This window comes from Ornithorhynchus anatinus, chromosome X1 (assembly GCF_004115215.2).
Source record: "Ornithorhynchus anatinus isolate Pmale09 chromosome X1, mOrnAna1.pri.v4, whole genome shotgun sequence".
NCBI classification, from domain to species: Eukaryota; Metazoa; Chordata; class Mammalia; order Monotremata; family Ornithorhynchidae; genus Ornithorhynchus; species Ornithorhynchus anatinus.
This window is the reverse complement of record NC_041749.1, coordinates 24365489-24509667: the sequence shown is the minus strand read 5'-3', so window position 1 is coordinate 24509667 and position 144179 is coordinate 24365489. Positions and strand designations below refer to the sequence as shown.

At 37.8% G+C, this 144179-nt stretch overlaps 1 long non-coding RNA gene across 1 annotated transcript; it reads left to right on the top strand.

The window, feature by feature from the left end:
• Nucleotides 1-62658: 62658 nt before the first annotated feature.
• LOC114806588 lies at nt 62659-124887 on the top strand. The gene is made up of 3 exons (XR_003754627.2): nt 62659-62729; nt 120040-120084; nt 124782-124887. It is a non-coding gene; the product is annotated as an uncharacterized LOC114806588 (long non-coding RNA).
• Nucleotides 124888-144179: the final 19292 nt, after the last annotated feature.

Sequence of the window (144179 nt, the reverse complement as noted above, 5' to 3'; positions counted from 1 at the left end):
TCTATAAATGAATCACTTGCTGTTTATTTAAAAAGACACTGATGGGTTTGTCTGTCAGTGAACTTTTTAATAATTATTTCTTTGAAATCCTTATCCTCTGGCCATAGGCCAAAGGGGTCTTGTGTGGTAGAACAGTAATTATCTGCTAAATTCATATATGCACAGAGAGATGGTGGAAGAAGACTGTTTTCCCCTGCCAAAGTGAATGTATTTAAGCCCAGAGAATTGAGCTCACTATCTTTATGCAAATACTAATAAGATGATGGGAAAAAAAAGCAAGAGAAACAAAAAGTAGACCCAAGACTCAATAGTGAAGGAAATGAAGAAAGAAAACTTGAAATTTAATTCTTGAATATAAATACAAGCAAAATAAATGGTAATTGGAAAGCAACATTCCTTATGTCTCTCTGTATGATCTAAAATATTTTTCCAATATAGTTTTAGGAAAATTTCAATTTGTATAATATAGCAGTTAAGAGCAGCAGCAGAGCCTTGCAAATGAATGCAGCAATTCCAGAGATTACAAATCATACATCAGGAGCCTATATGGCATTTGGGAAGCAAATATAAAAGGACAGAATAATTGCTGGGTAAAGTTAAAGTTATAGTCATAAGCAAAAAAAGAATGCTTTGGCATTGCTTTTGTAAGTTTTGCAGTATAGTACACAGCATAGTCTAGCAGCTCATCAAGAAATGACCAAACTAAATACAACTGTAGAATTAATATTGCAGAATACATTTGGAGCTCAGGGTATTGGAGCAGAATGCCTTTAACAATATCTTCCCTGACTTTTCTCCTTTCTGATTATGTTCATCAAAACTCTCCCCAAATTCACTGTAAATAGTAGAAGAAAGTTTAAGTATTTAAAAAAATAGACTCAGTAGATTACATGTTTCCTTTACATTTTCCCACTCCTCCCCTTCCATTTCCTATATCATCATTTCCACCTTTGTTTCCACTTCCTAAAATATTCATCATGATTAAATTGTGCTGTGTAAAATATATGTCCTAAACAGACAGCATTATTGATGTTCAAACACATTATGGGGACAAAACCCCTGAAAAATGAGTTGACGAATAGTGTTTACACAATTATGTATAAAACCAAAAGTTAAATATATTAAGCAATGGTATCAGAATGCTTACTGTGTGCAGAGTACTGTACCAAGTTCCTGGTAGAGTACAATACTAAAGAGTTAGTAGATATGATCCCTGTCCATAAGAAGCTAACAGTCTAGTTTGTGGAAACAGGCATTAAAATACATTGCAGTTAGGGGACTAGCAGAGTATAAAGATATACTCCCTGTACACTTACAAGTGCTGTGGGTCTGAGGGTCAGTGAATAGTGATTAGGGGATACAGATCTCTGCATAGATGACACAGAAAGTATGTAGGGAAAGTAGGGGCTTAGTCAAGGACGGCCTCTTGGAGGGGATGTGATTTTAGGATGGCTTTGAAGAAGGGGTAGAGTGATACTTATTTACATGAAGAGAGAAGGAGTTCCAGGCCAGATGGAGGAAGAAGCCAAGGGAATGGCATTAAGAGAGATGATATATAAGTGCAGTGACAGCAGGTGTTAGAGGAGCAAAGTGTGAGTAGGAGTTCAGCCCGGTGAGGTAGGAGGGAGAGAGATGGTTGAGTGTTTTTAAGCTGATAGTAAGGAATTTCTGTTTGATGTGGAGGTGGATGAGCAGCCATTAGAGATTTTGAGGAATGGGGAGACATGGCATAAATGACAGCAGAATGAAGTATATATTACAGGTTAGTGAGAGAAAGGGAATTCCTGAATTTCCTGTAAAAGTACCATAGGACCGAGCAAAATCAACTCTTCTCCATTTGTTCAGGGAAGAGTGTATAAAACCAAAAGGATTTCAGAAGTTGTAGTGATATGATAAATATGCCTATGGAGACTACATTCTAATTTTTTTAGTATATATTTTTTAGGGATTTAACTATGCTCTAGGCTTCTGTGCATTAAGTGCTTGATTAGATACAAGCAAATCAGGTTGGATACAGTCTGTGTCCCAAATAGGGCTCACAGTCCTTCTTAATCCCCATTTTACAGATGAGATAACTGAGGCACAGAAAAGTTGAGTGACTTACCCAAGGTCACACAGCAGACAAGTGGTAGAGAGGGATTAGGACCAAGGTCCTTCTGACTCCCAGGCCTATGCTCTATCCACTAGACCATGCTGCTCATTCTCTCTGCTTAACACCTTTAGTCTTTATCTTCTATCATTTTACATTGAGATGCCATTCATTTAATGAAGAGGTCACCCTGGTACCCATTGTGGGTTAGGAACAAAATCAGTCTTATTATAAAAATGAATAAGGCTCATTAGTTTTATCTGGAAACATGTTAAACTTCAGTGAAAGAGCTGAAGGAATTCCAATTTCCATTTTAGCAATGAAAACCGAACCATTCTTTTCTGCTTTCTGAAAACTTTCTGAACACCATCTGAAAATGAAGTGTTCTGAAAAACCAAAATATTTTCCATGTTACAATAACAGAATTGATCAAAATGGTATGGTAAACATTTTGTTGTACTTTGTTGTATTTTGTTGTATAAATAGATTATTGAAAATGGGTATATAAATAGTGCCACTATTCTAATGAGGCTATATTAATTGATAGTACCTAGCTCCTGGACTTTATCAGGACAATAAATCAACTCTTGGTCTTTAAAGGTTTATTAGGTAATAAGATAATTTTGTGGACATTTTACAACTTTTACCCTGTCTTCTTCCAGTTCTATGTGTTTTAGGCATTTGATGATCTTTAACATTTTCACCAAAGAACAGATGGAAAATACAAAAGGAAACTCACTCATGTCAATCTATTTTGTTTTTTGAGAATCAATTTTATTAATTGAGTGCTTACTGTATATAAGAGAGTACACTGTATATGGGAGAGTACACTGTAACAGACTTGGTAGATATGTTCTGTGCCCACAAGAAGTTCACAGTCCAGAGCGGGACACAGATATAAAATAAAGTATGCTTATATGAGCATAAGTTCTGGGAGGCTGAAGGTAGCATGAAAGCAAATACAAATCCAAATATAAGGATGGCACAGATAGGAAAGAGAGTAGGGGAAGTGAGGACTTAGGAAAGATCTCTTGGAGCAGATGTGATTTTAATCAGTCTTTGAAGGTGGGGAGAGTGATGGTTTGTCGACATGAAGGGGGAGGGCATTCCAGGACAGAGGCAGGATATGGGTGAAGGATTGGTGGTGAGATAGGTAAGTCTGAAGTAGAGTAAGTAGGTTAGCATTAAAGGAGTGAAGTGACCATGCTGGGTTCTAGAGGGAAATCAGGAGGTAAGATAGGTGGCAGTAAGGTGATTGAGTACTTTAAAGGCAATAGTGAGGAGTTTCTGTTTGATGTGAATAGGTAATCACTGGAGCTTTTTAAAGAACGGGGAAACATGGACTGAACCTTTTTTAGAAAAATGATATCAGAAAGTGATGTGTGGACTATAGTGGGGACAGACAGGAATCAGGGGTGTAAGCAAGAAAACTAATACAGTAATTATTGCAGGATAGAATAAGTCCTTATATCAGGGTAGTAGCAGTTGGAAAGAGTGGATCTAAGCAATGTCGTGAATGTAGAAATGACGGGATTTGGTGACAGACTGAATGGGTTGAATAAAGAGAGGTGAATAGAGGATAATGCCAAGGTTATGGACTTGGGAGACAAGCAGGATGGTGGTGCTGTCTACAGTGACAGTAAAGTAGGAGAAAGAGAGTGTTTGGTTGGGAAGATGAGTTCTGTTTTGGACATGTTAAGTTTAAGTTGTCAGTGGGAACATCTAAGTAGTGACATCCTCAAGGCAGGAGGAAATACAAGGCTGCAGAGAAGATTAAAGATCAACCCTGGAGATATATATTAGGGAATAAATCCCAGAGGTATAATAGTTGAAATCATGGGAGCAAATGAGTTCCCATGGGACTCAGGGAACTCAGAAAGGGACTCAGAGTGACTCTCACAGTTAAGGGGTGGGAGGAAAAGGAAAAAAAAGAGACTAAGAATGAGCAGCCATAGAGATAGAAGGAGAACTAGGAGAGGGGAGTAGCAGTGAAGCCAAGATTAGATAATGTTTCTTAGAGAGGGAAGTGATAAATAATGTAGAAGGCAGATGAGAGGTTGAGGGGCAGAAGCCATATTGGAGGGGAGCAAGGAGAGAATTGGAGGAGGGGGAAGTGGATACAGTGGGTGTAGACAACACCCTCAAAGATTCTGTAGAGGAGTGGTAGCAGGGAGATGGAGCATTGCCTGGCACTCAAAAAAGTGTTCTGTGAATAATAGGAGTGAAAATCTTGCCTAAAATGAGGTTTCTGATCTTTCTGTGGCTTCCAATTTTCCAAAGTATTTTAAATTTTAATATTCGAGTTGTCTATATATTCTATAAAATGTAACGCATCATAAAATGAATGCATTCATAATCCCTCAAAATTCAAAGCACCCAATGGGAACAATTAAAAAGTATTTGCATAAGAAGCATTCACTAGAAAAGAAAATTGAATTTATTTGGTACTTATTAACTTTCAATTTAGCTCTCCTGATTTCTAGTGGTAAAAGTGTGAAAAGAAAACAAATGAGATAGCTATGATATAAGGTTAAGAAACCGTAGTGATTTAAAAAGCTTGAGTGACATTGACCCAAATAGGATCTTGCAAGTAGTTTATTGGAGAGAAAATGGATTGATTTATTTAAGGCTGTTGCATATGGTTTCTTAATTCTTGTGATTTTGTTTTGCCATATTGATCGCTCATGGTGTTTATCTCTCAAAGCCTTCACAATGGTTATTCCACGCAATTATCTGCTCAACTCTCAAATCAATCATGTTTCCATCATTGACCTCAGTTAACTCCTTTGCTTATGAAGCTTAAATTTTAAAGACTAGAAGACCATACATTCTTTCCCATATTTCTACATGTTTAAGAGGCATGCTTTACATCTTAAAGAGAAAGAAGTCCAAGGACAATCAACAAAGTCTTTTTCCAAAAACAAAAGAGTATAACTAAAGTAAATATAAAATAAGTATCATAGGAAAGAAAAATGAATTTGTATTTATCAATTAAGAAAATAAGTGGGATACAAGAAGTTATAGATACCTAGCTCAAACCTGCACTTGGCACAGGAACAGTAAAACCTCAGGTAGCAATAAAACTAATGCAGTTCAGTGTCAGAGACATATTCTAAATGTGAAGAATGTAATAACAAAATCAGATGTGACCTAGCAGTTAGAACATGGACAGGCATTCTGAATGGCCTTTGACAGATTACTCAACCTCTCTGGACCTCAGTTTCCTCACTGGTAAAAGGAGGCTGATATATATGGAGACACTTAAGGATAGTGACTGTATTACTCTTCTATCCTGACATCTAGCCGTAACACCCAGCAATCTCTCAATAATTTCTATACTAATAACTTGGAGGGGCCACACAACTCCGAGGTAAAAGTTTAGGAAATAGCAAAATGGCCAGTTTCCATTACTGCAATATTTAAACCTAGAAAATTGTTAGCGCAAACAGCTGTCAGACCACTGACGAATATACCATCTAAATCCAAGTATTTTTTATTCATACTGAGAAAGTATACTCAACTGTGCCATATTGAGATGTTTAAATACACATTGGGTTATAATATGACTAGGTAAATAAGAGAATGTTCTTCCAACATCTGTGCTTGTTTGAGCTCTGCCTGACGTGTTCTCAAAGAAGACACTTGACCGCATGTACTCTAAAGCATGCATGCTGTGTTAGAACAGCTGAGTAGAAGAGCACATGTTTTCATTAAATGATGTTTTACCAAAAATGGAACATTAGCTTTTTAGAAGTTTATTTTGAAAGTCATTCTATTTAAAGTAATAATAATAATAATGTTGGTATTTGTTAAGCGCTTACTATGTGCCGAGCACTGTTCTAAGCGCTGGGGTAGACACAGGGGAATCAGGATGTCCCACGTGGGGCTCACAGTCTTAATTCCCATTTTACAGATGAGGGAACTGAGGCACCGAGAAGTTAAGTGACTTGCCCAAAGTCACACAGCTGACAAGTGGCCGAGCTGGGATTCGAACCCATGACCTCTGACTCCAAAGCCCGTGCTCTTTCCACTGAGCCACGATGCTTCTCAAGTATTAAGTAATATCATCATTAATACCCTTGGGAAAGTACAAAAAAAGAAAGAGGTAATGTTCTTGCTCCCAGAACTTACAATGATCTTTTTGGTATTTATCTAGTGCTTATCATACTAATTGAATGCCGGCCTTGACAAAGTCCCTGTGCCTCAGAAAAATCAAAATCTAAGCTGGATAGAGAGCAGGTATTTCATCCTCATTTCACAGATGAGAAAACTGAGGTCCAGAGAGGTTTAGTGACTTCTTCACAGATCACGTGATTTAATGGGGGAGACAAATATGAATTGAATATCTTTGTGAGAAGGAGAGAGGAGGAGGCCAAGCTTGGGGAAGAAACATGGCCTAGTGGGTAGAACATGGGCCTGGTAGTCAGAAGAACCTGGGTTCTAATCCAGGCTCTGCCAATTGTCTGCTATGCGACCTTGGTCAAGTCACTTCACTTCTCTGTGCCTCAGTTACCTCATCTGTTAAATGGGGAATAAGACTTTAAGCCCCATGTGGGTCAGGGACTGTGTCCAATCTAATTAACTTGTATCTACCCCAGCACTTAAAACAGTACTTGACACATAGTAAGTATTTAACAAATACCACAGACACATCTGGTAATTGCAGAAGTATGGAAAAAGCAAGTGAATTAAAAAATGGAATATGAATATCACAATATATACTAGTACTAAGAAAGGCTATTGGGATGTCATGATTGGGGGCAGTAGAAGTCAATTTGGGAATGCTTCCTAGAGGAGGTGTATTTTCAGGAGGACTCTCAAAATTGGGCATATACAGTGTAGTTGATATAAATGCTGCTGAGCCATTAAAACTCCAAAACAAAAGTGGATGAAATAGTAAGAATCATTTTCAATATATTTGTGTAATTGTCTCTACATCATAGCATACATGTAAGCTTTTTTAAAAATCAAATTCAAATTCTGCCAATACTAAAATACTTCTCAGTATACAGTTTTTACTATGTTTGACATAACTGGAACAAAACCTTATAATTTTTGGCAAAAGTCATAGCACCCTGCTTTTACCTCTTGCTTTAAGCAGATCATTTGGGATTCAGTAGCCATCATGGTCCTTTCTTCCGGGCATTTGAGTCTTTTATGAATTATTCCCTCAAAAATATCATGTGGGAGTATCTGTCCTATGCATATAAATTGAGTTGATATGTGGGAAAAGGTATTGTGACTTTACAGGGGTCAATTTTGCTTCTATATATAGCTTTTGGGGTATGTGGTGGTGTTTGTGATTCTCTTTCATTTCATATTTCAAATCAAGTTCAAAAACAGCAAACAAATGCAAGTACCATGAAATCAGAAGCAGCCCTGGAAGCTATTTACTTTTTGCCTGTAACATCTGTGCAAATTACTGCAGAGATAGGGTTGAGTTGAAGATAAGAGAGTTACTTTGAGGGTGAAAAATTTGAGAGTAAAGTTTTAGATTTAGGATGTGTGGTGAAAATATATCCAAAAATAAAATTAATCTGTCATTTTCTCTGCTTGAACTTATCTGTAGTTTATAACTTGATTAGTTAAAAATAAATATTTTGAGCCATCAGAGAAGCAATAGTTAATAATCTACTATTATCGCAATGGCATGGTTACTTTATTATCATACATATGCAGCAGAAAATACTCAGAGGCCCTATAAATTTCCTTTTTTTAATCAATCAATAACACTGAGTGTTTACAGTGCACAGAATACTGTACTCTCAGCAGTAGGGGTGTAATATAGAATTACCAGACATATCCCTGTCATCAAGGAACCTACATCCTACTGAGGGGAGACAGGCATTAGGAGGGAAGCAATAGAGGCTAATGATATCCACATAAGTCCTACATGGGGATGGGACTTATCAAATGTTTAGGCATCATGAAAGTGCTGGCAAGGCAGGGGCAATAAACATAGAGTGAAAAGTCTGGAAAAAAAATGTCAAAAGGGCTTTCAAGATAGGGAGAGCAGTCAACTGCCAGATGTGGAAAGCGAGGGAGTTCCAGGCAGAAGAGAGAGTGCGAGCAAGAGTTTAGAGGTTCTAAAGGCAAAGTACAGTCTGGCTTTTGAGGAACAAAGTGCATGATTGTATTTTAATGGGAGAAGAGTGAGGATAAGGAGGCAGTGGGGCACAGAGAGGGAGAAAACTGATTGAGTACCTTTAAAGATAATCACTTTAAATTTTTCCAACATTTTAATGGTTGGGGAAGCAGTATGTCTCTCTGAGACATTACAAAGGCTTTCAGTCTTAAATCCCAACCTAAAGAGCCCCCAGGATCACTGTAGGAATGACTGAATCCTCAGCCTCCTGGTCTTAAAGCCAAAACCTTCCAATTTTCTTGTTCTCATTACACAGGTATCAGGGGTATCCTCACTACTCCCCAAAGTCCCTCTATAGCTGAAGCCCAGGAGTTGCCCTGAAGGTGTAAAGGAAATCAGGGACTAGCCTACTACATCCATTTAGGCCAAGGCTGCAGGAAGCTTGTAAACAAAGCACTCCTTCCTCGGCCCATACCTTCCCAGATCCACGTCTCCCTGGAACCTAGAGCTTGTCCTCCAACCCCTATCACAGGTATACGCCAAGAGCTAAGAACTTAAAAATATTTATTAATTTCTTAACAAGCCAACAAGTGAAAGCAACCATTTATACATACCACTTTTCACTGTTTCTCGCAATGCCCCACCTTAGGACTTCTGTACTTCCTTGTAGGTGTCTCAGTGCTCACATTCTTCTCTCTGTCAAGGGCAAGAGCCTTGCTCCTCCAGAATCCTGGTCGTTGGACGTCCAGGTACTAACTCCAATTTCTCTATGTCCTGTATCTGTCCAAGGTCCACAGATACAAGCTTTCCCTGGGTTCTGTTCTCTCAGGCTCACAGCTTGCTTCCCTTCACCTCCAAGGTGATTCAGGATATCCTTTTTCCCCCCACTTTGGTCCCTCCACTTACTCCTCAATCCCTTCTCTGATTTGCTTGGTTTACACGTCTCAGAGGGGGAACTAGGAAGTTAAACTTATGGTTTCCTTCTCCCTCAAAATGTCGGGGGCTAGCGGTGTGGCCTAAAGGATGGAACACAGGACTGGGAGTCAGAAAGATCTGTGTTCTAATTCCAACTCCACCATTTATCTCTTGTGTGACCTTGGCAAGTCACTTAACTTGCCCGAATCTCAGTTACCTCATCTGTAAAATGGGGATTAAGACTGTGAGCCCTATGTGGGGTAAGGACTCTGTCCAACCTGATTTGCCTGTAACCACCCCAGAGCTTAGTACAGTGCCCAAGCACATACTAATTGCTTAACAAATACCACAATTATTATTATTATTATTATTATTATTATTATTATCCCACTCTTGCTTGTTTGGGATGAGTGACTTACCTGAGCTTCAGTGACCTCTTTGGCCCCAAAACTCAAAACTTTTTCAGGTACTAAATAGAAGCTATGAAGTTTGAGATGGGGGAGACTGTCTGCCTAGTGAAATCGAGTGAGACTTCTTATCTCTAGGAATGATTTGCCTAGATAAGGGACTCATGACCAGAGCCTATATCTAGGAACTTAGATGGCCATTGAAGAAAGTATCAGCCAATGTGAATATTTATGTTGTGGATTGTTTGTGGCAAATTTTAAAACGAGCTGCTAGAACTTCTTTACCTCCAATCTTCTCTCATTTTGTAGCTCCTGCAACATTTTACTGGATGCCCCCAGCTTCCATTAACTTGTGGACAACTCCCTCGATTTCTAAGAGCAGAGCACAGGAACTAACACTTCTGGGTCAGAACAATGCTCTCTCCAGCCCAATATTGAGTCTCCATCAGTGGCTAACCGATGTGTAAATGATCTACATTTGCCCTGTAGATAAGGGAAATATAGCAAGTTTTCCTTTAAAATAATTTAAAACATAGGTATAAGCATTATCTAATTTGAAAATGCCATATCCATGTACTAGTATGAGTGGGGAGGAGATGTGGGAATATGCAACAGGTTCAAGTAGAATTTAAATTCTGAAAGAAGCATTGTACAAACAGAATACAAATACTTAGAATAAATAGGTTTTTGTCAGGTTATATATGCATAACATTTAGAAATGCTTTCTAAGGATCCAAAGAAATGCAGGTAATTCATAGCCATTTGGTGGTTACACTGAATTAATGTCAAAGGAATAAAGTGTATTTTGTCTAGTGGATACTTAGTTACTAAAAAGACTAATGGTTTTTATTAATTTTAGTATTCATTAAAAGATTAATCCTGGTTCTTTCAAACATTCCATATCTTTTGTCCAAGAAAATTCCATTGTATTTAGCCTGATTTAACAGTCACTTAAAATGGATGTTGTTAATTACTGCTACATCTTAGCAGCTATTGAAATGAAATGTTTAAAACTTCTGCAGTAGCATCTAATTTTTGAAATTGCAATTTGAAACAAAAAATGTTCATGGTACTTTTGGCATGTGAAAAAATTAAGACTAAGAAGTGTAAGAAATGTAGAAATGGCTTCAAGAAATAAGGTCACCAAAGAAAATTTATACTCCACAAATGTACTCTATTTTGTTCTTTTTTCCTTAAATATTTTCTATACAGCAAAGTGCTAAATTAATGAAGACATTGATTTTTAAATCCCTTACTTCAGAAGAGTGGAAAAAACCTCATTCTATCCTACATAGTATATTCCCGCTACTCAACTGAGAAAACATATTTGTATGGTATTTTAAAGTGCATAATTGGAAGTAAATTATCATCCTGAAGCTCATTTATTTTACTTTAGGGTTATGTTGAGATGAAAGCCTTAGCAATCTTCTTCCCTAAACAACCAGACAAAAGAATTTGCCAATTTTAGTATGCAAAATAATTGCCCTCCATAAAGGTGGAAAATTCTGTATTAGAGTTCCCTGCCTAAATTATTTTTAAGTTCAAAAATCAACCATTCTACTTAACACAAAATTCATGTAATCGTTCAAAGTAAATGGTTGGCTTCTTAATAACTGACATCTGATTTTCCAAAAATAAACACAATAATCAAGCATAAGTCTTATAAGAAAATAGAACTTGAATTAGAATCAAGGCCTTAACCTTGCCAAATGCTCATAAGAGTCCCCGGGGTACTTTTTAGATAAACTAAATACTTTGACTTTTAATCAGATTCAAGATCAGTCAATTTGCATGTTTCTTAGAGAAGAATGTGACCTTATATTTGTGCCTTTCAAGTCAAATTCCCTTCATGTTTAGAACTCTCTGAAGTCAGCTGAATTATTTGTCTGATGTGTAAATAGAATTCTTCCTGCCTGGTCACACTGTATGTAAACTATATCAATATTTACCTGATTGACTGGGCACTGGGGATTTAGTTTATCTGACAGTGGAAGCAATGCATGAGACAAATGGAAAAAACTCCTAAACCTCTCTGTTCTTTAATGGCATAAGGAAAAACTTCCTTGTTGTCAGTCAAATGCATAAGGGATTTGCAACTGGTTGCTCTTGTCATAATACTTATTAATCAACTGTGGGTTTTTAAGTACTAAAAATGTGAACTTGTCTGCATTCATGCTGGCTGCCCGCAGAAGTGAAGAGAAGCCCCAAGCCCAGGGTTAGGCAGCAGAAAGGCAACAAACAGGGTACAAGTTATTTTCCTATTCCACCTCTCTATTACTGAATACTCTGTGACTGCCAATATTTTGTATATTGACAGTGAGTTATGCAATAACAGAATACAATCTGGATCCAAGCATTGAGTGTCCTTCCACTAGTCTCATCCAGAAAGCAGGGTGTCTAGGAAATTTTGGTCCTTCCAGCCCTGGCTTCCTGGTTGTTTTGGGGTAGTGTGGTGTTTTAAGTGAGATTTTAATTGCTCTCCCATGTTCTTTCATATTGGTCCCCTTCAGGGACACTGTGTGTATTATGGCATCACTGGTAGTTTATGGACTGACTATGAAATTGGTATCATCATACTGGGGGAATGGCTAGGGAGATGGGATCTGACTAGTGTTTCTGGAGAGGTCTTTGGGTAACTGATGAGGAATAATTTGTTATACAATTGCTTGGTTCTGGTCTTCAGTCTTCCCAGAGGTAGAAGTCAGGTGACACATCTTGCCTTCTTTTCCTGGCAACAGTTTTAAATGACAGTAGCTTGCATGGAAAATCGAACAAGATGGCAGGTACCAGACAGAGGCTGATGTCCTGATTATATTGGGCAGCTCCTGTGGTGGGAGGGGTTGGAGTACTTCTGATATGCCATGAAAGGCGGAAGCTGAGAGGATGGAATTTTATCCAAAAGCCTGAACCAAAATCTGTTAGATAGGGACAGTGGGATAGATTGTGAAGTGAGAGTAGAAGTAAACAAAAATAGCAAATTTGTGAAAGTGACAACTCCACAGACCTTTGTTTGTCCAGAGCTTTATTTTGTCCTGTGGAAATTCCAATCAAAAAGGAATATTTATACTGGGGAAAACCCCACAGAGCAAGAAAACAAACTAACAAACCCAAACTATAGCCTCTGCTTGGGAATTAGGAACTAGAAGAAATAGAGTGTTGCCTCAGTCTAATCTCTTTTTCTTTGGAAACACACATGGCTTGACCTCAACATTGGTTTGTATTTGATTGGTGTAGTTAAATTGCATTTAGGGAGTTGTATCTGTCTATAGAGGTTTTAGAAGATAGCTGAGGACATAGGATTTTGGAGAAAGAATAGGACAGTAAATTGGAGTATTTGAAGAATTTAGAGTACAAAGGCAGAGAATTGGTCATTGAAACCTATTCAGCAAATAATATAGTAGTTTTTCAGTCTTCACAGTGAGCATTATTTCAATAATAATGTTAGAGAGCTTAAATGAATCACTGCTAGAAATAAGATAAATCTTTATTTCATAGTCCTCCGTAATTACAGGAAAACAGAAAAAGCCCAAGTCTTTAAATTCTTATATGTACATGCATTTGATTGCAGAAACTAAAGAGGAGAGAATTACAGAATTCCTCCTTAGAATTAGTATTTTTGAAGACATCAAGGGGCAGACAAACATATATACAGTGTACATTATATTCTGTTAAACTCCATGAAAACTTATTGCAAGCCAATGAAATTGTGTAACTTGCTCCATGTTAATCAACATGGCCATCCCTTTTTGGACAGTCATATATAAACTGAATCAAAGGACTTTGAAGAACTTCTAACACAGCTGGTATTATATTTCTGACTATGATTGCCAACAGCAATGAGTGAACTGATGACTATTTGATTTGTCATTTGATTTGATTTGATTTGTAGAATTTTGGAGCAGCAGTTGGCAGTCTCTGGAATGCAAATCTACTAAAGGTGGTGCATTTTTCCCCCAAACCATAGACCCACATGGAACCAAATGTGTTTACCCAGCTCATGCAAAGCTCATACCAATCTGGAAAATCTCAAATAAGTCTCATTCATCATGTGACATTTTGGAATATCATTTTGGTTTCAATAAACAGTGTACCATTACATCTGGCTGTTGTTGACCCATAGACATCATTTTATTAATAGAAGAGAAAATTCATTCAGTTGTATTTATTGAGCACTGACTGTGTGCAGAGCATTGTACTAAGCACTTGGTAGGTACAGTTCAGCAATACGACGGGCTCACAGCCTAAACAGGGGAGACAGCAGCGCAAAACAGAGCAAAACAAAAACAAGACAACATCATCAAGATAAATAGAGTCAAGGATATATATGCACCTCATTAACAAAATAAATAGGGTAATAAATAATATATACAAATGAGCACAGTGCTGAGAAGAGGGGAAGGGGGGAAATAGCAGAGGGTAGGGGGGAAGGGAGGGGAGGGGGAGCAGAAGGAAAGAAGGGGCTCAGTCTGGGAAGGCCTCCTGGGTTAGGTGAGCTCTCAGTAGGGCTTTGAAGAGGGGAAGAGAGTTAGTTTGGCAGATGTGAGGAGGGTGGGCATTCCAGGACAGTGGTAGGATGTCGGCCAGGGATCGACGGCAGGATAGGCGTGAACAGGGGACAGTGAGGAGGTGAGCGGCAGAGGAGCGGAGCGTGCAGGGTGGGCAGTAGAAAGAGAGAAGGGAGGTGAAGTAGGAGGGGGCAAGGTGATGGAGAGCTTTGAAGCCAGGAGTGAGGAGTTTTTGTTTCGTGCAAAGGTTAATAGGCATGTTTTTGAGGAGGGGAGTGACATGACCAGAGTGTTTCTGTGGGAAGATGATCCAGGTAGCAGAATGAAGAATAGACTGGAGTGGGGAGAGACAGGAGGAAGGGAGATCAGAGAGGAGGCTGACACAGTAATCCAGTTTCCCATCCCCTCTACTTCCACTCCAACACTTTCAGTCACTAAGGTACTGCCCTCCAAAGCACTTGAGTGCTTCCCACCCCTGGTAGCACTTATGTACCTACCTTTAAACTATTGATTCCCACTACCTGTAATTCATTTTAGTGCTTGCCTTCCCTGCTGGCCTGTAAGCTCCTTGAGAGCAAGGATGATGCCTACTAATTCTGTTGAATTCTCCCAAGAGCTTAGTCTAGTGAAGTGTTTAATAAATGCTATTGATTGAGAATTTCCCAAAGGGTTTGGTGAATAGTATATAACCTATAATTTAAAGGCTTGTAAGACCAAACTCTTATATACAGCATACATTTAAATGCTTGGCTTTCTTTTGTCATGGCTATTGGTTGATTCTTTGAATGGAAAACTATATGCTTTAAGGACATTTAGATACCAATGTCAAAGGGCTGCAGTTTAGTGCAAAGCAGCTAAGATCTGAACTAAAAGTATCAAGGTTCAAGCTATTCGAAGGGCAAAGAGAATGAGACAGGAAATGTGACCTAAACATAATTGATTGCCTAGGGAATGTGTTTCCATTGTTAAAGTACTTAGTCAAAGCCTTAAAAGGCCTTACAATATTTGGCATTATGAATGTTAAAAGTAACTGGCAGAACAGTGTGGCAATGCCGATTAATTATGGGGCACCTGGGGTGGATAGGCCTAGAAAGGATGATTAGAAAAAATTGTGTCCCTGAATTGATCTTCTCATCTTCAGGATTCAGGTTTGAGAAGAGATCAGACTGGAAGTATTTGGAAAAGCAAGACTGAGGCAGACCCGGCAGAATCGAGTAAACAGTTATTGTTTTAAAGATAAAGAAACCTCATTAGACGTTCCTCTTATTTCAAAATCATAGCGACTCATTTATCTAAATTGTTTTGGGAAGCCTCGCTGTTAGTTGAATCCCTGCTCAGTTTTTAGTAACTACATATTTGTGGGAATAGCTCAGTAAAAGGAAAGGTATATGCAAATCCTGTTTCCTAATTTCATGAATTCTTTAAAATGTCAGAATTGGAGAAATAATCAAGTTAATGCATTTGGGAGCAAGCTTATAAATTACTTCTAGACTATCACATTCACTTATTGGATTATCAACTCTGAGGTCAAGTACCATGTCTTGTCTTTTTTTTTTATTATGCTTCCAAATCTTCTTAATTTATTAAAGTCTTATTAATGAGGTAAAATAAATGAAAACTTACAGTTGTTTGTGATTATTCATACTCATCGGAGTTCACATTATGAAAAGAGGACCTTTTATAATACATTTGTCTTTAGTTACTTCAGTATCTGACTAGCTCTATCCCAATTTAAAAAATGCTATTTAGCTCAAATTGAAATTGCTCAGAAAATGAAAAAGAGTGATCTAAAATTTGGAGAACCAAGAAAAAAGCTATAAAACTCAAGTATAGCTATAATAATAGCTATTTGTATAATAGCAAAAAAATAGTTCAAAGGAATTGTGAGTCATTCATTTCAAACCTCTGAGGAAATAAATTTTGCATTTTTGGAAAATCAAACATTCATATTGTTGCAAACAGCACAATGGCTTTTTTCTAGTAGGTTAAGCTGTAAGATTTTTTTGTAAGATCCTTGTACTACGATGGTGTTTGAAGACCCAATGCCACTCCCTTTCCCATCCCTTCATACATTTATAAATTGGCTCTTTATGGACAGGGAATATATCCACAAGCTTTGTTATATTGTACTCTTCCAAGCACTTAGTAAATGCTCAATAAATACCTTTTACTGATTGATGGGTGTGCTCATAGGAGCAGGATAAAGAGCACATCAATTTATGTTGCTTATATCTGATATCCTTGATTGAGATTATCATATCTTCATGAGACTTTCCCTAATTAGTCTCTCATCTCCCCACTCTCCCCAGTTGTTATTTAAGCACTTCCCTCTCACTTAAGTATTTTGGCACTCACACTCTCTACCTCTCCTCCCCGTAGCACATTTGTGCACATATTTTATACTCCATTTCTTCCTGCTAATGTGACCAGGGTCACTTCATTGCTCTGTGACTCATTTGAAAAATAGGGATTAAATGCATCTTCTCCCTCCCTTTTAGACTATGAGCCAATGTGGGACAGGGACAGTGTCCAGCCAGTTTAGCACATAGTAAACACTTATCAAATACCATAATTATAGCAGTTCCAGGATTATTTAGTCCTTTTCACGTTCATAAAGAATCAGAAAGATAATTTGTCCTCAAAATACCTGAGGATCAATTTAGTTTGTCATAGGAAGAATCTCCTAACTGAAAGGGAACAACATATAGAGTTGTATGATCTCTACCTTTGTAATTTTTTTAAAAAAAAGATAATACTCTGACTCAGATGGTTTAGGCACTTGACTGGAAGCCTGGAGCAAAACTAATTCATCTTTTCAGAGCACTTCTGGTTCATTATTCCATAACTGTATTTCCTTAGACCTAGATGGAGTAGAGGAATAAGGTGACTAAGTGTTTGTTTATTCTTCTCACAGTCTCAGTAAGATAAAAATGTCAAAAAGGCATATGTCCCTTAAATTTTCATCTTTTATTTGTCTTTTTTAATGACATTTGTGAAATGCTTACTGTGCTACCAGGAACTACACTGAGGCCTCTACTAATCAGGTAGGACACTGTCCATGTCTCACATGGAGCTCACAGTATAAATTCTTATTTTATAAATGAAATAACAAACACTTAGAAGTGAAGTGATTTACCCAAGGTCACACAGGAGAGAAGTGGTGGAGGTGGGATTAGAAACAAGGTCCTTCTGTACTCTATCCCAGGCCTATACACTATCCTCTAGGCCACAATGGTTTTCTTTCATTTGTTTTCATGTTGAGCAGGGACCAGAAACTGCAAATGATTACTCATTGTAATAATAATTGTCAGTTCATCTCCTAACACTGATTTCAACCTTTTTAAGTAAAGACTCAATCTATTCTAGTGAGGGCTTGAAGATTGTTTGAGGTTATTTCTAGAATTTCAGAACTTTTGATAAGTAATTATTTTTCCTCTCTCTAACTTCATTCTATAATTTCTCTCATTTTCAATCCCTCTTCCATGATGCATATATAAATTGCTGTTTTAAAGCACTTGAGAATGAACATATAATTTACATCCAATTCCCTGCTCTTATTAGCATAAGGTATGAAATTTCTAGGAATTCATATGCTGGTGTGTAAATGTCAAAATATCATTCAATTAAAATATTTCTTATTTTTAATTTGTTCCAAAGAAGAAGAAATTAATATTAATTTAGGCATAATTAAAATAACTAACCAAGTTGATAGGCAAAGGGTGCTTATCCAACTTTCTTAAAAACCATATAGAAAGTTGGAAAGGTTGAAAATAATATCCACTTTAATCGACAGCATAGTAATTACTTCTCCAAGAAAATTTGTAAAATTCCATTTATATAAAGCAAGCTTTAGCTATAAACTCTCCTCATTAAATTAACCACACTTTTCCATCATTTCCTGCTGAGGTTTCCGCTTATTACTGCCCTTGGAAACAGTACGTCATTGGTATTGCTTTCTTCTATTCTCTGGTGTGTCTTAGAATCACTTCACTTGAAATGCAATTCTGCAGACTTAGCTAAATGCAGTCAAAATCCCTCTCCCCAATACATCTAGCTGCTTTTCTATAACAGTAATGGGGTGATAAGGTATCCAGGGATATCAGCAAGGAGTAAAGAAGAAGTGTACTAGATTTTTCTTTCAACTTTTTCCATTGACTCTCTTCTCTGCCAAGTCATTTTCTTTTGTTTAAGCTTCTCCAAAGAAAGTGTATTGATCTCCTAGATCTTTTTAGTCCTTTTAGGTGTTGTAATAAAAGGTGAAAGGGGATATATTTGACCTTGCTACATATTCAAAAGGTTAGTTTAATGGCACAAGACATTTTCAGTTGAATATGAAGACACCCTAGTGAGCAAGAAAAAACAAAACAATTCTAGTCATCATACCGTCTTCCCTGCCTTTGGGTATTTGTCACTATCTCACCATATATTTTCCTTACTCTTATACCCTTGAACAGCATGATCTCTTTGTTGTTATGCCTTGTCTTTTAACACTAATATGTACAATCCTTCTTCCTGATTTCTCAATTCAAAATTTTGACATGCTAACCTTGGAAATTAATGCTGGAATGACCTGTTATTGTAGCTCAAAGGCGTCTTTCTCTAGAGACTTTTCTCTCTTGGCATTTTCTCCAGCATTGTTTTAGGCTCTGTAAAATACCTCCAGGACTGAAAAGTCCCCTTTCATGTTATGCACCGATTTTCTCTATGGTATTTGCTCCATTCTTGATATTTTAACCAGTTGCTAACAAGCAAACCACTTCTTGACAGATGTAAAATTGCACAGAGTTGTAATACCTCAAGCCCATTGTGCTCTTTAACACTGTTATTAATATGTTAACAGGTGGAAACTTATTATCGTCTGACAGCTTCATGTTTGAAATGTCTTATATTCATTTCATTTTCAATTCTGTGTAGTTTATAGTTACATTTGATTAAAGTTGGTGCTGTGAACAATTTATATTGTTGTAATTCAAGACAAAATGCATGGGAACCACTTTTAGAAATGTAGTTTTTGGCAATGTGATTATTGATTCTGTTGCTACTTCAGAACTACTTTAATCAGTTTCAGAACTATTTTAATCTGCATATAAATATGAAAGTCATGACACCTACAGAAAAAAGATAAACAAAAACGTGTAAAATGAATGTGAACAAATCAGTTCTAAATAAAAAAGAACAAAAAATGAAAATTGGGAATATATGACAAAGACAAGAACCAGTTATGTATTAATATAAAATACTGCTAAATCTAGGGTTTGAATAGTTTTGCAACTGACAACTCTGTACAGGCTATGCCACTTCTCTCTTCCGCAATCCTCACCAGATGTTTATAAAGTTGAATGACAATGCTATAAAAATTTAAGTGAAAGCGAGGTAATCCAATGCAACCCAAAGGTGGTCCAAATTAATTAGAAATGCACTTGTCTTTGTGACCCCTATTTTGGTTCCTCTATCATTAACCTCCTTTTTAAAACCTTGAAGTAGTAAAATATGTATTTTCAAGCTATTAATCATACTTATTGATGCTTACTGTGTGCAGTCCTTACCCTCAAGGAACTTACACTATAGTGGAAAAATAAGCAACTGAAGTAAATTTCATATAAGGGAAGCAATGGAATATATATGATAAGGATATATAAGCTAAGCAAAACATTTTTGGAAGGAATGCTATGCAATGTCAGAAAAAATGGTTGTGTGCAAAAATTTGCTACTGGATATAGCACATGTAGGTTTTCCATAAAGTGATGTTTGTCAAAATGGCAACACCGTTAATAAAAAAGTTGTACATGTTGATAAAGTGCATGGAAATGTATTTGTAAGCATTTAGTATCTCTCAAACACTTAACTAAGCATTGTATCACCTGGGGCCCATAATCTTATTGAGAGAAAGAATAATTATATAATCTCCATTTTACATTTGAGGAGCCAGGGACACAGAGAAGTTGAAATTTCCCTAAAGTCAATTGGTGGAGTGAAAATTGCAGCTCATGTCTCCTGACTTCCCAGGCATACGCTCTTTCCAGTAGGGCACATGCTCCTAACAATCGTCATTTTCAGATGAATTTGTTGAGCGGGTGAAGGCACAGAGAGAATTAGGGCAGTTTGGTTTATTTATAAATGGCAATGAAGACACCCAGGTGCACACACCTTTTCCAATACATGTAGGACTCTGTTATGGAATAAAGCTAGAGCAGGATCCTACACTTTGTAATAATGATTATGGTATTTGTTAAGCACTTACTATGTTCAAGACACTGTTCTAAGTGCTGAGCACTGTTCTAAGCACTGTGAACTGCTTTATGATAGACAGCTTTACTGCTATTCATTTTTTAAAGATTCATGGTAAGATTTGGGGTGCTCTAAATACTCCCTGTTGCATTTCTACAGTTTTTATAAACCACACCTCTAACAAGGCTTTACCAGAATAAGCCCCCCTTTTCCTCAGCTCCCTCCCATCCGCTTCACCTTGCCCCTTTGCTCTTCTTTCCCTCTCCCCGCCCCAAAGCACCTATGTATATATCTATAATTCTATTTGTTTATATTGATGCCTGTTCATTTGTTTTGATGTCTCTTCCCTTCTAGACCATAAGCCCTTGTGTGGGCAGGGATTGTCTTTCTTTATTGCTCAATAGTACTTTCCAATAGCTTAGTACAGTGCTCTGCACACAGTAACTGCTTAATATATACAATTGAAAAAACAGTGTAACAAACCAAGTGGGTGCTCAAAAAATGCTGAAATCATTACTAAGGAGAGTTTAGTTCATAAGTAAAAGAACATGTGAATCATGCTAATAGATCTGTTCTAGAAGAGTGAAAACTATTTGGTATTACAGAGAAAAACATACCCACATGCAAAGTTTCCTTTGAAAAGGAAAACAGGAACATGCATTTCCAATTTCATTTGGAATTATGTGGCTAACCCCCATCCTCTATATAACCTATGCAAAGCTGTAGCTGTACACATAGATGGGTTTTCACCATCAGTGACATATTCCAATAGAGAAGCAGCTTTGCTTAGTGGTTAGAACATGGGGCTGGGACTCAGAAGGACCTTTGTCCTAATCCCTACTGGACCACTTATCTGGTGAACATGTCAATTAACATCTCTGGGCCTCAGTTACCTCATCTGTAAAATGTGAGCCCCATGTGAGACAGGGACTGTGTCCAACCTGATTAACTTGTACTTAGAACTTGCTTGGCACATAGTAAGTGCTTAACAAGTACTACTATTATTTTCATTATTATTATGACATGTATGCCCCATCTCTATCTTTCTGTTTACATCATTTCCTTTCATTTACAGCACTGTTTTACCTTCAACAAAAGAGAAATAAGAAAAGAAGTTCTTAAGGTGGTAGATAAATGTGTAGCCCCCCTCTACTTATATTCTGTGCAACTGCAGGTAACTATTTCAGACTAATGGGTTCTCAGCTTGACAGGTTTTTTTTGCATTTTTTTACAAATGAGAATTCCACTTATTTTTATTGTGGTAATCAATGCATTTAATGGCATAAAAATGAAACCATTTAGGTAAATGATAATGAAGAAAATGAAAATGACAACATCTGAAGATTGTGACATTTAGACTGGTGAATAATGGCATTTGAAACCCAAGCTTCATACTTTGTAGTAAATACTTCAGTAATGATTGAAGAGACCAAGCAATAGAGCTGCTCAAAATCATTTATAATGGTGTTATTAAAAAAAACGGGTGGCCATCCCCAAAGGATGAAAGGAATTGGCATGCCCTATGAAAGTCTAAATAGGCAATACCATTTAATTAAAGATAATGACCATTAGTAAGTAGAAATAAGTTGTCCTCATGAACATTTTTAAATCAAATCAGACCTGAAGGGGAGGGAAATGTAAAATTCAAATCCACTATGACCTTGACAGCCTTTCTCATTTGTCTACTAACCTAATTTTCACTATTTAACATGGTTATGAAAGTAAGCCATAGCTTATATACAAAGGGTGGAAAAGACATTAGGACAGAGATAATGAGAAATTTGAATGTACTGCTTTTCTTTGATATCTCTCCCTTACCATTTTTTTTCTTTCTTGTCAATCTGTATTTGTACTACCTGGGAGTAGAAAATATAAGGATGTATCCTATTCATATGAGAAACAGTATAAAGAGGTGTCAGTGGCTAAAAAGGGTTTGGAATGTCATTTGTCTAAAAACGTAGATTGACAATAAATGATGGGTACAAATATACAGTTTAAGATATTTTTTGGAAAACTATTTTCAAGGCAAACTAGGTTTGGCTAGTTTCAAAACCTGTTTATAGTAAAGGATTGTATGTGTACAAACTGTTATACAAAGAAAAAATTAGAGTAGTTTGAAGTGGATTTCATTAAGGTGGTAATATTGGCAATTCTCTGTGAACTAGACATATGTTTCTATATTTCATAAAGATGCCTTTAAAATAAAATATCTATACCATTTAATAAAACATGTCATATTTGGCATGAACCAGTTAATGAATCAGAACTGCCCACAACCATAACAAACTGAAAAGGCCAAAATTTCACATTAGCCCTATGTTTTCATAAACTGCACTTTGTACTTGACACATGTGCCCATCCAAGCTCCATCCATCTGTACCTCACCTTCGCACTCAGGTATATAATTGGCCCAGTCATGATGACAGAACTAATCAGTCAGTCACTTGTGTTTACTGAGCGCTTACTTTGTGCAAAGCACTGTACTAAGCTCTTAGGAGAGTACAATACAATAGACACATTCCCTCTTTGTGGGCAGATATTGCCCACAGTGAGTGTACAGTCTAGAAGAGGACACAGTTATTAATGTGAATAATAAATTATAGATATGCACATAAGTGCTGTAAGACTGGGAGGAGGGAACAGATAAAGGAAGCAAATTAGGGCAACACAGAAGGGAGTGGGAGAAGATGAAAGGAGGGGAAAGTCTTTTGGAGGAGATGTGACTTAAATAAGGATTTGAAGGGAGGAAGAATAATCCTCTGTTGGAGATTAGGGGGAGGGAGGCCAGAGGCAGGACATCGGCAAAAGATTGGCGGCAAGAAAGATGAGATCAACGTGCAGTGGAAAGGTTAGCATGCAGCCTGGGATTTAGTAGAAGTGTAATAAGGTGAAGTAGGCAGGGGCAAGATGACTGAGTGCTTTAAAGTCAATGGAGAGAAGTTTCCTTTTGATGCAGAGGTAAATGGGCAACCACTATGCTTTTGTCATCCTACCTTCATGGTTAAAAGAAGGTTGGTGGATAAATGACTCTCCCATTATACTCAGTCCCTTGTTTTGAAATATTTGCATCAAAACTACATGGGCTAAAAAGACATGAAGAATAATATGTAATCTTAACATGGTGGAAGTAACTTGGATATATTGCTCATTTTCCTAAACGTTCTTTTTATCTCTGTAAAAAAAGCTTCAAAAAATAAACCTCAGGTTTGATACAGCAGCAAGAGAAGGAATTATTTGGGAATTAATAATCCAGCACTTATGCATGCTAAACTAGGAGGACAATAATATTATCCAGAGAACAGTATATTTTAACAGTAGGTGATATAGTTATTCAAAAAAGAGAACAGGAAAAGCAGTTTATTATGCTTTTATAGAATTAAAAGCATTTTAAGCATATAGCATATAAAAGCATATAAAAGCATATAGCATATAGCATATAAAAGCATATAGAATTAAATTAACCTCAAGGTTAACATATCCCAAACTTAGCTCCTCTTCCCTTCCAAGACCACCTCCTCTTCCTAAGCTTTTCCAACACTGTTGATAAATTCCCCATCCTTCTAAGCAATCAACCCCACAATATTAGCTTGATCAAAGATTCCCCTTTTTCATTGAAATCCCATCTTAAGTCAAAACCCTGGAATAGATAATACTAATTACAACCTTATTAATAATGACATTTGTAAAGTGCTTACTATGTGTCACGCACTGATCTAAGAGAGGTAACACATTGTCTCCATACCCCAAGGGGCTCACAGTGTAACAGTGAACCTTTGGCTTTCTCTATGCACTATTCTCTAGAACGTGCCACTTAACAGATCTTCATTTTCTCCTTAACTTAAATTGATTTAGACTCCCTCAGCCCCCTGAAGTGGCCCTGGTGTCCAGTTCACAGTGACAGCAGGTGGCAACTGTATTTGACCCCTAATGTAGTGAGAAGAAAAACGATGGCCTTAGAAAATCAGACACTTAGCTAAGATAATTAGGAAGTATTGGATCAGCTAGGACAACACCTTGGCCTACCAGGAGCAGATTAGATCAACGTAGTTGTCTTAACAGTATTTTAAATCACACATCATTTTTATTCCATATAATTCTCAAGAAGAAACATCTCACCTCATCTCAAAATCTACGCCCTCCACATGTGCTTCTGACTCCATTTCTTCATAACTTATAAAAACATTTGCCCCCTCCCTTCTTCCTTCCTTGACTGCCATTATCAACCATTCACTTTCCTATGTCTTCTTTCCCACTGCTTTCTAACATGCTCTCGTATCCCCAATCTCCCAAAAACCCCCAAAACTCCTTGATCCCATGACTTCCTCTAGTTACTGCCTTGATTCATCCTACCATTCCTCTTGAAACAACTTGAGAGAGTTGTTTACAGTGGCTGTTTTCACTTCCTTTCCTCCAGTTCTCTCCAAGCTCCCCTCCAATCTTGTTTCCCTCCCCTTCACTTGTCAGCCCTTGCCACATCCAGTGACCTCTACTTCCTCCTAATTAATATTTCTTAATCCTTCATCTGTCTTCTACACTGTGGACCATGCCCTTTCCTTGGAAAAATTATCTAGTCTTGACTTCAGTAGTACTATGCTCTCTTGGTTCACCTTCTTTCTCTGACTGCTCCTTCACAGTTTCTTTGCCAGATGCTCCTCCTCTGTCTCCCCCCTAACTTTGGGAGTCCCTTCAGGCTCAGTTATAGTTCACCTCTATTCTCCATAACTCAATCCCTCCCATGATTTCAACTATCATCTCTATGTAGATGATTCCTAAATCTATATCTCCAGCCCTGACTTCTCTCCTTCTCCTTCTCAAAATAGAACTCCTCATCTTCCCAACCAAAACACTTTCCTTCCTCTTTTACTAGCTGGTAGCCTTGGTGTATTCCTTGGCTCATCTCTCATTCAACCCATATATTCAGTCTTTTGCTGAATACAGTCCAATCTAACTTCACAAAATTGCTAAAAGCCACCCTTCTTCTCCATCTAAACTGTTACTTCACTTATCCAATCACTTGTTGTATCCCACCTTAACTATGCAACTGCCCCCTCAGTGACCTTCAAGCCTCCTCTATTCCCCTACTCCAGCCCAAACTCCACTCTATTGCCTAGATTATTTTTCTAAAAAAAGTTCAGTCCATGTCTCCTTATCTCTATCTCCAACTACAGTCCAGCCCACACACTTCACTCCTCTAGTGTCACTTTGCTCACTGTGCTCCGATCTTGTCTATCTCAGTGCTGACCCATTTCCTATATCCCTACTCTGATATGGAACTCTCTTCACCTCTGTATATGCCAAAACATCACTGACTTCCCCTTCAAAGCTCTATTAAGGTCATATCTCCAAACAACTTTCCCTGATTAAGCCCTCTTTTCCCCAGCTCCCTTTTCCTTTTGGTTCATTTATGCCCTTGGATCTATGATCTGTGGGCTTTTGGTATTCTCTCTACTCTCATTCCCATAGCACTTACATACATCTATATAAATGATATAAATTATTTATATTAATGTCTGTCTCCCCCTTAAGCTCATTGTGGGCAGAGAATAAGCCTAATAGCTCTCCTGATTTGTACTCTCCCAAGTGTTTAGTACAGTGCTTTACACTCCGTAATCCCTCAATAAATACCATCAAATCTATCGATTAATTCATTCAAGATGCTAACGTGATCATTTGACTGTTGATTCCAGTGTGAGCAGCTGTCTTAACCTCTAACTGGTATTCTGATTGAGGGAGGCTCAGACCTTGTCTGGCAGACAATTCTCTGGTCATCCTATGTAAAATGTATTGCTAGGGATGTGTTGCTAGGGTGTGCTAGGCCTAAACCCTGTAGCATCTTAGTGTACAGGGTAATATGGTCCTAATAGGATTAAGGTGAATTTGTGGTCTTGATATTTGTCCTGAAGAAGCATCAAGTGGAGCTGAGGTGACATAAGAACTATATTGATTTCCGTGTGTGTGTGTGCGCACGAGTATGTTGCGGGGGCAGGGGGGCAGGGGCAGGGGCAGGAAGAGTCACTGAGTGGAACCTCGTGGTTGCTGCCCAGGCAACTGATATTGAGATCAGTAAGAGTGTGTGGCAACTATACCTGGTCTCTAGCGGCAGGGACAACCTTCTTCTGTGCTGCCATAGTGGTGGACTTCTAGTAACTGCACAGTTCCATTTTGTATTGGCAGCCGCTTTGTACCATCCGAATAATAATAATAATAATAATGGCATTTGTTAAGCACTCACTATGTGCAAAGCACTGTTCTAAGTGCTGAGGTGATACAAGGTGATCAGGTTGTCCCACATGGAGCTCACAGTTTTAATCCCCATTTGACATATGAGGTAAATGAGGCACTGAGAAATGAAGTGACTTGCCCAAAGTCACACAGCTGGCAAGCGGCGAAGCTGGGATTAGAACCCATGACCTCTAACTCCCAAATGCGTGCTCTTTCAACTGAGCCACGCTGCTTCTCCAATAGTACTCATTGTAACTAACGAATGAGAGCAAGATGCTTGGGACAAATAGAATAGAAAAAACGTATGTAATCCTTGCCCTCAAGTAACATAACATCTAAAAGCCTCTTAAACATGGAGAGCTGTTAGTAGACATTAAGATATTAATAGATATTAAATGGTGTCAATGTTCATGCCTGTGTTTTTGAACATCAAGCCACCTTGACCAGAATGTTAAATATTAAAATGTGGAAAATTGGAAATCTTTTATTTATTGTGCCATTTAAATGTCTTGAAACTGGAATATTAAAAGGTCTTAACATGACCTTGAAAAATATCATTATTTAACTTTATCTAAAATGATCATCCTGTATTCAAGTTAAAACTGTTTAAATCTTGGGGGGGCTTTTTATTCTATTCCTAAGTCTTCCATTGCCTCTGTTTATTCACAAAACTCTTCTTGCTTACAATTCTGAAAAGATTATAACCACTCCTCTCACTTGCAAACAACATTTTGCAAAGGACTTGATCGAGGACTATTTCAGTGAGAACTCTTCCTATATTATGAGTGATTATTATGCACAGCAGGTGTAAATGAATTATTTATCAAATATGTTTTCATTATTTCTCAGTGAAAACATTGCTGATCTTCCTTTCCAAGTGCTAAGTTTTAACAGTCATTTGCACACAGAGCAGGTCTTTGCTTAGACAAATATTTATGGATATGCTTTCATATGAAAAATGAAAGAGCAATTATAAACACAAACACTGTACCATATTTTGAAAGCAAAAAGTGAATAATTAGTGAATAATTATGCCATTTGATAAACAATTTTCTTTATTGCTCACTTAACTTCATTTTAGTTTTTAACGTTTGGCACTTTAAAAAATGATTATTATTTAACTGTATCCCCCAAAATCTTATCTAAAATATCCCAAGCCATTTAAATGACTTATTGTCATAAATACCCAAATGATTTGTTCAAAAGCTTCCAAGCAGGGGAAAATGAAGAAACAAGTTCAAAAAAAAATTGAAATGTAAATCCCTTATTAAACTTTACTTGATGTGAAGCAAAGTTTTATTATTACTCCAACTGGGAATTACTACTTTCAGAGTTAAGGCAAGTCTTTCGTTAATAATGAATGCATCAGATAACCAGAGACTCAGACAGGTCTCTCAGCAAACATGTAGAAGTTATGTTTTTTTTCCAAATAAAAAAACTAAATTAAATGTTTGAAATTAAATTATTTTTGTTGAAACCAATCAATGATGACCATCTAGTTAGGAAAGGTATGATTTTAGCAATACTATGTAGGTAGAACTGACAGGTTTTGGTGACAGATCAAGTATATGCATTGAATGAGGAAAATTAATTAAGACTAATGTCCAGGTTCTAGGCCTGTGAGACAGGAAGGATAGCAGTGTTGTCTAGAGGTAGAAAAGGACAGTTTGGGTGAGAAGATGACAAGCTCTGTTTTGCACATGTTAAGTTTGAGGTCTCAGCAGAGCAAGCAAGTAGAGATGTGAGGTTGAAAGATCTAATCTCTAGAACTCCATCTCTCTCATCTGAAAAGTTATGCTCCATATTCACTGATGACTTCTCAGACTTCCATGCCAAGGATCATTTTTAAGTTACCAATGATGAGATTGATCTTTACAAAAAACATCAAATCCAGTGTCCACTTTGTGCTCTCTTTTTACACTTCTAGGTGATTCTTGTTAATCTACTATAGAAATCACCATATTGTTTTGTTGGGGATTACCTCCTTCCCTTTTTCCCAAAAATTAATGTTTACAACTTTAGTTACATTTAGGTGTAATTATCACCCAAAATTTATGTTTAGATTTATCTGGAAGTATAATTTCTTTTAGAATCTCCCAGGACATATCTTACTCTGTTAACGCTTTGATTTGTTACTGTATGAGTGGATTGTGTTACAGTTAGTCTTTGAGCTGCATTTTTTCAAAACATCCAGTCAGGGACCTATAGGAAGGGGGCCCGAAAAGGAAAGAAGGAAAAGAGAAACTATAATTTCCAGGAATCAAAGTGTCAGATCCCTTTCTGTTTCAACATGATGGGGTGATCCTGGATGGACTTAAAACTCTAGAGTATTGGGGTATGTTTGAGGGATAAAAAAAACTCTCTTCTCAGGCTAAGATCAGGTTGCTCATGCTGTGAGGATCAGGCTCCTTAAATGAAAAGGTAGGCAAGGGAAGTGGGAATTGGTAATTTGAAAGTTGTCTGATTTAAATCTTAAATTTGTGATCTTAAATTGGATTTTTGTGTTCTATAAATTATAACTGATAAAATATTATTTGTGTATAATCAGAGTTTTCAGTTCTTCAAGCAACTCAGGTAGAGTTCAAATTCCTTTTGGATAGCCAGGTTGTGTGAGAACTCCTTTATCTCATTCTAGTTGGATCTCATTCTACCTCATTCTAGAACAAGGTGTCCTGTTTCTCACAAAATGAGTGAATCTGAGAGTTGCAATCTATTATCATCTATAGGATGTGCTTACATCACCACCTCAAAAGTCATTGCTGCATTCATTTTGGGTTTCTCATTCTAGATAGATAAATGATATGCTGGGTTCATTCATTCATTCAATTGTATTTATTGAGCATTTACTGTGTGCAGAGCACTGAACTAAGAATACAGTAAACAGAAACAGTTCCTGCCCACAATGAGTTTAAAGTCTAGAAGGGGAGACAGATATTAATATAAATTAAGTGCTGTGGGGCTGGGAGTGGGGATGAATGAAGGAAGAGGGAGAAGATGTAAAGAAGGCTTAGTCAGGGAAGTTCTCTTGGAGGAAATGTGCCTTCAATAAGGCTTTGAAGGGGAGAAAATAATTGCTGGATTCAAGGAGAGAGGGAGTCTGTTCTCCATCTATACTCACTTCCTCAGTGAACTCAATCACTCACATGACTTCAACTCTCATCTCTATGCAGATGACACCCAAATCTACGTTTTCTCCCTTGTTCTCTCTCCTTCCCTCCAGGCTCATTTATCCTCCTGCCTTCAGGACATCTCCACCTGGATGTGCTCCTGCCACTTAAAACTCAACATGTCTAAGACTGAGCTTTTTATCTTCCCACACAAACTCTGTCCTCTCCCTGACTTTCCCGTCACTATGGACGGCACTACCATCCTTCCCATCTCACAAGCCCACAACCTTGGTGTCATCCTTGACTCTGCTCTCTCATTCACCCCACACATTCAATCTGTCACCAGAACCTGTCAGTTTCAACTTCATAACATCACCAAGATCCGCCCTTTCCTCTCCATCCAAACTGCTACCTTGCTGGTACAAGCTCTCATAATATCCCGACTGGATTATTCTGTCAGCCTCATCTCTGATCTCCCTTCCTCCTGTCTCTTCCCGCTCCAGTCTATTCTTCATTCCGCTGCCTGGATCATCTCCCTACAGAAACGCTCTGGGCACATCACTCCCCTCCTCAAAAACCTCCAGTGGTTGCCTATCAACCTTCGCATGAAAAAAAAACTCCTCACTCTTGGCTTCAAAGCTCTCCATCTCCTTGCCCCTTCCTACCTCACCTCCCTTCTCTCTTTCTACTGCCATCCCCACACCCTCCGCTCCTCTGCCGCTCACCTCCTCACTGGGCCTCGTTCTCGCCTGTACCGCCATTGACCTCTGGCCCACGTCCTACTGCTGTCCTGGAATGCCCTCCCTCCTCATACCCACCCAACTAACTTTCTTCCCCTCTTCAAAGCTCTACTGAGAGCTCACTTCCTCCAGGAAGCCTTCTGAGACTGAGGCTCCCTTTCCCTCTGCTCCTCCTCCCCTCCCCATTGCCCCTCCTCCCTTCTCTCTGCTCTACCTCCTTCCATTCCCCACATCATTGATGTATATTTGTACATATTTATTACTCTATTTTATTATTGAATTATATATACCTATGATTCTACTTAACTATTTTGATGGTATTGATGCCTGTCTACTTGTTTCATTTTGTTTTGTTGTCTGTCACCCCCTTCTAGACTGTGAGCCCATTGTTAGGTAAGGATTGCCTCTATCTGTTGACGAATTGTACTCTCCAAGTGCTTAGTACAGTGGTCTGCACACAGTAAGTGCTCAATGAATGTGATTGAATGAATGGATGAACGAATGAATGAGTGAGTTTCAAGCCAGAGGTAGGACATGGGAAAGAGGTTGGCGATGAGAGAGCCGAGCTCGAGGCACATTGAGTAGATTAGCATTAGAGGAGCTAAGTGTGCAGATTGAGTTGTAGTAGGACCTGGGGTTTTGAACCCCCTTGGTTTATAAATCAAAATTGCAATGCTTCCATAGGTTAACCATCTTTAAAACACTTCTTAAAATGTACATCCTTGGTGGCTTGGTAATTCTTTCTTTGCTAAATATTTACTCAAGCAAAACAACCCCTCTTCCAATTGTTTTTTTCTGTCTGTTGCCATAGTTTCCAAACAGCCTAGTATAATCTGATCAATGGTATAAAGTGACCCCTGTGTGCAGAGCTATTAGCTAAGCACTTGAAAGAATACACTAGAATTAGTAGGCATGTTTCCTCCCTCCTAGGAGTTTACGGTCTAGGTTGGATGACAGACATTAAACTACACGGTATTTTCCATTGTTTGTGTCTATGATTTACTTACTTGGTATTGCTGTTCTTGCCTAACATTTTTAACTCAAATTTGTAGGAAAAAAAATAGGGGCCATCTAAAGGTTGAACTTCGATGGATGGTTCTTGCATCAGTTCTTGTTCTACTTTACTCAGTTGCTCAAAAATAATTCCTGCTTGTCATTGCAAAACCATTCATTTGTCTCAAGATGTGTCTTTGAAAGGAGTGTCATTTGTGGACAAATTACAACTATAGTTCCCCAGATAGTTTTTCCAGAAAATATTACAACTCCTTGTTTCTAGAACATCAAACCGATAACCTAATTTGCCTTCTTGTTGGATTTTACATCTTCAGCTGAAATAATATTTTCCACAAAGATCCATTTACTGAGCCAAACACTGACTTCTGTCCATTTAAATGAAGTTTTTACAACTCAAGTTGTGAGTCCCCTTCACAAAGGGATTGATCATCCCTCCTTGGTAGAAAGAAGGCAAAATTATAATGTTTCTGGAAAGATTATCCTCAAGCCATGTCTTCATTCATTTATTCAGTTGTATTTATTGAGCACTTATTCTGTGCAGAGCACTGAACTAAGCCTCCAGGAGAGTGCAATACAACAATAAACAGACACATTCCCTGCCCATAATGAGCTCATAGTCTAGAGGGAGTATACAGACATAAATTTAAAAAAAAATTACAGAATGTATGTATGGGGGTCGGAGGGGGAGGAATAAAGGGAACAAGTCAGGTTGATACAGAAGGGATTGGGAGAAGAGGAAAGGGAGGCCTAGTCTGGGAAGACATCTTGGTGGAGATGTGCCTTCAATAAGGATTTGAAGTGGGGGGAGAGTAATTGTCTGTCAGATTTGAGGAGAGAGGGTGCTCCAGGCCAGAGACAGGATGTGGGCCAGGGGTTGGTGACTAGACAGGAGAAATGTAGACAGAGTGAGAAGGTTACCACTAGAAGAACTAAGTGTGGATCTGGGTTGTAGAAGGAGAGTAACAAGGTGAGGTAGGAGGTGGTGGAATGCTATAAAGGCAATGATGAAGAGTTTTTGTTTGATGCAGAGGTGGATGGGCAACCACTGGAGTTTTTTGAGCATCAGAGTGATGTGTCCTGAATGTTTTTGTAGAAAAATGATCCAGGCAGTTGACTGAAGTGTGGACTGGAGTGAGAAGAGACAGAGGGTGATGCAGTAACCCAGTTAAGATAGGAGGAGTGAATGTATTAAAATGGTAGCAGTTTGGTTGGAGAGGAAAAGGAAGATTTAGAGATGTTGTGAAGGTGGGACCATTAGGATTTAGTGATGGATTGAATATGTGGGTTGAATGAGAGAGAGGAGTCAAGGATAATAGTGTTGGTATTTGTTAAGCGCTTAGTATGTGCCGGGCACTTTTCTAAGTGCTAGGGTAGATACAGGGTAATCAGGTTGTCCCACGTGAGGCTCACAGTTAATCCCCATTTTACAGATGAGGTAACTGAAACACAGAGAAGTGAAGTGACTTGCCCACAGTCACACAGCTGACAAGTGGCAGAGCTGGGATTAGAACTCATGACCTCTGACTCCCAAGCCTGTGCTCTTTCCACTGAGCCACGCTGCTTCTCTACCAAGGTTATGGGCTTGTGAGACAGGAAAGATGGTGGTGCCATCTAGAGTGATGGGAAAGTCATAGGTTCTTTGCATAAGTTTATGTATCATTAGTCAATGGCATTTATTGAACAGCAGTATAGTAGTGAAAAGCACTATAGAAAGCAGTTGGGAGAATACAAAATAAGCAAGACACATTTTTCCAGTTCTCAAGGTGAAGCTTTCAATGAGGGTTTTGGGAGTTATTAAAGAAAGAATGGAAGAGAATAAAAAGAAAAATGATGTGGACAGAGTGGATTTGAAGTAGCAGAAGTTGTCTTGGTGCCTGTGATCTCCCATTTTGTGTGAACAATGAGATTGTGAGCCTCAAGATGGGCAGTTACTATATCTCATCTGATTATGATGTATCTACCTCAGAGTTTAGTACAGTGCTTAGCACATATTAAGCATTTACAAATGCTGCATTTATTATTAGTTAGCATTATTACTATTATCATTGTTATTAATTGTTATTGTTAATGTGGGCAAGACTGTGAGTTCCAATGTAGCCTTTTTAGCCATGCATTAAGATAAAGTTGAATTTCACCATTAGTGGTGCTTCAAATACAAAGAATAATGACATATGCTACATTCTAAACCCTGGAGAAGGGATAGGTAAAAGAAAAGGCAGAAGATTGATCCATGTTGATAGACTATCATCAGTTATATCCAAGCACTGAATTAGCTTGTCAGTCATATATGGAAATACAAATTAATAAAATATAAAATAAGGAGCTTACAATTAAATGGGAAGGTGACAAACATACTAATAACTATAAATAGTAATGAACTAACAAGCAAAGGTGGCTGATAAAATGGAACAAGATATCTGGGTGCTGAGGTTGTAGCTTGACTTGTTAATCAGTGACCTAGAGATTAGCTGCTATCTTTTTATATTGAGGGAAGAGCAAAAGGAAATGGGCTTACTCTGTTTAAGAAGTCATGCATATATGTCTGCTCAATTTCATTCCTGTTATAAATATTTTTAATGTCTGTCTTCCCTGTGAGAGTTAAGCAACTTGTGGGCAGAGAATGCCACTTTGTTATTCTGTGCTTTCCAGGTGAATTAGTTGTGGAATTTATTAATGCTTACTATGTTCCAGGCACTAAGTCCTGGGGTGAATTCCAAAAAACAGCTCAGTCAATTTTTGCCCTCATAGGGATCACAATCTGAATGGGGGCAGACTGATAAACACTACAGTAATGTGGGGTTACAACATCAATCAATCAATCAGTGGTGTTAACTGAGTGCTTACTATGTGTAGAGCACTCTTTGAAGACTTTGTCATTGTACTAAGCACCAGTAAACGACAGAGTCAACAAACCAGGACAAAGGAATGGATCTTGGAGGAGAGTGCCTCATGTAAACAGAAAGGACACGTTTCCTTTTTGCAGACAAGGATACTGAAGGCGGAGACATTGATTTGTATAAATCAGAAAATCATGTTAACGGCAAAGGTGTAACTTGGATCTCGGACCCACTAGACTCAAGCTACTTCCATTTTACCACACTGCCTACTGAAAATAGGGCAAAGATAAAAACTACAAATGCTAAGTGAATGGGATTCTTTGACACTTGATTTCTCTAGAATGAACTGCAGACTTAGGATGTCAACCTCCTTCTTTGTTGTCTGTCTCCCCCTTCTAGTCTGTGAGCCTGTTGTTGGGTCGGGATTGTCTCTAACTGTTGCCGAATTGTACCTTCCAAGAGCTTAGTACAGTGCTCTGCACACAATAAGAGCTCAATAAATACAACTGAATGAATGAATGAAAGTACCTGTCCTCAGTGATGCTCCTACTAGTACTTACACCAAAAATGCTACTACCAGGATCTCAGGCTGTCTACACAAGGTACACACAGAATTTTAACCATTAATGAAGGCCTAAACTTTTAAGTGCCCTGCTCTAATTTTCATAACTTTCCTCTTTTAATCTCCCCTTGTAGTTCCCTCTTTGTTTAGAGTCTGTGGAGATAAAATGTAGTTTTGAGGGGATAAAAATGCAAATAAACTAACATAGCAGAACACAAAGGAGAGAGATTTACCACATAAATAGGTTTTTCAAAGATATACATCAGTGCTGAAGGTTCCTGAAGTTACTAGTGTGATGGAGTCATGTATCATACTTTTATCATTTTATTCTGCTACTGCAATTTTTCTCCTTTTCATTTACCAATCTACACATCTTCAGAAATGAAAATGAAAGCCCCAGAAATATAAACTACTTTAATAGAAAGAGTGAAGTCTGCTCACTGGCCACCTTGAGTACAAAAGTTTCGGAAAATCTTGACAAATTTGGGAGATTGAGAAAAGGAATTAGACCTAACCTTTTCCTTGTAAGTAAATTAGTAGTTCTAAAGTCAAAATGCAGTAATAGAGAACTGCTTACATTTCAATTCAAGATATTGCTTCAAAGTGTAAAACCTAGCTGACAACCATAAAAACATTTACAGTCACACTAATTGACCCCTGCTGTGATTTGTAGTTCTAATAAACAGTAATGCTGCAAAAAGTCTGGAGAAAGTGACAGTGATTGCATGCATGAAAAGATTATTTACCCGAGGTTTTTATTTATTTATTTATTTTTTATTCCTCCAGCAGTCAGGCAGTAATAAGGAATTTGGAGAAGACAGATAACTCTTCCCCTGAAAAGTTGATTTTGACTGTGAACTTTAATGGAAAGATTTGCCTCCTAGGCATTTCTGTATTGTGTGAAAAATCCTCCTATGGTAATGTTCTTGATGGCCAATTTCAAATTTGTGTGTGTAACTGGGAACAAGAGACATGCTTTCCCTAGTAAAATCACAATTTCAGCAACCTTGAAATTGTACATAATAGTGTGAAAGGAGAGCGTCTTATCTTTAGAATACCGGTGAAGAAATGTATAATTAATGAATGCCTTTAGTAGTAGGAGGGAAAAGTCTGGGTTGAATCAGGCAGGATAAGGGGTAAGCGATCTATTTCTTGATTTTGGCACTCCATTTTTTACTCCAGGAGATAAAAGAAACAATATAAGGAGACAGAAAATATTTTTCACTATTCAATTACCCCAAATATGGAACACCAAAGTAAACTTTTTTTAGCAGGTAGTTAATTAAGTTAAAAAAAAAGTGTTTAGAATATCACAAATGAATGCTACTTAACTGTCAGTTGTTCATTAGCACATATATATGGAATGGCATAGCAGATAGAGCAAGTCATTGCTCTAATAGGGAAGACTTCAGAGACCAACTGTCATTTGACTGCTGACACCTGAGAGGAGACAATTAAACTAAATTGGGGACATTTTCCAGAGCTGTGCGAAGCTGACACTGTGTTCTGCAGAACTATCTAAATGAAATCTGACACTCAATCAGCCATCTTACTGGGGTGGGAAAGAAACAATCAACATCTTTGGAAATAAGGTCTCCTATTGAAAGACTAAGGAGGGGCCTGATCTACCTTGGAAGTAACAGGGATGAAGAATTTAATCACCTGGAACATTCTAAGTCGATTTTTATTTTTCACTTGAACAAGTGGAGTGGGAAAGTTAAGAAGAAAAATGAATTTTCATAATGACCAGGAGGATGGAAATATTGATTAACATTTTAAATAATCTTTACAATAGAAAAAGGAAATGGAGAGCAGATATATAATAAAAATGTAAAGGAGAGTGAAACACATTAATAGCTGTTATAAGATACTCCCTGAAGAATATAATATAAATAATTGTCTCAAATATGGCCAGAAATGCATTTAAAGCAATTCCTAGGAATCTCATCTGTCTCTTTGTGTGTGGGCTCCTCTGACACTGGGCACTGTATACATACAGATCAAAGGGAAACTTTTTTTTCGGGAAGAAATTGTTCTTCATTAAAATCTTGTTGCAAGACATTCAGCCTTTTGAAGGATGCTTTAGTTACATTATTGCAAGATGAAAACTGTCACCCTTAGAAGAAGGAACAGTATTAATGATGTCCTAGGCAGGTGTGACAGTAATAAAATTTCAAAATACTTGTGAGATGAGAACTGAGAGGTTGGGCTGGCTTATCTTGAAAGACAATAAATATTTCTATTAAAATTAATTATTTTTCTTACTAAATTATAAAGACCCAAAAAAGGCATTTGAGGGCATGGTAGGTGGAGACAAGAATGAATCTTCCATTTCTACCTAAGAGAGAACACTTAGTAACTCCAAAGATGCTGCTTTAGCCAAGGGTCAGAAAAGCTAGTGAACTTTCCTTTATTAAACAACAATTCTGTGACCTAACATGGATTTTTAAAAACATGCTGAGTTCCCGGCAAGGTATCTGAAGGTTCAAAGGAAATTATCCCTTGCAGAGAAATGAGGGAAATGAGATATCTACTTTATGACTTCAGCTAAATTTAGAATTGATGAGATAAAGCAGAGAATTAGCCAGTGGCAATCAATAGTATTCGTGGTAAGGTATTCACTGAAGAAGAAAAATAGTTTAAGGCCAAGATATAGCATTTAATGATGCAAAACTTAGAATGTCCTGAAAAATCTAATAATGGTTCAGGAACAAACCTTAAGACCTCTGATATGTTTAATTTGAACCAATGTAAAATACCAATCTATGAGCTGGGCAAAGTTTAAATGTAAGGAAGCAATAGAGGTCATTTCTTGTTACTCCTGTGACATTACATATATGGATGGTTTGGAATCTTAAAGACCTGTGTCTCGGGAATATAAAAAATGAAGGCTTCCAAGGTCAAAATAAAGCAGTTATTTTAATGTATTTGGCAATTACATACGTAAGACAATTTTAAATTTGGTTGGCAGTGATAATGTGTAAGGATGTCCATTATCGAGGGAGAATATTCCTAGTTATTTATAGTTTGTGCCATGAGCAAAGAACCAGAAAATCTTAGAGGAGGCTGATCCTTCTCCTATTCTCTTATCTAGGTTTCCCTGAATGGTAAATAAAAATTTTATCTCTGAACAGATTAATGAAATGGGAAGCCTCACAATCTTCCTACTTCTAGAATGTACTTATGTCTGAATTGAAAATGAATATTATTGTAGAAATGTGATGCTTATGAACTGAAAATGTTAGAGTGTTTAATTATTCCTTGAAGTTTTAGAGGACTCACACAGTGTGATTACTTCTCATTTTATTTAATTTTTAAGAATTATTGCTTCCTCGATGTACAATATTTTTATCTTAGAGAATAGGCCAGCAAGAAAAACAATTCCTGATTGTTAAGTGTTAAGTAACTAACACTTACTTAAGTGTTAAGTAGGGTTTTGCTTGGGTAATGTCCTGTGTTCGAAGAAGAAACATGTTTCTGTGTAGAAAGTTTTAACTGGGGTTTAATTATTAATCCAGAAAATCAGAGCAAATTCTAATGAGAAATGCATGAGTGAGTAATAACAGAAAGAGTGGAGACTTATCTTTTCCACCTTTTCTAAATGGTTGACTTGCTAAAATTTCTGTCTAAATGATAATGCCAAACCAGACTATCTAGTGTATTATGGGAATTTGTATATACTATTAGTTTGAACTAAGTTTTGAAGAAAGCGTAGCTTTCTTGGAAATGTGTATGATAATGCAATCTGGTTTTAATTGCACTTATGGGAGCATTTTTCTGCCTTCATTTAAACATGTTCCTCTATGGTGATTTATTAGTACTCATCTTCAGTCTCTATTCTAGACTAAAAGATAGAGGCATCCGGTATTTCTCCTTGGATTATATTTCCCACTGTGTATTAGCAGAATCAGTAACCTGATAGTACATTGTTACCTGCTATGCTGTTCTTCAGGGAATTAATATTGATTTTAATAATAATAATGGTATTCATTAAGCATTTACAATGTGCTGAACACTGGAGTGTATTCAACTCTACCTCTGAGAAGTAGCACAACCTAGTGGAAAGAGAATGGGCCTGGGAGTCGGTGGACCTAGTTTTTATCCCAGCTCTGCCCTTGTCTACTGTGTGACATTGGGCAAGTCACTTAATTTCTCATTGCCTCAGTTTCTTCAACTGTAAAATGGGTATTAAATCTTATTCCCTTCTACTGTGAGTCCTATGTGAGAGAAGAACTGTGTACAACCTGATTATCTTGTATTGGCCTCGATCAATCAGTCAATGGAATTTGAGTTCTTACTGTATGCAGAGCACTGTATTATGCATCTGGGAGAGTATGTTACAGCAAGTTGGTGGATACGTTCCCCTCCCAGAAGGAGTTTACATTCTGCAGGGAAGGCAGACATTACATAAATTATGGTTATGTACATAAGTGTTGTGGGAAGGAAGGTATGGCGAATATGAATATGAAATGCTTAAATGGTTTGGATTCAGTGCATATGTGATATAGAAGGGAGAGGGAATCAGGGTAAGGAAGACTTAATCAGGGAAGACCTCTTGGAGATGTGACCTTAAGACTTTGAAGGTGGAGACTGTGGTGGTCTATCATATATGAAGGGAGAAGGAGTAAGGGAAATCAGAGCTTAGTCAGGGAAGATATCTCGAAAGAGAAGAAATTTTAATAAAGGTTTGAAGGTGCTGGAGTAGCAGTAGGTTGAAGATGGAGGAAAATGAAGGTGGAGGGAGTTTCAGCCCAGGGAGAAGATGCAGGCAAGAGGTCTGGAAGATAGATGAGATACAACTACTGTTTGGTTGGTATTAGAGGAGTGACGTGAGCGGGCTGGATTATCGTAAATCAATGAAGTGAAATTGGAGTGGGCAAGCTGATTGAATGCTTTAAATCTTATAGTAAGGAGTTTCATTTTGTGGAGACGGATGAGCAACCACAGTCCTTAGCACATAGTGCTTAACAAGTGTTATTATTATCATTAGCAGCATGTTCTAATGGATAGAGCGTAGGCCTGGGAATTAGAAGGACCTGGGTTCTAATCCCAGATCTACCACTTATCTGCTGTGTGACCTTGAGTAAGTCACTTCACTTCTCTGAATCTCAGTTCCCTCATTTGTCAAATCTGTGAGCCTCAAGTGGAACAGGGACTGTGTACAACCCAATTTGATTGTATTTATCCCAGCTTCCTGGCACATAGTGAGCACTTAACAAATGCCATTATTAATATTATTATTATCGTTATTATTCAAAAACAATGCCCACTGGGGACTCACAGCCAATGGAATATATTGTTTGCTTAAAAATATCCTTTGGTTTAATATCGAACTTACCATGTTAAGCAGGAAAACACTTCTACTAAATGCGACATTTAAAATAACCTGGGTTTCGCTCAAAACTCAAAGTATCTATTCCACCACGATTTCAATATCATAGGTCTCACTGTCTTTTAATTTTATGGTAAGTCATCTGAGCCTGCCCATTGCATGCCTAAGCATACACTCAGGTGCCATGATGCATTTAATAGAGTTGTTAACCCGGACCCGTTTCTTTACTCGGATCTTTAATGGGCCATAAGTTATCGGAGGGAAACCAGTTTGATTCCATGTATAAATTCTTAGGGAAATTCTCATGGATAATGTCCGCCCATGGAATAATAATCTGCAATGGATGAAAGTTCGAATACCAGCTGTTTGACATCTACACAGTGCCAGAGCCCTAGAAATGACACACCATCGGTTATGGCTGCCGAGCCTAAGAGTAGCAGAAATGAATCTGGCTGGGGCTAACACTTCAGGCTAGGGCTAACCCTTCAGGCCACATCCTTCCACAGGCAGGAAGCCATTGCTGAGCTGTCAATTTCATAAATGAATAGCCATTTTGTTTTGATCAGCATTGTCAGGGTGTATTTCAAAAATGATCTCTGATTTCCTTTCACAACCTAGTCTAGCCAAAGTCAATTGGTACAATTTCAAGGTGAATCTATTCATTCTTTTTAAAGTCTGTACGTGAATATATCAAGACAGTTGAATGCATTGAAATAAATAGACTTGGAGTTGCATATTCCCCTAGTAATTGAAATTGTTTCCCTCCGATATATTTCTAATAATAATAGTAACATTATGAAGCTTGGACCAGCTCAAAAAGGAAAGCACAGAATTACCATTTTGATAACATATTTGGAAAATGCAATTGGGACTAATCCGTTGCTAAGAGCAGCTGAAAGTTGTCCTTGTCTTTAACTATTTAGATTTTAAAGTTAAAGTATTATAGAGCTCTACTGTCGAATAATGATGCTTGATTAGCTTGGTATTGATATGCAAATCTTCCTTTAGATTTGGTATTTTCCAAATAGGAAATGATACTGCTTGTTTCTACTTTAGCTGTGCAATGGTCAGCAGTGAATCAGTTGAAATTTAGATGTGTGATATTGAATGAAAAAAAATAGGGTAGTGTATTTGCTCATCTTCAATCTCACAGGGAGAAGATGTCCAATCAATTATTTTGTGCTGGCTTGTTATATATAGAACCTAAATCCCCTCCAACATGTGGTGCTTTGAATCCCATCATTTCATTTTCCCTATAATGTATAATGGTTCAAAGTTGCAGCAGCTGCTTTTGCTTTTCTTTTGACAGATAATGGCTGGAAACTGTCCATAAGTCAGTCATAAAGGGTTACTACCATAAAGAGCTCTTCTTGTTCAGCTAGGGCAAGGAGAGTTTGTGTATATGTGTGATGTGGAGAGAATTAATCTAGTAAACTACAGTTTTTTTCAAAGGTAGAGATGCCTTATATGAAAAGGTTGATGTCTTTTAAACCACAAGTTAGCCCTGGGAAAAGCTCAATTCTGAGCTCTGCAGTTACCCTTTGACTTGAAAATGAAGGGAACCTGTGACAGGCTAATGGTTTGAACAAAATATTTGGATAATTGAGGTATAGAGGTAAGAAAGACTTTAGGAAAGAATAGAATGCTAATTCTTTGAAAACCTGAGGCAATGTTTATCTATATCTCTGTTAAATTGGCAAATAAGCTACAGAAATGATTAGGCAAATATGTTATAGAAGATGAAATCGTTACAATATAATGGTGCTAAAATATCTAAGTGAAATATGCAATTTTGGGATTTTGAAGATATTTTGGGGTGGAGGGGGAGGGAGAGTGTGCAAATGAAATTTTAAGAACATGATCCAGGAGTTGGAAAATGAAGAGAGCAGGAGAAAGGAAAATCAGAAAGGAGAGAGATACAGTAGTTAAGCCAGATTTGACAAGGGCTTGGACCCTTGACAACTATTTTGAAGAGGAAAGGGTGAATCCCCCATAAAATGCAAAAACGATTCCAGTCGCCCATTAGTCTTATCACACCCATGGGCACACTTAGGTCATCTTCAATCCCCTTAAACAGGTTTACATTGTAGACTCCTACTCTAGACTGTAAAGGCAGGGGAAGTATGTGCTAATTCTGTTGCATTGTATTCTCTAATTGCTTTGTAAAGTTCCCTGTGTACAGTAATTGCTCAATAAATACCACTGATTTATATAGAACAATGTTGGTATTGTTAAGCCTTACTATGTGCAGAGCACTGTTCTAAGCGCTGGGGTAGATACAGTGTCATCAGGTTGTCCCACGTGAGGCTCACAATCTAAATCCCCATTTTACAGATGAGGTACCTGAGGCACAGAGAGGTTAAGTGACTTGCCCACAGTCACACAGCTGACAAGTGGCAGAACAAGAGGAATTTGATAGGCATGATTAAAATTTGAGAAGTGAACTTGAAATGCTATAAAAGAATATATATATAGGAAATAAATATAAGCATATAGTGGTATTTGTAAAATGCTTATTATGTGCCTAGCACTGTACTAAGCTCTGGGGTAGATGCAAGATAATCAGATAATCAGAGAAGCAGCCTGGCGCAGTGGAAAGAGCACGGGCTTTGGAGTCAGGGCTCATGAGTTCGAATCCCAGCTCTGCCACTTGTCAGCTGTGTGACTGTGGGCAAGTCACTTAACTTCTCTGTGCCTCAGTTCCCTCATCTGTAAAATGGGATTAAGACTGTGAGCCCCACGTGGGACAACCTGATTCCCCTGTGTTTACCCCAGCGCTTAGAACAGTGCTCTGCACATAGTAAGCGCTTAACAAATACTAACACTATTAGATACACATGGGGCTCACAGTGCAAGTAGGGGGGAGAATAGGTTTTGAAACTCCTTTTTGCAAATAAGAGAACAGAGGCACAGGGAAGTTAAGGCATTTTACTTGCACAGAAGGTACGAAGTGGAGCCAGGGTTAGATAGCAGGTTCCCTATTTCCAGGCCCAAGCTCTTTCCACTAGACCATGCTGTTTTTCAGAACAAAATATAATACAAATGACAGTTAAAAAAAAAAGAACACTTGCAGAAAACAATAGACAATTCCAATTCCAATACTATATTTTCTAGATAGCTACCATAGCTACTAATTGAATTAGACTTATTTTTGAAAGATAAAGTGTGACCATCAAAGACTATAATCATAGGTCCAAATATAAGAATTTTTTTCAGGACTATGACCTCCAGTACAGTCTAGTCTGCAATATGGGATAGCAAAAAAAAATAATTTGAATAAGTCTAGTTAATTTGAAAAAAAATACTGAACTACACCTTTTATAGTAGGATGACAGGCCATTTATAAAAAACTAGATGACAATAAAGTCATAAGAAAAGTGTAGTGTAACAGGAATTTTCTTACTTTGCCTACAACTTAAGTAGAACAATGAGTGGAGGTTATTGACTAATAAGATATTGGTGCTTTTATGCAGGTAGTTGTGACTGTGGGCAAGTCACTTAACTTCTCTGTGCCTCACTTCCCTCATCTGTAAAATGGGGATTAACTGTGAGCCTCACGTGGGACAAACTGATTACCCTGTATCTACCCCAGCACTTAGAACAGTGCTCTGCACATTGTAAGCGCTTAACAAATACCAACATTATTTTTATTATTATTACAAGATTACAATAGAATGACAAAAGGACTGATCTTCAGAACAGATTTAACTCATACCAACTGAGAAAAAACAGAACTCAGTTCCTGAAACTGTAAGCTTGTTGTGAGCAGGGAACATGTCTGCCAACTCTGTTGTATTCTGCCAAGCATTTAGTACAGTGCTTTGCACATAGTAAAGATATAATGAATAACTATTGATTGATACCATTGATTATACCATTGATTGATTGATAAATGATTCTTTTTGAAATGCAGGTGCAAAATGAGGGTTAATTACAATAATGCAGAAACAAAGAACAGAGAAGGATTATGACATTTTTAGAATCCTCTCTATTGATAAGGAAAAGTTATCTAGCATCACCAAGTTTTCCTTCTACAATCCTAACTTTCTCTCTGCTTGCCCATTAAGGACTGCTTGACCATCAATTTGTCAGAAGCTTTGTAATGTTTGTAATGTATAAAATTTCCAGTGATAAATGTTGGTTTCCTTTCATATGCTGCTCTAAGTTATCCTTATCCTGTTGTTGAAGATTGATAACAACAATTCTGGGTTTGCCTGGTTCACATTCTTTCTCATTTTAGCTTCCATGGTTTTTGTTTACTTTGCATCCTTCACCATCCCAGACTGGAGTCCTAAATTTTCAGTCTATCTTCATAAGGAATCTTCTCTATCTTCCTTTTCATTTTAAAAACTCTATTTTGTACCTTCTCCTGTTTTCTAAGATGCCCTGAGCAGAATTACATAGTATTACAAGGGTATAATCATTTCTTCATTGTCAGTGCTAAACTCTGCACTAAGGAAAACTTTCATTAAGATACACGCTACTTCACAGATATGAAAGGCTATCACACAATCATCGCTTACAACATTTCTTCATATTATGTTGGTATAGATGTAAATTGTTGGAAGAGTGTTTCCTAATTTCCTAACAGTGTCCTTTCCAAAACGTGTGATTCATTCACTCATATTTACTGAGTGCTTACTGTGTGCAGAGCACTGTACTAAGCACTTGAAAAGTACAATTCTGTATGACAATACTGTGAAACTTGTTAAGCACTTACTATGTGCCAAGCACTGTAATCTCTTCAGATTTGTAATCTACTGAGTTTTAGTCAGGCTGTAAGTGAATGATAATAATAATAATAATGTTGGTATTTGTTAAGCGCTTACTATGTGCCGAGCACTGTTCTAAGCACTGGGGTAGACACAGGGGAATCAGGATGTCCCACGTGGGGCTCACAGTCTTAATCCCCATTTTACAGATGAGGTAACAGGCACAGAGAAGTTAAGTGACTTGCCCACAGTCACACAGCTGACAAGTGGCAGAGCTGGGATTTGAACTCATGACCTCTGACTCCAAAGCCCGTGCTCTTTCCACTGAGCCACACTTCTTCTCTAATCAAGTCAGATGCATCCCTGACCCACAAGGGGCTCTTAGTCTAAGGGGAAGGGTGAGCAAGTCTTTTCATCTTATTGTACAGATGAGGATACCGAGACAGAGAAAATTTGAGGGACTTGCCCAAGGCCACAAAGAATAAAACTGGCTCTTAGCCCTGTGCCCTTTCCACCAGGCAATGCTGCTTTTCTATTGAAATCGTGGCATAACTATGTATTTCATGATTTTACAGAGTGGCAGAACTCTGCCTTAGGATTTCTTTTCTATCTCTCGCCTAATAATACCATGACTATGAGTAGTGGCAATTGTCACAAGGATATTGGCAACAGGCAGACAGCAGCAGCATAACATGGAAGAATAGCAGCAAAGCACAGAGGAAGAGGAAGGGTAGCAGAAACTGTGGCTAAAGAGAAAGATTTTCCCCCAAAATTGCACTGCTAATCTTGCTGCTGCTGCTGTTCCTGCAGTGTCCTGCAATGACTTCAACAATCAGGATTTCTGCTATTCCCGGAGCAGAAATGTTGGTAAAAGCAGTGATGTGGTAGAAGCATCAACAAGCATGATGGGGAAAATGGAGGAGGCTGCACTCTGGACAATGTCTTCAGTTTCCTCTTCACCCTACTGCACCTTGTGAATGTAACTCTTCCAAGTTGCTACTGCTGCCACTGACTGTTATCATTTACTCTGTGACTGTCATCATTTCTTGTCAGAAGCAGAACTTTTAGGACAGTAGACTATTTTACTTCATACTTTGCTTTCCCATCATCCATTCATGTCATAATGATCATGTCCCACTAAATCAGGACTTTGGAATATTTTAGTTCTACTGGATCTTTCATGGGCTCAGAGTGGTATCAGATACCTCCTGGGAGAATTGGGCTAAATCAGAAAAGCTTCTCAACCTTTCTAATCACAAGCCCCTGAGAAAGAAATAAATCCCAATCCTAAGGCTTCAGGAATAGTTATAAACAAGGATATAGAATATAACAAATGCATTTGAACATGCCTCTATGGCAAATTTCACCCCACTCCTCACTTTTATTATTTAGCTATGTCAGAATTAGGATTTTGTAATGGAATCACTGCTACAACTTTCACTACATGGGTGAATGTACTGCAGTGATGAGGAAAATATACATTTGACTTCGAAGATTCATCATTTTCCCAAATCATGATTAGTAGGTGGCAGAACAATATAGTACTGAATTCTATGCAGAGATAGCCCAGATTTGAAATATGAACCTTTTTCCAGTGGAGGAGATGAAGATGCCAGTTGTAATCTCTTCAGATTCATAATTTACGGAGTTTTAGGCAGGTTAGAAGTGATTGATCATCTCTAGGCAAGGGTTTTAGTGATTTAAAAATCATTTTATTGTGTTATACAAATGTGAAGTCTAAAAGTTTTGGACTGTCTTATCTATAACTTATAGTCCTCTTGGGAAGAGATATACTGGTGGCAACAGCGAAAATTGTAAAGCATATCTATGGGAGCTTATCTTTTTCTATATCACTGGTTTATTGAAAACTACCATATTCTTTTGAAGCCATCAAATATTAATTTACCTGAGAACTCTTACTACATGTTCCATTGAAAAAAGTGAAACGAGTATTTTGACTCTGACATTGCCAATAATGATAGTATTAAAATAATTATGGTATTTGTAAAGTGCTTACTATGTGCCAATATTAAGCACTAGGGTGGAGAGAAGCAAACTGTCCCTGTTCCACATGGGGGTCACAGTCTCGATTCCCATTTTACTGATGAGGTAATTGAGGCAGAGAGAAATGAAGAGACTTGCCCAAGGTCACACAGCAGAGAAGTGGTGGAGCCAGGATTAGAACCCATGATTTTCAGACTCTCAGGCCCATGCTCTATCCATTCCACCATGCTATTTCTCTTCACCATGCTGTTTGTCCACTGCAATGTATATTGCTTATTTGAAAATCAGCAATCAAGTTAATCAATTACCATATTTTCAATAATCTTTTTCCCATCATCAATTTGACCAAAATAATGTGATTTCCTATAATCATTTTGGGAAGAATAGTGAATATTTTCTCTAAGTAATTACATCAGTATGTAAGCAATTATATGCACTGATTTTTTTTGGTATTCTATAAATCATAAATGTATTTACTTGTCAATATATCTATTTTCACTTTCTCTTTTCTTTCTCTAAATTAGTTTACATCTTTGTCCCCTCCAAAACATAAATTTCCCACCATCCAAATTTCATCTAAACTGTTACTGCATTAATCCAAGCATTTATTCTATCCTGCTTCCATTCTGCCTTGATTGCTGCATTAACCTCCTTGCTGATCTACATGCCTCCTGTCTCTCCCCACTCCAGTCCATACTTTACTCCACTGCCTGGATCATTTTGCTGCAAAAAATGTTCAGTACAAATTTCCTCACCCTCAAGAACCTCCAATGGTTTCCCATCACTTCTGCATCAATCAGAAACCTCTAAGATTGGCTTTGAAACTGTTGGTCAGTCAATCATATTTATTTAGCACTTACTATGCGCAGAATACTGTACTAAGTGCTTAGAAGAGTACAATTTAGCATTATAATAGACACATTCCTTGCCCACAGCCAACTTACAGCCTAGAGAGGGAGACAGAAATTATTATAATTAAATAAATTACAGCTGTGTATGTAAGTACTGTGGGGCTGGGAGGAGAGATGAATAAAGGGAGCAAGTCAGGGTGATGCATAAGGGAGTTAAAGAAAGGGAAATAAGGGCCTAGTCAGGAAAGGCCCCCTCAATAAGATGTGCCTTCATTAAGGGCTCTGAAGAAAGAGAGAGTAATTTTCTGTCAAATATGAGGAGGGAGGGCATTTCATGTCAGAGGCAGGATGTGGGCGAAAGGTCGGCACTGAGATAGAGAACATTGAGATATAGTGAAAAGGTTAACAGTAGAGAATCAGTGTGCGAGCTGGGTTGTAGTACGAGAATAGTAAAGTGAGGTAGAAGGGAGCAAGGTGATTGAGTTCTTTAAAGCTCATGGTGAGGAGATTCTGAAAGACTCAATAACCTTGCCCCCTCCTACCTCACCTCACTTCTCTCCTACTACAACCCAGCAGGAACACTTGGATCTTCTAATGCCAATCTACTCACTCTACCTCAATCTTGTCTATCTCATCACTGACCTCTCAGCCACATCTTGCCTCTGGCCTGAAGCACCCTCCCTCTTCATATCTGACAGACCGATCACTCTCCCCAAATTCAAAGCCTTTATAAAACACTTCTCTTCCAAGAAGCCTTCCCTGACTAAGCTCTCATTTCCTTTTCTCCCCATGCCTTCTGCATTGCCCTTAATCTTGGATCTGTGCACTTCATTCACCACTCCTTCAACCCCATAGCACTTGAAGCAGCATGGCTCAGTGGAAAAAGCCCGGGCTTGGGAGTCAGAGTAATGGGTTCTAATCCCAGCTCCATCACTTGTCAGCTGTGTGACTTTGGGCAAGTCACTTAACTTTTCTGTGACTCAGTTACCTCATCTGTAAAAGGGGGATTAAGACTGTGAGCCCCATGTGGGACAACCTGATTACCTTGTAGCCCCCCATGCTTAGAACAGTACTTGACACATTGTAAGAGTTTAACAAATGCCATCATTATTATTATTATCATTATTATTATGCACATATCCAAAATTATTTATTTATATCAATAACATCTGTCTCCCCCTCTAAATTGTAAGCTCACTGTGGCAGGGAACGTGACTACCAACTCCATTATATTGTACTCTCCCAAGAGTAGAGTGTTCTGCACACTGTAAGTGCTCAATAAATATGACTGATTGACAGATTTTTAAGTCTTCTAATACTATCAAACTCTCTTTAAGTTCCTATCATACACTCCTGGGTATATTGCTCTGCATACAGTGGGGCCCAATAAATACTATTGATTAATTGATGAAATCTTAGAAGTCTTATTGCCATTTAGTTCTTGATGTTCTCCTAATTTTTTAATTAAAAGATATAAAACCCTCTTGCCATTTTGGTGGATGGATTCACCCATCATGAACAACACATGACCCTCAGTGGAGTCCCAAAGACTTGGAGACTAGAAGCCTGCATGAAGAACTGAATATATCTGGTTGTATAAATTGCTAGTGGTGTATCTGGTTGTATAAATTGCTAGTGGTTAGATTAGTGCTGCTTGTACCCTCAGTTCTAACAGGCATTTTTTTGTTGGGGCAGTCAGAGCAACAATTAGTAGATGGTCAAGTTATAGAACATAGCAAAGTGTGTGCAATATTTTGCATAAAGAATTTATCTCCAATCAAAGTAACTTCAGCATAGTGCTAAAGCTTCCCTATGCGGCACTAAGCCAGCAGAAAGTTGTCAGGATAGCTGCCCACATTAACTAGTTATTTCTACTGAGTATTTTTTTCTAGCATGCAAAATGATGTAGGTAATTTTTTGTCAAAAAGTATTTAATAGTATTTATTATTATGTATTATAATAATTTTATAGTATTATTGAGCACCCACTGTGAAGAGGTATCTGTACTGTTACCTAATGCTTTGATCGATTACAGGAGAGTTATAGACATGATTGATACCTGGCTTTAAGGAATTTTCAATCTAGCAAAGAAACTAAAATACGGATAGTAGGGAAAGGAAAACTGTATGTGTATATTAATGAGTATTTAGAAAATAGGGTATGAAAATATATATGAAAGCACTAAAGATGGCCTGAGCAGTTGAATGTATAATAAGGCAGTAGTTATGGGGAGGCACCCTGAGAAGAGGAGAAATTAATTGAGAAAGGGCTCTTAGAGGAGATGTGATTTCACAATGACTTTGTAATAAGAAGAGCTCTGTTCTGGCAGGCTTGAAATGGGAAGGAGTTCCAGGAAGAATTTCCAAAAAAGTGGAAGTGTTGAAAGTGGGATATATGAGAATGAGGCACAATAAGTTAATTATCTTGAGCGGAATGAAGAGAGACCTGCAGTGTAGTGGGGGAAATGTGTGATGCAAGAGAGCTACTAGAATGCAGTTTCAGGCCCCCACCATAGTGAAGTGTGGGTTAGACTTTAGTGGGTACGCTGATGTCATATAGTCAAACTTTACCAGTAGTTTTATACCCACACACGCACAGAAATATACATGGGCTTTTCTTGGACATTCATTCCTTTTTATTATCATTAGAATATTAATTTCAGACATGTGTTTGATTGTAGATGTTTCCAGTTTCCAGGTAGTGGCCATGTAAGAATTGATAGTTGGATGCAAAATTAAAATCAAAGCTAAATAAAGTAATCCCCATAACAACCTTCTATTGAGCAAGTGAAATTATTTCTTCAGTGCACTATATATTCATGTCCCTTCACACTCTGTCACTGATACATGATAGATATAATTTTAATTTAACTTAAAAATAATTATCAAAAGACATAAGGGAGTCTTAGTCCTAAAGTCATTGAATGAAAAATCGACCTGCAGGAGGAATAGATCTGAATTTTTATGTATTTCCAAGACATTTGACAGTTGAAATGTGCTCGCTATAGTTACCAGACAACTTTTTGATAGCCTTTCTATTCTCCAAATTACCTAGCCAATAGTGTTGGCTGTTCATAGTAGAAATGCTCAGTGAAGCTTTACCAATTAGAAGAAATGAGAAAGCTAATCATAAGAAGAACATTCATATTAAACAATTTCTAACTTTTTTTAGATATGCATACAACTAAATCCCTAGATTGCTTGGATGTAAAATGGAAAAAAAAACAAACCGAGATCTTTGTGGAATAGCAATACATCATGAAAGAATTTTTGATGTGCATGGTATTCTTTTTGTATACTGTTTCTTTGATCCTTGCTTCAAAGATCTTATCGATAAAATGGAGAAGTGCAAAACAAAAATGAGACCTATTAGCAAGAAAGGAGCATCAACAATTTTTATTCAAAGCCCAGTGCTATTACATCAATTAATTACTAGAACTATTCAAGGAAATTAAATAGATGGATGCAGACAACCACCTACTTTACTCTTTAAATGTCCACAAGCATGTTGGGATTAATGCACTATTGAAAAGATCAGATCAAAATTTGAAGAAACGTAGTTCTTAAAAATGAGGCAAATACTTTTATAAGGTAATTACTTATTCCAGGTTCCAGCCTTCTTTCTACCACCTGTCATTCTCTAAACACCTGAATTTTATGAAAGATCAAATTATTAGCATAGCATATCAAAGTAGAACAAGATTTTCTGTGTGTTCCATGCCTTTTAGACACAAACGTTAGCGGAAGGAAAAAATACAAGATATATCTTATTAAGAGAGATACCATTCTTTCAAAATGGTCAAATGTCTTTGTCCTACATAGTCTTTCTGAAATTTTCCTCGTTGATCATATCACTTTTTAAAATTGTAATTAGGGTCAAGCTACCTCCGTTCAGGAGGATGTTCAGAGTCCCTTGGTGATCTCCCTGGGGGAGATTCTAAGCATGGAATTCCAGAGTTTTGTGACCTCCCTAGATGATAAAGTTAGGACCTTTTCTGAGTAGTTCTAAAAGTGTATCATCCCACATTGTATCAGAAAAATATCTAAATATCCTCCATAGTCCAACTCTAACTGCAATATGTCATTGTCACTTTTAGTTTAAATTCACATTTCTCTACTTTGTAAAAGTGAGCATGCCAACGTTTGATAAGGATGAAGAACAGGTAAAGTGAAGCTAGATAAAATACAAATCTGTAAGTGGGTTAAGAGGAAATGATACAGAACTAAAAGGAAATTAATACTTAATTTTAATTAGAAGCTAAATTAATGCTGGTTATATGAAAACAAAACTCTACCCAATTACTGTTTTTCTCAGGCATACTTGTTAAAGCAAAAGAATGATGGAAGCTATGCCAGGAAATTCCCAGAAGGGAAAATATAACCTTCACAGAACCCATTGTTCCTAGCTAAGGAAATATCCTTTAAATAAAATAAAATCCATAATGTTAAAAATCTACATTACAAAGCTTTCCAGTACTTTTTGTGTATTAGAAGAAGATTTTTATTCATGTTGCCTGTACATTCTATTCCATTGGTCAAATACTCCATTTTTATAATAGCAGCTTCAAACTACAAACTGCAGTGTATCAATCCAAAATTTCAGATTGAATTGAAGAGTAGGATTTGCAATTTCATCACTTGGATTTGATTTTAGACAGTGTTATTAAAGAAATATTGGACTATAATTCAGTCTTTTAGGAGAGATTTCAAAATATTATTATTGTATTCCTTCATGTTCAGATAAATTTTGTATTCGATAATCCTAGAGTCACAAAATAGTAACAATTTGTTTAGTTGGTAATTTTAGAAGTTGTATTTTGTTCCTTTCTTGGTTCTGGGTCCTTGAGGAGTTAGAAGAAGACATGACTCTCACTCACAGCTGCCTTCTTCAATTGGTAAAATAACTAGATTGTCCTTGATTTTCAAGTGGAGTCCTACTTCATTTCTCAGCTCATGTGAGGAGTCAGTAGTCCAGAAGTGGGCCTTGGAAGAGGAGATAAAAAGAGGAAAGAGAGAAAATTGGAAAGAGAGATAGAGAGAATGGTCCTGGGAGTCAGAGGAACTGTCTTCTAATCTCTGCCCTCTAGACTGTAAGTCCGTTCTGGGCAGGAATATCTCTATTTGCTGTATTGTACTTTCCAAGCACTTAGTACATTACCCACAGTTAGGACTCAATAAATATGATTGAATAAATGAATTAATGATTGCTCTGCCACCTCTCTGATAAATTGGCTCAGTTACTTAACTTCTCTGTGCTTCAGTTATCTCATCTGTAAAATGGGGATTAGTTAAGACTGTGAATCTGATGTGGTATAGGGACTGTGTCCAACCCCAGCACTATATACCCCAGCACTTATTACAGTTCCTGGTACATAGTAAGTGCCTAACAAATGCCATTTAAAAAAAGAGGCAAAGAGACATTCATTCATTTAATCATATTTATTAAGCACTTATTGGTACAGCACTATACTAAGCAGTTGGGAAAATACAGTACAACGATAAACAATGATAATCCCTTCCCACAATGAACTCACAGTTTAGAGGAGAAGAGACAGACATCAATACAAATAAATAAAATTACAGATATAAGCATAAATGCTGTGGTGTGGGGCTGGAGCAAAGAGGAAGAGAAAAGGGAACAAGTCAGGGTGACAGAATGGAATAATAAGGAGGTGGCATAAGCACAGTTACAAATGAGAGAACATTGACATGGATTCTTCCTTCTCCAAAGTCTTTTCCATGGTGGGAGAGAGGGATAGTAGATTTAGCTCATACACCAATAATAACTGCACTGTGGTTGGTTTGTTCTGAGCTGATCCACTTAGGGCCATCAATCTTTCCCAATCCTCCTGATAAATTTGGTCCAAGTTTAGCTTTGACTCTCACCACCTCCTGAGGTAGAACATAACACTCTGGATAAGATAGTACTAGATCTGGATAGTCAGTTTGATTTGATGCTAGTGTTCTGGCTCTCACTAGGCTGGGTAGTCAACCTTATTTCTTTAGTTTACATGAATGACAATCCATACCAAAATGTCCAAACCCTACTTTTTCCTCAATATCAAACATATACACACTTAAAGATTAAATAGATATTAGCTGGCAAGTTAAAATCTCTGTTCCAATTCTATTGTAAACCTAACAACTACCATAAAATGTGTGTATTCTTCCTGTGCAAAAAGTAATCATCAATTTTATCACAGACTTAAGCATACAATTTGTTCTTTGTTTATACCGCAATTACTGAACATGGATTAATAATTATAATTCCTGAACCTAATAATTTATTCATTAATATTTTGCCCCTGTCATGTCTTTAATTTTTGCAATTAATTGTTTTAATAACAGAAAGGTTAATTGCACTATTCATCAGAATTGCTTGCTCTGAAATGCTAGACAAATAAGAACCTTACAGATAAAGGGCATACTGACTAATCCATGCTGTCATTCTTTCTGAAAAGTAAACTTGTTAAAATGGTCTAGTAGATGTTTTGAATTGACCAAATTTGGGGGTTCAGAGCTGTTTATGTAAGGAAAGTTAATGAAAATGACTCATCAATTGCATAAAGCATTCCAGTTATGCATATTTGTGCTTCATCTTTGATTTTAGTTTCCCAATTCCTAGTCCACTTATCTGGTGTAAAGGATTAGGAAAAGCATTTGTTATAGGACTGTGAAAGGGTTGTTATTTGTGTTTCATGAAATTAGTGGTTGTGTGAGGAAGCAATTTGCTCAAGTGGGGCTTTAATATGGGTGTGTTGGTGACTTACTTGATGGAGAATGAAAATGAATTAGGGAAAACCTTCTAAGGACCAAAAAAATCAATTTTCTCCCTTCTTCCCCTCTTCATTGATACCTAACAAACATCAGTGTTTGTGCGTAATTGCACAAATAATAGCGCTTGCTTAGGCAGATACTATTCTTGGCATGACTCACTGTAGACAGGAAATGTGTCTGTTTATTGTTATATTGTACTCTCCCAAATGCCTAGTACAATGAATTGCACATGATAAGTGCTCAATAAATATGATTGAATGAATGAATGAATGAATGAATTGTTCCTAGGATAAGCTTATTGCATTTTTACGAGTGTCCACTGGAGGTACATTTGTACCTCTGTGATTTATTTCTCAAAGCTTCCACACACTGGACTGGTACCTGCTCGGAGTATTTGATGCCCAAGAAAACTCGTCTATTTCTCATTTCTTAAAAAAAAAACTAAAAACTCCTGCCCTACTTTTTTTTCCTGTTCCTTTTGTTTACCTGCTGTATTCACTGGTTTAAACTGTCATTTTTGCTTGACTGCAAGCAATACTAGCTTCAGTATAAATGAACATGAGTTCAGCATAAATAAATACTTAGGAGAATTGTCTGTCCTCAAAGAGTGTTAATAGGAACTTTTCAAATGACCTAATTTCCTCAGTGAAGACTAAAGTGGAACTCCAGCAATCTGTATCCAGCTGACAGAGAAGTTAAAATACAGTGTTATCTCTAGACTGTAAACCCACTATGGGCTGGGAGTGTGTCTGTTTATTGTTATATTGTATTCTCTCAAGTGCTCAGTACAGTACCTTGCACAAGGTAAACTCTCAATAAATACAATTGAATGATGAATAAGCTTGTTGTGGGCAGGGGATTAATCTGTTTATGGTTATATCGTACTCTCCCAAACACTTAGTACAGTGCTCTGCATACAGTAAGTGTTCAATAAATATGATTAAGTGAAAAATATGATTGAGTGAATTACTCTGTATCTACCCCAGCACTTAGAACAGTGCTTGGCACATATTCAGTGCTTAACAAATACCACGTTTTTTATTATTATTATTGTTATTATTAATCAATAATTGATAACCTTCCCTATTGGTTTAGGAAGTTTCAGATTGCAGCTTGCAGATTGAAAGCCTGGAGGGAACAGGTAACCTTGAAAACATTTTAAAAAATTAATAAAAGCATGTTGTACATGTCCATTTATGGGTAAACTTGTTTGGGGGTGGGTAGGAGGAGGGTGTATGGGAAGATCCTATAGATTGGAAGGGAGGTGGGTTCCTGTGCATCTTTAATATCTGCCTAAGGGTCTCTTCATTTCTCAGTTAGCCAGGCTGAAAACCTTAAAATCAGAGGGATGTGTCACTTCGTGCTGCTTCGGGGAGACCATCACTACCATTTCTCAGATAAAGGCATTTATATTTTCTTTCTTTGCTTGCTCTGACCTTCTTTGGCCCATTCTCCCAACTTGTCTAGTCCTCTTTTTAACTCATAGACATTACATTCCTCACAGCTTTCCTGTACGCTGTGGTTAATACACTTTTAAAAAGGGGAGAAAGAGGGAAAAGAAAGATAATGTGTTATCTGAGTGGCAGGTAGCGGTGCCTTGATGATTTAGATTGAGATTATTTGTGTTCTTGAAACTGCATAGGTTAAGGCATGAGGTGAGGGATGGGTGTTGCCAACTCTTGGCTTGCCCTATCAGATGGGGAAATGGTTTTGCTTGTTTCTAAAATAGTTCTAGTGACACTGGAACAAAATCTTTAAATTGAAGTACCCCTTGAAACTAGGGTAATTTAGAACAGCTAATTCTGTTATTAAGCTCTTAAGATTTTACTCTGTATCTAACATTGTGCAAAGAATTGTACTACATAGAAAATATTATATCACACATCATTACTGTCCCACATGGGGCTCAATGTTTGAGGTTAGACAGATAAGGCAATGGTAACAGCAAATAAGCAACAGAATCAACAACATCTAGACAAGTAAGAATAAATCATAGAGGTGGAAGTTCTCAGACTTCCCACTGCTTAAAGTAAACAACCCTCAGTTGCAAAGCATTGCAGTTTCTCCAGGGTTCTTGTAAATTCTGACTCTGCACATTCCAGGTCCAATGGTCATGGCAGAAGCCATGGCTGGTGGCAGGCTCAGGTCCGAGAGATATGCTTGCAAGGAGGCTCTGAGCATGTGATTATTGGCTGAAAAGCCAATTCCTTCTCACAATACCTAAATGCCCTTGGTTTTGGGAATGGGGTGGGGGGCAGGGGGATATGGCCCTCTTTTCCCAAACTATGACCTGTTAACAATAGGAATCCTAAAGTCTTTATGCTTGGCATTTATAAGTCCATTTGGAGTTTTCAAGAATATATAGAAGACCGTGAATTTACTTCAGCTTTGGCATACATCATCCATCTGACCATATCCTTAACTGGTTTTTTGTGTCATGGATAAGGCTTCAAAAAAATGCACCTTCCTCAGGGTCTTGAGAAACTTCAAGAAATTGAAGATTCATTTATTGCTCTACTGAAAGTTGCTTTCTGATCATGGAGTCATTCATATCCAACTGTTCATTCATTCATTCATTCAATAGTATTTATTGAGCGCTTACTATGTGTAGAGCACTGTACTAAGCACTTGGAATGAACGAGTTGGCAACAGATAGAGACAGTCCCTGCCGTTTGACGGGCTTACAGTCTAATCGGGGGAGACGGACAGACAAGAACAATGGCAATAGAGTCAAGGGGAAGAACATCTCGTAAAAACAGTGGCAACTAAACTAATCCTCATATTAGTAAATAACAGCTCTCCTAGCTTATTGAATGCTGGTGTTTTGTAGATATTCATTGCTCATATTGAGCTAAAAGTGATTTGTTTTCACTTTATGGCTGCTTTGAAATTGGCACAGAAGATTTTTCATATGTTTTCATTCTCAAGGACTTTGTCTTCCAGACACTGGACTGTAAGCTTGTTGTTGTCAGAAAACAAGCCTGATAACTCTGTTATATCGTATTCTCTCAGGCACTTAGTACAATTTTAGGAACACATTAGGCATTGATTGATTGATTGGAAGAGTTTAGGTGTCATTTTTCAATACATTGGTTTTAGCAGTAGTTAGAATTTGGGACAGGGCCCAGCAACAACATGCTTTTCAAATGAAATGACTCTTTTTCGCTGAGAAGCAGCGTGGCTCAGTGGAAAGAGCACGGGCTTTGGAGTCAGGGCTCATGAGTTCGAATCCCAGCTCTGCCACTTGTTGGCCGTGTGACTGTGGGCAAGTCACTTAACGTCTCTGTGCCTCAGTTCCCTCATCTGTAAAATGGGGATTAAGACTGTGAGCCCCACGTGGGACAACCCTTCCTCCTCTCTTGCCCCGCTCCGGTCTATTCTTCACTCCGCTGCCCGGCTCATTTTCCTGCAGAAACGATCTGGGCATGTCACTCCCCTTCTTAAACAACTCCAGTGGTTGCCTATCGACCTCCGCTCCAAACAAAAACTCCTCACTCTAGGCTTCAAGGCTCTCCATCACCTCGCCCCTTCCTACCTCTCCTCCCTTCTCTCTTTCTACCGCCCACCCCGCACGCTCTGCTCCTCTGCCGCCCACCTCCTCACCGTCCCTCGGTCTTGCCTATCCCGCCGTCGACCCCTGGGTCAAGTCCTCCCGCGGTCCTGGAACGCCCTCCCTCCTCACCTCCACCAAACTGATTCTCTTTCCCTCTTCAAAACCTTACTTAAAAATCACCTCCTCCAAGAGGCCTTCCCAGACTGAGCTCCTCTTCCCCCTCTACTCCCTCTGCCATCCCCCCTTTACCTCTCCGCAGCTAAAGCCTCATTTCCCCTTTTCCCTCTGCTCCTCCACCTCTCCCTTCCCATCCCCACAGCACTGTACTCGTCCGCTCAACTGTATATATTTTCGTTACCCTATTTATTTTGTTAATGAATTGTACATCGCCTTGATTCTATTTAGTTGCCATTGTTTTTACGAGATGTTCTTCCCCTTGACGCTGTTTAGTGCCATTGTTCTCGTCTGTCCGTCTCCCCCGATTAGACTGTAAGCCCGTCAAACGGCAGGGACTGTCTCTATCTGTTGCCGACTTGTTCATCCCAAGCGCTTAGTACAGTGCTCTGCACATAGTAAGCGCTCAATAAATACTATTGAATGAATGAATGAATGAATGACAACCTGATTCCCCTATATCTACCCCAGTGCTTAGAACAGTGCTCAGCACATAGTAAGTGCTTAAGAAATACCAACATTATTATTATTATTATTATTTTTCAAAAGAAATATGTGCCGTTAAGATTCTCAATACAATTAGGACGGAGCAGTAAAGTTTTCTTTCTGAGTTGCAGGTTGCCAGATGTGACTGATTGCAAGATTCAGGTGAGTAGTCACAGGTTCCCTATCTCCAGCCCACCAGCTGTGACTCATTGCAGGCTGCATGTCTCCAACCCACCAGATATAACTGGTTGCAGATTGAATGTCCCTGGGCTGCTATATGTGACTGATCTTCTCCCTTCACTACCTAATCAAGCAGTGTTAATGTAGTATTGGAGGAGGGAGAGGAGAGTGAGGACTTTTTTCAGGGACTGAGTCATTGCAGAAATCTGACCAGAAAGAATTTTCTTTTAAACCCCTCAGAAGCTGGTTGCTGCATTGCTATCAGCCCAGAACATTTAGAAATAGAGTACCTCTAATGGTCATTTTTACTCTTCCTTTGCCATAATGTGTGCAATATTGCTTCATTTTCAAATTTTTCCCCTCATTTCCCCTACCTGGAGGGCAGTACTAAGCAAAACCTTGAGAATGCTAATGGGGGAGAGAGGAGGCTTGAATATAAGGTTTGCAAGCCTGCCAGTATGTTTCTTCTTTCCTTTTCCCTTAAATGAGTGTACCTGTCTCACCCCCTCAGATACAAAGCAAAACTTTGCCTTTCCTCAACCAAAGGGCCTAAGACCTAACACCCCTCTCCAACATTTTCCATGCTAAAGGGGGTAGCAATGACACTTTGGCATTGGTGCCTCAGCTCTGGAATTGCTGTGGAACAGAGAGGAGAGAGGAGCCAGCGAGTTGATTTCTCCTTGAGCAAAATCCTAGTGAGTAGAGTGCCTGCATCCCAGGAAGCAGCAGCAGTGGCTTGACGTGTCTCTACAGTCCTGGTCTGCTGATGGGGTGGGAATTTCGTGTGGGTGGGTCATTGCTTCTTGTTCGTCCAAGTAGGGACACCTCTTCACTATGTCTTAATCTCACCATTGTTGAAACACAGTGGTGGTCTGATAAAATAACTTGCTCTTGGGATCTTCCTTCCACTTTCTCTACCCTCCTCTGGCCCTACCCACTTTCTCAAGGAGAATCTAGGTTGATCTGAAGCCTAGGTGTAGATAAGATAGGTTGGACACAGTTCTGTGTCACATTAGGCTTACATGCTAAGGGAAAAAGATGTAGATGAAGTGATAAATTACTCTAAAGTTAATTACAAGTCAATCTCTGAAAATTAGCTGCCACTAATGATTGTTTAGATCAAAGTTGGCTCCACTGTATGGGAACCTTTGGAACATCATGTCAAGGTGAATACCTGACTAACCACAACAATATAAATAAATGTTTCAACTGAGCAATGATACAATCATTAGTGTGCCACTCCTTTAGGCCTTGTCATCACTCAAATGTCTTTTTCTTCTTCAGAGGCAAAATATTGGAATCCTGGTTTATATGCTGAAGCAGTAGCTTTTCAATAGCCCAGTACCCTGGGGACCAAAGTCTAAGCATTATTTAAAATCTCCTGGGACAATCAATTTGCCAGATATTGGTGCTGCTCTAAAGAATCTGCCAGTTATCAACAAATAGAGGTGACATAAGCACTGATACTGGCAGCATAACACTTTTGTTCTATTGGTAGGCATCAAGTCAACAGGTGCTCACTGAATCATCTGGGAAGTTTAGAAAGCTTGAGACAAAAGATTATGTGATTGCAAAATGGGAGCATCAGACAATTTGTTCCAAGAAGGGAAAACCTGTACAGGAGAGAGCTTTCATATGGAGGACTGATTGCTGAAATGCCATCTTTCTTTCCTGCTACCAGCTCACAAGCAAGAATGCAGCCCCTATAAGTGTAACTGCTGTTCTTGTCCGGACGCATCCTGGAGTTCCAAGAAACCATTGTTATTTAATTTGTATTTGATAGTTCTTTTGCTGTTTCTTTGGTCAGTTTGGTCCAAAAATTATGCTCCGTTGGCAAGCCACTTTAAATGAATCTGGCAATTTTAGAATACACTTCCTAGTTTCCTTTTCCATTTTAGTGAACAGGGTTCCTAAATTGGGCAATTGAGTGGGTCAGGATATATTGTATTGTACAATGTTACTGGTTCTTATCAATGTGGCCATTACCCTGGTTTAATTACTAGTCTGCACACAATAAGATCTCAATAAATATGATTGAATGAATGAATACTTTTATTTAGGTTCTCGGCTTTCTTTTTCCAAAATTGGTAATGGGTTACACTTAGCTACCACTCACTCACTTGGTCCACCTTTGGCATGTTTACAACCTTTGGCAAGAAAAACCGAGTTCACTAATGTAGTGGATTTCCTCCTACATTTAATTCTAGGCCTCACCCAGAATTCTTGGAAACTAATGAGGGATGAGAACCTCAACTGACGTATCCATTAGCATACATGGGATTAAGAATGGCAGGATCACATTGATGCCTTTTTCAATTCCTCAAGTTAAAACTTGCCAAGTGTTGGAAATGACAAGTGGTACCTCTCCTGCCTGTCCTGGGATAGAACTTGTTCCCAGCTCTTGGCAAGCAGGGGAAAACTGTGATCCTCAGGTTCATGTAGAGGATGATCCTCCAAAATAAGATTTATATTATTTGTATAATGCAAAACTTACTAATTTTGTATTTGGACATAAAATTGATATAGGTGTAATATCTGTTATGTGATTTTGGAGAAGTCATTTAAACTTCTCTGTGCCTCAGCACCCTCATCTGTAAAATAAGGATTCAATGCCTGTTCTCCATCCTGTTTAGACTGTGAGTCTCATGAGGGATGGGGACTGGATGCAACCTAAATATCTTATTATCTACCTCAGTGCTTATTACAGTGCTTGGTCCATAGTACATGCTTAACAAATATCACAATTAATCACAATAATAACAATATTAGTTTTTCTCTGTTCAGATTAAGGATTCCCTCAGATATTTTCTGCTACAAAATTATCTTAAAAATGCATTTTCTTATGTATATAGGGTGGTAGTTTGTGAAATTGTAAGAATGGCTTATGGTTAAAAGTAAGGGAACACAGAAACACAATTTGTGATCACACTAGTGTGCCAATCATTTAACAGCATGCAGATGATTCAACAACAATATAGTCAGTATTCCTCAAGTAAATAGCTACCCTTTCCATCACTAAGAACTAAATGACTCATTAACTTTTATCCTAAAGGACATCTTTGGGATTTGTAAATTGCCTTCCTCTTGTTTGTCTTGAAAGAGCACTACTTCAAATTGGCACTATTCCACAAATCTCAGAAAGTAAGAAATCTTATTAAAAAGTAGGCTTAAAGCTAAATCAAATATAAATTGTTGCATATTGACTTGAATTGTGTTCTGAGCCTAATTCTAACCTTTAGCATTTTAAGAATGAGTTTAAAATGTGTTTGTCCTCTATATTCATTCTTTGGTTTTCCTTCTATTTCTTTTTCCTCTGCCCTGCTCCATTAGGGGAAAAAAAGAATAATAAACTGAATCTAAATTCCAGTTGTCATTGTAAAGATTCTATCCTATGAGTCAGATTGAGGCAGTGAGGGCATTTGGTGAATTACTGATTAAAATCAGAATTATACATTGTTTACAAGAATGATAATTGTAATCTGGCAGTGAAAGATAGCCCAAATTAAGTTACCTAAATCTGCACTCTGCATAATCCAATAATTAATATGCATGTCAAATTCAACAAATAACTGGTCATTGCTAAATTTCATAGACAAATGTGAATGGTAGCCTTGTATTAGGTTGGCAGATCAAGCCTGGTTATGGAAATATTCAGGCTCTATTGAAGGCACAACTCTAATCAAAGAGGCTGAAGGGTATCTAGGAAGCTGATTGGTGTAACTTCTTTCTCCTGGGAACTACATTTCCAAAGATCCAGAAGACTTGATTTCATAGTCCTCCTTGGGAGAGTGGGTCTTCTGGGAAGAGAGAGTTCTAACCAATCAGCAACCAGGGAAGGATTCATTAAATGGTCTGATATGGAGTTTGCAATTTCCTCCATGTGGTAAGCAGTGTGTTTGGCTGCTCTGACCTGAGAAGTACTGTGTGCTTGTAGAACTTTGGATATTTATGTAAGTTGGCTTTTGTGCTCATGAAAGCTGGTGTATTTAAATGTGTAATGAAGTATAGGCTTTTGGGTTTAATTGCTCTCTTCTCCCTTTGTGTTAAAATTAAATTCCTAAGGCAGAGTTTTCTGCGAATCCTTCCCAAATCCCCAGATCTCTCCTATTTCTTCCCCTTGGCTCTTCTAACATTTTTTCCCCTTCATCTTCTACCAATTTGTAATCTACAAACACCACAAATAGGGTTGAAAGGCCCAGAGAGTTAAATACCTCTTGGAAAGAATTCTCAATGTTTCATTTAAAGTTGGCCACTGAAGTGGGTCACTGGTGGTAGGCCTCATTAGAACAGCTTCATATCATAAAACAGCAATGGGTAACCAATGCATAAGTTTATTTTTTCTTCAATTATGACCAATTCTTTTCAATTTAAGTGCATTAATCTGTTAAAAAAAAAATCATTTTATAAGCATTTGCCAGCTGCATTGTGGAGCTTTTGTGGAGAAGTAGTTGACCTGGAGGTGGAATTTAAGGAATCCTTGTTCTTTAACACTAATTTTTTACTTATGTAAAATAGATTAATTTTTCAAGAATTTACAGTGAAAGTTGATAAAAAAAATACTTTTGAGTAAATTTTAATTTAAATTTGAGTAAATTCTATTTGCAATTGTAACATTTTCAGGTGTTTTTAATTTATCACAGCATTCTCAAGAAATTACTAATTTAGCCTCGAATTTATTACAGATGAGGCTGAAGCTAATGGTGACATGCACAGGAGGCTAAAATAAGATGCTACTTAAAGAGAACACAAATGTTAAGAATTTAAACTTAAATGCAATACTCTTAATAGCACCCTAATTGTATGTTTCTACTTTTCCTTTTTATAAGACTGAGAAATGCTTATGTATCATATATAAGAAATGGAATTTTCTTAGATTTACTAATTTTATGTGATCAGCAAAATCATTCTTTGCATAGAATGATAGCTAGCAATATATAAAGCTACTACTCATCCAAACATAAAGATGGATTTTAAACAGTGAATGGGAGGTTTGATGCTTTAGCTGTGCTAATGCTGAAGGTATCCATTAAATTAGAATACTGTGATATGTTAATTATTTATTGGTTTAAATTATGCATCCTTTAAAATCAAAGACATGTAACCTATAATTTATTATTCATTTTTCATGAAAATGTGTCTTCTCTGCTAGGTAGAGAATTTCTGGTTTTATGTAAAGCCTATTACCACACAAACTACAAGGGTAACCTGGGAAAGTTCAATTTTTTTTTAAACCTGATAATCTGCTGTGAGGCTAAATTTAATTTGGTTAGTCTAGATGTCTTAATAAGAGTTCAAATTATTTCAGTTTGGGGAAGCCTGGTGTCAGGAATGGAGAAATGTTTGAATATTAAAACAAATGGCTCTGATTATAGACTAACTTCTAACTATTCATCTTAATCTCTTCTGTATTGTCTATCATCCGACCAGCTCATAATTCAAGCAAGTGTATCACTAATACAAAACAAATCAGTGTGTTAAAAGCTTCTGTCTACTGTTAATCTTCTCTACTTAGGTTTTGATGAGTTAAGGGATAGTAACCTCTTCCTGGATTTAATTACTTTTTTCAAAGTAATTAGCTGGGGAAAAGCCTAATCATGGCTTTATTCACAGGGTGAAAAAAACTTTATGGTTATGTTTGGAAACTAGTGATGGTCCCAGATGTTAGAGAGCTTGCAGGCTGGTTACAGTGGAAAACAGGTATAATATAAAATCAATATGAGGAGAGATGGTAGTATTTTGGGGTACAAAAGTGAGCTGAGACAAGAGTGACTGTTGTATTAAAAGGATTTGAAACCAGAGGAGTTAACTGAGGAAATCATCCTGAAGTGAGGAGGAGAGTGCTGGAACTGGTATTTAAAGAAGCATAGGGAGATAGAGTGCATCTGGATAAAGACTCAGAAGCTGAAGAGGAAGGTCTGAGTGCAGAGTACTTAATTAAAACCCAAAGTGTAAGCTAGGTTATATTTGGAGATGAGCAACTATTTCCTTGTGTACTTGTATCCTATCTAAATACTGAGTTCAACATTCTCCATATAGTGGTCCACTACTATTGCTTTTGATGATCATCATTATAGGTTGGGTGGTGAGCTTTAAAGGTGGCTCCTGGGAGCCTATTTTGGACTTGGAAGATGATGAAGAACCTTGAAGATCTCTGGAAATAATAGTGACATCATTAAGAAACCAGTATGGTAGCTGCTTTTTCCTGAGGGTCATTGTTTTAGAATGGGGAAAGATTGGATAAAAATTGATTTGGTATTCATTCCTTAATATGGCAACTGGAAGAAATCAGGTAGAGCAAAGAGCTAACAATTACAAATCCAAAACCCTATTAGGACTGTTCTATTACCTACTTCTTTCTCTCTTTGCCTTTATTTTTACATAATAAAAATATAATATAATGTAAATGTATATGATATATAATATATCAAACACTTAGTACAATGCTCTGCACATAGTAAGTGCTCAATAAATACTATTGAATGAATAAAGGCAAAGAGAAAGAGGTAGGTTATGGAAAAGTCTTTATAGGATTTAGGATTTGTAATATATATATATATCTGTGTAAGCTACATCATGTTTGTACCAGGAGACAGATAATCGGTGACTCTAATACTAAAGAGAAAACAGAAGAAATTTCCTACTTTTTTTTCCGAACTCATAATTTTTTTCATAGTCTTAAGCAGCCCAGAATCATCTCATGTAGGGGCAATCTCAGGAATGAAAATATTTAGGGATTCCCATTTCTTCTGCGCTGATAAAATTACATAAATTTATCTTTTGATTGTCATTGTTAGATCAGTTTTTTACTATTTTGCAAACCCAGGATTTGGATGAAACTTCGAAAGGGTATCTAATACATCCAAAGTATGTCTTGTTGTCACAAGCTACCCCACTGAGGTTCTCTCCTATCAGTTTAGTTCATAGATTCTACCCTCTGGAGCTCCTCTATGAGTGGGGTTAATCCCAAGTGGAGGTCATTCTGATAGAGCAGACTCCCCAGCCATAGGGGACAGGACTTTATTGTCAGAACCATGCCAACTGCAGTGGAGAAATCTGCTCTCGTCTCATGAGGCAAAGTCTGTAATAGCAGAGCAACTTATCCCCTAATGATAGATTTCATCAGTGACAGAGCATTCAATGGCTGCCTGATTTGTCAACAATTGACTAATACGTATTTTGGTTTTGACTGTTATACGGCCTAATTTGAACAATAATCATACTTAAAACCTTTCTTAGGATTGTCTGATTGTAGTCCTTCCCCATTGGCTGCCATTGTACTTCGCCTTGATTCTATTTAGTTGCCATTGTTTTTACGAGATGTTCTTCCCCTTGACGCTGTTTAGTGCCATTGTTCTTGTCTGTCCGTCTCCCCCGATTAGACTGGAAGCCCGTCAAACGGCAGGGACTGTCTCTATCTGTTGCCGACTTGTTCATCCCAAGCGCTTAGTACAGTGCTCTGCACATAGTAAGCGCTCAGTAAATACTATTGAATGAATGAATTAATGAACTTCTTTACTGGGAAACTGCAGTCTCCAGTAAAATGGTTTCTGAGTAGGGACCCTCAGCTTATTAGACATCTAATTATTTTGCTGTAACTGCATATATATGAACTAAAATTATCTGTTGAAATACATGTTTTTAAGATATTAGCCACCCTGAATAAAGCTTCAGAAAACTCCTTTTGCAAGCCTGCTGTTTTACCCATCATTGCTTATTACAAAAGATAATAATCATACCTCATAATCTAGGACAATATTCCCTGCAGCATAAACCAGGGTAACATTTAAACTTAATATTTATAGCATGTTCCATCTTGCAGCTGACAGTCGTATTAATGGTCCGCTTAGCAAGTCAAGAAACAATACCTCAATACTTTATAGAGCTAGAAAAGATTGAGAAAACTCTTTGTACACAAATCAGAGGAAAGCACAATTTATCTGTTACAGTACAGGAAGATTAAATACTAGGCCATAAAAATCCTTGTAATCATAGTAACTGGAGTGGAGGTTATTTCTATTGCTTTAGTAAATCCTTTAACTCTGTTTTCCATCTCTAAACAATTCCTGACAAACCATGTGTGCTGTCGCTGTGAATCTGCCTTTGCTTAGAGGTCTAGTGTTGAATATTGTATGTGGCTTATTGCTATTCTTTTGTCACTTTCAGAAGAAGTTGGTGCACTGTGACTGCTAGTTAATACCGTATTAGGCAAAGATGGATATGTTACATGCATCCCTTAACCATCTCATTTCCTGTTACTGAAGATAAAAAAAAATTACTTTCTATCTGATGAATGAGGTGATTATATTGACAATTTTTGAGGCCATGGGCCATTAACTAAATCACTTGGAGTGTCTGTCATCTTATCAGTATACGAATGCAAAATGTACTGGTTGGGGTTATTGAAACACCTAAGTAAGAAAACAGAATAATCTTAATTGTGAAACTTTTTTGGTAGATGTAGAATAGGGAAACCTATGATTTATCTAATTATCAATTACTGTGCCCTGAGATTACTTCCATCAGTCAACTGCCATCAGGGTTTTAATATAAACTTCATTAAGTTCCATTATTCTCTGTAGGTTCTTTTCATGTTTCTACCCAAGCAAATTATTCAGATAATTGAAACAGACAAATATTTCCTTGCATATATGTAATATTGATAAATATGAGAGCCAAAAGACTGAAAAACATTTAATTAAAAGGCAAAGAATATGAAGCCATCAGAAATTTTGTTAGGTATTAAAGGCCCTTTTCCATTCCTAAGAATCTGTGAAAGCAACATCTTTTTCTTGGAATTTATTTAGATTTTAGTATAGACTGATCAATCATCTGTCTTTTCAAAATGTTGAGTAAATCAGTAATTGCTTGACTTGCCCATTACATTGATTGGATTTGACTTAATAGAAAGGTTTCTATAAAGAACAAGGGCTATTTGGTTCAGAGCAATCAGATTTGTTCATTGCACACTATATTTAAGCATATACAGTGCTTAAATATCCTCAATGAGCTATCAGTCTAGAGGTGGAGAAAATGCAGGGATAAGAGGGTAAAGATCCCTTGTGTTCAGGGATCTTGCTATCTAGGAGAAAGGGTTGTGGGAAGATCCCTTGAGTTCTTCCAGACTAGCCCTGAAATTTCCATAAAAGCATAAATAGAGAGCAAGGAGAGACATGGGCATCCCTAAAAGCAGAGGTGGTGGTCTCAGCCTGAGCTAAGGCTCAGGCAGTAACCAGTAATCCACTGCAGTAATGACTGAAACCAAATATTTGTTGTGCTTGCGCTGAGGCAAAAAAAGAGAAGGGATATGATGACCCAGGGATGGCCAGGCTCAAGGCGAGGGGGCTGGCACTGCCAAGTCTTTTCCAATACTGAGAATCTTGGGTCCTTTGGGTCCAACTCTGCTAGGGGGATAGGTGGAAGGAAGGAGTTATGTGAAGGTCATTGGGCAGTCCTCAAAGCTTCTAAGGAAACCAAATCTTTTTGAATGCTTGTATTCTTGGCTCTTGCGAAGTGTCTATTGGCCAAGTTTCTTATATTTTCAATTTGTTTGCATAAACAGAAAGGACATTCTTTCAAAATCAGCCCATGTGAACTCTTTCAAGAATGCGTAATGGTACAAACATTGTGGTAGTGTTAGATTCAAAATGCATTCAAAAATTTTCCTGAATTTTTTTTAGTTTTTGAAAATTCCTTTCATCTTTTCTAGTTTTTTTGATCAATCAATGCCATTGTGCACTTACTATGTGCCGAGCACTGAATTAAGCACTTGGGAGAGTGCAACAGTTATCAGATAAATTCCCTGTCCACAGTGAGATTATTTATGTTAGCTCATTGTCAATTTATGAAAGTATGTTACTCTCTATGATATTTGTTAAACACTTACTATGTCCCACGCACTGTACTAATCGCTGGGGTAGATATAAACTAATCAGGGTGGACATCGTCCATGTCCCACATAGGGCTCGCAATCTTAATCCCTATTTTACAATGAGGTAACTGAGGTACAGAGAAGTTAAATGATTGCCCAAGGTCACAGAGCAGATATTGGCAGAGTTGGAATTAGAACCCAGGTCTTTCTGACTTTCAGGCCCATGCTCTATCCAATAGGCTATGCTGTTTCTCAATCTACATTCTGGGGTATTTTATTAATCTATACTCTAATCAAATTATATCAGTCAAATTATGGAAGTGAACATCAGTTCTAACATCTCTCCTTCCTCAGATGCATATTGGCTAGATCCTATTCACACTGCACTGTTTCTCCTTGGTTGACCTTACTCTAAAAATCTATCAATTTTTTTCTTAATGTTGCATAATAGTGATCTGTGTATTGCAGACCTCTTTACAATCACATAACTTCCCAACCAATGGAGAGGGCTGGAGGGAGGAGCAAACTTAAATTAAAAACTAATCTTTGATCCAGGTGCTTCCCCACCATCACGGTTAATTGTTCGATCTCTAGCCCCTGTGGATTGCCCTGTTATGATTCAGCTTCCTTAGCCCAAAGCTAAAGCAGAGTACCACATCTGGCTAGGTTGGTGTAAACGACATTTTAGGCCTAACTTTTAAGTTGTAACATTAATAGATCTGGAAAATGCTCTTTTTTTCTTAGTCTACTTATAGCTTCAGTGTATTGGATAATTGAAAAAAAATTCTTTAAGGATGAATCATGAAGAAAGGGGGTAGCATAATTTTATAGTTGTGGAAACTCTAGTCTGAGTAAATTTTTTAAAATAGGTTATTTGTGTTAATTTTCATTGACGTTTTACTTTATGTAATAATATAAAGCCAAAGAAACAGAATTTAACCCAATTTAATAGGATTAATGAGAACAAATTAGAGTTCATTTAAACTACACTAATTATTTTTGCTTGTGCTGTGGTATTAGAATACTTGGTGGGTACTGGTGTGTGCCCTATATAAAAATTAGAAAATATTAGGTAAAAAGTAACCTTATCATCAGTTAACATATCAAGTGTCTAAGTAAATTTAGCATAGGCTTGCTGTATTGTCTAAGTTCCCACTTATCCAAGTTGACTTCCATTAGCCACTGTGCCATAATGGCTTGTAGGAAGATTGAACAGAAAATTGAATTAATGGAAGCCATTTCTCAATCATTTTTCATCTCATAAAATGATTAAAGCTGATGTAAGAGGGCTCATTAAAACTGAAAACATTAGCTCATTAAAAAGCCATTAAACCATCTCACTTCTCTGATTTATTTTATCATAACCTTATTTAGTCATTGTTTAAAAGTCACTAAATACCATATTTCTCCCCTTATTATTAGAGAAAAACCTGTAAAGAATGCATTCAAGAGCATGTGCCTCTATTTTCATCACCTTCCCCTAACATTAACTGAAGTTTGTAACTCTTTAAGCCCAATATTTAACCAGTAAGAGTTGAAAATCAACTTCTAATATTTACTTGCAATGGAACATGTGAAATAAAAACCAAAATACACATCTTTAGGCTTTCAATTTAGTGTTAAGTTGAAGTTTGAGTTATTTGTAATATATGTAATGTGACCAGAATCTGGAGTTTTTAATTAAAATGACTTGTTTAAGCATCAGATTTTCTTGTGAAGCATAAAACTAATATTCCACCTATTGGAGAAAAAAGTCCTTGCGAAATCCTTACTTGATCCATCCTTACAAGACTTTGGGATTCTTATGCTAACAAAGAAGTTTTATTTCTCAAATAATAGCTGCAACCAAACTGATGTGATAGTTTTTGGTTTACCAAAGGCCAGGTTTATTCAACCTATCTAAGACTGGAGCTGAAATAGTTACTATGTATTAGTTTTAAATTAAAATATTCTCATTTTATTTATATTTTGAAAAGTCACTGAAAATATTTCTAACGCAGGAGGTACACAAGCAGCCACAATACCCTCAGTGTTGGAATTTATAACAGAATGGTGAGATGGAACTATTACATGTGTGATTAGGTCTTGTGATTGAATTGAATAGTGATCACAGTCAAGACTCACTGTTCTGACTTCCAGTTGTGGGTTTAGCTCATTGTGGACAGGAAAAGCATCAACTCTATTAGCTCAACACCAGTGCTCAATAAATACTATTGATTGATGATAGTCTCTCCTGCAATCAAGCCTGATGACTTAAATTTTCCAGGAAAAATTGGACTGTGAAGAAATGCTACAACCAATTTTGATTGATTAAAATGAATCCCTGACTCTATTTGTATTTCATAGACTAAGAAGAAAAAAATTGGACTAAATTTTCTCTCTCTACTGAATGCTTTAACAGGTTCCCATGATTCTGTCCAGTCACAGAGAGGAAGGTAAAGAGAAATGATTGATAGACTGTGAACCCATTTATAGACTGTGAGCCCTTTGTTGGGCAGATTGTTTCTATCCGTTGCCAAATTGTACATTCCAAGCATTTAGTGGAGTGCTCTGCGTACGGTAAGTGCTCAATAAATATGGTTGAATGAATGAAAAGTCAATTAATTTTATCTGAGTGCTTACTGAATGCCAAATACTGTACCTTTTTTCAAAATTGGTATTTGTAAAGTGCTTATTTGCCAAGCACAGTTCTGAGTGCTGCAGTAGATATGATTTAAGTTAAACAGAGTCCTTGTTCCACATGGAGCTCACAGTCTAAGCAGGAGGGACAACAGGATTTGAATTACTTGTTTACAATTGAAGAAACTGAGGCACAAAAGTTGTGAAATCCAAGGGTAAACTCCTTGAATGCAGGAGTCATGTCTACTAACTCTCCATTTTACTGTCCCAAGAATTTAGTAAGCTCTCAAATACAACTCCTCCAGAAGGTCTTTCCCCAATTTACGTGTAATCTCTCTAGTACCCACAGCCTCTTCATTACATCTGGCCAGCTTAACAATTCTGCAACAGTTTTGTATGTATTTTCATTATACTATTACTTAAGCACTAAACCATTAAACATACCTTTTATTTTTTTTCCCTGCTATTATAAACTTAATCTTAGTTCCTCCCCTGCCAGAATATAAAGTCCCTGAAGAGAAGGATCATATCTACTAATTCTATGGTACTCTCCCAAAATCTGAAGAACTAAATAAATGCTATTGATTGTTCACCTTAAATTTACAAATTTTATTCCTTAATGAACATTGTGATGGTTTACAGCACAAAAGGCTTACCATGGGTTATGCATTAAGCTGATAGCTAAAAGTATTGTTCATTTAAAACTTCTGTTATGCAATTTTCTACAATTGCTGAAATGTTTCAAGGGTACTTGAGAAAACTGATAGTCCCTTTTTAAAAGATCCACAGCACAGTGTGGCTTTTTATATTGTAAACCCCTTGAAGGTAGGAAATATGTCTTATCTTCATTATATAGTATACTGCACACGTGTTGAATAAATGCTATTGACTGACAATGAAGCTAATATTAGTCTTTGTACATTTTTCATTCAAATCTTACTGTCAGTTTTTTTAAAAAAGCAGGAAATAGGAATAATTAACATGGGTTATAGCAGTAGGAACTCAAAATAGAATACAGTATTTGAAATAGAGATGTTGAATGCACTGTTTATGAGCACAGTGTAGAGTATAAAGGCAATATAGACTCCCTAAATGTGCAATTATATTTAAGAGGAATGGGGAGGGGCATATGAATATATTAGAGTCCATTTATGCAAGAAGTAGTTTTGAAAGTGTGGCTGATATCTGAAAGCTGGTCAGAATTGTTGGTTGTTATTATTACTTACCACAAGAGAAATCCATAGAAATATAGGAGAATACAGTGAATAGCTTAGTGAGCCCCCCAAAAGAAAAGTTTTAAACGAACTTTTTCAATATCTGATGCTGACATTTTCTATATAAAATCTTGAGAAGCATTTCATCTATTTTATTGGATAAGAGAAATTTGAATAAAATTATTCAGATTTTCAAAGCTTCGATATGATTTAATACTGTAACTGAAAATTTGAGGCTCATTAATTCATTGAGAATGTTTCCTAAAAATTATGGAGTTCATGATATCCAAAGCATCATTGGTCTCTCAATTCAGAAGGTATTTTTTATCCCTAGTCAGAACCTAATTTGTTAATATCTAGTTCATCACAATACCTTTTCTTAGCCATTTTGGATTCTAGTGTCAGCTGGGTAATTTCACTTTACAGAGCATAGGGCATTGCTCTAGGAATGGTGAGAACTTAGAGGAAGAATAAGACATTGTCCTTGACCTGGATCATTTGATCTAATGTAATAGAGAAGATATGTGTGTATATTGTGTAAATATATGTAAATATAGATGGAACACCAGAGAAGGTGGGTAGGTACATTCAGAAGGTGTACAATTTATTCACAGCCATAAATGCTGACAACTTTTCTGCATGACGAGAGTCATCCTGTAATATTGACATTAATTCTATCATATTTCAAGGAATTGGAAAACTGATTCCAATTAATCTTCTATATATCAATATTCCACTCATTTTCTAGACCATGGTAAATAGGAAGAAACTAAACTGTTTTTATTGATTCAGAATAACTGAATCAGTTCCACTTAAACTTTTTTTTCTTCCTTTAGTTAGATAAACCCCGGTTTTATCTCTCATCAATGGTAAATACTTGCCAAGTTCTTATCATCTTTTTTGTGTGTTTTCCTACTCCTTTCCACATTATGCCTTTCTTTATCTTCCTTACTGCAGGGCAACCAGAAGTGACACAGTTCTCCAGATGAGAGGACTGTGACTGTTAAGTGTATAATGGTATTGTATTGACGTCTGGGTTGCTGTTAATCATTTTAAATGCATCTTTGCTCTGGTTTTCTTACTTTACTGCTATTATTCAGTACAGCCTGACATTTGCCAGAACTGGCAGATGGACTATGGGTTCCATGGTTCCTGAATATGTACCAGCCCAGAATCAAACTAGTCAGATCCAGGGTAAATCACCTCCCAATTCTGGAGCTTCCTACTCAGTGAGGAGGAGATGGAAGGGATGCTTGAAGATCTCTCTCTAGATTTGGTTTCATTTTCTGTAACAACATATTGTCTCCCATCTTTAGACTTAGCCTCAGAGCTGATGGAAGCCAGAACAACAATGGATTGGGCATTTGAAAGTGGTCTGAGCAGTTTATAAAGAATTGCCTGAAAAGGGGAGAGACTTGAGAAAGGGAGAACACTAGGAAAACTTTTGCAATAATCAACCTGGCAAATGATGTGGGGTGTAGCTGGGTTAATAGCTGCTAGGGTGGAGAATAAGGGATGGATTCTGGGAAATATAATTGATTAAGAACAGAGTAAATATGGTGGGCAAAATATAGGAGCAACTTGCAAACTTATGGAAAAAGGTTAAATGATCATGGCAATGAGATGTTCAAAGGGAGATTAGGAAGAAAGATGTATCCAATTATTTGTCCTGGATATTTTTGTTTTTTCCTGAGGCCCCCTGAATTAGGTAGCAAATAGTGAACTAGGAAAGCACAACTACCAAATAGATAGTGCATCTTCAAAAACTGTCATTGCCTCTTGGCATGGACTACATATTTATCTTATTAGTGTAGTAAAAATAATGAAATTAAAATCTAACGGATGCTGAAATTTTCTCATTTTGGGGTTCACATGATAGAGGGCAGTAGAGCTGAGGGAACATAAAATCCGGGAGATAAAACAAGTCCTTTCTATTATTAATGGCAAATCTCTGTCTCCTAAAAGGCTATGATTTGATTAAATGGTGAAATAGAAAACACTAGGGCCCTCAACTAAGATGTTCCTAGTGGAAAACTACACTGCAGTCTTATTTGTTTGATATTTTCCTAATGTGCTGATTCCAATATGTTTTAAGTAGCTTTTTTAAAAAAAAGGTTCTAACATAAGCAACTTTTTTTAAAAAAAATCTGTAAAATACCAGTTATCTGGATCCATCAAAAGCATTCCCAAAGCCATAGGAAGTTCAAAAATAAATAGACTGTGATCTTACTTTATAGATTCAGAAAAAGAAATAGTGAATCAAGGTCTTAAATGTCAAAATATTTGCCAAGAAATAATTGGGTGTAGATAATAGCTAGAGAAAGAGACCAGAGCTGAATTTGCTATGTCTGTAGTGTCATTAGTAGCCTATTACCCTTTCACCAGATACCCTTGTGATGATCAGTTCTTCATCAAGAAAAGAGAATCAAAGTTCACCTCTTTATTGAGTAAGTTTTAGGTGAACAACACTTAAATCAATACACTTTTTAAAGTATATTCTGTGAAAAAATAATATGCTGTTAAATCCATGTAAATGGAGAAGGACATTATGACCTTTTTGAAATTAGGATGATTTTTCCTTTACCCAGCAAAGTATAAGACTAACACATGAAGAGAAGTATTTTTTTTTTCCACTAACCTGTCTGGAAGTACCAAAGGAAGTGATTCAGAATCATAAAAAGAAAGTCATAAAAGGTGGGGTCCTAATTTACTCTTAGTTTCATTTCAACTTAGTTCTTGGTTGCCACAAGGCATAAAAGTTATTGAATTGTACTACATTCACCTCATGCTGGTTTCCTATCAAACAGAATATCTGTGGAACACCTCTGCTGAGCTCTCTACATGAAATTGTCCTTTTGTACGTCTCATAATCGGCTGCGATGTGGCCAAGCATCTGGTGGTGACAAGCAGACGTCTTTGATTTATTGGTTAATATCACTGCTTGTTAGTGGATGGTTGAGCAGGAGTCTAAAAGAGCATAAAATCAGAGAGAATAAATTATGAAGGCGCCGAACTGTGCCATTATAAACCCCTCCTTGTCACAGCTGTGACATCTCACAGGAAATGGAGGATGACAGAAACGTTCATTCTTCAAAGGACTAGTACCTACTACTTCAGATCCTGACCAAAATAAAATCGACCAAATAAGCAAAGCTTTCTAAAACAGGAAATGTTTTCTCTGCTGTAGTTGTGGGAGTAAAAACTCCTGGTTTAGATGGAAAACCAAAAAGTTTGCTGAAGAATTAAAATATCATTTGAGAGGACTGCTTCACAGCTTTAGATTATTGGTTCAATTCAGGGGGCAAGGTATCCAGTAAGCATATTCAAAGCATTAGCATTCAGGATGTAAACAGTTTATTCGTAGCCTTAAATATTAACCGTTGTTCAGCATGAGGATTTGGGGAACAGAGGCACAGTTGCAAGAAACCACTGTTATCGGTGGTATTTATTGATTGCTTCCTGTGTGCAGACCACTGAGCAAAGTGCTCTTTTTTAATTGTATTTAAGTACTTAATACATTTCATGTACTCTACTAAGCACTGGAGTTGATACAAGATAATCAGGGTGGATATGTCCATGTTCCACGTAGTGCTCACAATCTTAATCCCCATTTTACATATGAGGTAACTGAGACACAGAGAAGTTTAGTGACTTGCCAAAGGTCACATGGCAGTGGTGGAGCTGGGTTTAGAACCCAGGTCCTCTTACTCCCAGGCCCAAGCTCTTTCCACTAGGCTGCACTGCTTGGGAGAGAACCATATAAAAGAGTTCGAAGGCATGTTCCCTGCCCACAACAAGTTTACAGACTGGAGAAGGGGAGAGTAATATAAACACATATTTTAATGTATATTTTATAGATATGTATATAGATGCTGTGGGGTTGATGGTGGGGCAGTTATCAAATGTGTAAAAGTCACAGATACAAGTGCACAGATGATGCTAAAGGGAAAGGGAGCTTTTGAAAAAGGTGATTAATCAGGGAAAGCCTCCTGGAGGAGGTGTGACCATAATAGGATTTTGAAGGTGGGGATAGTAGTGGTCTGTCATATATGGAAGGATAGGGAGTTCCATGCTAAAGGGAGGATGTGTGAAAGGGATCAACAGCAAGATCAGGGCATAGTGAGTTAGCTGGTGCTAGAGGTCAGAATTGTGCAGGTTGGGCTGTAGTACATCAGCCTGGAAAGGTAGAAAGGGCAATGCTGACTGAGTTCTTTAAAGCCAGTGGTAAAGAGTTTCTGTTTATTGTAGAGGTGAATGTTCAACCATTGGAGGTTCTTAGGTGTGGGGATTCAAGGCCTGACCTTTTTTTTTTTTAAATTCAAGTGATCCATGCTGGTTAGTTCAACATGGAATGGAGTGTGAAAAAACAGGAGACAGGGAGCTTAGCAAGGAAATAGATGCAGTAGTGAAGGAATTATTAAAAAATAATTACAAAGCATTGAAATACTAGTATTAGGATAGCCTAATGACAAGAAATACACCAAATAACCGGGGGTAAAAATTCCCTGAGTTTGCCCAAAGCTTGGCATTCAAGGGAGTTCATGACACTGACTAAAGAGGAAGACAAGTGCTTGTTTTCTCATACAATATTTTCTCTCTGGGACCTTAAATGTCTCAGGGTTTTTAGTTGGTTCAGAATGTTAGATTTTGGTTCACCTTGTTTTCATATTCTCTTGAATGTTTTCCAGTTTTTTGGATGAAATTTGGTAAAAGGAGAACAAAGATGAAATATTGAGATAGTTAATCATCTAACAGGTTTTTTTTTGCCATACCTGAATTTTGTATTTGCTTATGGAAATAGGAAAATTAGGAATTATGTTTCTATGAACCCTTGAAGTGGTTAAATACTCTAGCCCAGCTATTGAGGCATAATAAGATGTTAGTGGTTTCTCACCATTTTCACATGTGCTCAAAAAATGGTTCAACCTTTTTCTTCTTCAACTTGAAAATCTCATTATGATAAGAATGTAGCCATAAACATTTGAATATTTTATATTCAGAATGAGATCAACTGGGGATTCACTGAAATATAATTACATCTTGAGACTGAATTTTTTTTCAATTACTATTATCACTTAAGGAATGTCCATTCAAAAATATACTGACAACTTGAGACCCATTAAAAACCCATAAGTATGTCTAAATCATGGCAAGTCAGAGTGTATAGGGAAAATGGCAAAAACACATGGAAAAGTTAAACAAATGTTTATAATCACACATGCCTCAAACTTATAGCTGTCCACAAACGTCTCACACAGCAACTATCAGTCATTGTTTTTAGACTGAGAGCCAGTTGTTGGGCAGTGATCGTCTCTATCTGTTGCTGAATTGTACATTCCAAGTGTTTAGTACAGTGGTCTTCACACAGTAAGTGCTCAATAAATACGATTGAATGAATGAATTAATTCCCAGTAATAGGATTTATTTTGAACTAAATGGCATGTGTTTTAGTATACCAAAGAGAAGCAACATGGTCCACCCCACCTGACCCTTTCTCCAGTTTTCCCAAGTCCAGCTTTGTACTGTGGTTTGTTTCCTTCTCTCTCTCACCTTTGATTTCTGACTCAAGCCCCTTCCTCTGCCCGGAACCCTCACCTCCTGCCAATCTGCCAGATCCTGTCTTCCAAGACCTTATCCCACCTTCTCCAGGAAGCTTTCCATGATGAATTTTTTTCTCCCCAGGTTGCATCCTCCCTACTATCAATCTCAGCACTTTTGTACTCCCAACATCCTTTTACACTTTCGTTCCCGCCTGCCCTGCTATCTACCCCTTGGCCACGTCCTATCTCTGACCTGGAATGCCCTCCCTCCTCACATCCGCCAGGCTAACTCTCTTCCCCTCTTCAAAGCCCTACTGAGAGCTCACCTCCTCCAGGAGGCCTTCCCAGACTGAGCCATCCCTTTCTCTCTGCTCCTCCCCTACTTGTTGCCCCTATTCCATCCCTATGCTCTATCCCCTTCCTCTTCCCACAGCACTTATATAGATGTGGACATATTTATTGCCTATTTTATTAATGATGTGCATTTATCTATGGTTCTAGTTATCTATTTGGATGGTAGTAATGCCTGTCTACTTATTTTGTTTTGTTGTCTGTCCCTCCTTTCTAGATTGTGAGCCCATTGTTGGGTAGGGATTATCTCTATCTGTTGTTGAATAGTACTTTCCAAGCACTTAGTACAGTGCTCTGCACACAGTAAGCGCTCAATAAATATGATTGAATGAAGAAATGAATAGTGAAAAGAGCTTGAGCCTGGGAGTCACAGGACCTATGTTCTAACCCCTGCTCAGCCAATTGCTTACTTTGTCCAAGTCAATTAACTTCTCTGTGCTTCCATTTCCTCAACTTCAATATGTGTATTAAATCCTACTCCCTTCTAGTTAGACTCTAAGCCCCATGTGGGATAGGAGCTTTGTCCTGCCTGATAGCTTTTTATCTACTCCAGTGCTTAGACCAGTGCTTGACACTTACTAATCACTAACATACTATTTTTTTTTAAAAAAAAACTTTTTTTGTGATGGGCCTGTTGAATAATCTGCTAAAAATTCCTGACCAAAGAATTACCTTGAACATTCTGTGACAATCTGAAAGTAGTTGGCAAATGTTAATGATGATCATAGTGGCTGTTGGAACCTAACACTGCAGCAAAGTTTCAGAATAATTTTTCCTGTGAAGTGAGGACATGCAGGTACAATCTAGGTCCAAAGAGCATTTTTACACTGAGACAATGGATTTGACAATAAAGAGATCATTGGTAACCTTTGAGATAGTAGTTCTGATGGAAAGAATGGGGGTGGAGCCGGATGGGAGGGGGTCAAGGAGATAATTGGAGGTGAGGAAATGGAGGCAGCAAAAGTACACAACCTGTTCTAGGAGTTTGGAGAGGAATGGTAGGATGTAGATGGGATGATAACTGGAAGGTGCTGTGGGGTCAAGGAGGTTTTGTTTTGGTTTCAGGGTTTTTTGGTTATTTTTTGGATAGGAGAAACATAAGTATATTAGAAAGCAGTGGGCAAGAAGCCATTGGATAGTCAACAGTCAGACATGGCGGTCAGTGAGGTGAGAGGCAAGTGCTTTGGTAAGGTATGATGGAATGGGGCCTGAGGGGCAGGTGGAGGGGATGGATTTTGAGAGACAACTCCGTTATATGAATCTTTTAATCAATCAACCGTATTTATTGAGCACTTAGTGTGTGCAGAGTCCTATACTAAGTACTTAGAGTACAATATAACAGCATCGGTAGACATATTCCCTGCCCATGACAAATTCCCAAGTGCATAACATAGTTCTTGGCCCATAGTAAGCATTCAAATATGACTGATATTGACATCTAGCATGCTGCTTTTATCACAACATGGTTACATGGATGTAAAAGTGGATATGAAACAACATAATTCCATCTGTATGGTCTGAAGTGGATATCCCACAGAAGCCAAGGCAATAAAAATAGTGCTCATTGGGGTGAGTTTATCCGGTATAGAAGAACAATGAAATGCTGCCAAAGAGAACTTTTTTTGGAGTGCTTAGCCCTGAATCTTGCTCTTAGAGTGGCCAAAGGAAAGATACAAAGACTGACTGAAGGCCAACCTCAAAATGTGTTCCACTAACATGGGAGCTCATGGTAAAAGGAAGCTCTTGTTGGCATCAGGTGTGCCACCTGTCTCTTCAGTCTTTTGAGGACAAATGCATTGCCACAGCAAAGTTAAGAAAAGATGCCATGTAAAACCCAGTTGTAACTTTGAAGTAGACATGGTGGGCTGCATGTCTTTGCCTCTGTGCACCCCACAAAAACATTACAAGAGATGGGATTTGAACTGGAGACGCCATCATTATTCTGTTTTCCAGGTAAAATGTGTTGTCATGTTAACACCTCCATATATCTTATACCACATATAGTTTGTTGAATAAAAATCTCAGGTGGATATTCTAAATTATGTTTATATATATATATATTTTATATACCTCTGTCACCTTTACTTTATGACTCTCATATCTTTGAGGTCAGGAGTTGTACTAATACCACAGTATTGTACTCTCCCAACGGCTTAGTACAGAGCTCTGTACACAGTAAGTCTCAGTAAATTCCATTGATTGATGTGAATTTGTCCCAACTTCTGACAATATAATAAAGCTTCAAAGGCAGGGTATGGGTCTATGCTACTTCCAACAACCTTCAGAAGCTAGCCTGTGCACTTCAAACAGTATGTTCTCAGTGCTGTTTAAGCTTTTGACTGATGCTACTGGTTTGACTGAGTCTCCCTGTTACAGTGGAAAAATAATTGACTTCTCATTTCTCCTCTTGATGCTGAGATTTAATTGTAGTTAAGAGTTTTGTTGCCCCAGCATTTTGTCACTTTTCAGAATTTTGGTGATTTAGAGGAGCAGTGTGGCCTAGTGGAAAGAGGACAGGCCCGGGAGACAGAGGACCTGGTTTATAATGCTGACTCCACCAAACACCTACTATGTGACTTTAGGCAAGTCACTTGACTTCTCTAATCCTTTATAACCTCATCTACAAAATGGGGTTTCCATACCTGTTCTCCCTCCTATTTAGACTATGAGCCCCATAGGGACCTGGGTTCAAATACCAGATCCATCATTTATCTGCTGAGAGATAAGTCACTTGGCCAAGTCAATTAACTTCCCCATGCCTCAGTTATCTCTTCTGTAAAATTAGGATTGAGACTATGAGCCCCATGTGGGACAGAGAGGGACTATGTCCAACCCAATTTGCCTGTGTGCACTCCAGCACTTAGTACAGTGCCTGTCACATAGGAAGCACTTAACAAATACGATAATTTTTATTATCTTATAACTAAACAAGCACTGAGTACAGTGCTTGGCACAGAACAAATGTTTAAAAAATACCATTATTATTATTATTTTTATTACCCTTCCCCTATTTAGTCTGGAAATACTGAGATTTCCTCCTTTTTTAGTGTTGAATGATAGTCCCATATGTGGCTTGTTGGTCCCTTGAGCTAGATAAACTAATTCCTCATCCTGAAGCTTAGAGATCTTTCTGAAGCAAAAGTTCAGTGGATCTCTTCTTATCCGAGGAAAGTTGAATCCTCACTACATAGAATTTATTCCTGTCAGCAGAGGTGGCAATTTTTCATGTGGCCATTAGCAACAGAGACCATGCAATCACTTTTCCAATTGGATTTTAGATACTCATCAATATGAGGTATCATTGCAATTAAATCATTAATGGAGTAAAGCGACACTCGGTGCTTTACTGTTAGGCACTTCTTCCACATTCGAGTGAATACAAGTGTAGCCATGTGCAACCATGTGTGGTAAATCTGTCAGAACTAACAGCAGGGGCTTTGATGAGAGTTCTCCATCAGTAAACCTGTTTGATAGTTCAAGGTCTCTGAATTGTTGTTATAAGTGGCACCCAGGAGTGTTGCTACAGCTAAGGGTCTGTCAGCATTTCCTGGTTTGGGCTTTTTTCTTTATTATACCTCAGTCATTTCAGTTTATACTGAAGTTGAAATCTAAGCATATAAGTTGTCAGTAAAGAAGTACTTTAGTTTCTTTTCCCTGGGTTATAAGAATGAAAGAGACCTTTTATACAATAGGTAGGAAATTGACATTCTCCACTGAAGGGAAGGATGGTTAAAGATAATTAAGAGAACTCAAGCGTGTTTTGCTGTATGTGCGTTTCTGAATGTATCTATCGGATATTTCACCCATGATGTTATTTTCATAAATAAGGGCAACCATGTTACCTGGAGTAGAAATTGTAGTTCACTCATTCAATCCTTATTTGAGTGCTTACTGTGTGCAGAGCACTGAACTAAATGCTTGTGGGTGTGAGGGATAAGTGAATATTTCTCTATGACATTTAGGGGCAATTCTTATTTTATTTCATAATTGCTAGCACCTTGAATGTGGATAGAGTTTATATTAAACAATTGTACTCAGAAATACGAAGGGATACAAACTCACCTATTGTCGCCACCTGTTGCCAAAGGCAACTGTGGGCGGGGAATTTGTTTATTGTTGTATTGCCTTCTCCCAAACACCTAAGTGCTCTGCACACAGTAAGCGCTCAAGAAATACGATTGAATGAATGAAATGCACTGAAAAGCTTTTTAGCTATTTTCCAGTTTGCCTTTCATTAGGGTCATAGTTAATACAAGTGGTAAGAGTAAGTATGTCAATCCAGAAGTCAAACAAAATGCCTCTTTGAGAAACAGCATAGTCTAATGGAAAGAGCATCAACTGGCAGGTCAGAAGATCTAGGTTCTAATCCCTCTCTGCTGCTGACTTGCTGTGTGAACTTGGGCAATTCACTTAACTTTTCTGTCCCTCAGTTTCCTCATTCATAAAATGGAGATTGTCTCCCTCCCTGTTAGACTGTCAGGCCCATGTGGGACACGTATTGTGTCCAATCTAAAAAAGTGTTGGTATTTGTTAAGCGCTTACTATGTACCGAGCACTGTACTAAGCGCTGGGGTAGACACAGGGCAATAAAATGTTAACATGGGATAAAAAAAGCTGAGGCGGGGGTTTAAGGTCAATTGGGAAACTAAGATTGGGGCTCACAATCTTAATCCCCATTTTACAGATGAGGTAACTGAGGCACCGAGGAGTTAAGTGACTTGCCCAAATTCACACAGCTGACAAGTGGCCGAGCCTGGATTCGAACCCATGACCTTTAATTCAATAGTATTTATTGAGCGCTTACTATGTGCAGAGCACTGTACTAAGTGCTTGGGATGAACAATTCGGCAACAGATAGAGACAGTCCCTGCCATTTGACGGGCTTACAGTCTAATCGGGCTATGGGCTACAGTCTAACCTAGACCTCTGACTCCAAAGCCTGCGCTCTTTCCACTGAGCCTTGATATGTAGTGAGCACTTAGTACTTATCATCCATCTTTTCTTCTATGGCCAAGAGAAGGGAGTGACTTAAGGGCTGACAATCATGAGAAAAGTAGAAGTGGCCATGGAAGGTGAAGCTCCTTTCTCTCGGAAAGGATAATTGTGTTGCTAGAAAAGATCTCGTTCCCAAATTATTTTTCCTCAATTTCTGATAGGAGTTAGATGAGGCCTAGGAGCTGTTCTTTTACCTAGATTCCAATATAATTCCAAAAGGAGTTTCTCACCAAATATTACATTAAATGTAGGAATTCTATATGAAATTCTGAGACTAAGTGCCCACTTGTTTTGATTATCAACAAAATCCTGGTGAAGAGGGAGGGTGGCAAAAGAAGCTGAAGTGTAAACAGGAAAAAGCAAAGCAATAAATGCTGTTGGGTCACTGAAAATCCTTATTAGGCTCAGATTCAGAATATTTATTGAAACTGTTGAATGTAGATCATCACAGAAATTTTTAGCTCACAAATTCCTAGTTTGATATATGGAAGAAATATGTTCATTTGCATCTTAAAGGTTCTTTTTTCCCCAAAATGCCTTATTTTTTATTATTTAACTTTTTCTCTGAAGTGAATGTAAACTGGGCAATGAAAATGAAGGTTAAAAACAAAAAAAGAAATGACATGCAAGTGGTTTATTAATGCCATATTAAACAGTGTCCTAAAGACCCAACTCTACCATTTTCTAGTCATTATCCCTTCATTAAATTGTCAAAAATGGGGTAGTTTAACTAGAAAATAATGAAAGGAAAGTGTTGTAACCCTTCATAAACTTGTCCCAGGCTTTATTCTAATATAGTATTCAACTGTCCTTTGAATATATTCAAACTGAAAGCCTTGTCAGTTGACTTTCAGAACAGCCTACTGAAAAAACCTGACTGTCAGATGGTTCAGATGCATGCTAAAGGGAAAAGATTTCAATCCAAACAGAGGGAAATGTATCCAGTAAAATGCTCTGTTCTTACTGTTGTTAATATTTATGTGTGGTTATAATACTTTGAGTGGGACTGGTCCTTCCAATTATTAATAATATTTAAGTGCTTACTATATGCCAAACATTGTACTAACTTCTGGAGTAGATGGAATATAGTCAGGTCAGACAAAGTTTCTGTTGTGCCTGGGGCTCCCAGTCTAAGTAGCAGTGAGAACAGGCATTGAATTTCCATTTTACAGAAAAAGAATCTGAGGCACAGAGGAGGTAAATGACTTTCACAAGGTCACACAACAAATGAGACATAGAACTGGGTTTAGAACCCAGGTCTTCTGACTCCCAGACCTGTGCTCTTTCCTCAAGGCCACACTGTTAGTGATATCACAGCAGAAAGCTCCTTGCACTCCCAGCAGACTAGGTGGCTCAGAGCAACCAATCTTGTCTATTTCTCTTTCTAGCCTCTTCTCTCTGTTTACGTTAACCTAGTCACCTAATCCTACATTTTTTCCACTGATTTGTGCTTTCAGGAACACATGTCCTATTTGTACTATGCCAGTATCTCAACAGAGCTCACTGGCCAAAAGATAGCAGCTCTAAGGACCAAATGGCCTAACACGTAGTAAAAATGGCTGGAGAAGCAACATGGTGTACTGAGTAGCTCACATGATTTGAAGTGTGAAGGTCATGGGTTCTAATACTTACTCCAGCACTTGTCTGCTGTGAGCTTGGGCAAGTCACTTCACTTCACTTCTCTGAGCCGCAGTTACCTTATCTGTAAAATAGGGATTGGGACTGTGAGCTCCATATTGTTACACTGCTCTCCCTTTTATTCTATAATACAGCCTCTTCCTCTAGGTTGGGCAATAACTTTCCTCCCATCTTCCCAGGTTTTCTCTAAGCCCTCCTCTCTCCCAAAACATATATACATATATATATATATATATATATATATATATATATATATATATATATGTATATCTCAAGTGTGATTTTTTTGTATGCATTCTAATAATCAATTAATACATTTTTATAAAGAATGATTTTTTTTAATGTAATGAAAATTGTCTAGTTTACATTTTAAGTTGGAAAACTATTGGGGAATTCTGACAATACTCATCTGTTTGGATATCTGAGATGTTTGATGAAGCAGATGTGAGCAGTGTAAAGTATGGGCCTAGGAGTGAGAAGGACCATTTTTTCAGTTTTTAATTTTTTTCTAAGCGCTGAAGTAGTTAAAGTTTACCAGGTTTCAAACAGTCCCTGTTCCACAGGGCTTACATTCCTAATGTCCATTTTATAGAGGAGGTAATTGAGGCACAGAGAAATGAAGTGTTTTTCCCCAGCTTACACAGCAGACAGTTGGCAGATCAGGATTAGAACCCAGATCTGTCTGGATCCTAGGTCCATGTTCTAATCCCTACTCTGCCACATGTCTGCTGGTAACCTTGGGCATGTCACTTAGTCACTCTGGACCTCAGTTAAAAATGGGCATTAAAAGTGTGAGCCCCAAATGTGAAAGGGACTGTGTCCAACCTGAAAAACTTTTATCTTCCCCAGTACTTGAAGTACACTACAATACTAGTGACCATCCTGCCCTCAACAGATTCACAGTCGAGTCCCAGTTTCAGCTTCCCCTTCAGCCGTTGTTCGCTTATCCCATCCCTTCTCATGTGTCCCACCCAATCGTAACCTTGTTTAAGATGATTTTAGCAGCATGGCTCAGTGGAAAGAGCCCGGGCTTGGAGGTCAGAGGCCGTGGGTTCGAATCCCACCTCCGCCCTATCAGCTGGGTGACTGGGCAAGTCACTTTACTTCTCTGGGCCTCAGTTCCCACCTCTGTAAAATGGGGATGAAGACAGTGAGCCTCACGTGGGACCACCTGATGACCTTGTATCTACCCCAGCGCTTGGAACAGTACTCGGCATATAGTAAGCGCTTAATAAATGCCATCAGTCTTATTAGTATGATTATTATCATCATTCTTTCAGTGCTAGGAGACTATCATCCATATTTTTATTACCCTATTTATTTTGTTAATGAGATCTACATCCCCTTGATTCTATTTATTGCTATTGTTTTAATGAGATGTACATCCCCTTGATTTTATTTATTGCTATTGTTTTTGTCTGTCTGTCTCCCCCGATTAGACTGTAAGCCCATCAGTGGGCAGGGACTGTATCTGTTGCTGATTTGTACATTCCAAGCGCTTAGTACAGTGTTCTGCACATAGTAAGCGCTCCATAAATACAATTGAATGAATGAATGAACAATGCTTGGCACATAGTACGTGCTTAACAAGTACCATAATTATTAATCATTATCATTATGTGAAGTGTTGTGTGAGTTTTAATTCTTGATTCTTCAAATGCATACTCCTTGTATTATTAGAGAACTGTGTCTTAGAGTTCCTCTTTCAGTTCAGCCTTTTTTATCTTAGGTTTTTTTTTCACTTTAAGGACAGATATGTTAGAATTCCCAGACATAGTGTACAGGGCAGAAGTTGGGTTTGTATACCTTCAGAGCAGTCTTGAGGAGGTTCTTGAGACTTCTGAAAACACTATTTGAGAATTAGATTTGAGGAAAATAGGGTGCCTGCTGGACAAAATAATCACCCTGTACTACTCACAAAGGTAAATTGGAAATTCAAATTAAAGAATCATTTGTCCCATTTGAAAGGCAATAAAATGTTAACATGGAATAAAAAAAAGCTGAGGCGGGAGTTTAAGGTCAATTGGGAAAGTAAGAGAGAACCAGACAACTTTACAGGAAAATTGGAAAAGAGTAGAGCAAGCATTAGTAAAAGTCGTAGGGTTGTTGAATGTGGTTGGGAGCCTATGGAGCTCTTCGGGAAATAAGAGAAATGATAAAAAATTAGACAGCACATATTCATTATAGCTGGTAAATGTTTGTAGTACACTCTTAGTGGGATTCCACTTTAGGTAATTAGCACCTGAAAAGGGCAAGAGTAATCAGTTCTGTTTTGTAAATCTTCATATGATATGCAAGAAATACTAAAACTATTCCTTAGAGTTGCTGGTATGTTACATTGGAATTTTTGCTGAAAGAAGAGAACTTTAGTTTTTTATGGTATTTTTAAGCACTTACTATATACCAAGCCTTGACTCTGCTCTCTCATTCACCCCAAACATCCAATCCATCACCAAAACCTGCCGGTCTCACCTTCACAACATCACCAAGATCCACCCTTTCCTTTCCATCCAAACTGCTACCTCATTATTACAGTCTCTCATCATATCCCAGCTGGATTACTGCATCAGCATCCTTTCTGATCTCCCAACCTCCTGTCTCTCCCCACTTCATTCTATACTTCAGTTGGCTGCCTGGATCATCTTTCTCCAGAAACACTCTGGACATGTCACCTCGCTCCTTAAAAATCTCCAATGGTTGCCTATCAACCTTTGCATAAAGCAAAAAACTCCTCACTCTAGGCTTCTAAGCTCTTCATCACCTTTGTCCCCTCCTAACTCACCTCCTTTCTCTCCTTCTACAGCCCAGACTGCACACTCCGCTCCTCTGCCGCTAACCTCCTCACTGTGCCTTCTTCTCGCCTGACCCACCATTGACCCCTGACCCCTGGCATTCCCTCCTTACATCTGCCAAACTAACTCTTTTCCCCACCTTTAAAGCCCTACTGAGAGCTCACCTCCTCCAGGAGGTCTTCCCACTGAGCCCTCCTTTTCCACTCTTCCTCTCCTCCACATCACCCCTACTCCCTCCCTTGCTCTACCCCCTTCCCCCCTACAGCACTTGTGTACATTTGCATATATTATTCTATTTTATTAATGATAAAATAGGCAGAAGCAGGGTGGCTTAGTGAAAAGAACCAGGGCTTGAGAGCCAGAGGTCATGGTTTATAATTCCTCTTCTGGCACTTGTCAGCTGTGTAACTTTGGGTAAATCACTTAACTGCTCTGGAACTCAGTTCCCTCACTTGTAAAATGGGGTTGAAGCCTGTGAGCCTTACGTAGGACATCCTGATTACCTTGTATCTACCCCAGTGCTTAGAACAGTGATTTGTATATAGTAAGTACTTAACAAATGCCTTCATTGTTATTATTATATATCGATAATTCCATTTATCTATTTTGATGTTATTGATGCCTGTCTTCTAGTTTTGCTTTGTTGTCTGTCTCCCCTTCTAAACTGTGAGCCTGTTGTGGGAGAGGGATTGTCTCTATCTGTTGCCAAATTGTAATTTCCAATCGCGAAGTAGAGCGCTCTGCACATGCTAGGCACTCAATAAATGATTGAATGAATGAACCAAGCATTTGTCTGTTATATTGTTATATTTTACTGTCCCAAGTGCTCTGGACACAGTAATGAATATGATTGACTGACACTATACTAAGTCCTGGGGTAGGTACAAGTAAATCAGGTTGGACATAGGCCCTGTCCCACATGAGGCTCACAGTCTTAATCACATTTTCATATTCTATCCTTCATGGATGGCATAGTGAATCAATGCCACAAGAATTCAGAGTTGCCACTTCAGTCCTCTTCAAAAAAAAAAAATGAGAGCGCTACCAGTGGAAACTACCAGGCTACCAAAAGGGTCCTAATAAGAGGGCTTCTACCAACTCTCTTGCACTGCACTCTCCCAGTTGTTTAAATAAAGAGCTTTTCATAATCAACATTCAGTGAATACCATTGATTGTGAATAAGGTATTAAAAATAGCTCTTCTCAATTTGTCACAGTATTGCTTCAAACCAAACCACAAGAGACTTCTTTCAGAAAGTTTTGTATTAGAGGAGTATAGGGGGAAAACACCAAGACTACTACATTGTACTGAAAAACTTAGCCAATTGACAACATCAATTGACAACTTAGCCTGCAGTGTGGCTCAGTGGAAAGAGCCTGGGCTTGGAAGTCAGAGGTTATGGGTTCGAATCCCGGTTCTGCCACTTGGCAGCTGTGTGACTGTGGGCAAGTCACTTAACTTCTCTCTGCCCTCAGTTACCTCATCTGTAAAATGGGGATTAACTGTGAGCCTCATGTGGGACAACCTAATTACCCTGTATCTACCCCTTCACTTAGAAAAGTGCTCTGCACCTAGTAAGCACTTAACAAATACCAATACTACTACCTCCAAAACAAACATGGCTGACTAGAGAAGATTATCAATTCTATAAGAATACATAGCAACTGGATGGTCTATCGAGTCGAGGAGAAAGATTGTGCCTGGCCTTTTCCCTGGTCACCACTGGAGTGAAGCACAACTGTATAGATGGTCCAGACTCATTCAAGCAACATATGATTCTCAGCTTGAAGCTGTACTTAGAATATATTCTTAACCAGAAGATGTAGTCTATGATATATATATATATATATATATATATATATATATATATCATGATAGTGAGCAACTGAAGGTGGCAGTCATAGAGGAAAAAGAGTAGCTCAAGTGTTTTTTTAGAAGGTGATAAATGATAGGGATGGGACTCCTGTAGAGGGAGTGGTATTTGAAAGTAGAAGGCAGGTCTCTTGAGAGGTGGCTTAGAGGATGAATGGAAGTGTTGCTGACTCTGTAGCAAACCTCAAATATCTATGAAGAGAACAGGAAATGAACATCCTTTTTGGGGTCTAAAGATGATTGGAGTTGGAACAGCCTGTAGATGGAGGGGTGCTTGAAATACATACGTGGTATTAAGTCCATTTCCTGACAATACAGTGTGTCATTTGAGCCACACATACTGCATTGTATTTTATACTGCATATTGTGAATATGCTGTATTGTCAGAAACTTGGGTTATCAATCTATAACTAATCTCTGAGAATTTAGTGGTTCCAATGATATGTCTGAGGACTTAAGGCAAGGATTCTAACTATTGTGAAAATTTTCTTTGGCAAATGTCCTTCTAAGTATCTTTGTTTATTTTAGGGATTGGGATGTAAGGCTAGAATAAAGGTTTAACAAGATCATTACTCCTGTGAAAATATGGACCTTTTTCTGAATTCCTGTGGTAACAGAATACTCTTCAAATAACAAACTTCCTTCAAGAATAGTAATTTGGATGGCATAAGATTAATGATAATTGTGGTATTTCGGTGTTGTGCCTGAGCTTAGAACAGTAATTGGCACATAGTAAATACTTAACAAATACCATCATTATTATTGTTATTATTATTATTACTATGTGCCAAACCTTGTACTAAACACTAAGTGCTAAGATAATCAGGCCAGTCATAGTCCCTGTCCCACATGGGAGCTTTCAGTTCTGATTTAAATCAGTCAAACAATGGTATTTTTTGAGCACTTACTATGTTCAGAACACAGTACTAAGTTCTTGGGAGAGTATGATACAACACAATTGGCAGACATGTTCCTTTCCCACAACAAGCTCACAGTCTATGGGGTAGGTAGGCATTAATATAAATAAGTAATTTATAATAAATATATAATTTAAAGAGAAGATTTAAATACAACTTAAAGATATGAGAGAGAACAAGTGGTGAACCCCCATTTTACAGATGACGACCCGGCACAGAGAATTAGAGCCTAGTCTCTCAGATTGTCAGGTCTGTGCTCTTTTAACTAATCCATACTTCTTCTCTATGTGATTCTTATTCAGAAGTCCATAAAATAGTAGACTTAGTGCATATCTATATATTATGCTCAATGAAGTTCTGGAATGTAGCCAGTCATCTATCTTCAGAGCTATATGCAACATAATGCTATACCAGATGAGATATGTCAAGAGAATGTGCAACAGCAGGATGTCCAGAAAGCTGCTGCATGGAGAGCTGAAACTGGGAAACTGAAAACAAGGATGGAAGAAGAAATGTTTGTGACATGGTAAAACAAATCTTCAGACAATGCTGAATTCCTCCTGAAAACTGGAAGTCATTTGCTCAGGATTTAGACTTACATCCCATATGCAATATATGTGCACATGTCTGGATGATTTCAAATTTAATTTAAATGAACGAAGATATATTTGTAGGAATGATATTCGGTCAATGTTTGTAATGATGCTGGCTTTGGCACCTCAGATCTAAGAATTTAAATTGGAGTCTCGATTTTCTTAAGCTTTGTTTAGAATATTCTGCCATTCATTGTAGGCTAGAACTACAATTAGTTGGGCTAGCTAAAAGTCTTACTTCCACAATTGCTGTGCTTATGAAATAGACTTGTATGAATGCCAGATAGTACTTCACACTTCATACTCAGGAGGATAAATATGCTCAAGACAAGAGTGTTAAATTATGTCAGTGACTCACCATGAGCACTAATTGAAAGCCATAAACCATAAAGAGTAGCAAAAGTTTAATTAAGAAACTCCCATAAAGTTGTAAGATTTTTTTTGTCATGAGGCAGTTGTAGATGAATAGGCATTGCTCTTCATATACGAAGATTTCTCTGCAGCCTCGGAAACCTCTGTGGGCCCCTCAATTCACCACATTCTAACAAATTGATTAAAAAATAGGTAATGGATTTGTTCATTGGAATTTTCTGCAAACATTCATGGTTTTCAGTTATTCTAAAAACCAACAACAGACAAATCTCAAATCACTGCCAAGTTATAAGTATGGAAATGTTAATTTCTGAACGGGTGTTATTTATGCTTAAGTGAAACAAGAGTGAAAAATGGGAGCTTTTAAACGGGATTTGCCGTAGAGGAAAACAGTGAAGGCAAGCTAGTGATAAGAATTCCTGAATTTGCCAGTGTGCATGATATCAAGAAAATGGGCTCACATGGTAAATGATATTTCCATTTACTGGCCTAGAGCCAAGAATGATTTATTTTTTCCAGATGTTTCACTCAAGTCCTGGCTTCCTCTTGAAATTGATTTCTCTCAGCTGAAAACATTTTCAAAGTGCAATCCACTTTATGACTAGGTGGCACTGCCCAGTCTTCAACTCCCTATGTCCAGGGAAGCAGCATGGCCTAGTACATACAGCATGGGCCTGCGAGTCTAAAGATTCTGGGTTCTAATGATGACTATGGCACTTGTGTGACCCTGGACAAGTCACTTCACCTTTCCGTTACTCAGATAACTAATCGATAAAACAGGGATTAAGACTCTAAGTCCCATGTGGGATAGGGACTGTGTAAGCTTGTATTTAACCCCAGCATTAAGTATGGTGCCTGGCACATAGTAAGTACTTAACTAAAACTTTAACAAATAGTATAAATATGATAGGGAACCCCACGTTATGATTGCTGCCAGTACTTCAGTGATCTAGTTGTACAGAACTTGAGCATATACACTCCTCCGTCCCTAGAATTCCTTCCCTCTTCAAATTAGGCAGATTAACACATCTCTCTTGAAAGTTCAGCTCTTCCAGTGGGGATATTTCGTGATTTAAGAGCCACTTTACCAGGTCACACCCATCTCCCCTCCTGGCTCTCAAGCGCACTCTCAATTTAGATTATTTATCTATTTGTTCCTTTATGCTTTTGCTATCCTTTGTTTTGAAATTTCTGTGTAGCTTATGTCTTAAATCCTCCTCTCCCTATCTCTCTCCTTCAAGGCAGAGGCTCTGATTCATAGTCATGCACTAAGTGCTAGGTGCAAGGTTCTGTGGCTATTAGGAGCTCAAAAAATACAATTATTTGATCATTATTACTGTGAGTAATTGCAGTTGTAGCATTGTTATTTTTATTCCTGTGAATGGATAATTATCATGAAGCTCTCCCAAAATTGCTTAGTGCACTTCATATGTAGACATGAAAGGAGGAAAAGGAGTGAGAGAATGAAGATTTGGGTCCTAATAAATCTTTTGTAGGTCTCAATCAGAAGTACTGAATGTGGATCACCAAGAACATTTTGCTTTTCATTGCTAGAGCAGAGTTGAAACTTTATGGGAAGCATTCAATTCCAAATAATTTCAAGTGAGTTGGACCAGGTACAACATTATTGTGATCTGCACTTCACAATACAGCCTGAGCAATGTGCAATGGATAGAGTGTCTTCAGCTTTATTTAATCACTTCACTTTTCATTTGAAAAGTAATTCATCATGGAAAGTCAGTGGGGTATAGAGAGCACTAATTGCAGCAAAATATCAAGGACAGTTTTCCTCTGTCTTAATTAAACATTAATGAGTAAAGTTATTTGCAAATGCATGCTGAAGGGATGGACCTGTCTATCCACGTTTGGTAAATACTGACACAGGGTGTCAAAATAAAACACCTTAATTGATTTATACAGGAATAGTTTTAAAAGAGTGCACCTGGGCTGACATTTTTCCAGGTTTTTACAGAGTAGTTTACTGATGAATTATTTATGTAGATTTCTTCCTGACCTATTTTAATTACACAAGTGATTGTTTCCAAACTAATCAAATTTATTCAAAATGAGATTTTTCTTCTTTGTCGTCACCTGCTAGCCACTTAAAGAATGAAAGATATACAGATTATTTTGAAAGATTATTTTTAGGCATTTCAGTTAGATGGAAAAGCAAGTCAAATTTTAGTATATTTTAATGGACCCTTTCATTGTCTAATCTCTATCTGTATTTCTATTCTTTTTTTCATAGTCCTCCGTACATGAAGAGGGTGTCATGACAGTTGAAATTCCCCCATGCATGCATGTGTCACTTCCCAGGGCAAATAGAGTGGGGAAAAAAGGAGTGAAGCAAATTTTATAATTCATTTACATTATTAATGTGAGCATTGCATCCCATAATAGTAATGATTAAGCATCAAGTGAATCGAACAATCCATGATAGGGAGAGATTACTATGTGCTGGACACTATACTAGGAGCCTGGGAGATAGCAGTAGAGTGTGTTGACATGTTTCCTGACACAAGGAGCTCACAGTCTACATGTGAAGGAAGACAAATCAATTATAAGTAGGGGAATGGGAGAGCAGCATGGCTCAATGGAAAGAGCACGGACTTGGGTGTCAGAGGTCATGGGTTTGAATTCCAACTCTGCCACTTGTCAGCTGTGTGACTGTGGGCAAGTCACTTAACTTCTCTGTGCCTCAGTTCCCTCATCTGTAAAATGGGGATTAAGACTGTGAGCCTCACGTGGGACAACCTGATTACCCTGTATCTACCCCAGCGCTTAGAACAGTGCTCTGCACACAGTAAGCGCTTAGCAAATACCAATACCAACATTATTATTATTATTATATGTATTTAAAAGGCTGATGGTGGAGCACGTTCATCACAGTAAGAGCCCAAATTAAGGAAGAGCTTCATGTAAGGCTCAAGTACAGCCCAGCTGCCAGTTTTCTTAAGATAGTCTGAAGGAGGTGTAGGCACAACTGATTAAATGAGTCTGAATTAGAGGAGCCTTGCTAAAACCTTTTTCTCATGAGAACTATCTTTAAGAAGAAAATAGGTTGCTATCTTCCCAGAGACAAAATTTTATGATAATAATTGTGGTATTTGTTAAGTTTATTATGTGTTAAGCAGTGTACTAAGCATCATGGTAGGTTCAAGATAATCAGGTCCTACTTGGTACTCACATCTTTAGTGTGAAGGAGAACGTATATTGAATCTGCATTTTACAGATTAGGGAACTGAAATATAGAGAAGCTAAGTGACTTGCCCAGGGTTAAATGGCAATCAAGAGTTGGACCTGGATTTAAAATCTATGTCCTCAGACTTCCAAGCCTGTAATATCTTCACAAGGCCATACTGCTTCTCTGTATACCCGTTTTACTCATAGGATAATCAAAATGGTTGTTTTAGTTGAGACATTGCCTTCTGATAAAACTGTTTATATGGTCTTGGATGATATAATTTTTGTGAAGTCGTCAGAGTTATAAAGGAAAATCCTGTCTCCTATGTTTTGTGGAGAATGGGTGGTTTCATATTTAAGATAGGGAAGAAATTGCAGTCAAGGTATTAGAAAGGATTTCCATGATGTGTGAATAAATATATTGTGAAGGAGAAGACAAATTAGCAGAACAAGGTGGTGCATGTTTGGGACTGAAGGGGCAAAGAGTGGATTTGCAGAAGATAAACTCTGTAGTAAGCAGGCCATTATGAGGATGTGCATCTGGTAATCAAAGTTGTGCCAAATATTTAGTCTGTAATCTAGGTTGAATTTTAAACTCATTTCTTCCCAGAGCAAAATCTGGGGTGCGGTCACTGGAACATGAATTTAATATGTTCAATGTGAAAATCAGATTAAAGTGAAATCCACTTTTATATAGGAAATTGAATTATAAAATAGGTAAAAACAGTTTTGAGTTGTATTGATTGGAATATTTAAATACAATATTTATGTATTTATGATTAACATATTGAAAAAGTAAAGTGCAGCCAAACCAACCTGGGGAAATTCTAAAACAAAGCTTAAAGAAATGGATGACCAGCCCTCAGCTGCACACAATTTATTTTCTGATGAAATATATATATATATATGTTCTTGTCCAGAAAAGAGCCACCTATATTCATTACCCTGGGGAGATTGGGAAATAATATAAAACATTAACTACTATGTATTGTTAAGAGTTGAGTCATGTGAAAGAGGGTAAAAATTGACTGCAGAAGGGAGAGGGATAGCTATGATTAAGAGTTAACCGCTAGCAAATAAAGTTACATTTAATGGTAAAGCATCCATGCAAAAAAACAAGGGAAATTAGGTGGCAAGTCTAAAGTAAGTCTAATATATTCTGTTTATTTCTTATATTCGATTAGATATTTTGGTGCATTCTGAGTTGGAATAGAGAGGATCCCTGAGAATATATAATGTGAAATTCTTTGTTTCCAAAAAGTGTACCCTCCTGTCCCCTATGAGGGTTAAACTTGGTTGCATGACACGGATTAACCAAAAATATGTAAATTGTGGTCTCTCTCTCCTCCTTTTTTTCCACCATTCTTTCCCTGACCCTTCCTCTCCTTTACATCTTGTTGGGTCTACTGTGGGGCTTTGCATCAGTATCTGGTGCAATCCCAGAGGAATCCAATTGCCATCGGCCCTCCTCCCATATAGTCATTAGGAGTCTCACAGGAACAAAACATATCAGAAGGAAAAGGTGCCCACTGAGAGGAAAAAGAACTGACAGGAAGAGATTGAGATTTTAAAATATCCTTTCTGTTGCTAATGTTACAAATCTGAACAAATTTAAGATTAAAAATCGTGTCTGCAATTTGCCTTAAGTCCCAATTCATCCTCAGATTCTTCTTAAAACAACCAATTTAAACACTTTCTATTATCTCCCCGGATCAAATGAATCAATCAACATCTTACACAGCCTTGTGAGTCCTCAATCAAGCTTGCCCAAGGCAATGAAAATCAAATCAAAAGCTGCCACTATGAGCTGGGGGGTTCTAACTCAATATTGCAGAAAATACATCCAGTATGAAAAATCCACCTTGCATAAAATGCAATAGAAGTCCTACTTATGAAAAGTAGTTTTCTTTCTAAGAGTATAAGGCCATGTACTCAATCTGATATTTTATGGATTACATGGAAAATATTAATAAACTTTTTCCTAAATCTGAAAAAGAACTTTTGTCAGTTAGTTGCATCAGTCACACTTGTATATTGCCATAGTCATTTTTTTAACCCTTATTGATGGCTATAGATTTTAAATATAGTTGTCCTCCATTCTCCACAACAGTGATGGATGGTGAAATTTACTTGTGTGTACATTATTCTAAAAAGAACTACAGTCCCAAAGGTACTGTATTCACACAAAGACTGTCCTTTGTTGTGATGTCATGTTGGCTGTTTGCAACATCCAGTTCTGCTTTCCTTTTTGACTCCTTGTCTCTGGATTCGTATGGTTCTGCTGTAAAAAGGAACAAACAAACAAAAAATAGACTCTGTTCTCTATTGCAATGTGTCATACATACTATGGCAACAGGCCTCTTGTTTTTAGCCGGTTCGTAGCATTTTTCTCTTCTGGTTCTTTTTTGTTTTGTTTTGTTAACATTCCCTCTCTCTACTGCTTTTGATTTTCCAGTTTCAACCAACCATACAGCAGATCTTTGGGCATTTGCTTTTGCTATTTTAATGCTCCTCACATGTTTTACCCATTGTATCGCCAAGGCAAATGTGTTTTCAATGCTAGGAAACTGAGTTGGTGCTGTGACTTTGTTGTTTGTGATCCTGTCTTGAAGTTAGCCAATAAGTACTCTGCCACGTTTCTGTTGTGTGACCTTGAACAAGTAACTTCACTTCTCCGTGATTCAGTTACCTCATCTGTAAAATGGTGATTAAGACTGTTAGCCCTATGTGAGACAAGGACTTTGTCTAACTTGATTCCCTTGTATCTACCCTATTGGTTAGAGTGCTTGGAGCATAGTACGTACTTAAAAAATACCATTAAAGAAAGTGCTGCTGAGGTAATTGGGGATCATGGCATTCAATGCAGGTAATTTCTCTGAGAATGTCTCTCTCCACCTATATTTCTATTAAGCTTTCATTCTTGGGCATTTTACCAAAAAGTAGTATTTTGACATTTGAACCCTTGGAAACCTTTTACTTGAGCATAATAATGTGAATTTACTATACTGAAAAGGGTGAAACGTAAAAATCAGGGTGAAAGCTTGCCTATCTAGAATCCCTAAGACCCATCGGACCACTTGTTTGTGTACTAGTTATATTGTAAATGTTATCACAAAGGCACAGAATTCCAAAATCAGCTTGTCTGGGCTAGTTTTCACTTTTTATTGAATTCTCAATTACAGTGGCATTTCTCTTAGAGAAGCAGTGTGGCTCAGTGGAAACAGCCCAGGCTTGGGAATCAGAGGTCATGAACTCAAAATCCAGGCTCTGCCACTTGTCAGCTGTGTGACTGTGGGCAAGTCACTTAACTTCTCTGTGCCTCAGTTACCTTATCGAGGGATTAACTGTGAGCCTCACGTGGGACAACCTGATTACCCTGTATCTACCCCAGTGCATAGAACAGTGCTCTGTATATAGTAAGCGCTTAACAACAAATACCAGCATTTATTTTTTTATTTTATTTTAGAAAGAAAAAGCAGCTTTTGATTATTTACACATTGCAAAAACTGGTAAAAAATGAAATAACTCTGCGTTTCAAGTTGAGCAACTTTCAAACCAAGGTGGCATCTCCTTACCTTTACATGTGGTAGACATGACTCTTTCAGATGATTTTGGCTTCTCTCAAGTTTCTTTGGTTTAGGCAATGGTTGGTTTTGTCGAAATTCCAGAACCCAGTCTGAAAAGCCAAGTGCTTATAAAATGAGTAGATATCTGTAATTTATTTATTTTCATGTCCAACTCCCCCTCTAGAATGTAAGCTTCCTATGGGCAGGGACTATGTCTGTTAAATTGTTCTCTTCCAAGTGCTTGGTACAGTGCTCTGCACACAGTAAGTGCCCAATAAATACAATTGATTGACTGATCTGACTGGCTACTAGTAATAGTAGTGGTTTCAAGCATTTACTCTGTGACAAGCACTGTACTGAGCACTAGGAGAAAATACACAGGTGGGAATTAGACACAGTGACCCTGGGTTCAAGAAAGGGAGAGCAGTGAAATAACAGGAGGAAGCCTGAGGCAAGGAAGGTTGTCAATGCACCCATGAGCCCCTGCTGAATGGGAAGTGACCCCCACCATCAACCCATACCATCTCACTAATCAGTGCTTGTCAAGGTTACTGCAGTCCAATCCCATTGGATGCTCAACTCTGCCTCCAGCAACCCATCTTCTGGGGTCTCCACTTTCCAAATTTTATTTGGAGGAGTCCTCCACTCCAGCCCTCAACAACCAGTCTTCTGTTACATTGGAAAGTCCAAGAAGACAGGGAACATTCATTCATTCAGTTGTATTTATTGAGCGCTTACTTTGTCCAAACACTGTACTAAGTGCTTGGAAAGCCTTGCAGTTTAGAACATGCGGCTTGCTTCCATTTTACTTCTTCAAGTACTCTGTGCACCAACACATTGACTGTCCATACTTCTGTTTGTTGTTTTTTCAAGGACAGGGTACTCACATTTCTTTTCCAGTTTGCTGTCCTGAGCACTTTGGACAGCAGACAGCTATTAGTGGGCACCACTGACAGATTGACTAGAAACCCTTGATGGATCATCGGGTATCAGACCACAGAGTGTGGGGGATGTGAGTCTTGCTTCCAATGCATACAAAGAGCTTTGAATTTCTCACTTAGAATATCAATAAGGATCTGACCCTTTGGAAGCTAAATTATCCTACACAGATTCTTGACAGCAAAACAACTTACATGTAATTTCCACTTTTGCAAATGTATTTAAAAGTTGAATCAAAATTTTATTTGTTGTAACCCCCAAAGTCATTTTTCCCCACTAGAGTGATGGTTAAGTACAACCTTCTTTTAGTTTCTCCATACTAAGGATTCATAGTCCTTATGAAGTAAGAATATAATCAATCATTTGTATTGGTTGAGCACAGTACTAAGTGCTTGGAAGAATTGAGTGTAACAGAGTTGGTAGACATTCTCCCTGCCCACAGTGAGCTTAGATTCTCTGTTTTTTCTTATTCTAGAATCTGGATTTAGGAAAAAAATGAAATCCTGGGATTCTGAGGAGTATCTTGAGAGGCTAGAACAAAATTGGTAGACATGTTCCCTGCCCACCAGAGTTTACAATATGGACAGGAGATAATTTAAAAATAAACTTTGGATATATATACGTAAGTGCAGTGGGGTGAACATCAGTGCTTGAAGGGTACAAGCGCATAAGTGACACAGAAGGGAGAGGGAGTAAGGCAAATGAGGGTTAGTTGAAAAAGACATCCTATAGGAAATATAATTTTAGTAAGATTTTGAAGGTGGGTGGTCTGTCATGCATAAAAAGGGAGGTAGTTCCAGGCCAGAAAGAGGATGTGGGCAAGGAGTGGAAGCGAGATAGATGAGATTGAGACAACAAGAACTTGTTCCTTAATTTTAAGGTTTAGTCTCAATCTGTAGAAAATCACTATCAGAGGAATATAAATTGTCCTGTGTTTGATTTGTTTAGCAGTCAATTATGTGACGTCTAGAAATATGTAAAAATCTAGCAATCTCTGCAGTTTTGCTTTACAGATTTGTCTGGTGTGTGTACTCTTTCACTCCCCCAAACCCATACACGATTTCTGTTCTTGAAGACGATGTTACTAATGATTATATTCCACTGATAGATGTGAACGTGATTCAAAAGGCCACACTATTGGTCCATAAAGCAAGATTCATGACATTAATGTGATTTCCCATGTAGGATTTTTCTCTGTTTTCGAGCTTGACTCTTAATCACCTTATATACACAAAGCTTTTTCCAAGACGGTCTTGACAGTGTACTGCGCATTGTTTTAGGCTCTGCTTCACTTGGTTTTTATAGCATTTACTTTGCCCTCCTGGTTTGCATATGCTCCTTTTCTTTCACCATATGGAATTACTTGAGTATCCTGCTGTCATCCATCTGGCCTAAGCAATTCACTCAGTCAAGGTTTGATATGAGAATTGCTGCTAAGGTGGTGAACTGACCTAATTGTTGGTCATTATGTCTTGGCTTTGGTTTTGTGAGGTTTATGGGTGACACTAGTGAGGCTCCTCAAATCTGTATTTATCTTTCTGTGGTAGGTCCAGGTTTCCAAACCATAAAGCTTGGATACCATAAGAGTCTTACAGATCTGCAATTTGATACTGACCAAACTCTGCTTATTTCTCAAAATTCATGCTGACTTTTTGAATCTGGTTTTTGTCTTTGTCAGTCTATAGATCACTTGATAGTTACTGCCTATGTGAAAGAATTGTTACAGCATTAAATTTTGGGATTCCTACTGAAATGTTCTTGGTATCTGAAGTTCCTATCTTCCCTGGGAAGCCCTGGATGTAAATTAGTATTGCTACATAAAATTATATTATTGTGATGATCCATGAACCCCCCAAAAAACTATATATTATAGGATATGTAGAGTTTGACTATATCATCAAAGTGCTAAACATTCTTGAATTCAATGGAATTAATTGAAATGACCCTTTTAAAATGGATATGTAAAATATATGCCACTTGCAATATGTAAAGGGGAAGCAACATTACTATTACCTATATCATTATTTAGCAGAAATTAGAAAATCATTAATTTTGTTAGGGATAGTTTAATATGATCATAAATAGAACATTACTGGGAGCAGTTTAAATGATACCTGAAGCAAACATTAGTGAAGTGCAAAAAAAAGATTTAGCAATTGATAAAATCTACAGTTAATATCCAAAATGCCAAAGAAGTAAAATTATACTGTAATTTTAGTCTGTGGAGATTGCTTAGCCAAAATGCATCATATTGTATACCTGCTTTTCATAATACTTATTTTGGGGCAAATTCACTTTTTAACTTAAGGTTAACTCTATCATGAGTAATGAATGAAGATACTTTTATTAACATGTTTATTGGTTAAAATTCATTAAGTACTTGCATGTTTCTAGCTCCAGAGCAAAATGGGAAGTAGAAGTAAGGTATAGTCTCTGCTCCAAGGTATTAATTTTACAGATGTGTCTATCCATATTATTGTTCTTTACACAATAGTTCAAGATGTAGTTCCAAAAACCATGCATTGCTTTAATAAAACTCATAAGGTTTATGTAATATGAAACTGAAAAATACTAGAGTGGAGTCTGGATCTCTTCTTTAATATAGGACCTCCCCAGAGCAGTCTAATAATACTAATTAAGAGAAAATAGGGTAATATGTTTCTGGTATCTTATAATATAAAACTAATAAAGGATATTAATCTTTATGTAGTATTTGAAATATGTAGGCAATTTATATCCAGTTTTACCAAAAATAGTTTAAAGGAAGCATTCCATATATTATTGGTTCACTCATTTACCACAAACCCATGATTTATCATCATCAGCAGTCTTTACTGAGAAACTATGATGACAAAGCACTATACTAGGGCCTGGGAATCTGAGGAATTACCTGTAAAATGACAATATAGCCAAACTCCCAAAATGTGTACACAGGCTGTAAGAGAGGCAGGGGAAGTTAACCTCCAGGGATCAGGTATTGTGCTTTCCATCATGTTAGTTGTCCTCTTGACAAGTGCTGGCAATGCTGCATTCAGTAGTTGATCAATACATACTGATGATAGGGTAGTTCATGTTGGTGGCCTAGTGATAGAAAACGGGCCTGGGAGTCAGAAGGACTTGGGTTCTAATCCCAGGTCTGCTACTTGTCTGCTGTGTGACCTTAAGCAAGTCACTTCCCTTCTCTGGGCCTCAGTTACCTCATCTTTAAAACGGGGATTAAGGCTGAACCCCAAGTGGGACAGGGATGGGATCCAAAACGATTACCTTGTATCCACCCTAGCGTTTATAGTGACTTGCATGTAGTAAGTACTTAACAAATACCACAGTTATTTGGATAAGGGGCAGTAGAACTGCAGTGATGAAGGTTTAAATAATGGGAGTAAGATGAGATGAATGTTTTTCATGAGGGCAAGAGGAGAAAATGGATGGCAGTGTAAGTAAAGGAAAAATTGCTGGAAGAGCTGCCAGTCTTTCTTTGAACTTTGAATCCCATGTCTCCCCTATCTTATAAAGACTCTCCTGCGACGCCACAGCTTCCTCCACTTATCACCCCATCTCCCTCTTGCCATTCCTTTCCAAATTCATTGAGAGAGATGTCTACACCTGCTGTCTCAAATTCCTCTCCTCCAATTCTCTCCTTGTCCCCCTGCTATCTGGATTCTGTCCCCTTCACTTCACAGAAACCACCCTCTCAAAGGTCACCAATGACCTCATTCTTGCCAAATCCATATGGCCTGTGCTCCATCCTAATTCGTCTTGACCTCTGAGCTCCCTTTGTGACTGTCAACCACCCCCTTAACCTGGAAACATTATCCAAACCTCAGCTTCACCGGTACTGTTCTTTCCTGGTTCTGCTTTTATCTCTCTGGCTATTCATTTTCAGTTTCTTTCACAGGCTCCTCCTTTGCCTCCCACCCCTTCACCATGGAGTTCCCTCAAGGTTCAGTTCTTGATTCCCTTCTATTCTCCATCTACACCCACTCCCTTGGAGAACTCATTCACTCCCATGGCTTCAACTGCAACCTCTATGTGGATCATATCCAAATCTACATCTCCAGCCCTGATCTCTCTCCCTCTCTGCAGTCTCAAATTTCTTCCTGCCTTCAAGAAATCTCTACTTTGGATGTCCTCAAGCTTAACAAGTCCAAAACTGAACTCCTTGTTTTTTCACCCAAGCCTGACCTCCTCCTGACTTTCCCATCAGTGTAGATGGCACCGCCGGCTTAGTACAAGCCCGTAACCTTGATGTTATCCTTGACTCCTTTCTCTCATTCAACCCACATATTCAATCCATCACTAAATTCTGTTGGTTCCACCTTCACAACATCACTAAAATCCACCATTTCCTCTATATCCAAACTACTTCCCGCTAATTCAGTTACTTATCCTATCCCACCTTGATGACTGTATCCGCCTACTTGCTGACCTCCCAGCCTTCAATCTGCCCACTCCGGTCCATATTTCACTCTTTCCCCCAGATCATTTTTCTCTAAAAATGTTCAGACCATATTTCTCCACTCCCTAAGAAACTCCAGTGATTTCCCGTCACCTTCACATCAAGTAAAAACTTCTCACATTTGGCTTTAAAGCACTCATTCACCTTGCCCCTTCACCTACCTCACCTCACTACTCTTCTACAACACAGCCTGTACACTTCAGTCCTCTAATACTAACCTCTCATTATAGCTCAATCTCTTCTATCTATGCCACAGACCTCTTGCCCACATCCTACCTCTGTCCTGGAACATCCTCCCTCCTCATATCTGACAATTAGTCTCCCCAATTTCAAAGCCTTATTGAAGACGTATTTCCTCCAAGATGCCTTGCCTGAATAAGCCCTTCCTTTCCTCTTCTCCTACTCCCTTCTGCATCACCATGACTTCCTCCCTTTAGTCATCCTACCTCCCAGCCCCAGAGCACCTATGTACATATCTGTAATTTATTTATATTCATGTCTGACTCCCCCTCTAGACTGTAAATTCACTGTGGGCAGGGAATATTATTATACTTTCCCAAGCGCTTACTATAGTGCTCTCCACACAGTAAGTGCTCAATAAATGCAATTGAACAAATGACTCATTTTCACTGAAACAAGAGATTGGTGGATGCATCCTTGCCATATTACAGTGTTGAGGTTTTCCATATAAAGTGTTTTGGAATTATTCCCGTTAGCGGTAAATAAAGTGGTCATTCATCTGGGTTTATACTGGATCATCTGGTTTTTCACTGATATGTTTCAGGTCCAATAGTAATATGGTAACAGACAGCTCACCATCTGGTAGTGGTCACTATTGCTTAACACATGATGATGGTATTTGTTAAGCACTTACTATGTGCCAAGCACTGTTCTAAGCACTGGATGTGTCTCCCCTGTGGAGATGACCCTGGAAAAGTATAGAATTCAGCTGACTTTTCTCTTCTATCCATAGTGTCAGAACCATTTCCAGAGTAGTCACTGCAGATTGGCTTCTATCCTGTGATTGAAGGAGGCAGGAGGACTAAATGACAGTTGCTCAGCCTGAGTCATCTCAGAATAAGGGGGACAGTCCCTGAGACACCATCACAGGGAATATCTACGGATCCCTGTGTGGAGATGCTGACGAGAGCTAATGGGACTGGTGGGTGGAGGGCTCTTGTCTATGTCCTTCCTCCCAGACTTCCATAATTCCCACTAGTGTGGAGAAAGGGAGTTGGGATCCAAACATCCTTAACCTAAGCTAGAAAGAATGACTAAAGCCTGGGATGCACACCAAGCAGGGATCTTTGGAGCTCTGGGATAATCGATGGCCTGGGCAGCTGGATATTTGATCCAGCTGGGCCCAGGATACTGCTATCTGACTATCCCTTCCCTCTGGGAGGTAGAGCCCAAGAGCATCCCTTTTTCCTCACCCCTTCCTCCATAATATCAGTATCCCCCACTAAGGGGGAGGTATGAATTAATGAGTAATGGACTGAAAAGCATATACTAGTTATTTCTACAAGGTAAATATACATACTATTTTTGCTATCTTAATACTCTTTTAATGCTCTTACTATTAGTGGCTGAGTGATTGGGATTTATAACCACTTTTAACTTGTAAATAGATATTTTTTCACATATATATTATATGTATGTATATATGCCATATGTATTTACATAAATGGATGGAGCTGGACAGAGTGTCCTCCATTCTCTAGTGCCTTCAGCAGCCATCCTAGATGTTCAAGTTGATATTCATATTTTGGGCTCATAATTCTTGTTGTGTTCCTTCCATGGAGAGGCTTTTAGGTTTCTTTCTTCTCTATAGAGATGTTTTGGATCATTTTTCAATACGTCTAGGTCATTAACTCATGTTTATAGCCTAGGAGCCAAGGGTCAGCTCTGCATTTGGCACCTCTTCTGGCTGTAGCGATCTTTCAAGTCTGCTTTTAGATGTTGATATGATAATGAGAAGCCATTGTTCAGACCTTAGGTGCATTCATTCATAATACATAATGTAGAGGGGGATATGGCATTCTGTCAATATTCATTTTTTGGAATTACTTGGCAATGAAAACCTTTAGCTCAACTTGTCTCCCTTCTTCTCCCTCCCAACCTAATTCTCCAATCCTTTTTTTCTTGTCACTCAGCTCAACCTTGATGGTTTCAATTTTTTTTACAAACTAGTTGCCAAGTTCATTAAAAGTGAAGGGAGAGGTGGGGTACTGGGGCTCAGGAGAGAATTAAAGGTCTCAAGCACCTTGACTGGGGCTAAGAGTATTGGAGTTGATGGGAGAGGGAAATAGAGCTGCTGAGCACAGGGTAGGCAGAGTAACAGCAAGCAAAGATGAATTTGGAAAGAACAAAGTTAGTTTGCTGCCTGGACTTCCAACAAAGGCATTCTTTGGCCTGAGATTAGGAATGGATGAAGCATAGTATGCATACTATGAAGCATGGAAGCATACTATGCTTGGCGATGATGGATATTAAAATTTGGATATTAATGCCATATTTCAAGATTGCTTTTTATACTTTTTTTCATGCACTGATACTACAAGATGAAGGCCAACTATTTTGAATATTGAGCTTGACTCCTCCACTTCATATAGGACATATCCACTGTCATAAAGGGTCTCTTCTGTGAACCTGCATGGGGAGTCGCCCTCCCTCTCCCAGTCTTCCCATCTTCAAAGCCTTACTAAAATTATATCTTCTTCAGATCTCAAAGGATCGCCTAACTGCAGGCCTCAACCTGACATGATTGTACTCTGACCAAACAGGGCCAGTGATTTTTCAATCATAGCCCCCAGTTCTGCATCATGAATTCAGTAAGTCTGTTTTGGGGGTTTTCCACTCCTTAGGCCTGTCTCTTTGCTGCTATGCTAAGAATCACAGAGCAGTTTTTGAAGTTTAACAGATAGTCCTGGGGTTGCAAGGAGTAGTGGAATGCTCTTGCAACCTCTGGTTGCATGTTTCAGTTTCACAAATCCCTAGGTCAATCAGGAGTAAGAACAGGGGTTGAGAAAAAGTGCTATTGATAAAGCTACAGTGAGCCCCTCTAAAGAGTGACAGACCCAGGCTTGGATCTCCTTTTGCTCAATTGCAAACGTTAGCTAGCTTGGGCATGAGATACCATCAGGACCTCATGTAAAACCTTTTCAACCCATCATTAGATTTGCTCTATGTTATTGAGTCAGTGACTACATAATTCTGTGCAAATGATCTCAATGAATCAGGTTATGATTTTTAAAAAAGGCAAAGAGAATTAGGGACATGAAACAGCACTTTATTTGAACTGAACAGAATGTTTAATTATTTTTCAAAAGCAAATTGGAGGTAATAGAAGTAGGAAATGGGAAGCAGCATAGCCTAGTAGATGAAACATGGGCCTGGGAGCTAGAGTACCTTCATTTTAATTCTGGTTCCATTACTTGCCTTCTTTGTGGCCTTAAGCAAATCACTTAGCTTCTGTGTGTCTGTCTCCTCCACCACAAAATGGGGATTCAGTCCATGTTTTCCCACCTTCCTATACTGTGAGCTCCAGGTGAAACAAATAACTGTATCTGGCCCGATTCACTTGTATCTTCCCCAGTGCTTGCAACAGTGCTTGACACATAGCATTTAACACATATCCATTTTAAAAGACAGAAATGCAAGATGTCAGAACATACTATTATCAGTTATTCGACTGGAAGTCGATTAGCAACAAAACACAAATGCAACCTCTTAGCTCAGAGGGAATTTGATATGGATACTTCTAGTTGGCCATATCCTGCTGTGGAAGGAAATTTAAAAAAAGTCCCTAATCTTTATCTGCCATAATGAACAATAAGAAAAAATTCCAAATGGAAAAATAAAAATGACACTTTTATAACCTCAACTAATTTCTTTTCAAATAAATCTAATGAACACTTATTTAAAAAGGGTATTAATCTAAATAATTGCTGTGATGATTTTCTTTACTGCTTGAATAGAAATGAATGGCCTACAGATTCTAATTCTGTGTTGGTCATTCATGCAGATTATGAACACTAACAAAAAGTATAAGCTTGTGTGGCCGTAACAGATAAAAACGCACACACATAGACAAAGACACTAAAATACAGAATGGAGGGAGAGGCAATCAGAAAAGCACTTGAAGGGGAAGACTTATGAAAGAGTTGGAGTCCCATTTCTGCTGCTTCACCTGGTTCCCCTATTCATCTGAAGTCTTGAACGTTGATGCTATGGCTGAAATTAGGATTTTACAAGGATTTTCATCCTTGATTGTGTCTTGGTAGGAGGAGGGATCCAACTCCAGGTAATATGCTGGGAGGGATAGAATAGTTGTCTTACTAGGAACCACATCTGAGACAGCTCCAACTACTTTGAGTCAGAATTCTGAAATATGGGAATTGGACTTGTTTAGGCAACTATGTGACTCCCTTTACTTCACCAAATTATCCTTCCCTTTCAGACAGTTTGCTATGAAGAGCCTGGAAAAAACATGAATTGTACTGATGCAACTGCCTCAAAAATAGAAATTTTCAATTCTGTCGCATTCCAAATGACACTGTATGGATCATAAAGCTGGAGAGTGGAATAAACTGGACAGAAAGAGCATTGATTCTTTTGAAATGTGGTGTTAGAGGAGGCTTTTGCAAATACCATGGACTGCCCCAAAAAATAATAAATGGTTTCTGGAGCAAATATAGCCAGTGTGGTCTTTAGAAGGTGAAATGACTTCAATTAGCATATTTTGTACACATCAGGAGAACTAGCCTCTGGAGAAGATGTTAAGGCTAGGAAAAGTCCAAAAAAATGTATGAGGCAGATCAGCAGCTAGATGGATAGGAACTTAACAAAAAAGGAAAAGTTGTTTGCAGAGTTATGGATTATGGCAGACACTCTGGAGAAAAATATGTCCATAGAGTCCCTACGAATCAGAAATTATGGCATTATATATACATCTAATATGATTTTATATATTTTATATTAATATACATAAAATGCAGTCTAGTCATTTCTAATTCATAGCGACTCTATACATACGCGCGCACGCACACACACACACACACACACACACACACAGAGTTTCTGCCTGGGAACTATATCTGAGCCTATCAGGTTGTTTTAAGGCAACAATCTAGGTGATGACCAAACTTCACTTATGTTTACATATGTAGGTCTTAGCATTTACTCACTTGATTGTATGATTATAGACTCAGGCATTTTATGTGATACACATTTTATCCATTATTTTATAAGCCTATTTTATAAGGGCAGGGATGTGTTCTTCTTTTTGTACAGTATTCAAGTTCTTAGCCCAGAGAGAATGAGAATGAATCTAAATTGAATTAGACCTAGTTTGTCTTGCTCCTCTTTTCCTTCCCATTCCTTTTAGTTGAAACCAATTTTTCTTTCTTTTTCCCTCTTCTTCAGAAAGGGGTAAGTAGTTTGGCTAGTTCATAACTTAAATCAAAGAAAAGATAGCTCCTTCCCAGGACATAATCGCTGATGACTACACCATGTCCTTGTATTCCCCCACCAAACTGTAAACTCCTTGTGGGCAGAGATTATGTCTACTACCTCTAGGACATTGTCCCAAGCTTTTAGTTTAGTGCTCTGCACAGTAAACACTCAGTTAAATGCTAGTTTATGCTCAGTTAGTGATTATAGTGGCTCACAAATGCCTGGTCATACAGGCTGAAAACGCAATAGCCTGTGTAATTCATATGGCATTTTGCCTTTAACCTCATCACTGCCACTGCATGCCCCTTCTGCCTTTTCCCAATATGTCCAGGGTGCATTAAGGTATGAAAAGCAGCTGGAAGTACAAGTAGTTACTATCAAGGGAGTGATTGTCAACTGGAAATTAGTTGTTTTTTTTTTTTGAGAGCAAATTGGGTACTAGAGGAAGGTTAGTTATTCCTCCATTGCTGAGGGTGAGTTGTAATGCCCTTGGGAGCTCTGCATATCAGAAGGGAGGCCATAATATTTCCTCAGAACTTGGGTTTTGGAAGAACTCTTAATGTTTTTGGTTGGACAAAAGTGCTTTTCTTCCTTTGATCTAGTGATTTGGACAGCTGGAGGAGGTAGTGGGGAGATGTAGGAGGAAATAGATAATTATATATGTGTCAGGGAAAATGTTATGAGTTGCTGAAAATATTTTTCAGGGCTGTTATTTTTTTTGGCCTTTTTTTTTTTAATACTCTCTGCAAGACTGAGTGAAATAATAATGATCCTGAAGCTGTGGTGAGTGAAGTTGAAGAAATTCTCTGAAAGTGACCTAGTCTCTATGAAAAAATAGAAAGTCCAGCATAATTTGCCAAAAATGTATGGAAAGATAGATGTGGGGAAAATTTTAACATTTGGATTCCTGTAGCCACCTTAAAATATTATTTGGATGGTACAGAGCAACCATAATACATTTTGATTTCAGTTACCCCTCTCTTTTAAAGTTTAATCCAGTTCTGTAAATCTCTAGTTCTGTCTGAATCATAATGTCATATTGGTAGGAAATTCTATATTTGAGCTACTCAAAAGACAATGCTAGTTGTCAGTAGGCCTTTAATTTCATTCAATCAAATTTGAGCTCTTACTGTCTGCAAAGAACTGTTCTAAGCTCATGGGAGAGTACAGTATAACAATGAACAGACAGATTCCCTGCTCACAACGAGCTTACAGTCTAGAGGGGAAAACATACATTAATATAAATATATAAATTGCAGATATGTACATAAGTACTGTGGAGCTGGGAGGAAGAATGAACAAAAGGAGCAAGTCACAGCAACAGAGAAGGGAGTAGGAGAGGAGGAAAATAAGGGCTTAGTCAGGAAAGGCATCTTGGAGGAGATGGGCCTTCAGTAAGCCTTTGAAGTGGGGTAGAGTAATTGTCTGTTGGATATGAGAAGGGAAAGAATTCCAGACCAGAGGCAGGATCATAGGTGAGAGGTCGGTGGCAAGATACTTGAGATTGGGGTACAGTGGGAGGGTTAGTATTAGGGGAACAAAGTGTGCAGGCTGGGTTGTAGGAGAGTAAGAAGGTGAGGTATGAGGGAACAAGATGATTGTTTCAAAGCCAATGGTGAGGAGTTTTATTTGATGCAGAGGTAGATGGGCAACCACTGAAGTTTCTTGAGGAGTGGGGAAACATGGTCTGAGGCATTTTTGTAGGAAAATAATGGCAGCAGTGTTATATATGGAGTGGGGAGAAGTAGGAAGGTCAGCAAGGAGACTGATAAAGTAATCAAGGCGGGCTAGGATAAGTGCTTGGATTAACATGATAGCAGTTTGGAAGCAGAGTAAGAAGCAGATTTTAGTGATGTTGTGAAGGTGGAACTGACAGGATTTAGTGATAGATTGAATATGTGGGTTGACTGAGAGAGAGGAGTCATGGATAACACCAAGGTTATCCTTTTGTCACTGAACCATGGTGTAATCTTGATTCTGTGCTTTAGCATCATAACCAGAAGGTGGTTTCCAGGGTAGTAGCCTCCACATTCACTCAATTAATGGAGTTTGTTGGTCATTTACTACACAAAGAGCACAGTACTGGGCTTTTGGGAAAGGGCAATGCAATAGAGTACACCAGTACACCAATAGAGTACAATAGGTACACCAGTACCACCATGAACCTCTCCCACCCATACTATACAGCTGTTTTGGGAATTCTTTATGGGCCTGTCAATCAGAAACTTTGGCCACTGAAGGAATCTCTCCTATTTTGGCTGTTGTTTTGATATGGTTTACTTTATTAAGAGTGTGAAGCCCAGATATCAGAAGCTTATGATGGCCTTGGGTATCTATGAGGTTTGATATCCCTGTCTTCTCCCTGTCTTTCCCATCATTGTAAAGATCACTACCATTCCTGTTTAATTGTGGGCAACTCTTTTGCATTATTCTCTCCCCTAAGCTCTTTGATACAGTGCTCTGCACACAGTAAGTGCTCATTAAATACCTTGATTTACATAAGGAGCAAGAAAGACATAGTAATACTGCCTCAATGCTAACCATACTAAGGCCCCTGCCTCCTCACAGCTGAAGATGCTAAGCCAGTGCCCCCTCAAGAGGAAATAAACAGAAAAAGAATTGAGCAATACACACACCCACTTGTACCTAGTTAATTCAAGCATATAAAAATGTATTTGTTGCTTAGTATGATGTGGCGATTTTCTTTTTAGTACATGAAGATCAGAAATGATATAAAATACTGTGGAAGAGCCACTTATAAAGTTTAATGGGATTACATCTGTAGTAGAAAAAATATTTTTAATTCATGTCCCTCAGATATGAAGTGTAAAGGGGCAAGATAAATAGATGAATATTGCTCCATTTTGTCAATATCTCTTAGTATCTAGTAATACCTATTATCTCCAGCGTTTTCCCTATGGAATTTGCCAAAGACAAGAATTGACTTATGCCTAGTCTGCAGCATAGCCTAGTGGTTAGACCATGGGTCTTGGAGTCAGAAGGACCTGGCTAATCCCAGCTTGGCCAGTTGCCTCCTATATGACTTTGCACAAGTGACTTCTCTGTGCCTCAGTTAGCTCATCTGTAAAGTGAGGATTAAGACTATGAGCCTTATGTGGAACAGAGAACGGTGCCCACTTCTCAACACTGTAAACTCAATGTGGACATTGTGGGCAGGGAATGTGTCAGTTTATTGTTATATTGTATATTCCCAAACACTTAGTACAGTGCTCTGCACACAGTAAGTGCTCCAAAAATACAACTGTCTGACCATGTCACTGTTTGTTAAAGAATAGGTACAAAACACAAGGTTTTCTCGCCTCTTTAAGATCCTATAATAATAATGGCATTTGTTAAGCGCTTACTATGTGCAAAGCACTGTTCTAAGCACTGGGGAAGATACAAGGTGATCAGGTTGTCCCACGTGGTGCTCACAGTCTTTATCCCCATTTTACAGATGGGGTAACTGAGGCACAGAGAAGTGATTTGCCCAAAGTCACACAGCTGACAAGTGACTGAGCTGGGATTTGAACCCATGACCTCTGACTCCCAAGCCCGTGCTCTTTCCATTAAGCCACGCTGGTCCTCTAACTATCTATGAATAACATGTTATGTTTCCATCCATATTTAGTCTTTGCTGCTGGAATTTGAATTGCAAGTCGCCTGCTGAGTAAAAGAGCAAGCTCACAGAGTGGCTCAGAAAAATCAAATATGTAATACTAGGATCTAATAACCATTTACAAAGCAGTGTAACCACTCCTGACTCACCGCTGTTTAAAAACATTTTACACTGGAAATAACGAGAAGTAACTAATAAAAAAGATGATTGGTGGCTTTTATTAAGACTAGCAACAATCAGGTGTAGAGTTGCTTTCCTTAAGTAGGCTTCAAGAGTACAAGGAATCCAGAGACAAACCAGAAAAACTTCTAATCATTTCGGCACAAAAAGGATCATTTTAAGATGGGTCAAATGGTCCTTAGGTCATGTATAAGGTTGTTTTTTTCTATACCCCTTATATTCATAGATTGGATTCTCCGGTAGTGAAGTCAGTTGTCAGCAAAGTATTTGGTCATGTGGGGAAAATATGGCATATAGCTTGAAGGATTAATATTAAACTCTGAAGTATGAAAATGCAGAGTTGACTGTTGCTTAGCAAGGCTGCCAGTGGCTTAAAAAGTAATGAATTACTAACTATCCTTGATAAGCTGTTTACAGATGAAAATTTGCCCTTTGGCTTGTTGCAGCAATGCCAGAAGGGAGTCATTATTACTGTTTTTGACTCTGCATCTTTTCTTCACTTAGGCCTGTGCTAAGAGCTTGAAGAGTACAGTACAACAGAGATAGTACATGTGCTCCCTGAGCACTATGAGGAAAAGCAGAAAAAGAATTAAGCAGTAGGCATGTCCTACCTCTGACCTGGAATGCCCTCCCCCCACACATCCACCAAAATAACTCTCTTCCCCTCTTCAAAGCCCTACTGAGAGCTCACCTCCTCCAGGAGACCTTCACAGACTGAGCCCTCCCTTTCCCTCTGCTCCTCCTCCCCTCTCCATTACCCCTACTCCCTCCCTCTGTTCAACCCCTTCCCCTCCCCACAGCTCTTGTATATATTTGTACATATGAATTGCTCAATTTTATTAATGATGTGCATTCATCTATGGTTCTATATCTATTTTATGGTACTGATGCCTGTCTACTTGTTTTGTTTTGTTGTTTGTCTCCCCCTTCTTGACTGTGAGCCTGTTGGGTAGGGATTGTCTCTGTCAGTTGCTGAATTGTATTTCCCAAGTGCTGAGTGCAGTGCTCAGCACACAGTAAGCACTCAATAAATGATTGAATAGGCAATGGATAGAGTCTGGAATTGAGGTCAGAAGGACCTGGATTCTAATCTCCCCTCTGCCACTGTATGGTGTGTGACCTTAGGCAAATCACTTCCCTTCTCTGTACCTCAGTTAACTCTGGTGTAAAATGAGTATAACGACTGTGAACCCTAAATGGGATAGGGACTGTGTCCAGCTTGACTAGCTTAGTACAGTGCCTAGAACATAATAAAAGCTTAAAAAATAGCCCCCCCCCAAAAAAAAATAATAATGAACTTTCAGTCTATGTGGGAAGACAGATATCAAAATAAATTTTGGATAGGTACAAAACATGAAAAGCTACCCCAACTAAGTCACATTTTCTTTGATACTGTCCCAAGCCCATAGCAGAGTTGCACCTGGTGGTTAATAGCATTCCAACTTTGAATTGCTGCACATCAATTTGACCTGCCTCCTGTTGTTTAAGTATGTCCTCAGCTATTTGGCATTATGAAATTGTTTCAATATTCTCATGGTATATCTTGCACACAACTTGTTTGCACTCTCAATCCTTCTGCTCACCAAAGGGAAGTAGTTGGTCATTCACTGGTTATCAATTTTCTGTTCTGTCTATACAAACTGAACAGTCTTATAGCAAATATTGCATCAGTAATGGTATACTGACTGTGTTCTAGGAACTCACTGTTGGTGACTGTGCCCTGACATTTAATGTGACCACATGGGATGTTTTAGGTTCTAGATCAGGTTTTGATACTAGATGTAAATTAATACTTAAGGCCAAACCTTATTGCCTTAAGAATACCAGGACTTTGATTTTCACACCTGTGAAGCTTGTAAACATTTCCAAAGAGCCAGCTTCCATGAGCCCTTAGTGTTCTTCAGCATGGCAGTGTAACCTTATTAATACCAAATTTGAAAAAGAAAATTGATTTTAAAGCAACTGACTGGTGCTTTTTAGCTAATATGTCTACCAATTCTGTTGTAGTGTACTCACCCGAACGTTCAGCGCTCTGTGCACAGTAATTACTCAGAAAATATTTCAGGTTTGATTCTGACTTGTCTCCTCTTGCCTTGCCTTTCTTTCTTGTGACACCCTATCCCTTGCTGATAGAGCAGGTGAACTCTACTCCTGATGGAATTCTCTGACTTCCTCAGCAGAAAAAATATTTAATAGTTCTTTTCTGGATAATTAGTCTCTATCTTTCCTCAGATGTGCTCAGTCTTCCGCCCAAAAACCTAGACTAAATTTTGACACTGGGATAATCAAAATATTGTTCAAGTGCTATTTTTAACAGTTATAGGAGTTCACCAATACTTGAAAAATAGAAGTTTTACAAATGAGAGCAATTTTTTTTTACCATCCTATGGTAATCTTTAAATATTGATACATCTATAATTAGATCAAAGGCATTGCCTCAAAAACATAACCCACTGTGATTAGATGTCATAACCTGGAAATTATGTGACTTCAATTTATGATTTATTAAGCCTGAGCTCATTCCTTCTCTGCTGTATCCTGCTTCAGTGTTTTGATTTTTTTTTTTCCTCTGTAGTTGTTCAGATTGATTGGCCATATTGTTATTTAGCATCTGACAGAGCATGGAGGAATATTGGGCATGAAACATTAATCAGGAAATTATGCATTGCTTTCACAACTGGACTTTACTTTGTAATATTGTATTAGCTCTTAACATGCAAATTATTGTAGGTAATTACCTCATTTTTCAGTGGCCACTTGATAGATTGAAGTTTCATGCAAAATGTTCTGTGCAGTTTAAAATGTTGCAGTGATTTGTTTCTTGTTCATAAAAATTCCAGTTTTCATTGTCATGTATCAGACACATCGGCTCATAGAATTCAAGGTGTGAAGTTCATTTTTCAGTTTTCAACCCTAGCAGAAATATCAGGCAATATCAAAAAAAGGTCTCTCTCCATAACAAAAAAAATTAGGAACTGCATTTATAGTACATTGGAGGCAGAATTTTTACGAGTGTTTTTCCTATATATTTCGAAACTAAATTTAAAATGAAAATTGAGATTTCATGTACCTTTATTTTTAGTTTGACATATTTAAGATGTTTCACTATACTTATACTCCCATTTAGCCTAGAAATGTATATTTTTAAATTAGTTTGTGAATACAAAATGAAGTCCAATTTTCAATAGCAATATTTTTTAGTTTTTGAATTCAAGTATTATGCTTTTAATTATAATTTTTCCTTATGATTTAAGTGTGAAAATTTATTTCCAAAGGAAACACAGAACTTTGAAAGTATTTAGATACATGTGAACATATTTGAGGATTGAGATTATTTTCTCTATATTTTTTTTCAATCTTGCCTGTCACATAACCACAAGTATTTTTCTGTGATCTTGTCTATTATAAATTCTGTTGCTGTAAAACAACTTCATCATAAATGTCGAGCCATGGTAAATTGAATGCTCATATTTAAATAGATTTTTAACAGATATAAAACTCTTGAGATTAAAATTGTTTCATTCAGGGAGACAGACAGTCCTTCAGCAGTGTGCAATTTATATGTCACATTATGTAAAATACACTCAAAAATACTTTAAAATTACAAATGTAAAGGTATCTTTTTGAATGAAACAAGGAAATTCTATGTTTTAATACCAGGCTGAGTAATGAATGAATGATATAATAGCAGAGTTCAAAATTATGTTTTCTAAACATTTCATTGATTTGATTTGTTTTTCTTTCTATTCATATGGCAAGATTCAAGCTATACAATCAGGATTCACCCTCGCCCCCACCCCCCAATCTAACCTTTCTTCATTGGAGAAAGCAAAAGAATTAGCGTATTTTGACACTCTATTAAGTCAAGCACAGGGGCAAATTGCTTTTCCATTTACAGGTAGGCGTTTGGCACCTTATCACTGAATACCCAGATACATCACAGCTTACAATTGGCTCACAGGCACAAAGGATGTATCATGTCTCTTGTGATAACAGCTCCTGACAATCTTTCACTCCCTAAATATTAAAATGAATGGTGAAATTATGGGATGAATAGATGTAATTTCCTCTCACACAGTGTTCACACATGCAATTTATTGCATGACTAGCTGAAATACTATACGTTTAAAGGAATTTATGTTGAATATATTCTTCAGGCAGTGTTTTTCCCACTTTAAGAATTACCGTGCCTAAAGATAGCAAATATTTGGCGGCCAATTAAAATGTCCTTCCCTAGTGATCACTTGCTGTACTAAATGGCTGACTAGTCATTAATTGTATTTATATATGTGAGCATATGTGATGAGTGACCAACACCCCTTCATATCCTTTGCAAGTAAAAAAAAAAGTATTTTATCTGTGCAGTTATATTTTGCTTCTGACAGTGCTTGGTATCATTTTCCCTTCTGCTCCTTAGAGCTAAAGTGACCTACAAGCCTCCTCTCCAATCAACTGTAGCTATTGAGTGCCTACTGTGTGCAGAACAATGTACTAAGCACTTGGAAGAGTGCAATATAATGGAATTGGTAGACATATTCCTTGACCACAAGGAGAGCGAGTGAGGCAGACAGTCTATAAAAAATGAAATGCAGATATTTTCAGAAGTGCTGTGGGACTGGGTGTGGGGTGAAAAAAGGGTAAAAATCCAAGTGCAAAGGTTTACACAGAAGGGCATGGGAGAAGACAAAATGAGTGCTTAGTCGGGGAAGGCCTCTTTCAGTTAGGCTTTGAGGGTGGGGAGAATGATCATCTGTTAACTATGAAGGGGGAGGAAGTTGCAGGCCAGAGACAGGATGAGGGTGAGAGGTCAGCAGTGAGATAGGTAGATTGAGGTATAGTCAGTAGGTTGGCATTAGAGGAGCAAAGTGTTCAGGCTGGGTTGTAGTAGGAAATCAGAGAAATAATGTAGGAGGGGCCAGCATGAGTGAGTGCTTTAGAGCCAATGAAATAGAGTTTCTTTTTGTTGCACGTAAGTGCCTCAAGACAATTCACTTCTACATGCAGTAACTCGATTGCTGCTGTCTCCTAGGTGTCCACTTACTATGCAGCTTGTCAGATTTGGAGGTACAACTTTGACTTGTGAAATGATATTTTCATGTGTCTTCTCAGAAGCAAACCCTATATGTCCTTATCTACTTCACATGCAATTGAGAATGAAGCATTATTGCTTTTTTAAAAAAAGAAAATGAGTCCAGGGGATTTTTTCCTTGATAAAATTGTTCTTAACCTAATGTAGATATGTCATTTTAGAGATTGACATTATTGAACTGAAGACCTGGAAAAGGTGGAAAAACAGCACTCTAACCATGCACACTGAAGTCTCCTTCCCACTTTTTGCTCTTCACTCTACCACCCTGATTCCTTATTTGAGGACAGTTGAAGCTATTCTGTTCCCTGAATATTCTACTGCTCCTAGAAAGCCTGTCCTCTATCTAGCAATGAGTGAAAGTTACATTTAACTCCAAGCAAAAGACCTCCAGGGAAGACCAGAGGAGTCAGCACCATCACTTATCTTTGGGTGTTTCCCTAAGCAAGAAAATATACAACAGTCTGCTCAGCAAAGATAATTTAATATTTTTTTTGTTATGTGTCCCTTTTGAAAACTATAAGTGGCTCCAGGTATAGTTTTTATCTGCAAGATTGGTAAGGCTTAATTCATTGCACTAGAGAAGTCACATGATCTCCCTATTTTTTTGCCCAGACTATTCTGAGGAGAAAAGGTGGTTTCAGTGAAAGAAACCATAGTCAAAAGTATCTGTCAGATGGAAAAGGATTAGCCTGCCCTGTCCAAAAAAAGTAGGCACCCATCATTTCAATAAGACTGGGGTATTCCTGTGAAGATTTGATATGTGTAGAGAGGCTAACAGCTCACTTTCCAACTTTTCTTCTCTAGGTGTATATGAAAGAATTGGTTGGGAAAATGATTGGCCTTTCAAAAATGAATACTTGGCAAATTACCTACTTGTTCTTCCCCTTGCAAAGCATTCTAGAGAGGTTAACATAATATATCCCTTAATATGGAGAAGAAAACATTTCATATAGCATGAAAAGGCCTTCTTCTTTGATAGATATTGCTGGTTTAGTACAGTAAATTACATAGGAATCAGGCACTTGTTTGGGACTATATGCTTTTGCATTATTTATTTCCCACCAACATGAACTTAAAACAGAAAAAAGTACTGACATAAGAAAAAGAGGTCATGTAGTTATGCATTATTTGCAACAGTAACTGAAGTGACTGAACATTTTCTTGGAAAGAACATGCTTCAGGTAGTGATGTTGAAGCACAAATCAATGGGGCTCTTGGGAAGAAACCAAAAGAAATGGAAGTCAAACCCTTTCTCAGAAGGACTGTGTGAGAAGATCTTCCATTCCCTAGGCCTGGACTGCAAAAATAATAACAAGACTGGATCCTACCTCATAAAATGGAATTTCTGAAATGTTGCACCATCAGGATTTTTTTTAAACATTTCTCAATATGTGTTGGCTTTTTGGTAGATTTTTATGCAGCCAAAGATATATTTCATTCATTCAATCATATTTATTGAGCACTTACTGTGTGTAGAGCACTGTACTTAGCGCTTGGAAAGTACAGTTCAGCAACAGATAGAGACAATCTCTACCCAACAATGGGGCTTATGGTCTATTTCTAGTGTTTTATGAGTGAAAGCTAGAAATAAAAGCTCAAAATAGTATTTTTGGGAGGTAAAATAAAAGATTTTGTATATATCCACATGTTTATAGCCTGTTTGATATGGTTAAAAAAAAAAGACCAGGAGGGGAAGTGAAGGGAGGTAGGGATTTTAAACAGAGATCGTCCATACTAATTTGCCCTTCTAAAAGGCTTGTTCTGTGATTGGTCAACCTTGTTCTTTCCTCTGGTTTTTACCAGCTTATACTGTTCTGTAAATCACTTTATTCTTGCTCAAGTAAGCCACTTTTAGAGAACTTACTCTTTTTTTTTTTCTGGTTCTACTTCAGGACAATGATTTTTACCTGCAGAGGGGAAAAAAAAATCCAACTTGCTCATCTAGAACACAGCATTAAATGCAAATGTATTTAATTCTTGTACATTTATTGCTGTGTTTGCAGGCTTACTGAAGTTAGACCTACTGAGAATGAAATCTTTCTACTGAGGTAAGAACATTTATATTTTTTGTGACTCTACTTGTTAATAATTTTTGACATTAAGTTCAGTGAAGTGATCTTTCCATAGATTGTTGATTTCATCAAGATTCATTTTGCTTAAAATAATTTCAGAAGATTGAAAATTCATTATTTCCTCCCAAAGTTCTGAAAAACCTTAATTGATTGAGGATACCTCCAATAGAGGTAACAAGCATTCATCATTATCTTAATTCCTCAGGGTTTAATAACCTCCAGATCTGGTTACCCTTAAAAAGATCTGAAAAACAATTTTTATTTGGGGGAAAGATACCTGTTGTGCCTTCTTTGACTTTTATGTGTGATGTTAAAACTTTTAATGCTAATGGGGGAAAATTTGGAATCAATTATTGGAATCAATCAATTGTTTTGGTAATGTTATGGGATAACTACATATAGGTGCCAGTCAATGCTTGTGGAATTTAATGTTTGAATATTTTCAGTTTTTCTTGGTTTCTAAAGTAGTTTCTTTATGAATGCATGAATTATCCTTACTAAAGTTAACATTAAGTTCCATAGCTCTTTCATTGAGTCTATTCCCTCATATGTTATCAGTAAATATCAATTCTCCCAAATTTTTAAGGACATTCAAGTTCAGGCACCTGGGGCCTTTACTGGTCAAAATAGCATTTATAGTAGAATATATTTTGTGTGTGTGTGTGTGTTCACAACATGCTATCTGCAGAACTGAACTAAAGTACGCTTCTGGTAAAAGTTATTCAATTATGCTTCCCCTCCAATAATAATTCGACTATAGACAGTTTGCCTTCCTTAACATGATAGTCTTTGACCTCTTCCAAGTGATCACTTGCCCCATGTCCCCCAAATTGGGGTTCTTGGCTTTCTAAGTTAATCAGTGTGATGAGAACAGAATAGGGAGGTGCAATAAAAGTGTGTGAATTTGATTGTCTTATAAATTTAGAATAACACCGCTTCATTTTAGTTCCCAGGAATATTCTCAACTAAGCAATAAAATGTCATAATGTACTTTTTTGTTTTTATAATACTCTAAATTAGTTAAAAGTTATGGCAGTGTCTGTTTACATAATGTAAATGTGGATTCTCTAAATGCAGAGCATATTATTCAGGTATTATGGTGCTGATTTATGGCTTAATTTAAGGTAGTTACAGACAAAGGTTATGTTAATCACCCAGTACACACGACAGAACAATCTAGACACTATAACACTGCAGATAGTCATGTGCTAAGAAACCACATCTGTTTGGGTTTTTTTGAGTTGGTGAACTGTTTTGCATTCTATTTAGAATCCTATTCCATGAACATAGGAAAAATAACATTTTCTTTCTAAGATGGATGGGTTTAAAAATATTTGAATAGAAGATGAAGATTTCAATCTATATTATAATTATTTCCTGCATCTGTTCTGATACATTTAGAATGGTTTCTGCTTGTAAATTAGGTGTTAATGAAATAACGATGTTATAACCATGTGGAACATCAGGATTGCAATTGACTGGAGAAGAGGATTCTATAAATTCTCCAAGGGCATCATGACTCTACAACATTGAAAGCACTGAGTGCTTCAGCCCATACACAAAAGGAAGTCTTCATATACTCACCATATCAAGGAATCTTTTTTTTAATGATATTCAAGCACTTACTACGTGACAGGCACTTGACCTCACAGGAGAACAGTTTACCAAGGGAGCTGTGGAGTCTCTCAGAAAATCTTTAAGAATGAATGGAATAAACAGTCATTTATCTTGGTTTAACTATTTCTCTGTTCAGATGAAGGGGACTAGACCAGAGATTTCTGAGACAGTGCTGATTTTCTATAAAAAAAAAAGATTCTGAATCAGTGACCCAACATAACTCATAGAAAATCACCTCTGTCCTCCCTATTGCTTGTCCTTGACTCAGACTTTTCACTTTGAAATACTTTTGCTTCTGGGAGTGGCTGCAATAGTATCAGTGTGAGGATGGACTTATCTGGGAGGAGTCATGACAACCAGTGGTGATTTTATTTAAAATTAAAAGAAAAATTGTTCTTTGGTCAGTGACCTGGCATCAAATGGAAAACTAATCACTCCTACCTTTAGGGTTCCTCCCAGAACCAAGTTTATAATTCTGTGAATCACAATAGCTTAAGCCTAAAGATTGAAAGGAAAACCAAAAAAATGGTGGATTATATATACTTTTTTTAAGAAAAGCACTCTAATTTTCTCTCTTTATCCTCATTTTGGTTCTGAACTAGTCAGCTATATATTCTCTGCTGAAAAGACATAACATTTTTATAGCCCTTTCACATCTGCTCTGTAGAAGCATCAGCTTTGAAATGTGACTTGTTTTCCTTAGCAATAGGAGATGAGTGGGTAGCCGTGATAGCCTCACTTGTCTGCAGCTATTCTCAGTTTTCTAATAGGATATTTTATATGGTACTCTGATACAATACATTCTGCTTCTGCTGACAGCAGGAGCTTTTGCAGTACTCTAACAAATTAACTATTGTTAAGGTTTAATTTGGTTTTCTTATCCTTAATCTAGTCTTTATATTTAATTCTTGCTCCTCCAGGAAAGCATAGTTTTATACTTTACCAACCAAATACTCTCAAATCTTTCTGTTTTCACTTATATTTCTTTTTTCTCAGGTCATTTCTCTTCTCATCATTTCTTACCTAATCCCCCTATTTTTGGCTTTCTGAGTGTGACCCTAATCCCAACTCCCTATTGGGGAGGATGAACAAACCTATTGTGTGTTGGGGCTTTTTTATGGTATATAAGTGCTTGCTACTAAGCACTGGGGTAAATACAAACAAACTAATCAAGTTGGACCCAATCCTTGTCCCACATGAGGCTCACAGTCTTAATCTTCATTTTATGGATGAGTTAACTGAGGCTCAGGGAAGTTGGGTGATTTCCCCAAGGTCACAGAGGAGACAAGGGGCAGATTTGGTATGAGAACCTAGGTCCTTCTAATTCCCAGACCCGTGCTCTAACTACTAGGCCACACCTCTTCCTATTCATTACATTATGCCAGAAGATTATGGCATTCTCCTGCCACTTGACCCGAATGCCCATCAGAAACCTGGCATCAGAATTGATTATAAGAGTCCTTTGTTTGCAAACATGATAAAAGCATGATGTAAGCATAAGTCTTTGGTTCTTTGAAGAACACTTAGGCACTAAGATCATAAAGGTTTATAGTTATGATGGTGTTTTTTATGTGTTGGCAGTTAGTGGTTCACAGGTCAAATGAATCTCATTTTGATTCCCTTCTGATCAGTGTTTTTGGACATGGAATATAAATCAGATTTCCTTAGACTCAATTTTCTCTTCCCTCAGTACATGTTAGTTATTTGCATATACTGAGATCATCTTATTATTCAGGTATTGCTACTATGGATTTATAGATGGGAGATGTGTTTAGCCATATTTCTTAATATAATTTGAAATCAGTGCTTAAGTTTGGAAAAGGGGATTCTTGAGTTGACATGTCTTTTTCAGTTTCAGCATGATTCTTGAATTGAATTTTCATTTTGATTTTACTTAGAATTTGAGTTGTTCCAAATGCTATTATCAGTAATTGTCAACCGCCATGCAAAAGAGTGGAGGGAAGTGTGTATTGATACACACACACACACACACACACACACACACACACACACATATTTGAATGTTTTGATTTCAGAAGACTAGCTTAATGAATTTTATATCAGAGACATTTCAGCAAGGTATGTAGTCACAAGCATTCTTCTCCTTCATGCTAAAGTCCACTTTAGCTGCCCTCTTTACCTCCTCAATAAAGTTTCTTCTAATCCCAACGACTGCCATCTCAAATGTCCTTGAACATAAATCACGGTCTGATATTTGAAATATATACTCTGTCGGTATGATTTTTATGACTATGCCACTGCAAAAAGAAATAACTAAAATTTATATTTGCCAAGGGAATTTTACCCTTATAGAAACGTTTACTCATGATAAAATATAGGAAAAGTTACATAGAAAACATTTTATAAACCACCACAAGAGCACACTAATTCAGATTTTTTTGCAAATCCAATTATTACTCAACCTGAGTCCATATATTGGCTTCCACTAGTATTGATTTTTTTAATGGATTAGAAATTCAATTTGAAAGGCCTTGACAGCAATTTTGTTTTTGTTCAGATCTCAATGACTAACTTGATGTCTAATCATTTTTCTGCAAATAAAAGCCAGAATATTGTTTCACTGTCTATAACTCTACATTGTATATTTAACGTGTGAATATTTTTCATAATGAAATGGAGAGCATGCTTATTATCACCCTATGCATTCTGACTACTTTCTGAGAGTTTTACTTTTCTCTTGGATATTAGGGACTGCTAGTCATTCAAATTTAGTTTTCCAGCCTTTAGTAATGGACATTCTTGGTTACAGTCTAGATACATTTTAAAAACAGTGACTGAAAACTAATAAGCCAAAATGATTTGTGATATTTTGTAGTCCAGGTAATTGATGTCATCCCTATTCAGTTTGATTTCAATTTAGTGTTGGGCATATATAGATTTTTGAAATTTGCTTTTCTTTGGTCCAAGTGAATGGTTTCCAGGTTGAGAGAAAGAGAACTGTAGTCTTGGGCTTTTACTGAAATGGAGTCTTTGAGGGTTGAAAGTGGAATTGCAGAGAGAAGCTAACACTATTGTTTTGATGCTTCCTTTTTCAGTTGTGCTTCATGTGAAATTTTTAAGAACACTTGTCTAAATTCTATTCATCCCTAGAGGTGAAAAGAAGGCTCTCATCTTCAAGGACAGAACATCTTTGGACTACTGAAAAGGTTTTACTGATTACCTTACCTTGGTCAATGTCCATCTCTTTACAGAAAGGTTTTTGTCAGATGATAGTATCAACATTGGTTTGTCTTGGTCAGTGATTTGGTCTGTCAGGATGGAGGTGTTACTTTCCAAAGTAATTAATGTTGCTGATCAGAAAGTGAATCACTAAGTCTATATTAAAGTGGGTGAAATTTAATAGTTTCTTTCTCCCTATAATATTACATGTTTGTATTCCTGGCCTGAAGAAAAATCCTATACAGTTTTTCTCTGAAAAGATCTTCATTAGGTCACTCTTTCAGAAACCCCTGGACAAACAACTGATAATATTTTCCTAGATTCTGAGTTATAACTATTGGAAGTCAGTACTGTCCAGAACTAGATCAGTCACGGGCATTTGAATGCTTACTATGTGCAAAGAAAACACATACAGTTGGTAGGCATGATGATCCCTGCATCCAAGGAACTTGCCATTTTTAAATTGTCCATTGTCACCTTTTTACATGCCTTAGGGAAACCTGACTTTAGGGGAAGAGAAGGAAAATAGCATTGCATAAGCAGTGAGTACAGTAATCAATTCATCTGTGCAAATTTTCAGTCCTGAAGTCCTATTTCCTCACGGGAAACTTCCTCATCACCTAAGCTATGTAAATGGAACCTTCCAGATACTCCTTTGCTTGCCTAAATTGTTTGTATGTGTAGTTGTTTTATCATTCCTTATGGGTCTGTCACCAGTCCACCCTCCCCTCTCTTATTCTTAGGTAGTGAGCTCCTGGAAGACAAGGGACCTTGTCAGTATTTCACCTATATATTTTGTTCCCAGCGCTTAGTATATTGGTGCCTCTTCACCAAACAGGCACATGATAAATATCACCACTACTATTTACAGAGTTGATTTATCCCTTTATGCCATTAGGAGACACCTACTGAACTGAGAAACTGAAAATGGAGTAGATGACGACAGGGGTGTTCTTATTTAAACCTAGAGAGAGGACTGGTATAGTGAGATGCTCATCATCACATGTCCTCATAGGGAATTGTACCATTGCTGTCTCTAGACCAAGATCTCCTCATCTTCAAAGCCATCTTGAAAAATCTATCTCCTCAAGGAGTCTTACTAGACCATGTTAATTGAACAACTATTTTTAGCATTTATCTTTATACATTTATTCTTAACACTTCTGTGAATATCTCAACTTACATTAATTTACACTTATCTATCAATTGTAATATTCCTTCTATTATATGTTGCTTCTATTAGTAAGGAATGTATGTATTTCTGTTTTAGGAGATTGTAAACTTCTTGAAGGGAGGAACTATGTTCTCTAATTTTTTTACTGGTATTTAAGCGCTTACTTGGTGCCAGGCTCTGTACTGTGCATTGGATAGAGGATTATTAGTTTGGATACAGTCTTGTCCCATATAAGGCTAGTCTAAATACCCATGTAACAGATAAAGTAACTGAGGCCCAGAGAAATTAAGCAACTTGCCCAAGGTCACTCAGCAGTCAATTGGTAGAGCTGGGATTAGAATCCAAGCTCTCTGACTGTTAGACTCAGGCTCTTGCCTCTTGGCCATGCTACTTTTCAATTTTAATTATTGTCCCTCAAGCACTCAGTAGAATGCTCTGTAAACACTAAGGTATTTAATTAGTACCATTGCTTAGTTAATAAGTCCAAGTAATACTGTCTGCTACTTGCCCTAGTATCACTGATGCTATAGAGGTGTTATGTGATTCCCTTTGCAGCAATCTTGGCCAGATGTTGTTAAACAATTTTCTAATACCCAATACCTTCACAAGTCTAGTAGAAGACAAAATTGAAAAATTAAAAACATGCAAATCTATTAATTATTGAGAATATCTGTCTTCCTCTCTAGACAGAAAGCCCCTTGTCTGCAGGGCTCATGTCTTCTCTCCCAAGTGCTTCACCCAGTGCTCTGTACAGAGTAAGCACTTTAATAAGTATCAATTTTATTTTTTTTAAAAAAAGATATAGTTCCTACCCTCAAGAAGTTTACAATCTACTAAAACAAAGACATAAATTCCTTGTTTGAAAGACTGCTCCTCCAATTCATATAGATATATATAAAATGTTTTCTGGGTTAGTCTTGCCTATATTCAAGTTATTGAGCCTATTCTTTAGTTGAATATTTTTGCATACCCTGGAACTCAGTGCTTAGCAAGTTCTTGATTCTGAAGATGAGATAGGATTTTTTGTTGTTAATCAGTGATATTTATTGGTAATTTACTTTATGCAGAATATTCCTGACCTTTGTGTTTTTCACAAGGAGAATTACCAGGCTGAAGAGGCCCTGACCTTCCTTGGCACTCGGTGGAGCCTTGAGAACTGGTTCCTCAACAGCAGACCCCTATGGAAGGACTAGAGCAATCTTGCCTTTCATGGCCATTCTTGTTTTCAAATACCTCCATCAAGGAGTCTGAGTACATGTGTACTGTGCATTATAACTGTTAGAAATGCTACCTAACATTTATCCTGCAAGCGAAAAGCTTTATTTAAGGCTTGATTGTGACTCTTCCATCTGGAAAAGAGTCAGTGTTCAACATATTTTGGATAGTTCTATAGCAACATGATTGAATTTAAACAGTGAATTTATTTTTACCAAAGCAGTTTCTCATCAGTTCCTTAATTTTATCATCAAAGCTTTTCTCTGAGGCTAGAATTATTGTCCCCATTTTCCCAAGTGTCTTAGAGAGTGAAGAGACCGGCCTGGATCAGAACTGCTCTTTTGCACTAGACCATCCTGCCTTCATCTTTTGTTACTATACAAAGGAGGGATTAAAAAAAGAAATCAGGTATTGGTGACATTTAGTCATACCACTCCTCTCGTTCTAAATATCACCTTTTACTGTTTATGAAAAAAAGCATTCTCTTGTGGAAATAAACATCACAAGGGAGGGAGAGGTGGAAAAAAATGTCCACCTTGTTTGACAGGAAAATACATTTGTACAGATTAAATCTTGCTGTGTTTAGCAAACATTTTCCTTAAACTGTTTTTAAGGCTTGAAGGCATATGTTGTTTCATAGTAGGACATATTAAAGTTAAACTTAGCACTAGAGTAATGAAGTACAGTGGATTTCCTGTATAATTGACATTCTGATCAAAACCCTTGTGGCAACTCTCAACTCCCAAGGGTATATTTTAGCTATATCTTGCTTGGAGCCTGGAGCTAATTGTGGAAATGATTATAAAGGTTAACATATACCTAAGCTCTGATCCAATGTAGGGGTTTTGTCTATGGGTAAGTTTCAGGGAAAATTACTTAAAAATGGCCTAAAGCTGAAAATGAAATACTATTTTAGATTTCGGATTAAATTATCCAGAGCCTAGCACATTGGGAAGGAGATAGGAAAGGCTTTCACTTAATATCATCAGTCTTAAATTCTCAAATATCTAGTTAGGTAAAAATATTTTCTATATTTTTTGAGAAAATAAGCTGCATAGTTAACCTTCATAGCTTAACACATTCAACCAGTGGGTTTCATAAAGTGCTTAAAATTTGGTTGAGAAAATATTTATTACCTCTTTTCACAACCTCTTTTAAAGTCTGTCAGAAGGGTTTTGCGTTTCTACCACTTTACTCACAAATGGAAAAAAAAAATTATACGTGTCATTTAGTTATTCTCCCAACATATTTTCCATCATATTACAATAGACAGTGCAATTTATCAGATTTCACAAGCTATACAGACCTAGGCATAGTCAGTGCTGGGTGAGTAAACAGAGAATATTCAGAATACTATTAGAAAAGGTGAACTGTAGTCTTCCTCTTAGATTAATGCTGAGCATATCTCCAGCACAATTTCATGGTAGTCATATATTTTAAATGGAAGTGTAAGACCAGGTATGACTATCATGACTCATGAAACACATCTTTTAAAAAGAAAAAAATTGTATGGCTCATTTTATTTGGCTAATGCAGTCATTCTCTTTCATTTCCTCTGTATTTTTAGCACCCTTTCTTGTCCGTTACAAGAGATTTTTTTTCCTGTTTGTTTCTACAGCACATTTACTCACTCAAATGATTGTTTGAAACTCAGTAAAGTTGCTTCTTTTATTTATAAATTTCTCAGGTGTGAAATCTGGCAGAATAAGTGATCTTTGCACAGGGATATGCTGATAGAGAGCAGCTAAATCACCTGTAGTTGTAGTAATGATCTATCTCTACACAAGAAATAGGCTGAGCAGATTTTACTGGTCTTTGCTTCATAATCTTTATTTAAGTCACCTGTAATAAGCAAAATTTTATTAACTTCTTTGTATTATTATAATATACCTTTTCTCCTCATGATGAGCACATCAGATGTTAATCAAATTTTATGTAGAAACATTATCAATATAAATAGGAATGTCCTATTGAGTGTACCATAGATCACATGTAAAATTTTTATGTATCAATATTCATGGCAAATGCTGAATATCAAAAAAAATATATAAATACCATAAAAATATGGGCCCCCACTTGGAGATTCACCATTTTACTCTTAGAAACATCAGAGGGGAAAGTAACCCTTTTTAAGATAGATACATAACACAGAATAGTGGAGCAGCAGAATTTCCACAGTTGGAACATGAATGACCGATAGGTCAGGCCTACCTACCTCATCCCTAGTCCTTTTTTATGATATTTGTGTTTACTTTGTGCCAGGCACTGTACTAAGTACTGGGATTAGATAAAAGCCGATCAAGTTGGACATAGTCCATGTCCCACATGGGACTTGGTCATAATTCCCATTAAATCTGTAACTGAGGCACAGATAAATAAGGTGACTTGCTCATAGTTGTGCAGTAGAAAAGTGGTGGGAGCTGGGATTAGAACCCTGGTCCTTCTGACTCCCAGGACCATGGTCTATCCACTAGGCCACAACACTTCATGAAGCATCAACCAACATATAGTGCTTTTATGCAAGAAATTGGCATAAAAGAAACTACCTACACTGGTTAGGTTCTAGCTGTGTCTTATGTCTGAAAGACTGTGTTGGGTTAGCACCAAGGCAGATCTAAGTGGATTCAGACAACTTCTGCATGCCCCCAATTTTCTATCTTCCAGTTTCAGAGACTTCAATCTGTCAGGAGGGTAATGCTGTGGAGTAATAATAGTGACTGGAGAGTTACTCTGCATATTCAAGTTACCTCAGGTATCTGAAGCAGCATTGCTCAGTGGAAAGAGCACAGGCTTGAGAGTCAGAGGTCATGGGTTCAAATCCCGGCTCAGCTGCTTGTCAGCTGTGTGACTTTGGTCAAGCCACTTCACTTCTCTGTGCCTCAGTTACCTCATCTGTAAAATGGGAATTAAGACTGTGAGCCCCGTGTGGGACAACCTGATCACTTTGTATCCTCTCCAACACTTAGAACAGTGCTTTGCATATAGTAAGTGCTTTACAAATGCAATCATTATCTAAAACTGACTCCCAACAAGACCATGTCAGATGTGGCCATGCTCTCTAGATATGATCTCAAACTCATGGTTTAGTCTGGAAGTCATTTCCAGGACTGATGTCAGAAGCCGCAGCCAGTATCAGGGCTAGTTGTAAGTAGATGCAGATTGAGACCGCCTAGGGCTGTGTATCATAAATTATCATCAAAGGTATTAAGTGCTTACTATGTACAGAGTACTGTGTTGTCAAATATTCTGTATTTGTGAATTTCATTTACAGTTTACAGTGTTAGTGACTTGTTATATCTGCTATTCTAATAGTTGAAAGAATGGCAGTGAATAATAATAATAGACAAAAAATCATTGAGCTGTTGCTTTTAAACTGGTAAAAGATTAAATAATCCCAGTCTTTTCACCCATGGCCACTGCAATGCCACTGTGGCCAAAAGTGAGATCCTACAATGTTTTAAAAGAATCTTTTCATGGAAGAATTTTTCCGAGATCATGGAACAGACGAAGCCTAATTAAGCAGTCTTGATCCTCATTTTACAGGTAGGAAAGCTTAAGAAGGGGACAGGGAGAGGAAGAGCAAAGATGGAATGGGGAGGCAGAGGAGGAGAAAGGTGAGTCATTTCCGCCATCTTCTGTCCCGTGGTGGCAGCCACTGGCCAAGTAATGATGGCTATGGCATGGGCTCAAGACCAGTCAGCTGAGCAGAAGTTGCTACTGCCGCCAGATGGCTGAAACCAGGCTTAAAAGTAAAGATCAATAATATTTTTTTTCCAAGTGGATGTGAGCTTTATTCCATACAAAGCAGCCAATATCTGCCACATTACCCTTCCTTTGGACTGTAAGTTCATTTAAGCAGGGAATGTGTTTTTCATTGTTTCTTCATTTCAATCACATTAATTGAGCACTTACAAGGTGCAGAGCACTGTACTAAATGCGTGGGACTATACTGTACTCCCCCTCTGCACACTGTAAGCATTCAATAAATACATTTGACTGACTGGCTAGAGGTATGTCGTCATATGGTTCTACTGGAACCATGAAAGAGATGAAATTCTAGCCAGTCCTGATATTATTCCAAGATTTTACCATGAAAATATTCAGTTATTTTGTGCTCATAATACTCTATTACTAAAGATAACCAAACCAAAAGTAATACACTTGGAGTGATATATCACTAATGTGTTAAATTTTAAAATAGGGAAGCCCTTGAATGTAAATGTTAAGGTTGCCATAGCATTGTTCACTCATCCATTGTTAATTCACACACTTTGTACATATTAAACATGGGAACTTATCCAGTTAAACTAGAAACAGCAAATTTCATGCAAATGAAATTGGTGTTAAGTGCATTTTTTCTCTCCTGATGTCACTGTGATTAGATTTATAATTGAATATTGCCAGATTAAAAGATTTAGAGTACTCTTTATTTCCAGTGTTCAAGGGAACAAAACAGATCAAGCATAGCAACAAAAAAAGTGGGGGAGGAGATCAGGCCCAGGTTTTTTAATGAAACCTACCTTGACATACATAATTAGTGTAGTGTAGATGAATTATGAAGGCTGAGAAATATGGTCTGGCTTTCCTAGGCAAGCTTGAACTGTGTGAACTGATCTGTAATCATCATGTTCAAGCCCTGTAAGTTAGAACAATTTTCAACTCTCAGGGTACACAATAGCATTTTTAGCCATGACCGCTTATTATTTAACACAAATTAGTTCAGCTAACACAATTTATATTTTACCTCTCAAACGGTTCTCTAAGAATGATAGTGTTTCTTTTTCTACATTTGATCTCATTTATTTGTATTATTTTCTCAAATATGAATTGGGTTATTTTCTGCTGCATGAAAATGGTCAAGCAATAAACATGTATTTCTTCCATAAAGGGTTAAAACACATAACAGTGCACACTAAGGAAATTATTTGGAAAGGAATAATAAATTACAACATGCCTAAAGAGATTAAACATCCATCTTTATTAACTCTTTGCAGTAATAGGTAACTTTCATCTATATAGCTAGCTGGTGTTATTGTAGCTCTTCACAAAGAACAAGAGAAACTCAAACCCCAGCCATCACCTGTTAAAAGATTTTTCTTTCAGTATTCTTTATGATAACACTAATGCAATTTAGCATTGGAATTACTCACAGCATTCACTCACCTAAAGATTCCCAAGTTTATTCCTTTCCTCAACCTGTAAAATATTTTGACCTGCCTTGCTGAGGCAGGTGAGGGAGCAAGTGATCTTTGCCTTTGCTCTGTCATGACAGCATCCGGGCACATTGTCCAATCTCAACACCAACAAGGGAGTCCCAATCTCTCTTGCCAGAACAAGGCAGGGAGAGGGGTAGCCTGCATGCTTCACCAACTGTTGTGTCTAGGAAACCCTGGGAAGGCGTGGATGGTAAGCCTAAACACAGCTTCTTGAACCATAGTAGTTTAGAGCCCTTTTTGCATTTGCTATGGTCCTTGTGTACTTGTTTTGTCTTTATAATTTCAGTAATGTGTCTGTTGCCAAGACACCTATCTTCTTTGATATTGTGAATGCCCTAAAGGCCAGAGACCCACATCTAATATCACGATTATAGCTTTCACCAGCACTTTCTTCAGTGCTCTCTGTCTAAGCCCTCAATTCCTCTTCTCCCATTCTCTTATGGGTTGACCTTGTACTGGTATTTGCAACCCTTTATTCATTCACCTCACCATTAGCCTCACAGGACTTTAGCTGCATATGTGTAATTTGTATGCATCATTGTGTCTCCTCATGTGGAATGGAAAGCTTCCTATGGGCAGTGCACATGTCTACTAACTCTGGTATATTGTACTCTCTCAAATGCTTAGCACAATGTCTCTTCACACAAGTGCTTAATAAGTTATTGATTGACTGCTGTCCCTTCTCTGCACTGCACGACCTAAAGAATGACTAAGTGATTTGAGTAGTGATTATAGCACATTTCAGTGAGGAGCAGTGTGGCTTAGTGGAGAGAGATTGAGTCTGAGAATCAATCCTAGTGGAAAGAGCAAGGCTCTGGGAGTCAGAGGACCTAGGTTCTAATTCTGGTTTTGCCCATTCCTTCCTGTGTAACCTTGACAAATTGCTTATCTTCTCTAACTGGGTTCTTATCCCAGCTCTACTATTTACTTACTGTATGACTTTGGTCAAGTCACTTAATTTTTCAGGGCCTCAGTTTCTTCATCTATAAAATGGGGATTTGATAGTGGTTGTCCTTTCTATTTAGACTGTGAGCCCCATCTGGGACAGGGTGTGTGATCAATCTGATTATTTTGTGTCTACCCTAGTAGTGTTTGGCACAAAGTAAGTGCTTAACCAATACCACAATAATTATTATTACTGTGGCACACAGCCTGTACTCAGAGAAAGGGCATATAAGCACTCCTTCCTAAAAGAGGCAATTTTAGTTTACTTTGTTTTCCATTGTTGTCTCAGATTGTTGATTTTTGAAATTTACTGTTGCTTTGTTCTCCTCTATTAGTGTTCTATATATTTGTTTACTCACACTTTTATTGTGAGCTCCATGTGGGAATTTTTGGAATACATTTGCATTGCTATTTGATTTTATAAGTAGATTTATTGTGTTTTTAATCACTGCTTTTCAATATATTAATATTTGGGTCGATTTTTTAAATCTTGGGAATATATTTATGTTTCTGATGGATTATTGATTCAACACTCTTTGGTTTAACCCTCTGTTTTCATTAGGCCAGTTTAAAGTGGTGTAGTGGAAAGAGCATGGGCCTGGGAATCAGAGGACCTAGGTTCTAATCCTGTTTCCGCCAATTTTTTGCTGTGTGAAATTGATGTCACTTAACTTCTCTGTGCCTCAGTTACCTCATCAGTAAAATGAGGATTAAATTATCCTCCCTCCAACATAAACTGTGAGTCAATGAGGGAAAGGGACTGTGTCCAACCTGATAAATTTATTTTTACCCCAGTTTATAGAAGAGTGCCTGACGCATAGTAATACAACAAGAAGAACTATTTTAAGTTAACTTCCACTCACTGACAGTTGAGTTCCAAGATCCTTAACACTGTTAAATATAGTTCAAGAGACGATGCAACACTTATTTACCTGTAACTATGACTACCAATTTAAAAATTTTATTTCAGGCTAATGGATATTGTTTTTTTAAATAAAAAAACATTGTTTTGTTACACCAAGTCCTTTTGTTCAGATTGCAACCTGCTCCAATAGCATTTATCACACTTGCTTCTGTAGCACAAGTCTGTATAAAGGTAAAGGAACATGTGTTAACTGGATTGGACAAGAGAGTCAGGATAACCATTCCTTAAGGATTAATAATTGGCTTCCAGCTTATCAAATCTGAGATCAGTGGCTCTCTGTTTAATCTGATGGTGTTATTGACTGAGATTGCAATGTTAGGTTTAGGGGAAAAGATGAGTAGCATTCTTCAGTCGGTGAGGTGGCTGATACAATATCTTAGCCAGAATATGTTCTGAGGTGGTACCAGGGTAGCAGTTGAGTAAAAAGTAAAGGGAGGATCTGTGAGAACTTGTATTGGAGAAATCAACAGGATTTGGCAGGTGTTTGAATTATCATTGTGGTCAGGGGATGAGTCTGTTATATTGTACTGCCCTAAGCGGTTAGTATAGTATTCTGCACAAAGTAATAGTTAAATATTATTGACAAGAATTATAAGGCAATGAAAATGACAAAGAAGTTGTAAGCTTCTGGGACAGGGAGAATGGAGGTGTTCATAGGAGTTGACACCATAAGAGGGAGTAACACCCATACCTTTTTGAGTACACTTCCACTCAATCAAGCAGTGGTAATGATTGAGTTCTTACTGTACATTGCAATAGAGTTAGCAGACACAATCCCTGTTGTAAGGAGTTTATAGTCTATAGGGGACACTAGACTTGCTCATTCCAGGTCTCTGAAAGGAATTGAGAGTTTCCAAAAAAGGCTGAAAAGATTTGAAATGATGGCATTTTGACCGATTAGTTCTTTGAAGCCAGGAGCACTCTATTAAGCACTGGGGCAGAATACACAGGTGAGAATGAGATATGATCCCTCTTCCTTTGAGGATCTGTGATGTTACTGGGGGAGGTTTCAACCCTCAGAATCCCTTGATGAGTGCCCATACCCCTTTGGGTCCTGAGGCCCTCCAGTTCTCCTATTCTTCCAACATAGGTTTCAGGTCAAAGCTGCCCAGGTCTCGGCATCCTTTTCACTGCTATCACTCTTTGACCTGGCCCAGGCATCTCCCTGAAGATGAAGAGGTCTCAGGGATTAGCCTTTTTTCCCTCCCATGTCTAGTTACACGAAAGTCATGAAGAAAACACTCCCTATTAAATTTTCAGCTCCCCAAGTCCACGTGTTTCCTGTCTCCTTGAGTTTCTCCTCCAAACTCTACGTCAGGCAGACATCATATCTGAGATTTCAACAGTATTTAATATGGTCTTAACTAGGTAATAATGAAAACAAATCTAACTCAAACTGTCTTTGAATTTCCTACTTTCTCCTTCAGTACCAGCTATCCTTCTGTGTAGGTCAGAGAAAGAGCATATAAGCACTCCTTCCTAAAAGAGGCAATTTTAGTTTACTTTGTTTTCCATTGTTGTCTCAGGTTGTTGATTTTTGAAATTTACTGTTGCTTTGTTCTCCTCTATTAGTGTTCTATATATTTGTTTACTCACACTTTTATTGTGAGCTCCATGTGGGAATTATTGAAATACACTTATTGGAGAAATCAACAGGATTTGGCAGGTGTTTGAATTATCATTGTGGTCAGGGGATGAGTCTGTTATATTGTACTGCCCTAACCTTGTTGAAGGCACCTCTCCTTCAAGAAGCAGTGTGGCTCAGTGTAAAGAGCCCGTGCTTGGGAGTCAGAGGTCATGGGTTCAAATCCCAGCTCTGCCACTTGGCAACTGTGTGACTGTGAGCAAGTCACTTCACTTCTCGGAGTCTCAGTTCCCTCATTTGTCAAATGGGGATGAAGACTTCTGAGCCTCAAGTGGGACCACCTGATGACCCCGTATCTCCCCCAGCACTTAGAACAGTGCTCTGCACATAGTAAGTGCTTAACATATACCAACATTATTATTAAGAAGCCTTCCCTGATTAAACCGTCCTCTCTTCTTCTCACCACCCTTCTGCACTGCTCTAACTTTCTCTTTCATTCATCTTCCCAACTCCAAGATGACCAAGAGCCTCCTTTTTCCATTCATTCAATCATATTTATTGAGTGCTTACTGTGTTCAGAATACTGTACTAATTGCTTGTGAAAGGGCTGGAGATGTAGATCTGGGTATCATCTCAATAAAGGTGGTCGTTGAAATCATGGGAGTGAATGAATTATCTAAGGGAGTGGGTGTAGGTGGAGAAGAGAACCAGAACTGAACCTTGAGGGACCCCTCCCCTCAACCAGTTAAGAAGAGGGAGTCAGAGGAGGAGCCCATGAAAGAGACTGAGAATGAACAGCCAGAGAGATGAGGAGAACCAGGATAAGAGAGTCTGTGAAACCAAAATTGGATAATGTTTCCAGGAGATGAGGGTTGTCCACAGTGCCAAAGGCAGCTGAGAGGTTGAGGAGGATTAAAAAGGAGACAGGCCATCGGATTTGGCAAGAAGGGGATCATTGGTAACCCATGAGAGGGCAGTTTCTGAGGAGTCAATAGGATTGAAGCCAGATTAGAGGGGGTCAAGGACAGAATCAGAGGAGAGGAATTTGAGACAGTGGGTGTAGACAACTCACTCAAGGAATTTGGAGAGGAATGGAAGGCAGGAAGTGGGGTGATAGCAGAGAGCCATGAAATCAAAGGAGGTTTTTTTTTTTTTTAGCATAAGGGAAACATGGGTATGTTTGAAAGCAGTGGGGAAGAAGCCATTGGAGAGCTAATCGTTGAAAATGGCTATTAAGGAGGGAGTAAGGGAGGAGGTAAGAGTTTTGATATTTTTTTTGTGTGAGTTTTTCGTATTCAGGTACGTATTTGTAATTCTATTTATATTAATGCCTATTTACTTTGACATGTATATATCTAAAATTCTATTTATATTGGTGCCTGTTTACTTGTTTTGATGCCTTTCTCCCCCCTTCTAGAGTGTAAACCCACTGTAGGCCAGGATTGTCTCTCTTTATAGCTGAACTGTACTTTCCAAGGACTTAGTACACTGCTCTAAGAGAAGCAGCGTGGCTCAGTGGAAAGAGCACGGGCTTTGGAGTCAGAGGTCATGGGTTCAAATCCCTGCTCGGCCACTTGTCAGCTGTGTGACTTTGGGCAAGTCACTTAACTTCTCGGTGCCTCAGTTACCTCATCTGTAAAATGGGGATTAAGATTGTGAGCCCCACGTGGGACAACCTGATTCCCCTGTGTCTACCCCAGCGCTTAGAACAGTGCTCGGCACATAGTAAGCGCTTAACAAATACTAACATTATTATTATTATTGCTCTGAAACAGTAAACACTCAATAAATACAATTGAATAAATTTTAAGATGTAAAGAAATGGGGTCAGATGCACATGTGGAAGGGGTGGCTTTTGAGAGAAGGCAGGAAATTTCCACAATCTGCCCCCTCTAATTTCTCCTCCCCATTCCTGTTCTGTGGTTGACTCAGCTAAATCTTTTCACTTCCCTCAGGGAGAGACACTACGAACAGATCTTCCTGACTTTTTCCACCCTCTCCTAAATTTGAGGGCTAGAGGAACTGATCATCATAGCGGCTCTGTCTAATCTGATAGTGTTATTGATTGAGATTGCAAAATTAGAGTAGGTTTAGGGGAAAAGATGAGTAGTATTCTTCAGAGAGTGAATATGAAGTCCTGGTGAGACATTCAAGTAGAGCTATCTTGAGTGCCAAAAGGGATGTGAGATTGAGAGAGAGACTAGATTGAGAGAGGCAGATTTGGGTTTGGATGGTTAAAAGATTTTGTGACCAATTCTCAATGCCTTAAATTTTTCCATAACAAGTACTTGCAGTACACATTTGGAATACAGTGAGAAAGCAGGCAAGATTTTTCCAACCATGTGCATCTATATGGACAGTATTATGCAGTGTTGGAAGAAATGATTGGAAGCATCATGGCCTAGTAGGAAGAGCCCAGGACTGGGGGTCAGAAGACGCTGGGTTCTGATCCCAGCTCTGCTATGTATCTGCTGTGTGACCTTGGGCAAGTCACAACTTCTCTGTGCCTCAGTTATTGCGTCTGTATAATGGGAATTAAGATTATGAGCCCTATGTGGAACAGGTACTGTGCCAAACTGATTAGCTTGTCTCTATCCCAATTCTTAGTACAGTGCACGGTACTTAGTAAGTGCTTAACATATCATTAAAAAACAAAAGTTGTGGACATGTGTAATGCCAAACATGGGATTAGCCCTAGAAATGAGCTTTGTTTATTGCACAATACTGCAAGAATGCCATCTCCATGCTATAAGAGACCTGGGTGTATGTGATTTCTGTAACTCTATCTTTTGTCAAGGTATTATTCATTTTAACGTTTTATGAGGAAATAGATACTTTGCTTCGTGGCATGTAGAATTCAAACAACACATTATTAAAGAAATGGAAGTATTTTCCTTTTTTACCTTATGCTTAAACTCTCCCAATTATGATCTACAAGGATGATATAAACCAGGGTTTAATACTGCATGACTGTAAATTTTAAATCTTATGTTTTTTGATGCAGTACATAATTTGTTAGGGAGCCTTAAACAGATTTCAGGATGGATATCTGTGTGAGAACTATTCATAAACATATGTTCTCTAAAGTACCCTTAATACACATACATTTCCACTTCTCAATAATTGTGCAGTATAATTTGAAGATATATAATCACTCTGCATGTCTTAATTAATTTCAAAGCAGAGGAGGCATTTAAAACTTGGCACACTGGAGTGACTTTTGCAACAAAAATGAACACTTGGTAGAAAAGATTTAAAATCTGTTCATGTGTGTAAGATGACTTTTTTTCATCCAGTTATCAATATACTTCAGCCTTAGACCTCTCTGTAAGCAAATGTCATTACTGGCTTGGTTTGCTACTTTTCTCTAAAAGCTTCAATTCACTTAGGACATGATTCAATCCTTTTAGCAAAATAAAACCATTAGAGAGAAAACACCACAGATCCTTTAATACTCCCAAGAAAGCGTTTTTAACTTAGTGTTCTGGCATTGGCTTTCCTGTGTATTTTGGTATGGAATGAACTTGAATATTTCTATTGTGACTCATCATACCACAGAGCCTAAAGAACCATGCAAAACCTCAGACTTTGTATGCCTGTGTTTATATACTTTAGTTGGCAAATACTCACCTGACTTCCCAGTTAGAGTGTATCTTCCCCTAGGTGAATAGTCACCATTTGCATAAACTGAAAGAAGATCAATTATAGTATATTAGGCAGTAATTCTTAGGGCACAGTGATCATCATTAAGTAGTTCTAACAAAATTGCTTAGCTACTTACTGCAAATTTTGAATGAGGTAGGACTGCATTCGCACAACTTAATGTAAGTATGGTTTTTTTTAATTATAACAAAGTGCTAGGAATTCTTCTGTGTTCAAGCAAATTTCTTTCTACAATTTATTTTGAAGTTGCTTTTTGTTTTTTTTTTGAAGTAACGTTATGTGTGTGAAAGGGAATATGTGTGTGGGCAAGGTGAGAAGAAAAATATCAATTATTTTAAAACATACTGATGGCTTGTCTCAATCTGTCTGAGCCCAACATGGGAGACTACATTCATTTGTTCAGTCATATTTATTGAGCACTTACTGTGTGCAGAGCACTGTACTAAGTGCTTGGACTGTTTGATTTGGCAACAAATAGAGACAATCCCTGTTCAGCCACAGGCTCACAGTCTAAAAGGGAGCCCACAGAAGCAGACACACCAGACTAGTAGCCAGAAATTGACAGTTACTAATCTCTTTGAATAAACTATCATGCAGAATGGGGCAGAAGGGGACAGTCAAAAACCACCCCAAATTGGAACAAAGATATTAGTTCAATGACAATAGCACATTAATGCACACATGAAGCACAAATTTTCCTGTTATCCCACTTAAATTCACTTTACTTCAATTTGTCAAACAAGAGTTGCTCATGCAACTTTCTGCTGCCTACCTTTAATGTCAATCTAGGCCAGTAGACATGTATTGGAATAGTCAACATGACTGGGCTAGTAGATTTGACAGATCCAAGATCCAAGAACTATTGAAGAGAAATAAGCATACAAGGTGAATAACTCCAGAATCTTGTGTTCCTTGTGGATTTTTAAAATAATGACAGACCAGTTAATATTATAATAATTGACTGTATGCTCTTCCAAGTTACTGGAGAAGTAGCATTATTATTGCCGTCTACACAAAGCAACATTCTGTTTGGTGCATACCCACTGGAGATGCTTAGGTCATCATCCAGTAATTTTGCTGTTAAAGCAGGTGTGCACACAGTGTGTGCTTCCATCAATGTCAGAATTACTGGACAGAGAAAAATGTGCCTGTGTGCTCTTAATCCCAGTTAAAATGTAGACTTCTGAATACAGAAATAAAGTTAACGTTTTATTCCTTTTCAGGAAATATTTTGAGATTAGAACTGTTGGTAAATTTTTCTTGTTAAAATTAATTGCACAAAATCCAGGTTGAAGTATGATCCATTGTCCTTTACTGACACAAACTGTAAGTTGTCAGATGTTATTGGAGAGAGATATGTATGGATGGTGGCTAATATCATTCATGTGACTTTTGTCATGGATTTTAGCAGATATGCTTTATCTTAAAATAAAAATATGGGTGGATTGTTTACCAGCTGTATGTTTCATCTTCTTAAAATAAATATATACTAATTATACCTTCAAATCAGAAAGCCACTGAAGTGGAAAAAATGGAAAAACAGTGTACATGTATTTCATTTTTAATAGTACAAGCAAAAATGTACACATTTTTTTCTTAAATTCCCAATTGAAAGGTTCATGAGAGGTTACATTCTTCTATAAATGTTATGGTACTAATGGGAAAAGATCTTTTTATGTTTTCCTGTATAACTATCAAAGTTTGTTTTACTTTTTTTGCATTTCTATAAAATCTCTGTCAATCATTTGCTACTATAATTATTTTAGTAAGGTTGAGGATAGGAATCCCAACTTGCTGAAATCAGTAGTCAATGCAAGGAGCCAGAACCGTCTTTTGGAAGCAAAGGTGGATTACATAGGTACATACCTTTTGCTTCCAAAAGAGAATTACATAGGTAAAAGAGGCTGAACCAAGAGCAAGTAGAGAGGACTAAAGATAAAGAGTAGCATAGTGATTAATCAGAACTGGCTTGTTTCCCAATCTCTAGCTGCACAAACACATTCTTTATTTTCCCATTTCACCTTAGTTTCACAACTCTTTTGTTTTCCTCCATTTCTTTCCCTCTCTAGTTGGCCATAATTCTGGCAACAAAACTGCTGGATCTGGAGTGTGGGAGTTTAGGGCAACTATGTCAGTGGCCTCTATCTTCTGGTAAAGCTTAATTCTTTGAACCCAGCCCTCTTTATTCCTGTTGACTTCTTCTCCAGCCTTTCCTTCTCTGTCTCTAAAGTTTCTAAAATCACAAGATGAAAAAAAAATCTTCAAACTTTCACAAAGCCTGGAAAATATTTTGAATTATCATTTGAAATATCAGGTGCTTTCTACCTCTGAGTTCCTATAGATTCAGTTGTCATGAGGAAAGGTGTCGTGAACAGGAACACACTACTGTTTTTTCACTGTCCTTGTTCCTTTTAGTTTTGGGAAATTGACTATCCATAAGCTAAGGATTTGGGCTTTTTAGACCTAGTTATAGTGGATTACTATTAGCTAATCAGAAGAAAATAAACAAGAATACCTTGCCCTAGGTCTAGCTAACCCTTTTAAATTTATCCCTATTCAACTGTGACAAATGATGCCACTAGCAAATTCTCCTGATATTAGAAGAATACTGTTCTGTAGGCATTATAGGACTGTAAATTCTGTCCAATGTTTCAGCTGTTGTGTGAAGACCAGGCCACTGATTAAGAAAGCAGAATCTATTTTAAGGCAGGTGAAGTGAGTGACTGCAGGACCTCCAATTTAAGAGTCTATATTTGAGGGAGCGTCTCCCCTTCTATCCTAAGCCATATGCTACTAAGATGGAGACACTTGGCCATGGGAAACACCCAGAGCCAGTGCCTTGTGGGATTGTCCAAGGGTGTAATAGTATAAGGAGCAGAAGTACTGTATATCAAGTGGGTTCTGATCCTTAAAATCCTCCTTCCAACATTAATCAATGGTACGTATCCCTCCCTCTGCTCTACCCCCTTCCCCGCCCCACAACACTTGTGTATATTTGTACATATTTATTATTCTATTTTATTGATGTGAATATATCTATAATTCTATTTATCTATTTTGATGCTATTGATGCCTGTCTACTTGATCTGTTTTGTTGCCTGTCTCCCCGTTCTAGACTGTGAGCCCATTGTTGGGTAAGGATTGTCTCTCTTTGTTACTGAATTGTACTTTTCAAGTAGTTAATACAGTGCTCTGCAAATAGTAAGCACTCAATAAATACGATTGAATGAATGAATGAAAATGCTTTCTTTCTCCCACTCCCTTCTGCATTGCCTTGATTTGTTCCCTTTATTCATCCCTTCCTCTAGCCCCGCAGCACTTTATATTAAATCAGTGTCACATATTGAATACTTACTGTGTGATAGAGTACATACCTGGAACAATATACATTCAATTATTTGATCTCTGGGCTGGTTGAGATTCAATGGACCAGTATTTAAGACAACATTAGGAAACACTTTTATTTTGTTTTAAATTGTCATTGTAAATACAGAAATACTGAAACACAGAAAAAAGCATCTTCTACTTGTTTGCTGTGTCCTTCAAATTTGTTGTACTGAAATACCAGAACCAAATTGTAGTTTGATCTGTGCCTCTGAACTTCACACCAACTTCACAAACTCGTTCAGCTATAGTTTTTGTTCAGAGACTAGATTTTCATAATTACCAATGAAAATTCATTTTTGGATTCCTCAATTATTTGTTAAAGTTTCCAAATTTTGCTGAATAAAACTGACCAAACCGTTCCCATTTTCAAGCAGCGTAGCTTAGTGAAAAGAGCCCAGGCTTGGGAATCAGAGGTCATGAGTTCAAATACCGACTCTGCCACTTGTCAGCTGTGTGACTGTGGGCAAGTCACTTCACTTCTCTGTGCATCAGTGACCCCATCTGTAAAATGGGGATTAACTGTGAGCCTCAGGTGGGACAACCTTATTACCCTGTATCTACCCCAGCACTTAGAATAGTGCTCTGCACATAGTAAGCGCTTAACGAATACCAACATCATCATCATCATAATTAACTGGACAATAACTGGCTATCCTGAAATACGTATGCATCTCCATCTGTCATGTGATGAGTTCCATATTAAAATGATCGATTACATTTACAAAGAGTATCATTACTTGGGGAATTGTAACAAATTATGTCTTCAATTTGAATTCAGTCAATTAAAGAGTGATTGGTCTTGACATTTTAAAATCATCATTTTCTAATGTGTTAAAATCTTTGTCATTGTATGTAAATGTTTAATTCAGAAATAAGTGGTTTTTTTTTAATTCTAAAGAATATCTCTTTATCCAATTTTCTTGGTCTTTACAGTTTAATATGTTTGACAGATATTTTTATGATGTGTTCATTTAATCAATCAATAGTATTTGAGTACATTCTACTCAGAGCACAAGAAAATAGATGCAATCTTTGTCAACAGGTAGCTTACAGACTAGAGGGAGAGAGAGAGGCATTAAAATAAGATATAGGTAGATAGGTATGTACATAAGTTCGGTGAAGTTGGGAAAAGGTGTATATTAAAAACTTTGAGATACAGACCCA